Source organism: Colletotrichum higginsianum, chromosome 2, assembly GCF_001672515.1.
Source record: "Colletotrichum higginsianum IMI 349063 chromosome 2, whole genome shotgun sequence".
In the NCBI taxonomy this organism is placed as follows: Eukaryota; Fungi; Ascomycota; class Sordariomycetes; order Glomerellales; family Glomerellaceae; genus Colletotrichum; species Colletotrichum higginsianum.
In genome coordinates, this window is record NC_030955.1 from 2877562 (window position 1) to 2999457 (window position 121896).

A 121896-nucleotide genomic window follows, 5' to 3' on the forward strand; every position below is an offset into this window, starting at 1 on the left:
TAATATAGTAATTGCAGAAAAACTAAATATAATATATAAATATATTAAGTAGTATAGGAGACTTCTAAAGAAGAGAATAATAAGTAGTTTTAATTAATTTTATACAATACTACTTAATTAATTTATATAAATAATTAGAGAGTAAATAGAAGTAGGTAACTTACTATAATAAGTAACTTACTATATACATATATTAATAATAGACTTTAAGGAAGTATAGTATTAAATTTAAATTAAGAAGGAAACTAAATAGAAAATAGTCTTTTAAATAAAATATAATTACTTTAAGTATACTATAATACTAATTAAACTTACTAATATACTAATTATATTCTAAGTATATATTTACTAAGTATTAATTAAACTACTTAATTTAAATTATATTACTTATTTAAATAAATTATAATTTACTTATAATTGTATAAGTAGTATATAGAGAATTGTTATAAAGTCTTTATAAGACTATAGTAATTTAGACTATATATAAAACTTTTTAAATATAAATTTTATAAGGAAGAAATTAAATTCCTAGAGTATATAATTACTTAAGAGGAAGTAAAAATAAAGTAATTCTATATATAGGCTATTCTTAAGTAGTTAATACTTATATTTATTTAAGACTTCTAAGTCTTCCTTAAATTCTATAACTTTTATTAGAAATTTATTACTAAGTACTTAGTAATTATAGCTCTAATAATAGAGCTACTAAAGAGTACTAATAAGAAGTCTACTTCTACTTAGTCTAAAGTAGTAGGGAAAACTTTTAACTACTTAAAGTATACTTTTTACTCTATAATTATATCAATATACTAGAACTCCCTCTAATTAATAAAAACTAAAATAAATATACTAATTAGAGTAATTAATATTATACTATTCTAAGTAATAAAAGAGTAATATTAATTTATTATTTACTAATTATAGAAGCTATTAAAAATAGAATAATAATAGTATATAGAGTAATAGGAATTACTTACTATTATTAAAGGACTTAAGTATTAAGCTTACTACTTATAAGAATTATTAAATAAGTTCCTTATTCTTATAAATTACTAAGTACTAAAAGGAGTTATTAGTACTCTAATAAGAGATTTCTAAGGGAGACTTACTTAATAAGTATATAAGCTCTTAGTATTTTATTTTAATTTAAAGTACTAATTAGAAAAGATTAATTTAGTAAATAGTCTATTTAGGAGGCTAAATTAAACTATATAGGGGGGGATATACTCTATATAAATATTCTTATAATTTTAATTTAGAAATTAAATTTTATTAATAAATTTCTAGAGGAAATATATTAGTAAATTATATAAATAGAGAGTAATAATAGAGTTATATAAGTATATATTAATACTACATAAGTATTTCTCTAAATTCCTTATAGTAATAAGAAAATTAAATTAATAAATAGAAGTTCCTTACTCTTATATTAGTAGTATACTATAGAATATACTAATAAATATATAATTATTATAATTATTAAAATTTAAAGTTAGAGAGTAAGGGAAAGTATAATAAATACTTACTAATAGTAATTTAAGAATACTAGAGAATTAAATAGAATTAGAATTATTATTCTAGAATAATATATTCTATACTTAATTATAAAATAACTTATAATAAGTAATATAATGTACATGCATAGTGAGCGGATCAACATAGTGAGCGGATCACTTTCCCCTTCTTTCTTACCTTTCCTCCTTACAACAACTTTCCTCTACGCACGACTATGGAATCCTCCTCAAATGAAAGCCGCATTATTCTTGCACTTAAAGCTATCCAAAAAGACCCAAAACTATCCGTACGAAAAGCAGCCTCTATCTACAAGATCCCATTCTCAACCCTTAACTACCGACGCATCGGACGACTACCACGACAAGAAACGCGATCGAAATCAATGAAGATGACTGAGCTAGAAGAAACAGTGATTCTTGAACGAGTTATTGACCTAATCGATCGAGGATTTCCACCGCGACTTGACGACGTACGAGATATGGCTGATTGCCTCCTTGACGAACGCGACGCGACGCGTGTTGGACCCCGATGGGCAGAGAACTTCGTACGACGTCAACCACAACTAAAGACGCGTTTTCGACGTAGAATCGACTATCAGAGGGCATTAGCTGAGGATCCTGCAATTGTGCAGGCCTGGTTTGCCCTCGTACGAAACACAATCGCAAAGTACGGAATCCACGATGACGATATCTACAATTTTGATGAGACAGGCTTCTTGATGGGAATGCTGTCGCACGCAAAGGTTGTTACAACTTCCGACCGTAAGGGAAGGCCTCGTACGAAGCAGCCTGGCAATCGCGAATGGGTTTCTGTCATTCAGGGCGTATGTGCAGATGGCTGGGCGCTGCCTCCGTACGTCATCGTCAAGGGCAAATATCACCTCCTCTCGTGGTATACCAATGGCCAATTCCCACCCCAATGGCGCGTCCACCCTAGCGAAAATGGATGGACTACAAATGAGATTGGCCTAGATTGGCTACAGCATTTTGAAAAGTGCACAAAGTCTCGTACGAAGGGTGCTTTCCGGCTCCTAATCCTTGATGGCCACAACAGCCACAAGTCCACCAAGTTTGACGATTACTGCAAGGAACACAGCATTATTGCTCTTTGCATGCCTCCCCATTCATCGCACGAGCTCCAGCCTCTTGATGTTGGCTGTTTTAGTCCACTAAAGGCGTCGTACGGCAAGGAAATTGAGAAAATGATGCGGATGCAGATTACGCACATTACTAAGGACGATTTCTTTCCTGCCTTTAAGGCAGCCTTTTTTACTTCAATGGGTGAAGAAAACGTACGAGCTGGCTTTAGACAGGCTGGCCTTGTCCCTTTTAACCCAGAAGTAGTTATTTCCCGGCTGGATTTCAAGCCAAAGACGCCAACACCATCCAACTCACGCCCAAGCAGCCAGGGCTCCTGGGACCCAAAGACACCAACTACAGCACATGACGCCGTACGAAGCTCTGCATCACTTAAGAAAAGGATTACTAGTCATCAACATAGCTCACCAACCCATTTGTACGAAGTAGTTGACTTGCAGGCTAAAGGTATTAGCAAGTTAGCACACAAACTAGCTCTTGTTGAAGCTGAGTGCCGTGGGCTTCGTACGGCAAATGAGATACTAAGCAAGCGTCGGAGGGCTAAAAAAACCCAACTACGTCTTGGAGGGTCCCTTAATGCAGCTGAAGCAGAGGCAATCCGGGTAGAGAAGGGTATTGTTGATGCTGGAGGCGAAAATGTGCGTCAGGAGGGAGCTCGTACAGAGGGGGGTGAATTGCGCGGTCGGCGATGTGGCAATTGCGGAAAGACTGGACATAACGTACGAACATGTCAGGTAGTTTGGGAGACCTCTGAAGAAGAGGATGATAAGTAGTTTTAATTGATTTCGTACGATGCTGCTGAATTAACTTACAATAATAGTAGGAAGGTAGAGAAAGGTGATCCGCTCACTATGTTGATCCGCTCACTATGCATGTACGTTAGTATTTAGTAATTAACTAATTAGTACTCTAGAAAGTATTATTTATAGACTATAAGTTAAAAATAAACTCTACTAAATATAAGTAGGAAGAATTAAGAGTACAATTAGAAGTAGAAAGAATTATACTCTTAATAGAAAGAGTATACTCTTTTTTAAAGGAAGACTAATTATTCTAAAAGTACTAATTCTATAAATAGAGATTTATTAATAATACTATAATAGTTCTAAATTAAAATATATAAGTACTATAAGAATATTAAATTTAATAATAAAGAAATTCTATTAGGAAGATATTAAGAAATTAGTATAAGACTATATATAGAGTTACTAAGTATACTAGAGTATTAGGACTCTATAGTATAAATTATATAATTAGCTATAATTACTCCTAATACTAGTATATTTATTTTAGGAAATTTTTATAAATTTTATTATAATACTACTATTAAGCTTTTATAGAGATAGTATTAAATATAATTCTATTTTAATTTATTATATATAGAATAATAAAATTAATAATATTTATACTTATAGTAAAAATATTAAAAATAGTATTATTAGTATAATTAATTTATAAAAGAATAAAGTATTATTTTAGTACTCTAGAAAGTATTATTAGTAATAGGGATAAATTATTTATAAATAAATTCTAAGAGGGATTTACTTAAGACTACTAGAAATAAGTCTAATATAGAAAAGACTCTAGACTTACTAATAAACTATTACTAATAATTAAGTACTTCTATTCTTACTCTTATTCTTATTCTTAGAATTATATTAAACTATACTTTAAGTAATAGTCTCTACTTTAGCCTCTACTTTATAGTTATTATACTCTCTAAAATAGTAATACTTAGTATAAGAGATACTAGAGACCTAACTAGTAGAGTTAATACTATTACATTTAAGAACTATATATACTATAGTAATATTATTAATATATTAATATACTTATATAGTAAGTAGTGCATTATAGTAAGTAGAATATATTTACTTAATTCTACTCTCTTTATCTTTAGGATACTTTTTCTCTATATACAGATATGCAATCCTCTTTAATTAAAAGTTAGATTATTCTTACTCTCTAGACTATTAAAAAAGACTTAGAAATATCTATATAAAGAGCTACCTTTACCTTTAAGGTCCCTAAGTTAACCCTCTACTACTAATATACTAAATATATTAAATAAAGTAAAAAATAATTAAATTTAATAAAAATAACTATAATTAAAGAGGAAGTAATTGTTAAATAAATTATTAATTTAATTAGTTAAGAGTTCCCTCTATAATAAGAAAATTTATAAGAAATAGCTAATAAAGTCTTAAATATATATAATAGAATGCATACTAGACTTTAATAGGTAGAAAACTTTATATAATATATTCCTAAATTAAAAATGCAATTTTAATATTAAATTAACTATTAGTGGCCTTAGCTAAGAATCCTATAACTATATAAGCCTAGTTTGCACTTATATAAAATATTATTATAAAGTATAGAATACTTAATAATAATATTAATAATTTTAATAAAATTAAATTTCTAATAGGAATACTATTATAAATAAGATTATTATAATATTTAACTATAAGGGAAGACTTTATATAAAGTAGCCTAATAATTAGGAATATATTTCTATTATTTAGAGTATAAATATAAATAGCTAAATACTATTTCTATATATTACTATAAAGAGTAAATATTACTTCCTCTCCTATATTACTAATAGTTAATTCCTAATTATATAGTATATTTCTTTAAGTAAAAATAAATAAATAATAAATAATAATAGCTTAAATTAGCTAAATTACTTTAATTAGTATATAAAGTTCTATATAAAGAGTTCTTATTACTTTTTAATTCTTAATAACTATAATAATTATAAATTAATTAACTTTAATAAATACTATAAGAAATAGAATATTATTACTTTATATATACTTCTATATTTATAATATAAATTTTAACTTCTTAATATTGAGTACTTTAATTTATTAAAATACTTATATAGTAAGGGAATTAAGAAAATAATATAAATATACATTTTGCATATTACTAAGAATAACTTCTTTCCTACTTTTAAAATAGTATTCTTTACTTTAAAAAGTAAAAATAATATATAAATTAATTTTAAATAAGTAAGCTTTATACTTTTTAATTCTAAAGTAGTTCTTTCTTATTTAAATTTTAAGCTAAAAACTAATATTATTAAATTTATAATTAAGTAGCTAAATCTTCTAAAATATAAAAATACTAATTATAGTACTAGAGAGTATATAAAGTACTTCCTCTCTTAAAAAGAAAATTTAAATATATTAAAGTAGCTTACTAATACTTTTATATAAAGTAGTTAATTTATAAGTAAAAAGTATTAATAAATTAGCTTACTAATTAATTTTTATTAAAATTAAGAATTATAAGTTTTATATTATAAATAAAGTATTAAGTAAGTACTAGAGAGTAAAAAAGACTTAATTACATTTTAGAGAGTCCCTTAATATAACTAAAGTAAATACAATTTAAGTAGAGAAGAGTATTATTAATACTAGAGGCAAAAATGTATATTAGGAGGGAGCTTATATAGAGGGGAGTAAATTGTACAATAAGTAATAGAGTAATTATAGAAAGATTAAATATAATATATAAATTTATTAAGTAGTTTAGAAAACTTCTAAAGAAGAGGATAATAAGTAGTTCTAATTAATTTTATATAATACTACTAAATTAACTTATAATAATAGTAGGAAGGTAGAGAAGAGTAATCTACTTACTATATTAATATACTTACTATATATATATATTATACTTAATAGTATTAGTAATTAAAATTAAAGAGGCCTTAACTATAGAAGTTCTAAACTATAGAGGTTCTAAATCTTATAGTTATTAATAATGTAGATTTTAATAAATATATAGCTAAAAAAGACTATATATCTTACTAACTGTAAAGCTAGTATATATTCTCCCTATTATACTATTACTAACTACCTAATATATAGAATAGTAATTCCCCTTAGAAAAATAACTCTAATACTTAATATAATTAACTTATTCAGCCTTCTATAGAATACTACCTTTAACTCTATTAGAGTTATAATACACTTATAGTAGCTACTTAAGTAATAGTAATAACTTATAAAGAAATATAGTATTTAGTATACTAGCTAAGTAGTTAATATAAAGTATAGCTACTAATAAATACTTAATTAAGGTATATTTACTCTAATTATCCTATAGGCTAACTTAATTACCTTAAGAGATAAGTAGTAAATTAATTTTAAAATTAACTTACTTAAAGACTATAAGAATAGTCTAATTAATAGTATAACTCTTATAGATTTATAAGTAAAAGAAGCTATTAAAATAATTAATTAGTATTTAAGCTAGTACTAAGGTATTCTTTATACTATATAGTATATATATTACTACTAGTACCTATAGGAAGAAGAAGCTTAGGGGATAGACTTAGTTAATAATAGCTTTCTAATATTAGGTAATAGTTAGCTATAACTAGAGTATAATTTGTATAGAGGGCTTATAAAGGTAGTAGTATATAGAAGTAATTAAATAGAAGGGAGTAATAAATACTAATTCTATTAAATATAGTAATTTTTATATAATAGAATACTCTAAAGAGCATAAATTCTTTTATAATAGCTTCTTAATTATTTATTACTAATAGATAAATTTAAGCTAGAATTCTAATTAATAAGAATAATACTATAAAATATCTAAACTAACTTTAGCCTACTTATTTCTGTAATAATAGTAGAATAATTACTCTCTAATTAACTCTAAAGTTCCTTATTTATAATTATTACTTTATTTATAATTCTAGTAATTATAAGTGCAATTTAGAGGAGTTTAAGGAGTAATTTGCATTTTGCAAAATAGCTCCTAATTTCTAGAATAATTCTATTCCTATTTATACTATTACTATTACTAATTTAATACTTATAGTTTATAGTACTAGTATAATTACTCTATAGAAGTATACTAATAGTATATAATTTACTTTAAAGAAGGCTTCTACTTTATAGAAGTATTACTAATTCCTCTCTAAGTCTCCCTCTTTTAAAGCTTCTATTTAAAAGTATAAGTATAGTATAGTAATTACTAACTATTTACCTAACTCTTATAAAGAGGAGAATACTAAGTCTAAGGAGCCCTTTTAGAGTTATACTCTTACTAAGAAACCTACTCTAAGCTCTAAATTAGAGTTACCTCTATAACCCCCTACTAATAATACTCTTCCTCCTATTATTCTACTACTTTAGCCTTCCTCTAAGTATAGTTCTACTCTTCCTCTCTCTATTAAATTAATAAGTACTTACTCTAAGTCCCCTAATCTTCTTTAGGACCTTTACTCTCTTTTTTTACTTCTTTTAATATATATAGTAATAAGAATATAGTAGAAATTTATAAAATATACTAATACATTAATATTATTACTATAGTATATATAGTTCTTAAATACAATAGTATTAATTCTACTAGTTAAGTCCCTAGTATCCCTTATACTAAGTATTACTAATTTAGAGAGTATAATAATTGTAAAGTAGAAGCTAAAGTAGAGACTCTTACTCTAAATATAATATAGTATAACTCTAAGAATAAGAATAAGAGTAAGAATAGAAGTACTTAACTATTAGTAATAATTTACTAATAGACTTAGAGTTCTTTCTATATTAGACTTATTTCTAGTAATCCTAGCTAATTATATAATAATAAGTATTTAATAAAAGTTTATTAATAAAATTATAATTAATTCTATTTATAATATACTAGTAATTTACTAATTTTTATAATAATTAGAATTAGTATTATTCTATTTTCTATAAGCCTTTTATATATATTTATTGTAACTCTAGACTTTATTTTTAGTATTTTCTAAGTAGTAGAGTAGTTCCTAAGTATTATATTCTACTAATTATTCTACTTACTTAATTAAGTAACTCTTATTATTACTATATTCTTAATAAATTATAATTTCCTCTACTTTCTACTTATTAGAGTTCTTTTCTAATTCTAAAAAATTTACTAAACTTTTATTACTCCTTTAGTAAGCTATTTATAATTTAATAAAGCTTATTAAGAAGATATTATATATTCTCTAGTATTATTCTAGTAAATATATTTAGTAAGCTTAAGTACTAATTCTATTTATAATTATAATTTAAATAAATTTAAATACTAATTTCCTATTCTTAAATTAAAAGTCTCTTATTAATAGTACTATAATCTCTTCTTAGTAGTACTCCTTAAGTTAGTACTTTTAATTATAGTACTTAATTTAAAATTTTATTCTAATTTACTATTAATATACTATTCTATTCCTTACTACTTTAGTATATTTACTTCTTTCTTTTATTTTAGTAATAGTAATATAATTACTTATTAGAATATACTCTATATACTAGAGATAATACTTATAGAGTACTATTATTAGTAAAGTTCTAATAGTAGTATAATAATTATTATTATAAGTAAATTCTACTTTATTTAATTATACTACTTATCTCCCTAATAAGCTATTAGTATAAATATAGAAATACTTCTCTAAAGTCTAATAGACTTACTTAGTCTATTTATTTATTTATAAGTAGTATACTATTAATAATTAGTATTTACTTACTCTTTCTTAAGTAAATTCTTCCTAAAACTTACTTATAAATAGTTTATCCCTATTACTAATAATACTCTCTAGTATACTAAAATAATATTCTATTCTTTTATAAATAAACTATACTAATTATACTATATTTAGTATTTTTACTATAAATATAAATATTACAAATTTTATTATTCTATATATAATAATTAAAATATAATGTATATGTATAGTGAGTTGCCTATTATAGTAAGTTGCCTATTTCCTTATTGTATATAAAATCTCTAGTTTTTAACTATTTTTTAAAAATCTATTTTAAGCCTAAAAAATACTAGGTCTTAAGGATTAGTATTCAAAAAGAGTTATATTATAGGGAAAAATACAGTCAAAACTCTAGCTCTAACCCTATACCTAAGTCTCCTAAACCTCTTATCTAGAGAGTTGGATAAGCTAGCTTATATAAAGCTGCATACTAACCAGGGAAGGATTTTCTACTGTATTTTTCCCTATAATATAACTCTTATTTAATACTAGTCCTTAAGACTTAGTATTTTCTAGGCTTAAAATAGATTTTTAAAAAATAGTTAAAAACTAGAGATTTTATATACAATAAGGAAGTAGGCAACTTACTATAATAGGCAACTTACTATATATATATATTAATTATATTTAATATTTATGTATAGCAAATTAGCTATTATACTAAGTTAGCTACCTTCTTCTACTATTTAGCTATTTATATAAGTTAATTAAGTAGTATTATATAAAATTAATTAAAATTACTTATTATTCTCTTCTTTAGAGATCTTCTAAACTACTTAATATATTTTAATATTATATTTAGTCTTTCTATAATTACTATATTACTAATTGTATAATATATCCCCCTCTATATAAGCCCCCTCTTAATGTATATTTTTACCTCTAGTATTAATAAGCCCCTTTTCTACTTAAATTATATCTACTTTAGCTGTATTAAGGAACTCTCTAAAATACAATTAACTTTTTTTAGCCTTCTAATACTTACTTAGTATTTTATTTACTATATAAAACTTATAATACTTAACTTTAATAAGAGGTAATTTATATACTAATTTATTAATACTTTTAGTTTATAAATTAACTACTTTACATAAGTATATTAACCCTTTAGAGTACTATTATATAAAAATAACTATATATTTAATAATTATAGTAAGATAACTTTTTAATTACTGCAATTAAATTAACATTTGTATAGAATATTGCTAATTGCCTCTCTTACAGTTGAAATCCACCCTTTGTACCTATTGTAGTCTTCTATTAACTCCTTAAATACCCTTTTCTGTAGGCCTCCTCTACTCCTCCTATTAAAAAGCCTATTTTATTTCTTATTAACTTATTAATAATACCCCTTAGCTTATTGTCCCCTTTACTATATTATAAGTATAGTATTTCTGCACTAATAATTATAATAGTATACTACTGTAACTTTATCTATATTATAGTTTTCCTTAAATTAATATTTTTAGTACTATATTATTTAATTTTATTCTTCTATAGTTAAGGATTTAGTATTATTATCCTAATTCAATTGTATACTTTATTATAGTTAGTAATAATACTCTACAGATATAGAGCCTTTAATTTAGTATATTTAAGTATATTAATTTAGCTTATAGTATGCAGTTAGAATACTAGAATGCTACTAGTAGGGATTGTATTTAAGTAAGTAGACTGTAGAAAAGTATAATCTAGATAGATGGATGCCCTAAAATAGTGTAGTTTAGTTTTAAGCTTAACAATAGTATAATAAGACAATAGCTACTAGGCGACTTAAAGTGCAGCCCTGTATTTAATATTAATAATGAAGCTATCTCTATTAAGGTTGCAAAGCTAACTAACTACCTTTGCAACTTTTTCAAAGCTATCTCTACAACTCTTGCAAGCCCTTTGTAGTATACTAAAAGTGTACCTTACTTCTAGGAAAGGCTTATAGGTAGTTGTAGCTATTATTATTCAGACTATAGTTATTAGGAAGTTAAAAAGTTAATATTTGCTATAGCTGTATTAATAGTGTATTTTAAAAGAGAAATAATAGTTTATAAGATTAAGTGTAGAATATATAGTAATACTGTATATTTATACTGTATACTTTTCTAAGTATTATACTTTACTCTTACTACTTAGAAGGATAAGGAGCTTACTATATTTAAATAAGTATATTAATAAATTATATTAATAATTAGTAATTCTTTTTTTAAGTAATATAGAACTTTATATAGTATTCTATACTATAATTAGTATTTTGAAGTCTTAAGAGCCCTAGCTACTTAAGTATAAATTAAATAGTATTAGTATTTTTAACTTAAAATTTAAATAGGAAATAACTACTTCTAAATTAAAAAGAATAAAATTAGCCTATTTAAAGCTAATTTATATATTTTCTTTTCTTATTAAAGTAAAAAAGGATATTTTAGAAATTAGAAAAAGATATTCTTAGTAATATATATAATTTATATTGATATTATTTTCTTAATTTCCTTACTATATAATATCTTTAGTAGACTAAAATAGCTAATTTAAGAGGCTAGAATTTATATAATAAATAGAAAAGTATATAAAGAGTAGTAATACTATATTCCTTATTATAACTATTAAATTTAATAGACTTATAGCTATTATAGTTATTAAGAATTAAAAACTACTTAATACTCTTTATATAAGACTTTATATACTTTTTAAAATACTATAATTAATTTAAGCTAATTTTATTTATAGTCTATTTATTTTTACTAAAGTAAATATACTATTAGAGTAGGAATTAGCTATTAGTATACTATAAGAGGAGGTAATATTTACTCTTAATAATAATATATAGAGATAGTACTTAGCTATTTATATATATACTCTAAATAATAGAAATTTATTTGCAATTACTAAGCTACTTTATATAAGGCTTTCTATAGTAATTAGAAATTATAATAACTTTTGTATATAATAGTATTCCTATTAAAAAGCTTATTTTATTAGAATTATAAATATTATTATTATAAATTTTATATTTTGCAATTATATTTTATATAAAAGTAAATTAAGCTTATATAATTATAAAATTCCTAATTAATACTCTCTAATAGTTAATTCTCTATTAAAACTGCATTTTTAATTATAATTAATATTATATAAAACTCTCTACTTATTAGAGTCTAATATATATTATATTATATTTATTAAAGAAGTAATTAATTATATTTTATATATTATTAAATTATAGTAGAAATTCTTAATTAATTAAATTAATAATTTATTTTAAAATTACTATTTCTTCTAATTTAATTATATTTATTAATTTTTAATTATATTTCTTATTATAGTAGTTATTTAGTATAGTAGTAGTAGACTATTACTTTAGGGATACTATAAATAGAAGTAGCCTTTTATATGAATAGTTTTAAGTCTTTTTTAATAGTTTTAAGTATAAGGAGAATGCAGCTTTTATTTAAAGTAAAACTTATAGTTTTATATAGAGATAAGTAGTTATAAAAGGGAAGAGTAAAGAATTAGGAGAATATATATATAAGAGTCTAATTAGGTAATTAATTAGAGATACTTTAGCTAGAGTATAGTAGGGGATTAAAAGTATTTAAATGTACCTACTACTACTAACTACCTGCATTTTCACTATATAACTTAAACTAGCTAGAAAACTACTAATTTCCAACTTTCTATAGTAAAATTATAGTTAAATTAAAGCCTAAAGTTTACTCTTTAGTATTATATATAGTAACTGTATACTTAAATAATAGCCTTAAGGTACTACAGTAATAACTCTATTAATGTCTAAATTCTCTCCTAAGGAATAGTATTCTATACTGCCTACAATTAGTCCTTAAATATACTAATATCTAACTTATTTCTCCTAAAGTTAAATACTTTAGAGTATAGTCTTTTTAAGTTATCCTTTATTATACACTAGTAATACTTAATTAGGTTCAAATCTAGTAAGTAAGGAGGCTAATTAAGCTAGAAGATTCCCTAATTAAGCATCCATTCAATAGTCCTTAAAGTATTATAAATAAGTGCATTATTATATATAAAATGTACAGTATTATCTACATAAGGAGTATATTCTTCCTCTAGGTATAAAATATAGCTATTAGAGCTATACTCTTACCTTTAGGTAGTATTATCTCTTAAAAGAAAAATAAGCTTACTCTAACTCTCCTTCTATACTATTCCTTAGACTATAATAGAGACATTTACCTTAATGTAATTTATTAAATTAATAAATTATTTACCCTAGAATTTTTAAGGTAATCTAAATACTTAAGCTGAGGGAGATAAGATATTATTCTAATAGGAGCTCTTATTAGAGAACTAAGTCTATTTAGAGAAGCAAATTAGTAAGAGGATCTTAAGGAGGGGTTAAATGTATATAGAGGAGTACTATAATTAACTTATTAACCTTTAAAAGCTACTCTTAAGTAAAAGAAAGCCTTTTAGCTACTACATTCTTTAATATAAATAGTTGTATTATTATATACTATTTGCAAAAGTTAGTACCCCTTAGGACTCTCTTAATAGTACTTATACTAACTTAGCCTTCCTATAACTTAATAAGCTCTAAGTATATTTACTAGAAGCTTCTTTAAGTAGACCTAATAATTACCCTATTCTCCTACTTAGAAAGTTTTAAAGAGTACTCTTTTTAGAGTATAGACTTAAAAATTGCCTACTTATAGAAGTACTAAAGTATTAAGGCAATTATACTAATAGAGTAGCTATATACATCTACTATATAGTAGTATAAAAAACTACTGCAAATACAGGCAATAATAGCAATTTACTAGAGCTCTATAAATTTATCTTTTAGGCCTCAATTTACTAATAAAAGAGAAGAAAGTATTTACAAATTACTTATATTTTACTCTTATTATAGGGGTTTAAAGGAGGAGAAATGCATCAAGGGGATACTAATGTAATGCATTAAGTAGAGTGCATTTAGATACTTTTAACCCCCTACTATATATAGACTACAACTACCCTTCTATACCTCTAAGGAAAATTTACTATATAATTAGAATCTTTAAGTAAAAGTTATATAATAGAATTAAATTTACTTTTTTCTAAGGGACTCTACTTAATTAAGTACTTTTAATTATACTCTTATAATTCTTTTACTTCTACTTCTTTAGAGTAATTAGTATAAGTTTAAAATAGAAAGGAGTAATAACTTTACTATAAGAGTATTAGAATCTATAGTAATTAACTACTAAAGGGCTACTAGTATTAATAAGTTGTAATTCCTAATATTTATAGAATTAGAGTATTCCTATTATTAAGTAAAATATAAAGTATTACTAACTTTTAGTTAAATAAGGAGAAACTTAATTAAGTTATTAGAGGGACTTATAGAATAAATCCCCTCTAAGGGAATAATAATTCTAAGTATATAGTATAATAATATAAATTATATATTTCTTAGTAAAAGCTTATTAGTATTCTACTTTTAAATTAAAAGTATAAATAAAGTATTAGAATTTAAAAATAGAATAATTATATTTATAATATAATTAATATAGACTACTATATAATTTATTATAGAATAAAGTATTATAGAGTACAAATAGTAGTAGTTTAATTATAAAACTTAAGAGCTATTACTCTAAAAACTTATTAACTATTTAGTATAGAGACTATTCTAATAAAACTATAAGAAACTTCTATTTTATAATTATAAAATTATTAGAGAAGAGGCTACTAGTACTTAAGTATTAAATTAAATTATTACTATTAAAGTAGGAAATTACCTTTATATAAGTAGTATAGTAGAATAGTATATAGAATAAGCTCTTTCTAAATTATCTCTATTACTATAAATATAAGAGAGAAATTATAAATAAAGCCTTAAGGAACCTCTTATATAGAAATTATTCTTAATATTTATTTATTAATAGTACTTTATTTAGAATACTTAAGAAAGAAATTACTAGAGGGAACTATAGTATAAGTATTAATAGGAAGAGTAAATACTAAATTAGTTCTTCTCTAAATAGTTAGTAATTTACTAAAACTTAAGTATAGAGAATTTATATAAATTTAAATTAGAAATTTATAATTTCTTTTTTAAACTTCCTTCTTACTTTTAAAATAAAATAATCTATTAGAAAGTCCTAATTAAGAAAGTCTAACATATAGCTTAAGAAGTAGAATACTTATAGTTAGTCTATAATAGGAGGAGTACTAAAGTATTATAAAAGAATAATTAGAAGAGGGGAGTAATTATAATAGAATTATCTCTTAAGCTATTTTTATTCTAAAAATCCTAATTGTATAATAATTATAAGAATTTAAAGGAATTATTATAGTCTTACTAGAAATTTATACTTTATCCCTACTAAGTATTAATACTTATAGAATTTATAAAGTACTTTTATTATAGAAAAATAAATTATACTAAGGCTAAGTACTTTTAATTATAGAATTTAAAGAAATTAAATACTAATAGTATACTAATAAGTTTATATTATAGTTATTCTTAAGTTAAAATTTAAGTAATTTAAAATATAGTAGTTCTACTACTAGAACTCTTAAATATAATTAATATATTTAATAAAGGAGTAGTAAAGACTCTTAATAAGTTTAATAGTATAGAGTATACTATCAACTTATTACTAGGAATAAAGCTCTATTTTAGCTCCTTATACCTTCTAGAGGGCCCTTTTAAGCTATATATTATATAAATGTATTTTTATTATTCTAGAATTTAGTAAAGTATATTAAGTATAATAATTATATTAAGTTTTCTACTAATAATTTTCTTATAATATCTCTACTTCTATCTATTAATTGTACTGCACCTACTAGATAGTGCAAATTACAGCCTACAGCTAGCTTAAGTATTACTTAATTATTATAATCCTTAAAATATTCTCCTACTACTACGCTATTCTACTAATAAAGAAGTAGAGTCTCTACTGCAAGACCTACCTTATCCTAATAATTAGGCCTAAATTAGCTACTAAGCTATTAAGAAGAAGGAGTACTAATTTAATACTTATAATATTAATTATAGTATAATTATTTATTCTAGTATTAATAGTAATAATACTATATAATAATTTCCCTCTATATTATTTAATAATAGTACTTATTTAAGCTACTATTAACTACTATACAACCTCTAAGGGATTATAGTTAAGAGGGTAGAGTAAGTTAAAGGAGTTATCTATATTAAGTATAGTTATAACTAAAGTATAAATATAACTTAATTAGATTAGAAAGAAGAATTTAATTTAATTACTTTAAGGTAGATTTTATATAGCTAAGGGATAATTTATTTAAACTGTAAGTTTTATAAAATATAAGTTTAATTAATAGGAGAATCCTAGAAGATTCTATTCTTACTAACTATATATATTTAAAAAGCCTATATTTTAAAGTTTAATACCTCTATAATTAAGAGTTCTTAATTTAATAGTATAGACTTTAATAGTAGTAAAGCTATCTCTAGTAAGTTAATCTAGTATTAAAATAGATTATACTAATCCTATAGTACTATATATTCTTAAATAAGCTACCTTACTAAGTTAATAGTATAAGAATAGAGTATAGTACTTATATTAGGCTTTTTACTACTAGTTTTTTTTATATTGTATAATTAGTCTTAACTACTAAATCTAATTAATTCTATACTAGTTAAATTAGTATTCTTAAATAAATACAATAGTATTCTTATTAGAAAACTAATTTTATTAAAATTATAAATATTATAATTTAGTACTCTATACTTTACAATTATATTTTATATAAGTATAAATTAGCCTCATATAATTATAGAATCTTTAATTAAGGCCCTCTAATAGTTAATTTAATATTAAAATTATATTTTTAATTTAGAAATCTATTATATAAAGTTCTCTACTTATTAGAGTCCTATATACATTCTATTATATACATTTAGGAATTAATTAGCTATTTCTTATATATTTTCTTATTATAGAGAGAACTCTTAATTAATTAAATTAATAATTTATTTAAGAATTACTTCCTCTTTAGTTATAATTATTTTTATTAAATTTAGTTATTTTATTCTTTATATAATGTATTCTATATATCAATTGCAAAGAGTTAATTTAGGGACTTTAAAAGTAGAAGTAGCTCTTTATATAGGTACTTTTAAGTCTTTTTTAAGAGTCTAAATAGTAAAAATAATATAACTTTTAATTAAGGTAAATTATATATTTATTTATAGAGGGAAAAATATATAAAAGTTGCAGAGGTAGAAAGGAAGTAAGTATATATATCTTACTATAATTTGCAACTTACTATATAAGTATATTAGTTAAAATTCTAATTTAAGTATATTTATTGGTAATAAATAATTACTAAGCTATTATAGAACAATTTATATTAATTAGAGTTAAGAGGCTTAAATACTTATAATTAGAATTAGTATTAATAAATAATTACTAAAAATAAAGAGAAGAGACTTACTATAGAGTACTTCTTATAATTAATAATATAACTAATATAGTAAGCTATATAAGTACTCTAGTAGTAGAGAAACTTATTAATATTATAGTAGAATTAATTAAAATAATTAATATAGAGTAGACTATTACTATTAACTTTAGTAAAACTCTTCTTAGAATTATACTTAGTCTTAATTATATTTATAATATAAAGTATAATACTTATAATAAGTAAAAGTTTATTAATAGTAGAGTAATAATAGGGAATATATAATTAATAGAAAAAAAGAGTAGGAATTTAAGGAAAAGCTATTATTTAATAAATAGTTAATAATAGTATATAGGAAGAGTATAAAGAAAAAAGAATTTTTTTTAATATTAATAGAATAGGGGGACTATTAAAGTAAATATATAAAGGGAGTATATTTATTCTAATTACTTATATATAATAACTACTTAGAGAGCTATTATAAATAGAGGGGGAAGTAACTATTATAATAATAAAAGTACTTACTTATAGAGAGTATAAAGTAATATAAAAATAAAAATAATAAGAGTATTAATAAATATATTATAATTATAAGGGAACTAAATAATATAAGTACTCTAATAGAACTATTAGTAATATATAAGTAATAAAAATTACTTATAATAAATATATTACAATATTAGAATATTTTAATTATATTAGTATAGTAATATAGAGCTAGAGGAACTTTAATTTAGACTATATAGCTTTAGGAACTAAAGCTTAAGAGAGAGAGGCAATTATAAGAGTCTAATTAAGTAACTAATTAGAGATACTTTAGCTAGAGTATATAAACTATAACTACCCTTTTATACTTCTAAGGAAGATTTACTATATAGTTAGAATTTTTAAGTAAAAGTTATATAATAGAATTAGACTTACTTTTTCCTAAAGAACCCTACTTAGTTAAGTACCTTTAGTTATACTCTTATAATATATTACTTACTATATATATATATTATTTTTTACTTTATGTAATGTATTTAGTATATTAGTAGTAGAGAGTTAATCTAGGGACTTTAAAAGTAGAAGTAGCTCTTTATATAGATATATTTAAGTCTTTTTTAATAGCTTAGAGAGTAAGAATAATTTAACTTTTAATTAACGTACACGCATAGCGAGTCGGCCAACATAGCGAGCCGGCCACTCCTTATCGCTAGAAAAAGCCCCTTTTCTAACTATTTATTAAAAAGTAGATTCTTAACTAATAAAGACCTAGTTTTTAGTATTAGATAACGATAAGAGTTAGATTTTAAGAAATAATATTGTAGAAATTATTGTCTCTTCCTAACCCTAGGTTCTTAGTAATCCTCTTATCTAGAGGCCTAGATAAGAGGTAAGCTTAGTAATATAGGCTAGAAAGAGATAATAATTTTAATACTATTATTTCTTAAAATCTAACTCTTATCGTTATCTAATGCTAAAAACTAGGTCTTTATTAGTTAAGAATCTACTTTTTAATAAATAGTTAGAAAAGGGGCTTTTTCTAGCGATAAGGAGTGGCCGGCTCGCTATGTTGGCCGACTCGCTATGCGTGTACGTTAAGGAGAATTATAATTTTATATATAAAGAAAGATTATTCTTAAAATAAAGAAAGTATAATTAAGTAAATATATACTACTTACTATAATATACTACTTACTATAATATACTACTTACTATATAAGTATATTATAAGTATATTTTACCTAATATACTTTACTAAATTCTAAAATAAAAGAAAAATGTATTTATATAATATATAGTTTAAAAGAGTAAGTATAATAGTTATATTAAGCTTTTAACTACTAGTTTTTAAATATAATATAATTAATTTTAATTATTAAATTTACTTAGTTTTATTTAATAGTATTATTTTCTCTCTATACTAAGGACCTAGCCTTATAACGTACACGCATAGCGAGTCGGCCAACATAGCGAGCCGGCCACTCCTTATCGCTAGAAAAAGCCCCTTTTCTAACTATTTATTAAAAAGTAGATTCTTAACTAATAAAGACCTAGTTTTTAGCATTAGATAACGATAAGAGTTAGATTTTAAGAAATAATAGTATTAAAATTATTATCTCTTTCTAGCCTATATTACTAAGCTTACCTCTTATCTAGGCCTCTAGATAAGAGGATTACTAAGAACCTAGGGTTAGGAAGAGACAATAATTTCTACAATATTATTTCTTAAAATCTAACTCTTATCGTTATCTAATACTAAAAACTAGGTCTTTATTAGTTAAGAATCTACTTTTTAATAAATAGTTAGAAAAGGGGCTTTTTCTAGCGATAAGGAGTGGCCGGCTCGCTATGTTGGCCGACTCGCTATGCGTGTACGTTAGAGAAATAACCTATTGCAGTTAATACAATAAGACTTATATGTAATTAGTATTATACTCTAAGCTTGTACTAATAACCCTATAAAGCTATCTTAGCTATAAATATAATATTAAACTAAGCTTATACTTAATAGTATTAGTAATTAAAGTCTATAATAAAGAGGCCTTAACTATAGAGGTTCTAAGTTATAGAGGTTTTAAACCTTATAGCTATTAATATTATAAGGGAAGTTTTATTAATAGGAGACTATCTAATAAAGACTTCTTATACAGTACTAAGTTACCCTATACAAAATATTTTAACTTATATATATAAGAGGTAAACCCCCCTTTAAAGGGTTAAAGGAAAAACCCCCTTATATTCTTATACTTATTAAGGGATCTTAGTTTTGTCTGCCCTTTTCCTATTAACCCTGTACCTTTTAACTTAATGCGTGCACTATTATTAGAGCCCTATTGTGCATGTGGGGCCTAGGGCTCCATATGCAGTAGGTAACCTAGTAACTAATTAGACTACTGCAATAGGGGTTCCTGCAGTTAGAATTAAACTAACTATCTGCGCGCAATGCATACAGATGCTACTAGATACTTACTATTGCATTATGCAGGTTTATAGCTATTAATAATATAGATTTTAATAAATATATAGCTTAAAAAGACTATATATTTTACTAATTATAAAGTTAGTATGTATTCTCCCTATTATACTATTACTAACTACTTAATATATAGAATAGTAATTCCTTAAGTATATAGTAATTATATACTTTAGAAAAATAACTCTAATACTTAATATAATTAACTTATTTAGCCTTCTATAGAATACTACCTTTAACTCTATTAAGATTATTATATACTTATACTAGTTAATTAAGTAATAAAAATAACTTACAAAGAGATATAGTATTTAGTATACTAAGTAAGTAATTAATATAAAATACAACTACTAATAAATACTTAATAAAGCTATATTTACCCTAATTATTCTATAAGCTAACTTAACTACTCTAAGAGATAAGTAGTAAATTAACTTTAAAATTAACTAATTTAAAGACTATAAGAATAATTTAATTAATAGTATAGCTCTTATAAATTTATAAGTAAAAGAAGCTATTAAAATAATTAATTAGTATTTAAGCTAGTACTAAGGTATTCTTTACACTATACAGTATATATATTACAACTAGTACCTATAGGAAGAAGAAGCTTAGGGGATAGACTTAGTTAATAATAGAGAGGTAGTAGTACTATTCCTATAGAAGTAAGCTAGATAGAAGGGAGTAATAAATACTAATTTTAAATATAGTAATTTTTATATAATAGAATACTCTAAAGAGTTTACTTAGTTTTATACTAATTAAATTAATATACTTATATAACTCCCTTAGTTTTCTTATACTTTAGAATTATAAAAGCTAAATTTAATAGACTTTTTTTATAGGTAATAAGTAGGTTTTACTTAGAATAAATAAGTAAGAACTTAATAGGGATAGTATTTCTTACCCTTGCACCTACATGCACCTATTGTTCGTCCATTGCTCCCCACTGTTCTACTACCCACCAAACTATCCGTACACATCACCCACTGTATCATGAGCGAACGTTTCAATTCTATCTCGCCGGCGCTGCTGCCGAACCTGGCACGACAACACGATGTGGTCTCACTCTCGTGGCTATCCGTGTAACCGCCTTGGTTTCTTCGCAAAGATACTGGCCCTACTTTGTGCGCAAGCATCAAGCCAGTCAGCGTTCCCCGATGGCTCTGTTGTTGGCTTGCAATCGGGCAATTGCGAATTTAAAACGATCAACTATATTACCCATACGCTCCCGCAACAATGCCTGAGAACGAGCTGGCCGGGTGACAAGGTGACTGCCGATGGTGCAATTCCTACCAACGACAGCACGCGAACCTTGCCCCAAGACTCAACATATCAAGCGACGCCCATGCCGGAGTTCTCGGCGACCGGGCACTCTGAAACAGCCGTCACCTCGAACCCATCCTTCAAAGATACTGCGATTGATGACGAATCTACTCCAAGACCGTTCATGTCATTTGAAGATTGGAAGGAGATGATGCTGCGCAAGGCCGGACAAGACCCTTCAGAACTCAAGTCTCGGAAGACGGCCGACCGTGGTATGGAGACCGACAGGGCCACGAAGGACTTGGGTCTAGATAGCCTCGGAGACGATGGCGAGATTGATATCAACTTTGACGTCGTATCAGAAAAGATTAGCAACATCGCATCAGCACCCCAAGCGACAGCCACCGAAGTCGCAACGTCTGAACAACAGCAAGACCCAGTTTTGTACGACGATGGCCGGACTCAATATTACCGAAGCAAGGATGCAGGAAAAACTTGCAAAGAAAGGTTTTCCTATTCCTCTTTTGATGCAGGTGCAACAGTACTCAAGACCAATCAAGGGGCAAAGAATGCCAAAGCAATCCTTCTTGAGAATAAGGATTCATACATGCTGCTAGAATGCTCAGCTGAGAACAAGTTTGTCATTGTTGAGCTCAGTGATGACATTCTGGTTGACACAGTGGTACTGGCCAACTTTGAATTCTTCTCGAGCATGATACGGCACTTCCGAGTCAGCGTGAGCGACAGGTATCCTGTCAAAGTCGATAAATGGAAAGATCTTGGCACCTTTGAGGCAAAGAACTCTCGGGACATCCAGCCTTTTCTCGTCCAAAACCCTCTGATATGGGCAAAATATGTCAGGATTGAGTTTCTGACACACTACGGCAATGAATTTTATTGCCCTGTCTCCCTCCTTCGCGTTCATGGTACACGGATGCTTGAGTCTTGGAAGGATCAGGAAACGGCGGCCGAGGACGAGGAGGTGGTTGACGAACCCCTTGCCGAACTGACCGGACCCGCGAGTGGCAACGCGGTTGGTGAGAGCATTGACGGGCAAGAAAACGCAACGATGGCAGCTGTTGAAGAAACAGCTCAAGACATAAGCTCCGACGTCTCGGCGGATCCGCAGATGCCCAGTCACATATTTCGTCCCTCTGAGGGCGGAAACCCATCTTGCTTGAGACCAATCAGTTCTGTATATCCTTCGAGCACAAACCCAACGGGTACCGAATCACAGAGAATTCATCAGGATTCGGATCATGTCGCTGGCCAGGTCAGTTGTGACATGGAAAGGTCTACTGACCAGCATCCCCAGAACAAATCGACGTCTGTCTCAGCGCCGGATCCTCGCTACGCCGAGCGGCACCCAACGCCGTCCTCAGCACCGGCTCTGTCTGCTGGCGCACATGCAAGCAGTGCCAACACGGAGGCGAAGACGGGAGGACCAGGTGACAACACCTCTTCTACCAAGGCATCCCCACAAGCCACCCCACCGGTTCGGAACAAGAACAACTCAACTGCGGCGGCCGCATCTCCAACCGTCCAGGAAAGCTTCTTCAAAGCGGTCAGCAAGCGTCTCCAGTATCTCGAATCCAATGTTTCGTTGTCGCTCAAGTACATCGAGGACCAATCTCGGTCCTTGCAGGAGACTCAGCTACTGGCCGAGAGGAAACAGTTATCGCGAATAGACGTTTTCCTTGACAGCCTCAATCATACTGTACTTTCGGAGCTCCGGGCTGTCCGCCAACAGTACGACCAGATATGGCAGTCCACTGTCATTGCGCTAGAGAGTCAGCGGGAGCAATCCCAGAGGGAGACGGTGGCTCTCAGCTCCCGGCTTAACATCCTTGCTGACGAGGTTGTCTTTCAGAAGCGGATGGCGATAGTACAGGCGATACTACTCCTTTCATGCCTCATACTAGTCATATTCTCCCGAGCAATGACCCAGCCCATCCTGACAGGTTCCTTTGACCTTGGAAGGTCTCCGAGCCTCAACCACCCGCTACCTGGCCCTACCACAGAGCGCCGCCTTAGTGGTGCGTACATCCCCAGGTATGACACATTCGGACGGCCGCTCGACAACAGCATTCCTGGCGAAAGTGACCCTTCCGACAGGAATCCGGGTGTCCGCCGATCCCTACCAACAGTGCCAGCACGGCTCCTGACGCCGACATCGGATTCTGGGTACAGTCGCTGCGCAGACGCGAACGTGACACCTGAGCTGCTTCCAGTGGAAGAATTCATGGAGAGTGATCCCGACGGCAGCTACCGCGACTCTTCACCCGGCTCCGACGTCCGCTCCCCTGATGATGAAGCATTCATGGCAGAGAATGCCAAACTGGATGGGCATGGATTTTCAGATGAGGGTCCAGTCGAATCGACCCCAGCAGTCCTTGTGGACTCATTGCTAGAGACAGATTCTACCTCTGTGTATCCATCCAAACACCGCGGAAACCTTCCTTCTACGATTCGCAAACCGCTCCCGGCTTTGCCCGAGTACCCTCTTTAAGAAGCAGCATACCAACAATGTCCTTTTCAACACAATTCACCTCCAGATCAGATTGGTCCTTACTGGCTAGCCCCCTTGTCGTGACCGTCAGAGGTCGAGTGTCCGTGCTGTCGCGACTGTCAACCTTACACAAGCCTTGGCTTCGGATGCGCTTTAGAAACAAAACATCAGTTCCATGAGGCTACAGTCTCTCGATTTATAGCATAGGTCAAGAGAAGGCATGGGTGGTCTGTGACAATCGTCTCAGGAGCGGAGAATACAGCCATGATATCGCAGCAGAATCTAGCTAGCTACTAATAATTACACACATTGACGACGCTTCCAGAAAGCTCCTGTATCTATTGCAAGCAAAGTTAAAGCCCCGTGCATGTGGACAAAAACCTTGTGGTGTGCCAATCTCCCACGGTATTATGATGGTCCCGGCTGCTTCATCCTCCAACATCCCCCCCAGTTGGTGTTGATAATATGTCTTCTACTGTGAATGGTACATGTACGACTGCATCGAGGCTTCGAAGTCATGCTCCTCGAGCGCGGCCAGTCTCGTACCTCGGTCGTACTGCGAGCGCCGGCGACGCTGCTCGTCACGGAAATGCTGACCAGCGTTGGGTGTGAAAAGCCCTGACAATGGTCAGTGGGGTCTGTCTGTAGTACGTGTGGTTGGGAAAAGCCTTACCAACGTGCTCAGCATTTTCGCAGCTTCGCTTCATCTTGGACTGGTTGTCTGGCCGCGGAAACGGTTCCTCCTCTCCCGCCAGATCAGGAACTGGTCCGTTGGAGGTGTAGAATAACTACGCTTGTGTCAGGTCCGCGGTTGTCCATGCGAGGTGAGGTCGTACCTTTGGGCGATAGTGCGCGGCTTCCAACATCACGGAGCTGTTCCTAAATTTTTGAACGAGACAGTCTTTGCCCTGGATAGCTTCAGGAATATGTCAGCAAGCAACTCAACTTCGCATTCAGAAATGCGGTACTTACTAGCATAGGAAATCTCGGCGACCTTGTCGCTCTTGAAACAATTCCTGACCATCGTCAACCGACCTCATCGCGATCTGGGCAGAACCGGGAAACCTACCATCTTTGGTTACCTCTGGTGTTGACAAACTGGACTCATACTGTCAGCAACATCATGTATCTGGGTTCAGTGTGTACCCACGTCAATTATGTCCAGAGGCTGCCAGAGGGTATTAGTTTGCGCTTGACACAAGCTAGGAGAAAGAAGACCTACGTCAACAAAGTTTATGAACGCATATCCGACACTGCCAGGTGCACGCTGTGTCAGTCCTGATTGCTCTTCGTCATTGACGGTGGAGAACAACATACTTGCAGTCATTTGCAAAATCAATTCGCAGATACATGAAGTCATACTTGCCCCAGCTGGACTCGTCAACAATCCTCTTGAGCATCGCCTGGTCAACTTTGTTTGGAATGTTGCGAAGCATGATCTGAATGCGTAAGCCATGTTCCTCTTAACCCCTGGCTTCCAGCTTACCGTTGTGCGAACATCTGTTCCTTCCCGGATACGGTTCACATCGACATGATTGTGGTGACTCGCAACATTGTAGTAGGGCGACCTGTTGACACGAGCTGCGTTCTGTCTACGGGGCTCGCCTCTCACGCCGGGGTGGAAGGAACTCGTCGTGGACATGCTGCGGGAAGACTGAATGGACATGGGGTTATTAAGCTGGTACCTAGCGGAGTTGGGCATAGGAGGCGGCTGTGGTAGACGGTGGCCGTCGTTGAGCATGTAAGCACCGCTCGGTTGAAACTGCGGCTGACAGAGTATGGGCCACATCGCAAAAGGGGGGACCTGAATTCCGTGAGTCGAGTAGGGAGTGTTGGGTCCGGACATGGGCGTTGCATGGCCCATCAGATGCATCGGAGGAGCCGGTTTGGATAGAGCCAATGCCTGGAGAGCGTTTGTCAGATCAACAGGTATGTTGTGGCTGAGGCCGTCGGCTGTGATATCTCTGGTGTCTTGGGGCGTCTGAAATAGGTCACCGGCATCCACGAGCGAGATCGTTATATGTGCTCCCTAGAGATTAATCAACCTCCACTCGGGATTATGGGTGCATAAAAGAGATTGATGGCCAAAACTCACCTCGACGACTCTGTTGTCAAGAGCACCCACTGCCGATATGGTTTTGGACGGGTCCTCGAATTGAAAGAAAGCCCTGAACACCGATGGATCATGATCTTGATGCACATAGAACGCAGAGAGTTGACCCTGTGACTGCAGCATGCGCTTGACGGCTGCTTCAACGGCGTTCGCATCCAGCAGACCCAGGGATGTGGCTGAAGCAACAAGTGATAGCCAGGGCCCGAGTTTGTTGGGAACCCGGTACATGTGCTGCGCAAAGGTCAGGGAACAGATATCAGTGAAGGGGTCAAGAAGGCGTACCTCAGTGAAATTGCCATCTGACAGATACTCGGCTTCAAAATCCGCCTCGGCCCGATGGACGTTGTCATGAATGAGAACAGCATCACGGATATCACTGAACTGGATAGAGAGCCTGCCTCCCTTGCATTGAACCTGGATTGGCTCCTGAACCAAGAGGCCGAGTCGGTGCAGTTTCTGGGCCCTCGTCAGTATATGCTCGGATACCCACAATGCAAATTGCTTACTGAAAAACATGCGTTGAGGTCGGCCATGCCAAGGTTTCGATGAGGTGAACCAATGTTGAGACATCGTGACAACGCAGTCTCGTACTTCCGATCCGGCGAGAACGACTCTTGAATGTGATCAGGGGTGCCGAAGTCTGTGCTTCTGTCAAGGGGGGTCGAGAGAGGCTGAAAGGCAGAGGCAGTGGGCGACAGCTTTTGACGGCCAGAGGCAGAGCTTGCGGTGACGAATGGATCTCTCTCAGCAGTGGAGATAACGCTACCAAAGGCGCCTGTGGAAAACCTTGAAGGAGTAGCCCCGAGTGAGTCCTGTGACATAGGTTTCAGGAAACGTGACGATCTGGCGGAACCCTCCTCCGGAGAGAAAGCAGTCAATCTCGTGTCAGGCGTTCCTTTGAAGGACTCGGCACCTCCGATAGAGGAGTGTGGAGACGATGGATTGAACATTGCCGTTTCTCGGTTGTGGGCCATCTTTATCCCGTCTCGGATTGCCTATCGTCAACTGTCTGCTTGAGTTAATAACGAGACATGGTTCCATTTTGTGACACGGAGAAGCAGATACGATACATGGCGAAGATAGAAACGCAAAGAGTAGCATGAACTGACCGTTGAAAAGACACGGTCAATGATGCGGACAGTGACACGAGTTCGAGTTTCGGTGGTTGACGACAACCAACTCTGCCTTATGCAACCCAATTTTAACGACGACAAGAAGCATTCAACCCCGTACAGAGAGAAAGTACGGCACTCGGTGAGGTGTATGTAACGGCTGTCCGTAGACAACTACCTTACTTTGAGGTTGGGACGGCGCCAATGTGATGATGGTTGTAGACCTGCGGAACAAGTCGAAGTGGAATGGCTCTCAGAAGGTCAGAACAAGAAGCGAGAAGAAGGAGAGAGTTTAAGTCTAACAAGGAAACGAAGGGGGAGAAAGGACGTGGCTTGACGGGAGGGATAATAGTCGCGCAGCAGGAAGGAGCGCGTCGCCATATTGAGTGATAGTAGGAAAGAACCCTCGGACAAAGCTGGAAGGCAACAACGAGAAGTTCGCTTGGTCGGACTAGTACACGCCCGGCAGGCAGACACTTTCATTGACTCCTTCCTCATCCATTTCGCAAACCTAATTGTCGTCAAGCAACCCTCGATTGAGGTACAAATAGGACCGGTGACTGCGTTTTCCGACCTCTTTGCTGCCCTAGACGATGCCTTCCGTATTGTGAACAGGCACTTGGCTCCCACATTAGCAAGTGAAGAAAAAATATACCAAAAAGTCGGTAATCAAACTGATGTTGTTAGCTACAACTGCAGGCAGGCATCTCGGGGTGCTTTGCCTGTGCTTGAAATTACTCGGTGGATTCTCATCTGTATTATTGGGAAGAGATAGATTTTGTACGAGGAACCATACACCTCGAAGTTCTCGTTATCATAGCAGGGCGTTCGTTGTTGGGCCAGAGGGATAGCTCCCCGGACATCTGATACTCATTTTGAGATACCAGAAGACATTATCATTCTATGTTCAGATGGAAAAACACCGGCGTGTCGTCATGCAGGGCATGAAACAAGCCTTCCAAAGAGCGATTGAATACTTGATGTCCGAAGCAAACCTGCAGCCTAAAAGTACACCGATCGATGTTGCTGGCTCTAACCCTTTTCTAAATGAGAAGCTGCATTAGAATACACGAAGTAATGTAATTAGGGCAGTGGAAGATGTCAAAGGTACATTCCCAACTCTGAGTGTAAAACATTGCCCGCCTAACGTAGGTAGGTAGAAACAAATGTATAGGAGCCGGTGCTCAAGTCTAGCACTTTGTATAAACATATAAAGACAGGAAGACTGCATTGAATGTCGTTTGATTATGGCGATGTTCTTCTAGCATCAGTGTGGATAAGCGAAAAGACCCACCCTTAGGTCGACCCCATGGCCCTCACCCACCAGGGCGGCACACCACATGTCTACCTAGGTACGGTGCCTAAGCAAACTAAGGTAGGTAGGTAAAGGTACCTAGCACGGTGGCAGCGGGACAGTGCACACCCACCTGGGGTAAATCCCGTTAGCGTCACTGAGTGTCCCACCAAGAGCCTCATGCTGCTGTCGCTTCCCCGAGCAAGGACATCTAACGTCTCGAACATCACTCTTGTCCCCAGCAGAACCTCGTCAACCCCAATATTATCCTTGGAGGTTACAGTCATTACACCCCACACGTATGTCGCTGGCATATTGGTAACAACAGTTTGTTTGCACACACGAGCTCAGACCTAATTCTGACGACGAAAGCACTTCCACCAAGTTCAACGAGCCGCGCAGGACTGTCAAGGTCATGGCCCAGCATGCCTCGACGTCCGCAGACCTACAATGACTACGGCGCAGCTGTCCAGCAGGTTGTTTTCGGCTCTTAACCCTTCGTGCGAGAGTTGCGCGTACTGATTCGGAGTCATCCAGATCATCCTGACCTCGACCGACACAGACTTCCTCGATCGACTCATCCCTGTCCTCAAAGATGCCTCACACTCGAATCGAACCCCTTCGTTGATGCAGAATCTGGTCCGGTACTCCGAAGAGAGGGAAGCCGAAATCGAGAGAATAGGGTTGACAAAGCACGAAGAGTTTCTGGGTTCGGTGAACCAGCTACAGAGCGTACGCGAGGGCACTGTCGCGCTCACAGCAGAGATCCTGAGGCTAAACCAGTCCATTCAAGCAAGCACAGAGAAGCTTGCCGATCAAAAGCAAGCCCTAGTAAACACAAGGGCGGTACGGCAGAATATAGCCGATGCATCGGACGCACTGAAAGAATCCCTCAAGATCCTGCATGCCGTCAACCATGCCCACGACCTGATCCGCAAGAAGAAGTATTACGCGGCACTCAAATCTCTTGAGGACCTTCAGAATGAGCATCTGATCCCGACGATCCAGAACAAATATGCCACCCAACACAAGCTAGCGGATGTAATCCAAAAGTCAATACCAGCGTCACAGAAAACCATTTCCGAGGCTGTCATGACAGACCTCAACACCTGGCTATTTCGCATCCGCGAAACCTCACAGTTCCTCGGCGAGGTTGCGTTCTATCATACCGAGCTTAGGAGGGCGAGACAGAGAGAACGTGTGGAACGCGATAGCTTTTTGAATAACTTCAGACTCAACTCATCCACCGAGCTGGTTTTTGACGAGAGCGAGGAATTCGATGTACTTGACAACGAAGAGCTGCAGGTTGATTTTACGCCACTCTTCGAATGTCTACACATTCACGACGCCCTGGGACAGAGCGATAAGTTCCGTGCTGAGTATGCCACGACTCGCCGACAGCAGAAAGACTTGCTGCTACCAAGTACTATTGGACTCGTTGCAGATGACGAGTCTTCACTAAGTAGTTTACTTGAAGGCATCGCTGGTTTCGCCATCATTGAAAAGGCGACTATGCGACGTGTTCCTCACCTACGATCTGCTGTTGATGTGGGTTCATGCTTCAATCAGTTGTTCGTTTCGATGCAGCTGCTAACAGACCATCAGGTTGACGAGCTCTGGGACTCAATGTGCCACACAGCCATCACACTTACCTCACAGGCGCTAAACGATGTAAGCAATGCCGAGATTCTTCTGAAGATCAAGGGAGTCATAGCTCTATTCATACAAACCATGGAGGTGAGGTTTCCAGTTCTCTGGCCATCATGACATTACCTGAAACCGAATTTTGCTAGGGCTGGGGATACTCTGTATCCATGCTCGACAACTTCCTCCTTACCCTATTTGATAAATATGCCGAGCTTCTGAAGCGACGATTCAGCGAAGATTTTCAAGAGGTAGGCGCCTCCATTATGTTTCTGCGGTGCGTTACGTACCTGACGAAATTAGATTGTCTCGACGGATGACTACATGCCCATGGCCATCAACACCCGCGAGGAGTACGAGAAGGTGGTGAATGTCAGCTGGTTCTCTCAAGAAAAGTCTCTGGAAGAGCTCAGGTAGTATATTCAACCCCCGCCTGCAGATTGCCTGACTTCTAACCATCATTCAGTTTCCCCTGCGTGTTGCCATTCTCGCAAATGTATCCGCTCTGCTGTATCGACATTCGAAACTTCTTGAACCAGTTCTACTTCTTCTCCGATGATCACTTTCAGCATCCTAACATCATCGACGATACGCTCCGCAAGGTAACAGATCCTTTGAACCAAAGAGCAAGGCAATTTGCTGATCATACTATTCGTAGTCCCTGGATGAGCTTTTGACAGAGAAGGTCTGTAAGTCTCTTGTCGAGAGACTGAGCTCCCAGTACCTTGGGCAGATCGTGCAGATTCTTATCAATCTTGAGCACTTCGAAGCTGCTTGCCAAGAACTTGAGCAGCTCCTCATTAGAGCGAGATCGTCTACGTCAGCTGGCGGCCCTGTCACACTCGTTGCCACAGAGGAGTTCCGAAACAACAAAAAGACGGCCGAGAAGCGCATTTTCGAACTCGTCAACTCCAAGATCGATGACCTGGTGGATACCGCCGAATATGACTGGTATGTATCAGTCTAGTCAGACGACAAGATTGAGAACGAGTCGCAACACCACATGGATTGATCCAAACTAACACCATCTTATAGGATGGCAACCGCATCATCTCCCGATCCCAGCAGTTACATGCAGACGATGACCCGATACCTGTCCAATATTATGAATTCCACGCTTCTTGGCCTGCCGCGAGAGATCAAGGAACTCATCTACTTTGACGCTCTCAGCCACGCCGCCAACAAGATTCTTGTCAGGTTCCCTCATGTGCTGGTCTAACCGCGTTTCTCGCTAATACATGCTATGTAGGCGTTACCATTGTCTCCTGACGTCAAGCATATCAATACCAATGCTGTTGCTGCACTGGCAAACGACGTGCAATACCTCACCGAGTTCGTCGATAGTCTCGAGAATGGAGCCATGCTCCGAGAAAACCTGGACGAACTACAACAAACCATCAACCTAATGCAGTCCGACAACCATGACGAGTTCTTTGACATCTCCATCCGCAATAAAAAGTATGGCCGCGTTGACGCCTTAAACGGCCCCATTTTGTTGGAGAAGTATGTCTCGGCCCTCCTCCCCTTCATTGTTCGAAACCGCCTGACAAAATTACAGGCTTACTTCCAATGCCCAAGGTCCTACCCGCAGCGCTCCTCTCGCCAACTTTTCCTCCCGATTCGGTATGATGAAGTAAGGTACCTCCTTTGCATCACTGGAGCTATGGGGGATATGTCCACTTGCTGGATCATCAATCCCAAGCACCCAGTGTCGCGATACCACGCCCAGAAGCTCGCTGCGGCAACCAATCAGTTGTATTTTCTCTCTCGTACTGCTACCAGACTGGCAGAAGCCCATGCTGTATTGGCTCTTTCCTTCGCACTCGGACAACGTCACCTGGTCCACCCCATCGTGAGCGTTGGCAGACCCGATGCCTTTACTTCATGATGGCTCTCGTCGTCAATAATGCATTCAACGCCGCAACGCCAGATCCAAACAGAAACAATATTTGTGCCCCTCCCCGTCAACTGTGACATTCAAGGACAGAGGCAATCAGACTATGCACTCTTGATACCGAATAGTTCTACTCGAATTCCTCAGAGGACATAGGCGGCTAAAGATATGTTAGACACTCCCCGCCACACGAAACCGTCTGTCGAGAGGTTACTTACCTGCTGAGGCTGCATCCCTCCGTATCCGTACATTCCCTCAATCTCGCCATACATGGGTTGTTGAGCTTGGCCGTATGGAGCCGAAGGGCCTGGCTGTACTTGGCCAGGGTACATGTTGGGGTTCTGCCGGTAATCTTGATCAGGGCCGAGGGCATGACCAGCGAGGCCGTAGTCAGTTGCAGCCATGGGATGGGATGAGGAAGAGTGATTGGTGGCCTGTGGCAAGGAACCGTGCTGGCCTGGTATCTGGGAAGCGGCTTGGGCCGGGACGCCTTGGGAAGCAGGAGCAGCTTGACCAGCAGTTCTTTTGGCATGGGACGAAGCCTCTTCGCGGGGCACGATATCGATGAGGAAATCAAACATGTCGGATTTGGCTAGCGCAGATGCTATGTCAGAGCGCTGCAGAGTCCTGCGCTTATTCTCCTCGGCGTGAATCCAGGCGCGCATGGTAAGCTCGGTGATAAAGATATCGCAACCCTTGGCAAAGAGGATCGGCGCTTCGGCAGAGATCATCTTGACTTCGGGGTCGGCTTTCATGACCTTTTTGATGCGGGCCAAGGGCAGCTGATGCAGTTTGTAGTCGTGATTGTCGCTCTCCAAGTGATTAATCGTCTGCTGCCAGTAGGTTGTCAAGATGTCTTTGTACTGTCCGGTCAAACCCTGGTGAACCTGCGGTTGGAAGAGCGCGTCAGTCTGTCAGGCGCTCGCATTGCTGCTGTGATATGGGAGCACACGCACATTGGCCCAAGGACCGGTGTAGAGTTCGGCGGGAGCGAAACCCTGGGCGGAGAGCTATATTTGGACGTGGTCAGACGCGGTCGCTGGATGGAGGAGAGCTAGCCATCGCAGGCAGAAAGTCGTGTTCATGAACCAAGGGGGGTACGAACCGCAGCGCTCGCGCCTAGATGGAGGAGGAAAACGTCAGTATGATGGGAGCACACAGAGGTGACGCGCACGTAGTGCACGCGTTGCGCCTGCCATAGGTAAGGGAGGGCATTGCTGTTTCCCATTCTTTACTCACCGTAGTGACCGCCATGCGTTGTGTCGTAAACAGGCTGGGGCCGGCCCTGCTGGGCATGGGAGCCGGATTGATTCTGAGGATCCATTGCGATATGTTTGGCCGAGGCGTGAGCGTCGTGAAGACGAAAAGCGATGCTCGAGTAGCGTGAGATGCGCGCTGTAATTATGGACCAGGACTAAGGTGAGGTGAAGGGAGGTAGGTACCTCTGCCAGATGGCGCGAGTCGGGTGCGGTGTTGTGTCGCGAGAGAACCCGTTTCGTGGGGTAGGTAGGTTGGCACAGGACCGCTTGCTGTAGGCGCGCGACGTTCTCTGCAGAAAACCCCACTGTTCAACTTCGTGTCTAGCCTATAAGAAGATAAGTTGGTGGCCAGTTTCGGGCCATCGGGGGCGGCTGGAGTGCACCAGAGCGTTGAGAGAGATAGATACCTTACTTGTGGGGAAGATGTATCTGTGCTCGCCTCAAGTACCTTAATGTTAGGCACCCTGCGTGACGGCGAAGGGATCAGATGCAATACCGAAACCGATAAAGTCTGCCGCGGTATAGTTCGAATTTATTACGTGCAACACTCGAGTGTGAGTCTAAGGCATAACATAACGTAAAAGAAGGAAGTGACGCGACAGTGAGTTAGGAATAGCTGTACTCGACACAAGAGGATGCTGCCATCTTATCAGTCAGCGGCCGAACCAGATCGCACAGTTGCGATTGCGGCTGCCAGCAAAGTACTTGCAAGTACCTTACCTCGACATATAGCTGCGCAGGCCTTCAGGTAGCAGCCATGCGGCCCGACCAAGGGTGCCTACGAGCGAAGGACATGCATCAGCGAGCAAGGTTACTCGACAGATACCCTCAAGGTTGGGCACTCATCATGTCTGTCAGCAAGCCTCTTTGGACCTGACCACCTTACTTTGGTAAGTTATTGATGTGTCATGTCAGGGCTTGGTTGTCTACAAAACGGAGATCACATGGATGCCTTTCAGGCGATCTCGTCCAGCCACGACGGCGGCGTGCCAGTCGGTCATAAATGGCGTGGCTCATGGTCAAAGTCCATGACCCATACCTAGCGATTGAGCGGTTGAGAAGATAGTGGTGCCTGAGGCAAGATAAAGTCCGGCTCTGTCGAGCGCCTTACGTAATATTTTCTACGATGTCCACAGTACTCAGTCCATGCCTTACTCGTCTCCACCCCATTCATGCTCGCCCCACGTGGTTTAAGAAAGAAAAAAATTCCCAACTACCCGAAACTTCGTCGAATTTCCTTCTTTCGACCGTCTGAATTCCAAGCCGAGTTCCCCTTCGACTCTCACGGTTCAATCGCACTTCACCGCTATGCCAGAGCTGTGTGATGAGCGCCTCGATGAACTCCTGAAAGAAGCGGCAAGTCGCCTAGCGACTAAACAATTGTCGCGGCCGAAGGATTGCAGCTTGATCGCCATCGCGGCCGCGCCTGTCGATCCGACTCTGGAATCAAAGGCGCAGCCCAAAGCGCAAGAGTCGAAAAGCATTACGCTTCGCGATCCTAGGCCAGCAGAGGACAAGGTATGTTGCCGTGCGCTCTCTACGTTCTCCCCCTTCTCCTGATGATAAGCAATCCCTTGCTTAATCTTCTTGATGTGGTGCCGGTGCCCGTATTGGGTTACCGCACCACGCCCTAATGATCATTTATTTTCATAGTTACTCTGAATGAGAAGACTCTTCAATTTGAAACGTCGTTGGCAACATGTCGTGAATGCTTGCTAACGAAATCTGGTAGACACACGACAACGCTGGCCCAGGCTGGTTTGGAATTCCTAAGACGGATCCCAACGACCCCGACCTGAAACGGGATTTGCAGATCCTCCATATGAGAGGAACTGCCATTGATCCCAAGCGGCACTACAAGAAGGAATCACTAAAGGCCAGAATGCCGCGGTATGCCCATGTGGGACGCATCGTTGAAGGCCCTACCGAATTCCACAGCGCTCGCTTGACACGCAAGGAGAGGAAGCAGACGCTTGTGGATGAGCTGCTTAGCGCTGAAAAAGCCTCGGGCAAGTTCAGATCCAAGTACGAAAATATCCAGGTGAAGAAGGCAAGCGGCAGAAAGGCGCACTACAAGAAATTGATTGAGCGCCGCCGGCGCAACCGTCATTAAGCAGAACAGTCAATACACAATACCCAGTCCAGATTATCCATTGTCCCATTGCAGTAGATTTGATTACATCGTGGTGGCTTGCCTCTGTCAACCTAGTATCTTGGGATGTTGGGCAGCCAGGGAAATGGATGAAGTTACTATTTCGTCTTAGATACTTCTAATCTTGCTGAAAGGGGGCAAGACGAGCACCTTGCCAACAAATCGAAATCAATCGAAACTGGCGTATGTAGTGTAGGGAGGTGAATCGATGCAAATATGTATGCATGAAAGTTTACCCGCCTTATCGATATCCCACTTGAAGCGACTCCTATCCTTTATATGAATATTTTGCGGGTACCTCCAGATTTTATAGGCTTGGTACGAATCTTACTTCCTTCGAAACCATGAGTGCTGCTTGAATGGCAACGGCGGCTTGTCACGCATTCGGAGACCATGCGCGTAACATCACTACTACGCCCGACGGCCCGCTGCCTGGCACGGCCAACGACACAGGTCTGTTCATACCGCCTTTACGACGCAATCGCAGGCAACACGAAGGGGCTTGCAAGCTAATCGTTTCGTTCTATTCTTTCAGGCTATCGCTCAGCGACAGCCATGGCTTCGTAGCCTCGCCACAAGCACGCAACAGACCACATCCGACAAACCTGAAGCGTCGTAAGCGCCACTCATAACCTTCTGGATCGCCCCGCGTATAATCCCTATGTTATGCTAACTCCCCGTCGGTTTGTAGGGGAAATGTTCTTGCCAAGAACGAGCAGGACGAACCGCGATACCCTCGAAGCATACAAGCCCTTTACCTTCAACCTCTCCGACGCGAGGCCGAATATGGCATTCCATCATGCGACCTTCAGCTGCGCTCATACAGTTTGAGGAACCTTGAGTTCTTCGCCGATTTTGCCCTCCGTGCCGCCTACTACCTCAAGCTTCCGGCTTTTGGCCCCGTGCCTCTCCCCCGAATCACCGAACGATGGACAGTCCCGCGGAGTAGTTTTATCTTCAAGAAGTCGCAAGAGAATTTTGAGCGCGTCACGTTGCGTCGCCTCGTCCAGATCCGTGACGGGAATCCGGAGACCGTGCAACTTTGGCTAGCGTTTCTGCAGAAACACGCGTACTACGGCATCGGCATGAAGGCCAATGTCTGGGACTTCGACAAGCTGGGTATGTGACTTTATCGATCTGCGCGCAGTCTTTTGTCTGCTTCTGTATTTCAGCACTAACATTGCAATTTCCCCAGGCGTTGGCAAGACCATGGACACCATCGACCAAGCTGCTGGCGAGGTCATCGAGTCCAAGTGGAGCCACCTGGGTCAAAATCGGGACCTGGACACAGTCAAGAAGGTTGAAGAGTTCTTGGACAAGGTAAGGTTCGATATCGACAGTGACAAACGGGCAGAAGGCGAGCGCCGGTTTGTCCAGGGGCGGTACAAGCGGGAGGAGGCGCTTAAGAGAAAGGAGGCAGCGGCGGCAGCATCAAATGCCGACTCTTGAGAACTTGGAAAGACTCCATTGATAGTGATGGATGCGGCGATCAGTCGATTTGTACTACGTATCTAGATGGGCCTTATGCGCCTCTGTATATCATAGCGAGAACCCATCCCCCGTATGAAAGGGGGTTCCCACTAGTCACATGTTCTACCGAACTGACACTCGTTCGGAGGACCCTGTGGCGACGGAGCAATAAGGGAAATTTGCAACGCCCCGATATAACAATACACCGCAACGACTCACTCGTAATTTTAGCCGTCGGTGAATAGGCCCGTGCTTGACATTCTGGACAATCGCCGGCCGAGCCTGTCACCAATTCTCTGAACTGCTCCTGGTGCAGTTAGATTGCCTCCTGTCGCCAACAACTGAATTTGAGCATACAGGCAGAGATTTTCCAGTGGCATAGGCTCACCACATCATCAGTGCCAGAGCAAGCGATTCTCGCCATGTGGCGGCACATGAGACCGGTAGCCCGCCGATTCACAATCTCGGACGGACGACGTGCCGCATCGACTGAGAAGCCCAAGGTTATCTTCTCAGGTATTCAACCCACGGGAACGCCCCATTTGGGCAACTACGCTGGCGCCATTCGGCAATGGGTGCAGCTCCAGAGCGAGCCGGCCGACCTCTGCAAGCTTATCTATTCTGTCGTTGACCTACACGCTATCACTGTACCTCAACAAGCGAAGCAGCTGAAGCAATGGAAGAGGGAGACGCTGGCCGCCCTGTTAGCTGCAGGTATCGACCCCGAACGCTCGATACTGTTTTATCAATCTTCCGTATGAGGTGACCCTCTCTCTAAGTACCATTGCAGCGCACGCACACACACACACACACACACACACACACAGAGAGAGAGAGAGAGACTCTCTCTCTCTCCCCACCTTGCTCACTCGTCTATGTATTGAGACTGGAACTGTGTGCTAATTGCATCAGTTATAGGTCTCGGCTCACTCGGAACTCATGTGGATTCTCAGCTGTACAGCTTCTATGGGCTACTTGTCCCGTATGACGCAGTGGAAGGTCAGTTGAATCATTGCTGTGGGTTTGGCCGCTTGCTCAGTTGCTAAAGTCATAACGTCTCTGTAGAGCAAGTTGTCGCTCTCTTCTGACGCTACAATCCTCGATGAGGGTGCCAAGGCATCATTGAAGCTTGGCTTGTTCTCTTATCCAGTTCTGCAGGCTGCAGATATCCTCGTTCATCGGTTCGTGGGATTCCTCCAACTGACCACCTCACCTTAGCAAATATTTGAGTGCCGTGACGGATATTGGTTGAACCCCGCTAACCGTCCTTCCAGTGCCACACATGTCCCTGTAGGCGACGATCAGAGGCAGCACCTCGAGTTTGCTCGTGAATGCGTGACCAATTTCAACCACAACTTTGGCCCGCACCTCGTGCCCCCGGAGACCATCACATGTAAGCTCATCCATAACGCGTGTTGTCCGAACTTGGTTAACTAACTACGCACAGCTACGGCTCGGCGGGTCATGTCGCTTCAGCAACCTAAGCAGAAGATGTCAAAATCAGCTGCTGACCCCAGGTCACGCATCCTCATCACCGATACGCCGGACGAGATTCACAAAAAGATCATGTGCGCCCGGACCGACTCCTCAAATCACATTTCTTATGATCCGGACAATCGGCCCGGAGTGTCAAATTTGTTGGAAATCCTGTCCATTTTCGACGCCCAGGGAAGAAAACCGGCCCAGCTGGCCGAATCCCTTTCTAAAGAGTCCCTTAAAGATCTCAAGCAGGCCGTGTCTGCAGCTGTTGTCCAGGGGCTTGACGGAATTCGTGAGCGCTACTTTGACTTTTTGTCAGCCGACGAGGGAAAATATCTCGACGCTGTCGAGGCACAGGGGGCCAAGAAGGCCCGTCTCAGCGCCGAGGAAACCATGGCGGCCGTACGAGTAGCCACTGGGCTGTGAAGCCAATTTGGCAGCTGTTTGTCCAGCAATTTTCCCGATACAGCCATGTCCTTTGCCCCCTGGATTTCTGCCAGACCAGCATGTACCATATGTACCTATCATGTCTCCAAAGGCTCGTAGAGCGACGTACGGAACCTTATACCATCACTGAGTGTCCATCATGGAACCTCCTTCGCACACCGCGACATTCCAATTGTCGAGGCTCTCCTATAATGTTCATTGACCCTTCAGCAGGCATCTTGCACCGGCCTCAAGAGGCATAGGCAAATTTAGATCCCCGTCCAGAAAGCCAGAACTCTCGTACGACTTGGTTGGTTCCTCTTGCACCCCTGAGACTATAGGCGGAAGTCAGCATTGATAATCATCCCTCCCTTCCACTCAGGTGTTTCGACTCACCCGATGATCTTCTTGAGAAAAACAGCCTTCTCGTCGGTGGAAATTTGATGCCCAGGGAATGACGGATCATGTAGAGCTTGCTCGAGCCATGTGCGAGCTTTGACATGGTGATTAACCATTTTCTTTAGAGGTTCGCTCAGCTTGTCCAACTCGCTCCTTGAGGCATTTCCGCCCACGTTACGGATGATGGAGTGAGCGAGCAACGGGCCGAGCTGGGATATGGCGTGTTCTATCGTTTCTTGTGCCTCTTGATCCCCGGTTTTCAGTGTCATGAATGTTGCCTGGGTCCTATGTTAGCACGATATCAACCAAAAGGTGCACCTCGCAATGTAACGAACCCAGAAGTCAGCGGCTGCCGCTTTCGGCAGTGGTTCGCGCCCATCTAGTACCCGCAACGTGTACATGAAGAAAAACTCGGCATGCGGAAGACAGTCGGCATGAAATAAGGCGGCGGGTTCGCGCGTGATCAGACGATTCGTGAACTCGATGCCGTTCTGCGCCAGTTCCGTATCGGAATCTGGTTCTGTGAAGCCAAATCTGTCAGCAGTGCATCTGGGCGGACTAAAAAAACTCTTTACCTGGCAGTTGCTGAAGTAGGCCTATAATCCATCCCAGAAGCTTGGCTCTAATTTCTTCCACGTCGCTCCTTTTCATATTTCCCAGAGAGCTGAGGAACGAGCAGGCTGTGCTTACAAACAAGCCAATGCGAGGTGTTTGGGACGATTGTTGGGTGAGATAATCGCAAACAAGCCGAGGAGGAAAGACAAATGGACCAGCCTCAGTTTCTGAGAACCCCGTCCTGAAGATGTTACAGACACTCTCAGCCACTTCACCGCTTTGCGGGAACGAGGTTTGCAGCTGGGCAACCAGGGACAGAATCTCTGTTTGTATCTGGCCAAGTCTTGAACCTTGGGAGGTCGAGAATGAGTCTTTCTCTCTCTCTAAGTCGTAAGGGGCATCGCTCGGGGCCTGTAAACCTTTCCCAATGCTAATTAAACACCTCAACGCCCTCGAGGCCATGTGGAGAGGGAGTTCGGATGGTTCGGTCAACGTCGAACAACGATGAATGTCCAGAGCATTGCCCGCTGCATCACTCGGGAGCCTAGGCAAAGACAGCAGCTGCATGGACTTGCGAGCATCATGCTGAACGAAGGAAAGCAGAGCCTCAAGATGCCCTAGCCTTAAATTTTCGTCCGGCACAGCCTGTATGACAGCCGCAATGGCTCCCATGATTCGCTCGCCAGCTAGACAATCTAACTGGCTCTGCGTAGCGATGTTTTGATACTGGCTCAGGAATGCACTTGCCTCGGGTGCTAGAATAGACCGAGACGAGAAACACAGTCGTTGGATTGATTTCGCTGCAGGCCCAGCCAACAAAGGGTCGGCCAAGACAGAGAAGAGCAAATTTAACGCAGCCGGAAGGCTCTGCGTCTCGCGCTCGAAGTAGTCAGAATATCTCTCAATCAAAGATATGCAGGTCTGACGTGTACGACCTGGCATGTTATCCCTGGATGTCTGTAGCAGGTCGAACAGGGGCGAAGAAAAGACAGCCCTGAGTGTGTCGTCGCACCTGGCGTCGCCAGCCACACAATCGGCTAGAGACCCCAGACAGAAAGCAGAAGCCTCGAGATTTGACCATGACTCTGGCGACAGAGACTGAAGAGTGAGATTTCCGAATGTGGATATCAATGATGGACCTGTCACTGTGAATGACGATTGAAGAAGGTCAGCGACATCTTTCCTTGCATCGCTGAACCCTGCCCGGTCGGCCGAGTCCCAGCCAGCAAGAACACTACCAGCTGGATAGGCGATTCGCTGCCAGACGGCAGAGATGGCTTCCAGAACGTGGGATGTAGCCGTGGACACCCAAACCTTGGCCTCTTCGTCCTCTGAGTAGATGCTGTCTGTCAACGTCTCAACATAGGTAGACCAGAATTCGAGGGCAGGGACGAATATTTTGTCTTCGCTGACAGGGTATCCTTGAGCAGAGAGCAGTCCGCGCAGACGCGCTAGAAAGCGTGAAGATCGGGTATCAATGCTGTGGATTAGAGCCTCGACCTTGGAATCACCAAGAGCGAGCATAAGCTGCCCGAACTGGATAGAATCGAACTCGAAATCCCCCTCAACAAGCCGTTGATAGCGTTCGTGAGACCACTGGGTCTCGAAGAGGGAAAAGAGAGATTCGTAGTGGTCTTCCGTCAGAAAACCCGAGTAGTTGGAGAGTATATCAGAAAGTAGCTCGACAGCCGCCTCGTACAACTCCTCTTCGGCCAAGGCCGCAATCGTAGGCTGGATCAACTCACGTAGAGAGCGAATGAGCTCGTCGTGATGTGTCGATACCCTCTGGGAGAACCAAACCCAAGACTACGTGTTGTCGAGTGAGTAAACGCTCCAGACAAAACATTGTGCGATTGCGCCTTTGGGGAGGGGGGCTTACCTGCAAGCAAATGATAGAGTCTTTCTGAATGACGCGGTCTATGGTATCTGCAGACACCTGATGTGAGAGACCGTGAGACATCAGAGCCAGTGCGTCTGGAATGTTGCGGGTAATCGTCTCGTATAAGCCCATGCTGCTAAGTCGTCAGTAGGAGTGAAGGTCGTATGTCCCCAGGGCTCACTTACTGTTTTGCTGAGTTCATTTCCACCTTGGCTGCTTCGTCTACCAGAGCCCCCGAGAACCACAGCGCTGCCTGGAGTTTTCGAGAATGAAGTGTATGCAGAACGTGGGATGTGCTTATAGACCCGTCAGCCCCTTCCCTAGGCAAAGCGCTTCCCTCAGACAAAGAACAGCAAAGATGGCGGATACACAACTCCCACTGAGAAGGGAAGCAAAGGAAAAGGGTGACCAAGGCTGAAGACAGCTTTCTAATAACCATGGCCCCAGAACCATCGTCCAGTGACTTGACAAACCAGCCAATCAGGTTTTGACGGAGTTCTGAGGCATCGTCGCCCGACAAAGATGAGCTATCTGCCACGTCAGTAACTGTGGGAGAAAACGATGAAACAATGCTAGGAAAAGGGGTGGTACCTCTCGGTGTTCAACTTGACGATCAGAGTGAGGGCGCCGAAGAACTTGACCTTATCATCTGCATGGGCTAGAAGATCCCGAGCGATCCACCAGCCGGATGGCGATCGTTGCATGCGATGAAGGGTCTCTTGAATTCGTGCGATCGTATGGGGGGGTGCCGGCTGATAAAGAGCCAAAACGAGCTATGTACAGTCAGCCAAAGGTGTAGTCAGCTGTAGGTAAGTCGGGTAGCTAACGGCTTCCGCCTCTTGAATAGTCGACGGCGGCATCGGGCTCTCCATGGTTTTGAAGATATAGCTGTTCTTAGCCTGCCAATACTGCTGTCCTAGCAAGCCCGTGGGAAAACTCTCCGGGCAATGAGAGGGTTGGCGTTGTGAGATTGATGATCGGGCTCAAGAGCTTTAATCGTGACTCTGGCCCTTCAGGCCAAGCAAATGTAATGTGTGAGTATAAATGCAGAGCGGTGGAACAACGTTTGTCGAAAGACTTTGAATCCCCAATCGGAAGAGAAAAAACAGGCCAGGTTTGCCGAACAAGGTGAAAGTATGAGTAGATGTTCTTACTCTCTGACTGACGGTCTCTTGGCAGGTCGACTTGTTGCTTGTTGGAAAATACTCGATGATGGAAGGTTCCCAGATATGCAACTAAAGGAACGACACCAGAGACTTGCGATGCTCCAGAAAGGGAAGTAGCGCATTGTGCAAGACAAATATACCTAACCAACCTATGTTGGGTACCTTGGTCAGTGGTCGGTCACAGCGCAGGCACAACGGCGAGGAGCGGAAGCGAAGTGGAATGCTGCCAGCCTAGGTAGTGTGGGGCAGACATTGTCCAATGTAGAAGGAGCGTTTGTTTCGTTATGCCTAGAGTACCCGTAGGTTGATTCAAGCGGACACAAGCTTTTGATACAATTTCTGTTCGCTACTCTTGTGGAGAAAATCAGAGAAGAGGAAGACTCTTAGAGTATCAGAGTAACCAGATAAGGGTTTTGATGAGTTTTGAAATTGCATGCCCAGGTAAGTACCTACTAAGGTAGAGATGGTGGTAAATGATCAGTCTATTGTTATGGGAATCAGCTTGCGCGATAAGGTAAAGGTACCTACCTACCTACCTTCTGATGACAGCTAGGCGCCTTGTGCACTCAGAGCGGTTGGAGCTACCCCACCACGACTCTGTGCTCCTTCTACTGCTGCCCCCCTCGCTGTCCCGTCACTGCCCGTCCAGCCGTTTCCCCGCGTATGCACCTCAAGCCACCTTTGGTGTTGAGTGAAGGGATTGCCCTCATAGAAAGACTCAATACCTCCTCTTTCCCATCCTTTCTTCATGCTTAGGAGAAGTCTTCGTCCCGCCTTCAGTCTCGTCCGCCGACCCGGCCCAGCATATCCAGTGACAAGAACACCGTTCCTATCAATTCAACCAGCCGGTAGGCTTCGTATCTCGTCATCAATTGGCCTCGGCCGTCGAGCATTGCACCAAGTTCCAGCCATCGACATGGAGCGAATTGACACAACCAGTCGCCTCTCGAGGCTCCGGGAGCTGATGAAGGAGCGCAACGTCGATGTCTACGGTAAAAACGCGTAACCACGTTCCTGCTAGAGTGCGACATAGATACTGACTTGCCAACCTACACAGTCATCCCCTCCGAAGACTCTCACGCCTCCGAATACATTGCTGGCTGCGATGGCCGTCGAGAGTTCATCTCTGGCTTCAGCGGCTCTGCTGGGTGTGCTGTTGTCACGCTGGACAAGGCAGCCTTGGCCACTGACGGAAGATACTTCAACCAGGCCTCGAAGCAGCTCGACCAGAACTGGCTGCTCTTGAAGCAGGGCCTACAAGACGTCCCCACCTGGCAGGAATGGTCTGCTGAGCAATCCGCCGGTGGGAAAGTTGTTGCTGTCGACCCCGAGCTCATCACGGGCTCAATCGCGAAGAAGCTTGCTGAAAGGATCAAGAGATCAGGTGGCTCTGATCTGTTACCCTTGAACGAGAACTTGGTAGACCTTGTTTGGGCTGGAAACCGTCCGACTCGCCCCAAGAACCCCGTCAAGGTATTGCCCGTAAAGTTCAGCGGCAAAGATGTCGGGACCAAGTTGAAGGAGTTGAGGCAGGAGTTAAGCAAGAAGAACTCACGCGCCTTCGTTGTCTCCATGCTGGACGAAATTGCCTGGCTTTTTAACCTTCGTGGCGACGATATTCCCTACAACCCCGTTTTCTTCTCATACGCTATCATCACATCAGACTCAGCAACCTTGTACGTGGACGACTACAAACTGGGAGAGGAAACTCAGGCCTACCTTGCAGGCAATGGCGTTACTGTGAAGCCCTATGAGTCCATCTTCGACGCCATTAGTATCCTCCGATCTTCCGACAAACCCACTGAGGCGACACCGGGGGCCCCTTCCAAGAAGTTCATGATCTCGACTAAGGCTTCATGGGCCTTGAAACGTTCCCTCGGCGGAGATGGTCAGGTTGACGAGGTTCGCAGTCCAATCGGAGACTCCAAGGCTGTTAAGAACGATAACGAAATGGCTGGCATGAGGGCTTGCCACATTCGAGATGGGGCTGCCTTGATCGAGTACTTTGCCTGGCTGGAGGATCAGCTAGTCGCGAAGAAGGTCAAACTGGACGAAGTGCAGGCAGCTGACAAGTTGGAGCAGCTTCGGTCGAAGCAAAACGATTACGTTGGGCTGTCCTTCGACACCATTTCCTCGACTGGTGCAAAGTAAGTAGCTGTCCCACTTCCTTGACTCCTCCCACTCTCATGCTTTTCATCTACGAGCAACTGATGTTAACCTTCCTCAAGTGCTGCTGTAATCCACTACAAGCCTGAGCGTGGCGCTTGCTCCGTTATCGATCCCGCTGCCATCTACCTATGCGACTCTGGAGCTCAGTATCTTGATGGGACGACCGACACTACGAGAACACTCCACTTCGGACAACCGACCGAGGCCGAGAGGCTTGCGTATACGCTAGTGCTCAAGGGCAACATTGCATTGGACACTGCCATCTTTCCAAAGGGAACGACAGGCTTCGCTCTTGACTGCCTGGCTCGTCAACACCTGTGGGTAAGTGGCAATAACTAAGCTTGCATTTCTCAAATTGAGTGTCTAATGTGGCTTGTTTTGCAGAAAGAAGGTCTCGATTACCGTCATGGAACAGGACATGGCGTTGGCTCCTACCTCAATGTACACGAGGGCCCAATTGGCATCGGTACTCGCGTCCAGTTTGCCGAGGTCGCCCTGGCGCCAGGCAATGTCGTGTCAATCGAGCCTGGCTTCTATGAAGATGGATCATACGGTATAAGAATTGAGAACGTGGCCATGGTGACGGAAGTCAAGACAAAGCATTCTTTTGGCGACAAACCCTACCTAGGATTCGAGCACGTCACTATGGTCCCCTACTGCCAAAACCTCATCGAACCTAGCCTCCTGACGGTCGAAGAGAAGGCCTGGCTCAACGCGCACAACGCAGATGTATTCCAGAAGACCAAAGACTACTTCCAGGATGACCCGTTGACCCTAACATGGCTGACACGAGAGACGCAGCCTTTATAGGTGGGACAAGCCTAGAAGTGGACGAAAGCGGCAAGAGTAAAGGTAGCAGCAAACGATAGCCGAAATACAGCGTTATTGAATGGCTTTGCCAAAACAGCCTTGCCCAGTCGCTCCTTGAGGCCCAGAAGACGCGGCAAGTCCAAGCCATATCGGTGTGCAAGCTGCGAAGGCGAGGTTAGCGTGTGATGTGGTTTGCGACACCAGGGAGGCAGATGGTACATAAGAGGTAAACATGATCAAACCGGCGAACAGAACCAACGTGTGGGACAAAAAGCCCACCAGAAGTCCGGCACCGAACCCTGCAGCCGTGTTAGCAAAGCAGGCTTTCGTGGCTGGACTATCGTAGGCTGGCCAGTATACCAGATAAAGTGCCACTTGAGAGCTGCCTCATGGCATCGGGACTCAAGCCCCCAAAGGAGCGCCTCTGGGCGTGAGAAGCTTGTGATGCGGGTGGCGACAGATGAAAGTTGAGGTGGTTGGGCGTTTGTCGGCAATGCAGCGAGTAGGCGACGCAGATGCCAGTTCCGACGGGCCATGCCAGGCGCCGACCGCTGAATCTGGCAGAGAGAAGGCCATTCATGGTGTATCGGTGTTGAAGAGCGATGGTGTTGAGGAATTGAGTGCGTGAGATCTCGGCAGGATTCTCGGCTGCCAAAGCTTCTTGAGACGTCCAGACCAGCGGTTTTGTGTACAAGCTGATGATACGGACGTATGGCCGCGCAGAAAACGAGGTATGTTTTGTAGAAAGTGAAGTTAGGATCTATGAGGTAGGTGAGGGATCGATCTAGGGACGCTAGAGGAACTCGAGGTTGCCAAGTTAGGTGCGCATTGTTACCAGGGTAGGATAAGGTAGCTAAAGAAAGCGGATACAGCCTCGGACCTAAGTACCTACGTAGCTTGGGTACACAAGTACTTTGCGCCCCACTGACGTAAGGAGCCTGCCTCGTCACTGAGAGGTTGAAGCTAGCTACGACTTACATGGTAGGTGGGCATTAGGCTATGGATGCAGCAACCAAAAGAACAGATGCATACCCCGGTTCTAGTAAATACTCTGGACGTTTCACATTGGAAGAGAACCAAACTCACCGAGTACACTAGAATGCAATGCTATTAACGTGCCTGGTTATCACCACTCTTCCAGCAACGCAGTAGAATGTCCCTTCGACGTTTCCAACCATCAAGAATGCCTCGCTCCCCTTACGCAACAATTACTACAGTATATGACCGTGTCCTGGTCCCTACATTCAATTGAGTTGGAGCAGAAAAAATACAAAAATAAAATGCCACCAACACCTTAGACTCCGTGCCCAACCACCGCCACCAATGACCTGGGTATTTTGTACAGCAATGACAGGAATCAAGTGGCTCATGGTAGCCGCGCAAAAGTTTCTCTCGCCTTGTGGCTCTATGCGTAATGAAATCAACCCAATCCACCCCAGACGCCCCGAATGCGCCTGGCAAGCTGAATATCCTTTTGCATAATGGTCACTCTCTTGGCGTGGATAGCGCAGAGGTTTGTATCTTCAAATAGGTGAACCAAGAAAGCCTCGGCGGCTTCTTGAAGTGCCTGTATTGCTTGTGATTGCCACCGCATCGCCTCTCCCCGGGGTCTCACCGACTCGGCAATTTCGCGGACCTAGGGGAATGTCAGCAGAGGCTATTTATCGACGAGTAATGGTGGGCATTGTATGGCGCGTACAAGTCGAGAGAAGGGAAGCTGACGCAGCAAAAGCTGGGTGCCGCTCTGGTATTTTCGGATTTCCCTGAGAGCAACTGTGCCGGGTCTGTAGCGTCGCTTGCCTCGGTTGGGAATCGGGTCACCAGCTGTACAGTGGTCAGAGCCTTGCCTTGGTGGCCACGGTCATCGGGTGTCTTACGTTGTACATCACTCTGGCGCGATTTTCGACGTGAAGCGTCCGACTGTCTCTTCCTAGGAGGCATAGCACCAGCGAGACCTTGTCGGCCTCGTGGTGCGTATCTGCGGCCGTGGAGATCTTTGTGCGCAGGCTTCAATGGAACAATATCTCAGGCTCGAGATAGCGGAGATGGAACGATGCTTTTCTCAAAAAATGCAGCAAGCGCCGGCGGGCTGGATGTCAAGCAAGCGACGATCGAGTCGATGGAAGGAGGCCTCGGCGAATACTGGGGCGGCGACAGCGCAGAGGTTGCGTAGAGGATGTCGATTGGTCTTTGTAATCGGAAGAGTGGTGATAAGCCGCAAAGTCAGGTTGAAGAATCGGTTTGCAACGACAATGGTGGTTGGCAACAAAGTCAAGCACGGGTGTGACGGAGCGAACTTGGGAACTGCTAGTCTATCTCTTAGACTTACCAGCCCCTCGGGTTTTCGGGTTTGCGACCAGGGGCAGCTGACAAGCGCGATTTCTCGCGTAGCTTTCGCGTGCCCATTCAATTTAAATATACCGTGTTAATAGTTAGTCTGCATGGATGGTTCCGCACTGTGAGACGGCTGACCCTTGACCGTCTAGGATCATGGATAACAGGAGGGAAATTATGACACCCTACGGAGGACCTGCAAGGCTGCCCTGCGCACCAGTTCGATTAGGTGTCTGTCGAACGAGGTGCTGGACGTCAGCGTTTGAGGGCCCTAGGTTACCCCTCGTCCTGTAGCGTCATCAGTCGCCAGCTGGCCTTAACATAACGCACGGTATCTTATCGATTAGCAGTCCCGGCAAATGTGACAACACATACCCGACCGGTAATGCACTGGACTTGATACCAAAGGCCACCTCTCACCGTACGACCTGTTTACTGTTGCGCTGCCTCATTCAACCGCTAATCCTCCGCCTGGCTGCTTGTCTCGTTCTCGTGAGGGTTCCGATCAAGCATTCTGGCCAGCAACCTGTTTACCCATCCATCTTCATTGACACGGAATACAACTTCTATCCGATAGCAACGCAATCCACCTGGTGTCATATGAGCTACACCTTGTTCACAAACAGCATCAAAAGACGTCCTCCCTTGTATACCACCTTTCTTTCGCAACACTCGTCGTTGCTGGACGACAGCTCCTCTGCAGGCCGCAGAAATATACTATTCTTACGTGTCTCAATCGCTGGGAAATGAGCGCAGCTGCCTCACTTCCTGCTTTCTTCCTTTGAAGCACCACTTGGACAGTTCACTACACGGCATGGATCAGATGATGGGTGACGGGGGCAGGTTCCCGCTCGAGACGTGGTTCTGGGAAATGCCTATATGCACCCGATGGTGGACGACGGCTACCGTCCTTACCAGTGCACTCGTCCAGTGCCAAATGGTTACCCCTTTCCAGCTCTTTTACAGCTTTCGTGCTGTCTTTGCAAAATCACAGGTTCGTCCTTTCGTCTCTGCTTCCTACTTCCGACCCATCCGCTGCCCCTCCCCTCCTCTCATACGACGGTCAATCCGCGATGCCTGTTTTACAATAACGCGAGATGAGTATATTCTGACTTGCACTGCAGTACTGGCGTCTTTTGACCACCTTTCTCTACTTCGGTCCCTTTTCGCTCGATCTCCTGTTCCACGTCTACTTTCTTCAACGCTACGCCCGTCTCCTCGAAGAATCCTCCGGTCGTTCACCAGCCCACTTCTCGTGGTTGCTTATTTACTCTATGACGAGCCTTCTACTTCTCTCGCCACTGGTCTCGATGCCATTCCTCGGTCATCCTCTGTCATCCACCCTCGTCTACATCTGGTCGCGACGCAACCCCGATACGAGACTCAGCTTTCTCGGCTTGCTGGTCTTCACTGCCCCTTACCTTCCTTGGGTTCTTATGGCTTTCAGTCTCGTTCTGCACGGTTCTATTCCCAAGGATGAGATTATGGGTGTTGTCATTGGGCACATTTGGTATTTCTTCTCCGACGTGTACCCGCCCTTGCACAATGGCTCGCGTCCATTCGATCCCCCAAATTGGTGGCGAAGACTCTTCGAGCGGCGGCCCACGGAAGAAACATTGGATGGCATCAACAACGATATTGTCGTCGCTGGTGGACCAGAGCTCGCCCCCGACGTTCGATGAGAATATGTACTCGGGCCTTTCAAAAAGCACACGCACGCACGAGAAGACAGTGTGATTATCAACATTGGCATGGTTTCGGCGTTCAGCTCAGCATTGTCGCGATTCTGCGACCCCTTTATTTGCATCAGCATTTCGCCATGCACATAGCGCCCTGGCAAACATGCCTTATCGCGTAGGTAGAGCTGACTTGGAGTGTGCCTCAGTCCATGGCTCTAATAGGCACAGCTACCACCTAAGTTCAATCTACATACATCATGCGCGTCCATCTTTCCTGCAATGTGTTGAGGACTTTCCAGGCTGCTGCTAGCGTCTGTGAAGCAAACGAGGGCTTGTTTTTGCGAGTTGTTGTACTTTGATTATTGTACACCGAGTCTCCAGACCTTGAGGACTATGGTGCAGAGGCGAAAGCCCCGGCTTGGCTGAGATTGTTAATTGCTATGTAGACGCCGGCCTGATGTTGGCAGGCTGAAAATGACCCCACGTGCTGTCGAGAAAGCTGCTGAAGATTGGACGAGGGGTTAAGCAATGTGGTGCGCATTTGGATTGGGCACAATCCAAAGACCCCACCTACAGAGCCAATTGCGTCATTTCAAAAAGTTACCAGACCTCGACTACCTCGTCCGCATCTCGTCTACTCCTCCACTACCACACGTACGCATAGGAACAGGCTTGGTACATCGTCAGCTGATCTAAGCCCACCAGAGTACACCTCTTGTTAGTAGTCCGTTATTCTTCTGACAATGCTCAAGAACCTGATGTAATGCGCGCATCCAGACACGAAACCTTCAACATTTGCGGCAAGACACCGACTACCCATCATGAAAGCGTACTGGTACGACAACCTCGATGTGAGTCTTGAAGAGCAGCCAACGAACCGGCCGGTCTAATGGCTCGTCACAGTTTCGATGGCGAGGTTTTTGCTGACCATCTGTAACACAACAGGGTGACCAGCGCCTGGCGCACGACTCGGGCAAGGAAGTCACTATCGGCGAGCTGAAGAAGCTTGGTGTCTTCTATCACCGAATTCCCGACCTCGACGGCGTCAACCAACTCGCGTCCGAACGTGGTTATAGAAATAGAGACGAGATTGTCGTCTCGCCGGAGAAGATGGGTGACATCTACGAGGAGAAAGTCAAATCGTTCTTCCACGAGCATTTGCACGAAGATGAGGAAATTCGCTTTGTTCGCGATGGCCATGGCTATTTCGACGTGAGGGACGTTGATGACGCGTGGATTCGAATTCGCGTGGAAAAGGTGGATGATCGCATATCAAATACACGCAGCAGGCAGACTAACCATAGACAGGACGATTTGATCATCCTGCCCGCCGGCATTTACCACCGATTCACCACGGACGAGTCTAACGTGAGCGGCATCCATTTATTGAGAGAACCCTGGCTGACTGCAAGCAGTACATCAAAGCGATGAGGCTCTTCAAGGACGAGCCTAAGTGGACCCCTCTAAACAGGACCACCGATCTAGACGTGAACCCGCACAGAAAGGAATACGTTCAGCAGTACCTTCAGAGTGAGATTTCTGCATGATTACACCTGTGCCGATTAGGATGGTTCAACCGCTACAGATGGACATCGTGTATGAAATTAGTGAAAGTGCCTATTGTATGTGTGGTGTTTTTATTTTATTTTATTAGCATTTTAGCTCACTGCTGCTCATCCATTCCCACTAGCTTGAGACATGCACCGTGTCGAGGCTTTTGGGACAGGCCTACCTACCTGCGAAGCATGTGGCGTAGGAGGGGGGGCGGGTAGAGTTACAGACCGCTTAACTACCACCTATGCTGGGGAGAAATCTTAGTATCTTCAGGCGCCACAAAAGCTCCGCGGGCCCACCAAGGTGTTGTTAGGTTGAGTGTAGCTTCAAAGTGATGAGTCCTGTGTAGGTAGTAATGAAGATAGAAGCATGATCCCATCGACGGCCTTCGTTATTAAATTACTCGGTTTTTCTGCATGTGTTACGAGCCATGATCTAGAAATTCAGTCAATGCTTAGGTAACTTTGGAGCCCAACTTGGTAAGGTATGCACGGAACTCGCACCCCCTCCCCCACTTAAGGGACGCAACTAAGTACAGGCTGGCTTGAAAGAAGAGAGAGAGAAAGTACTTGCAGTTCATCGGCACAGATCGTCTCGTGGCATTTGAAACCCTGATAGTTATGATCGGGCATCGGCAGAACCAGTCAATGTCAACAATCCAAAATCGCAATCAGCCGCATCACGGTATCAATAGACCATCAGCTACCTCGCACCCACCCTTCGCACTGCACATTCCTCAGGTGACATGAAATACTCCGCGCTTTCATAACCTACGGCGGCTCAACTATTCTAAATCCTCGCTAGTCTCCGGAGACTTACGGTTCCAATTCGTTTTGGCATCCATCGCAGTTAGCATGATAAGTCACTCATACAGCCTACGCACAGTCAGGTTCCTGTACATCTCGTCAATCGATTTCACGGACTGCAACAGTAAAATAGTCTCCAAGTAGAGGAGACTGCGAAAGCTGATCCACGATACTACCTGAGTGAGATTTACTAGGCTTTATCTACTGCCGGACAAACACATTCGTTACCCAGCGACATGGACGTCTCTAGTGAAGACAGCGCGGCTCAATCTACAGTGGAAGTGGTCACGAAAACAAAGCTTCAGCTACCAGCTAGTTGCGACCCGCCCCAGCCCGACGGCGAGAGAAAGCAGTTGGTATGGGTGGTAAGACACGGAGATGGAAACCCTTCATCTTCTTTAGATTGCTGATGTTAACTTTATTGTTACAGGTGTTCGGTGGAACGGGCCATATGGGCAGATCTCTCGTGAAGTCCGCCTTGTCCAAAGGAGATCTTGTCTCGTCCGTGGGACGAGTCTTCGAGACGAGCCTCGAGGATATGTCAGCTCACCAAGACAAAGACAACTATCTGGGGCTACTATGTGATGTGCGCTCGAAAGACTCCGTGGCGCGCGTGATTGGCAGGACGTTAGGGCGATTCCAGCGCGTCGATGTGGTCGCCAACTGCTCCGGCTATGGCGTCATAGGCGCATGCGAGGACCAGGACGAGCACGAGATTCGGAATCAGTTTGAGACGAATTTCATGGGTACTCTCAACATCATCCAAGCCACATTGCCCTATTTCCGCCAGCAGAATGGCGGCCGCTATCTCATCTTCAGCTCGACATCTGGGGCACTGGGAGTTCCTGGCCTTGGCCCGTATTGTGCCACCAAATATGCCGTCGAAGGGCTGATAGAGGCTATGCTCTACGAGACGGATTCGTTCAACGTCAAGGCGACCCTCGTGGAGCCCGGATTCGTCCGCAGGGATGAGCCCGACGCCTTGGCAACCCCGCTGCCTACCTGGGGCCACTTCCTTATCAAACCAGCAAGCGAGGCCTACGCGCAAGCAACATCACCAGCACTGCATGCCAAGAGGATGGTTCAATGGCTCGGCGACCGCCAGCCGACGAGTGCCGTCAAGTGTGCTGAGCTTGTCTGGCAGCTGGCCCACTGCTCGTATCCTCCGCTACGGTTACTCCTGGGAAGCTATGCCATTGAGAGTATCCGCGATAGGTTGCGGTCCGTTACAGAAGAGTTGGAGGACTGGAAGCATCTGAACTTTCCTTCTATGGCAGAAGCGGGTGGTGAGGGCGGAGGAAAGGACAGCAAACCAGACCATGACGAGAGCATGGCCGATTCGGGGCAGGACGCGCCTAGCCAGGAGACGTAAGAGTTGAAGAGTGTAGAACAAGATGTGACCTATCGCGCTCTGTTGCACTCTATGCAGGCTCGACGACGATTATTCGTGACCGAGAACGATATGTAATTAACGGGTGCCTACTTTACGTGTGGTGGTGCTGACCTCTTTCAGCGAGGCAGATGTAATGGCCATCCGTCCTTGACACCTACTACCTATTGTACGGAGTGTGCAGGTCCCTTGCTTTCATCCCTTCCTTGGCTGGACCGTGGGACTGCGGCTTACGTACCCAAAATTTTCTCCACCTGGCCTGTAAAATACCTGACACTAAAAGCAATTAGCATAAAATTCCAAGACCCTTGATAGGTGCACGCGTGTTCCCCTGCGTTCTCGTTCCGCCCGCTCGCGAATACAGGTGCCCATCTCCTTCTCTCTGTCATGCGCCCCCTTTACCTCATTTTCTTTGCCTTCTCCCTTTGAGTCTCCCATCACCAACAGACTTCGCCTCCTCTGTTGCAATCAAGCGTAAGAAGGGAATACGCTTCTGGAGAACGTCAAGGGAATTGATACTTCATCGCTCCTTACCTACGAGTGACGGACGAGCCATTTCAATCGAGTCTGGCGCATTCGAATCGTATCCGACCAAGCCCGAGTCCCAGCCGTCGTCGTTGAAGCCAGATTGCTTCACTCGCCAAGGTCCGAGTCCATACGGCGATTTCACCTCAATCACCAAGATGTCGGACAAAAAGAACGAGGACTACGAGCTTCGCAGCTCAGAGTCGTTTGGCGAGAAGGATGGCTTCCTGTCTCGACCCCCCCCAAGGCCGAGGCCTGCGCTTGCTTCGCCAATCAGCAAAATCGACAACAGCCCAGGTATCGCCATTCTTGCCTACTGCCTCTCCTCTATCAGTATGACGGTCGTCAACAAGTACGTCGTGTCCGGCCAGTTCTGGAACTTGAACTTCTTGTATCTCGCCGTTCAGGTGCGTCCTCGGTGCACCACCCCCCAGTCCGTCACCATCTACTAACGCTAGGATGTCCACAGTCCGTCGTTTGTATCCTTACCATCACTGTGTGCAAAAACCTCGGGATGATAACAAACCTGGCTCCCTTCGACACCGACAAGGCAAAGAAATGTTGGTCATGAACTTAGCGTAACCTCACGCACCGCTCGACACTTACATTTCTCTGCAGGGTTCCCCGTTTCTCTACTTCTGGTCGGCATGATTTACACTGGTACCAAGGCCTTGCAATTCCTCTCCGTACCCGTCTATACCATTTTCAAGAACCTCACCATCATTGTTATTGCCTACGGCGAGGTATTGTGGTTCGGCGGCAATGTCAGCCCCCTTGCTCTGCTGTCTTTCGGCTTGATGGTTCTTAGTTCTGTCGTGGCCGCATGGGCAGATGTTGCACATGCATTGGGCGGTGGCTTCCAGACGGCCGAGGCTTCGGCCGCCGTTTCCACCCTGAACGCTGGGTATGCTTGGATGGGCATGAACGTGTGCTGCACAGCGGCGTATCTGCTGAGCATGCGCAAGGTCATCAAAAAGATGAACTTCAAGGACTGGGATAGTGAGTCACACTGGACTTCCTACAGTTGCAGCGCGGTTCGGAATGACTTGCTGACAGGATAATGACGCAGCCATGTTCTACAACAACTTGTTGACCATTCCCGTTCTCATCGTCTGCACCCTTGTGGCGGAGGATTGGTCATCGGCGAACATCCAAAAGAATTTCCCCGTCGAGACTCGCAACAGCCTTTTCATCGGCATGATCTATTCGGGTTTGTGCGCCGTTTTCATCTCGTACTGTTCGGCGTGGTGCATCCGCGTGACGTCGTCGACGACGTACTCGGTAGTCGGTGCTCTTAACAAGCTTCCTATCGCCCTCAGTGGTCTTGTTTTCTTCGATGCACCGGTCACTTTTGGCAGCGTATCAGCCATTGTCATCGGATTCGTCAGCGGAATCGTCTATGCATGGGCCAAAATTCGACAGACGGAGGCTTCCAAGATGTCCTTGCCGACGACACAGCCCATGAGCGCGAGTGCCCAAAGCAACAGAGACGCCAACAAGTAAGCAAGCGAGTGCCGGGCAACTCTGGCGGTACTAGAGAGACGAGACGAAGTTCAGTGTGCATTATCAGCTAGTTAGAAGGACGTTTGCGGGTTTCTGATAATGGCTGTTTTCTATAATTCATCTTGGACAGTGATTCAGATGCTGAATGCGCATTGCGAAACAACTTGTATGGCTGGTATCACGTGCCAGCTTCTTCTATTTGACTGAAGAAAATAAACCACCATGTTGTACAGTAGTATATTCCTGCGGTCGGGGCTTACATGGCGTGGGGGATGAGGAGGAAGAGGCACATGATGGCATGACATGGAAGTATTGAAATAGCTCACAATGAGGTTCTCATTTGTTTACGACGAGATACGGCGATGACGCCTTTATGGTAACATTCCCTCAATATCACAAATCAGGTTCCCTACTCCAGCGATCGTAATGTGACTTTGCCCAAGGGAGTAGCAGGGAATGAGTGTTGAGTTGAGTTACAGCTGAGCGTCAGGGATTGAACGACACGACATGATTCAACAAGAGACAGCGGTGGGTTTGGTTGAGATGCGCTACCTATTTTTGCGGGGTACCCAACGGACCAGCAGCCTCCACTAGAAGTGCAACTGATTAGACAGGAAAACCCATGACCTCGCCATCCAAATCTTGTAACTGTTCTGTTGCTATTTGTGGTACATCACAAGTTTACTTGGTTGGGGGTTGCTGCTTGGTTGACTTGCTTGACGAACAAGATCCAGTTGCCTGAATGCAGGTTTTTGTGGCCCAACAAAGGCAACGTCTCAAGGGCAAACAAAGGTGATCTGCACACAAGGCTTTGTGCAATGTTACCACCTGGTAATACTTACTCTATCTACAAGCATTTAGCAGACACACAGTGACTTGGCAACAGGTTATCCTGCAAGAGCCTGTGCGACCCTTTTGCAGGGGGAAAGCAGTAATCGCACATACTAACTTGCTTGTGCAGGCAGATAGATTGAGAGGGAGGCACACCGGCATCTCACATTTAGCACCAGTCACATTTGGTGGGGACCTACCCCCTTGGAGGCCCACCTAACAGTTGAAATCCCGTCCCGTCCCATCGCCAACCATCCCATCTCACGTGTCAATTTAAGACCCTCGTCTACTATTAACTTTTCTCTACCTTTACTTGTAGCAATCCGCAGTTCCCTTTGCTGTGCGCCCTATCTACCTTGTAGTAGCCTCTACTTTAACCTTTTCTCCTTCCATCACCTGGAGTCAAGCTATAATCCTGTCTTGAAATAAGACGAGAACAAGACGTCACCACCACCTCCACCATCATCCACTCCCCTCGGCGCAACCTCGACCCTCCGAGCCTCCACTCCTCGGACTTCCCTGTCGCTCTTCGCCGTCTTTCTAGAGCTATGGCTTGAGCGGAATCCAGCCATTTGTTCTTGTCGCAGACCAGCCTTGCACTTCACCCTCGTGCAATCAGCGCTATAGCAGTCGTGGTGGCAACGGCAATCAGCCAATATGTTGCCCTTCATCAGCAAGCGTATGTAATGCTACCTCTCTGGCAAAACCCTTGCACAACTCCCTATTCTCCTTTCTACTGCTTTTCGGATGCCTTGCTAACTCTGCTTGACCCCATAGCCTTCGATCTCCTCGCACTGCGCCTCGGCGCATCTTCCGACGAACGTTGGTCTTTCCTATCTAGTTCGACTGCAAAAAAAAGAGTCAAACTGATCTTCGCGGACGATGACCTAGACAGAGCCCCGTTGCTGACGACACTTCTCCTGTAGTCAAACTTGTCTTCTCGTTCCTCATATCATACCCTTTGGCTGGCCTCCTCAAACGAGTTCCTGATGCTAGACCCGATCAGAAGAACCTCTTCATAATATGGTATGTTGCTTCTTCGTCGACTTCGACTCCCTGTACCGCTGCTTGCTCCTCATGGCTGATACTTTGCGAGTCGCAAATAGTACCTCTACCTTCTACCTAGTCGGTCTCTTCGACCTGTGGGACGGTGTGCGCACCCTCGCCATCGCTTCCGTGGGCGTCTACTGCATTACCAAGTACATGCGCACTAGTCCCTTTATGCCATGGATTGGCTTCGGTTTCCTCATGGGCCACATGTCCATCAACCATATCGCTCGTCAAGTTGCCAACAACCCCTCCTCTGTCGATATCACGGGTGCCCAGATGGTCCTTCTCATGAAGTTAAGCGCATTTTGCTGGAATGTGGCCGATGGCCAGCTCCCAGAAGATCAGCTATCTGATTACCAGAAAGAGAGGAGGCTGGTTGATCTGCCTGGTCTCCTGGACTATGCAGGTTACGTTCTCTTCTTTCCCTCCCTCTTCGCTGGGCCTGCGTTCGACTATATCGATTATCGCAAATGGATCGACACAACAATGTTCAACCTCCCCGCCCAGGTTGACCCCTCCAAAGCGCCTCCCGTGAGGAAGAAGAGAAAGATTCCCCGCAGTGGCACGCCCGCTACCTTAAAGGCTGCCAGCGGCCTGGGTTGGATTGGTCTTTTTATGTTTCTTTCAAACTACTATCCAATCACCTATTTGACGAGCCCCTCCTACGTGGACCATGGTTTTCTTCACAGAATTTGGATTCTTCACATGGCTGGTTTCACCGCTCGTTTGAAGTACTACGGTGTTTGGTGCTTGACAGAGGGCGCCTGCATTCTGGCTGGCTTGGGCTACAATGGTGTGGATCCTGTCACCGGCAAGGTGTCGTGGAACAGGTTACAAAATATCAATCCTTGGGGCGTCGAGACGGCTCAAAACACCCGCGCCTATCTCGGTAACTGGAACATGAACACCAATAACTGGCTGAGGAATTACATCTACCTGAGGGTCACACCGAGGGGGAAGAAGCCTGGTTTCCGTGCAAGCCTTGCTACCTTCAGCACCAGCGCTCTGTGGCACGGCTTCTACCCCGGCTACTACATGAGCTTCATCCTTGCCAGCTTTATCCAAACAGTGGCCAAAAGTAAGTGCACCTTTGTGTGCCGCACCAGGCCGGCCCGGTTGGATTACACGATGGGCTGACCATGTGGCAGATTATCGCCGCTACTTGCGAGCCTTTTTCATCGATCCCAATAGTGGCGCGCCCACCTCTAGTAAGATCTACTACGACATACTCTCGTATTTCGTCACGCAGGTGGGCATGTCGTTTGTCGTCGCCCCTTTTCTCATTCTCGAGTTCTCTGGGTCGGTGCAGGTGTGGGCTCGTGTCTATTTCTACACCATCGTGGGCACCATGCTGTCCATGGCCTTCTTTGCCTCGCCTGCCAAGCAGATGCTGAAAAAGCAACTCGAGCAACGGCAAGGCAAAGCTGGCGCCAAGCTCACGCGCACCCTGAGTCAAGACAGTCTCTCAGGTCGAGAGCCTGTTTTGGGCGTGTCGGCGGATCCACAGCGAGAGATCGACGAGGCCATGGAGGAAATCAAGGCCGAGGTGGAGGCCAGGCAGAGGAAGAAGGCTGCCTGAGTGAGCATCGATGAGTTGCATTGTACTGGCGCTCCTGCGACCCAGGTAGTCAACGATGCCCTACTCGCGTGCCGGCATGTTGCTTCATGCGTGAAATGGGTACACATCATCAAGCAAGCGTTGTTACAGCCCACAGAGGTTCCAGACGAAGGATGATCGTGAGTGAGTGGTATTGGAAGTGGCCCTCGAGGGGCTCATTAGACATTGCGGGCTATATGGATGTACAACTAAACCATTATGAAATGTCCATGTCCCATAACAGCGACAAGTATCGGCCAGGTTTCATCATTACCAACTGCCCCTAGCTCTGATCCCGGCAAGCTGACTCCGTTGTAAGGCCAAGAGGGGGTATCGTCAATCAAGTCTCAGTCGCCCAGCGGAAATATGAACAAGGAAACAAAGACTGAATAACCTCCGCCAAGTCATCGTCATGTGTGTTTGCTTTGTCCTGTTGTACAAATACAGTAGTTTATGTTCGATGGCAATCGTTGGTGGTAAGAACCCTCATAGGAAGATATCAAGGAAAGGAACGAACAACGTCTAGTTTCCTGCCGGGCCATGATGCTGGATATGGTAAGAAAGATCGTGGTGCCGATGAACGGGAAAGAAAAAAGAGTCGTAAGTGCATGCGTCTATGTGTATGATGAAAACTGTCGTAGATTCGTTAGACCGTCGCCGGAAGGCCAGGTCCTAATTCATGATTTCGATGCGCTGAGATAATGGTGACGAAGACGTATTTGAAAACGCTCAGAGATGCCAGAGGCGCGATCGGGTTGCTATGCCATTTGGCCCCAACCCTGTTTGACGCCCACGACAACGAGGGCAGCGATGGCACCGACGACCAATAACCCGATAACAGACATGTACCGATTAAGTGCGCGCCACCACCGGGCGCTTTGGAACAGGGTTTCGTCGATTACTGAGATCCTTGTAGGAAGGTCGCGTTCTTGGTCTAAAAGGACCGATCGAGGGTCGCGCTCCGCCATCTCGGCTTGCGGATCAGGGGGGAGGGGGAGAAAGGCAGCGATCATCCATGCTGTTGATAGTTAGCCACCATCACTTCCGCACAGTTCCGAAAAATGAGACCGACTCACCGATCGGCAGGATGAACCCGATGACAAACATTGTGACTTGCATGTTCCGCTTGCCTAAAATGCTACTCTCTGCGGACCAAGTCATCGATGGTGGTTCCCAGATGCTGTAACGGCCAGCTCGCTGATCCCGCCGTAAGTGGGGTGACCAGATACTGGAAGTCTTTTTCCGCAGACCGGTGCGCACTTGGTTGTCTTGCAAGGGCGCCGGACTAATCTCCATGGACCCTGCGTCCGACAGCGGTCGGGGGTTGGCGGCATTGACTTCTCGCGCCCGTCGCCGTTGGTTGTAAATGTTCACCGAGAGCTGGTCGACACTAGGGGAATGGCTATGGAACGAGCTTGGTGGTCGGCTGTCGTTCGGATCTGACATTAATGAGTCCCCCGAGCTGGCGAGGAACCTGCGTTCTCCACTTCCATAATAAAACCTACAAACAGGCAAGTCAGCAAACCGTCATGGTATAAAGTGACGTCTTTCCTGCTGCAAAAATAAGATGGTCGCTTACTTGGCCCAGGTTGGAATCGACGTCGAGTTAAGACTGTTGGCGCGCGAACTACCCGAGGAGTGGAGATTCCGATCGGAAGATGAGCTTGAAAAGAAGCCAGAAAGACGGGTTCGCGAGGGACGTTGGTGGAGTTGGTGCAATTCTGTCAATCCATCGCCATGCTCGTCTTGATCGCTGACCATCCGGAGGGTGTTTCCTCGACTGTGCGTTGCTTGAGGGCGTTCGAGAGAGTCGGCGAATGATCGTGAGTGCGACAATGAGCGCTCTTCATTGGCAGCCAGAGACGACGAGATGCTGAGCATCTGCCGGCTGTGACTGCTCAGGGGTATGCTGCCCCGTCTCCCAGGCGCCGACCAGGGAGACACGGAGCGGGACGGAGGCTCGCTACCCCCCTCACTCTCCGAGACAACAGTGGACAATTGTGAGCTCCATTGATGCGGATGGGGGTTCATGTGTGATGCTGCAGACACAACAGGCGCAACAGGAGCGGCGGGGGTTACGGTCGGCGCAACTTTGGTCTCTGGCTGCCGTCCAGACTGGCTGGCCAGTACGCGTGATCGATAAAAAGCCGCAGGGGAAGCTAGGAAACTTTGTGCGGCTTCGAGAGTGAGGGCACTGGAGATTGATTTGACCGAGGCTGCGCGTCGCAGGGAATCTCTGGACCGTGACTTATAATAACCAAATCTTTCGTTAGATCTCTTCTTCTTCTTCTTGTGGGGCTTCAATGGTGCCACCAAGAGACTTTCTTGCGAGTACTCTGGGCGGACCCGAGAACGGCGGCTGGAGGCTAGAGACGATGGCACCGGAGACGAAGCGCCGTGCAATACGTAGTTTTGTTCGCTGTCGGCAGTCTTTGGCGGACTTCTCTCGGCAGACGATGGCTCGGGAGGGGAGGATCGGCCGAGGACTATGTAGTTCGAGTGGCTCGACGATGGCGGGTGCGTCGACTCCTCTCTCTCGGGCGAAGGAGGCGAACTGGAACCTTGCAAGTTGTAGTTGGTCGTCTCTGAGGTCGTCGACGGTGCATGAAGCACACTCTCGGTATCGGTCGCGGGGGGGGAATTAGAGGCGTAGACTTTGTAGTTCGTCTTCTCCGATGTCGTTGATGCGGTGACGGACGACTGAAAGGAGGTCTTGGTCTGCAGGTCGTGGGGGTCCGAGGATGTAGACAAATCAGCAGGTGCCTCGGGCAGCGGCGCGAGTCGAGAGCCAGATGGAGACGGCGGGTAAGTTGCGGTCTGTTCGAGTCCAGGGTGAAGGAGCGTCGACTTTTGCTTTTGCTTGAGATCGGGGGTGTTGGGAACCTTGCGAAGGCCGCCCACCATTCGATAATTCCAAGGGGACGAGGAGCCGGCTGTGCTGGTAATATGATCACCGGCTAATTGCGTGGTCGAGGATGCCGGGGTTAGAGTGGATGAAAAGCTTCGGTCCGGAAGTGAAGTCACTGTTGAGCTTGGACGGACTTCACTGAAGGCGTCCGAAAGGCGTTCATGCGAAGTCGTGGTAGACAGTGACAAGGTAGGGGCTCTGGAAGATGAGCCATGGTCTTCGTGGACTGCGGCCCGCTGCCCCTGGGGCAAAAGGGAGAATGTCTTGCCATCAGCGTTCAGGGCGATGAGATTGCGGCGGCGAGACAAGGGGCGCTTTGCTGAGGGTGTGACAGGCTCGTCGTCCTCGTTGCGCTGGGAGGACCGGGATCGCGCATTAACGCGGGAAATATCAGTCTGATGAGGTGGAGTGGTAGGGACAGGGGTGGTGGGAGACGACTCGTCGCCGGGCAAGGAGTCGGATCGGAGTTTCGACCCTGAAACACGATGGTCCTTGGCGGCAACCAATGGGAAGGTGGACGAGGCTGGCGACAATACAGACGTTAAAGTGCTGGAAGAATAAGAGCGTCGATGAGAATAGAGGTCGCTGGCGCGGCTCACGGAGCGGTCGTCGGCCCATGATGAACCGGCGTGGTCGTGACCCGATGGGTTGGGAGAGAGCAGTGCTGTCGTGGACGTCGGGGTGCGTGACGATGAAGCTGACGCGGTGGAATCGCGGTTTTTGCCGCTTGGGCGGGGTGGGCTGTAAGGGACGATGCGAATGGCAAGGGAGTTGGACTGCGACTTGGAACGCTCGTGTAGCGGCCTTCGTTGGGACCGGGAGGGGCTTCCCCGAGAGGGGCTCCCGGACCCGGACCCGGACATGCTCAGCCAGGCACGTGTGTGGCCTTAGTCGGAATGGAGCGGTTGAAGGATGTCGGAGAAGATGGGCGGGCGTGTGGGGGCGGACTGTCTTCTTCGGCGTAGGAGCTCCGGGCCATAGAGTACCGGTGATGCACGGGATTGACAAGCAAGGCCGGGAGAGGAAACAGGGGCCAAGCGCAAGGAGGATGTGCCCGGCGTGGCTGACTCGCCGGGACCAGCACGGCTACAGCGACAGAGGGATGGATGGCAGCTGGCCGATCTGTGCTTTCGGCTGTCTCAATTTCCCCTTCATGGGGGTTTGGAGCTTCCCAGGAGCTAAGAGTCGTACGCAGGTCGAGGTAAAAAGGAAGCAGTTAAGGTTGTCCCAGCGATACAATTCGGAGGCGGTTCGGACCTGGCTTGGTCGAGTCGGAAGCCTTGAACAGCCGTTGGAAAGTCGTCGGAGGCGGGATGCTCGGGGATGCTCAGTGTCGTTGTCCAAGGCGGTTCGGTTGACTGATGTGCATGTGTTGGAACAGCAAGGGTGTGGTTTTTTTCTTCATCAAGGCCAGGCAGGATAGCGAGTGAGGTGTGTATGTCAGTTGGGAATGCTGGTATATAATATGTGTAGAGTGGTAGCGGCCAACATGTGAGTCGGCAAAGTGAGTGACTGAAGTGAGACGAGGCGTGTTAGATACTACAAGTATGGAGATATTGGCAATGATCGAGAGTGAATGAAGCGAACGAAGAAAGGAAACGCAAGGCGTCGAGGTTGCCAGAAAAGAGTGTGGGAACGATTATTACAGGCGGAAGCGCCTCGGGATATGCGTAATAGCAGACAACAGAAAAAAAGAAAAGCGTCGTCGAGGACGCGCAAAATTTAGTCGGCGAGAGGCAGAAGCCGAACGAAGTAGAAGAGAGAAACGGGGGAAGGGGGAAGGAAGGGGGAGAGGAAGGAGAGGAGAAAAAGGGCCACAGGTTTGCTTGCTCCATACCCACCTACCTTGCCTACCTACATCAAGGTACCTCTCGAGCGGTGGGCAAGGTGATGTGAGCCAGTCCCGTAATGGAGAGCGCCGACGGGGAAAGCGGACCAGGGCAGAAAGTGAAAAGAGGCAGGGGAGGGGCTGTGGTGGAATGTACGGATAGTGTACGAATACAATGCAGACAGGTATGGCTACTATGTGAGTTACGTACCCTTTAGCCTTCCAGAGGCACCAGACTTCGCAGACCAATATTTTTGCGAATAACAACCGTATTTGCGTCGAGGCGTCGAATGCTTAATCTTTGAATCCCGTTGTCGTCTTCACGGCCAATCTCGGTGGGCGGCGGCGGCCTTCTTCCAATCGCCAAAACGAGACTCCTGGTCTCTCTCATGCAGGCCTGACTCCTTGCAGCGCGACGAGACCACCGGATTGGTAACAACAGTTGGGCCAGGAAAGTGGGAAAAGGCGGTCGAGAGCCTGCGTCGTATGGATAACGGGGTTGTTTGCACCAACCAGGCACAGCGAGATAGGTATGGCGTGTATCCTTACCTACGGAATTGGAGATACGTGATGGAGACCTCGCTGCACTAGTACCAGACGCAGTCACAAACGACCGGGCTCTGCACACTGAAATGCACCTAGAAGCGATAATCTTCGCCCGGGGTTTGGGGCCGGTCCAAGCAATGTGACTGGCTGGATGGCCTCGTCTCCCTATCACCCGCTTCCTCTCCTGTCCAGCACCTGCGCCAGCAGTTGGTTCGATGATGGTGGCGGCTCGACCGTTGGGGTTGCTTCCAGGCGACCCGGACCAGACAAGAATCCCGCACACCAATCGACGAACGCGCAGAATTGGACGTAACGCGAGGGGAAGGGGTTTGTCTGCTGCTGCCGGGGGTGGGGAGCCTGGAGGAAATGGAACCTTGACCGAACCGGCCAGGGCTAGGACCGGAAGGGCGATATGGCAGGCTGGACGTGATGAGATAGTCAAGACCCGTTGCGTGGTACTTATCAGGCTGCGGCTGTCGCTCCAGTGAGAAAGAAGTCAATGAGTTGCCTGTGTTTTTGCTTGTGGTGGAGGGCGGGTGACAAGAGGGAAAGGCAAGAGGACAACGATGCGGGATGACAATGACGATGGGGTCGAGGCCTTTTTGACAGAACGGGTGTTAATTAAACTGCAATATCTGCATCGGTCATCTTGGCCGTCGACGTGGTTCGTGAGACGGGTGGAAAACAACAAAAACATCGCGTCCAAGTGTTGCCGTCGCCGTAAGAGGTCCGACCCTAAGGGCCAGGCGACCAGGAAGCCCCCAGGCTGTGGACGACGACGAGGTCTGGATGACCCTGGGCCATGAACGCTCGGAGGCAGGCGCCACCAAGGAAGACGACTAGAAGCGACGCGGAGCTGGGCTAGGGTGCAACATTGCATATACTACCGCGCAACCGTACTACTAAGGTAACAAGTGGCAGGCAGGAAAGCACGTTGAAGCCGATCAGAATGGCGGCGTGTTTTGCAGTTGTAGTGTCCGGATTTGCAGCCCTGTGTGATGCAGTGCAGTCACCTGTCTGTAGTGGCATTTCCATCTCGTCCTCGTCGTTTGCTCATATCTGGGTATATTTCCACAGCCCATGTCCCTGCCCTTGTTGTTCGTCCGGTCTCCTGGCCTTTAATGACAGACCAGAGAGCAACAACAAGCAAGCAATTGGTTAAAACCCGCACTGGGTAATGAGATGGAGGCCCTGCGGATACCTCAGTGAAGCAGTGAAACAGGGTCACTCCCGATATAAAAACCTTCCAGATGACTTTGTTCTAGCCCATAACATCTAATAAATTACCCCCCCCAATAAAGCTATTGTACTACCTACTGGTAAGGTGAGTGAGTTGTTCAAGAGGCAAAGCACTATATCAGCACAGCGCTTTTTTTTTTCCATTCTTTTTTTTTTCTATCACTCTTTCCTTTTCATAACACCAATTGTCTCCATGTTTTGGTTTATGAATACCTACGTACGGATACCAGATGGACACTTGACTACATACACTATGGAGCACGTCCCGATAATCTGACATCCCCTTCCCAGCCGCAGTGAGGGCAGCCACAGTGGCATGAGCATACAGAGAAGCACGTATGCATACGGGGACGGCGTCAGTTCGTTCTTTGGAGGGCGACCACGCTTATGAGCCTTGAGATCGCGTCCCTCACGCACGGCGGCTCTCCTAAATGGTGCAGCACGATGCATCAACCGCCGTGCGTCATCCATCTGCGCAGGCGGCCAGACAGGTAAAAGAGAAGAGGGGGTTTGTCGGACAAACAAGTTCTTCTGTCTAGGTTGCACCCTGCATATGGATACAAACACCCATTCTTCACTGATCATTACCGAGGTGCCCCAATGAGGACGGCCACGATGCGGTGTCCGTTAACGCCGGCCAGACAGACGGTGGAGATCGAAATTCCCAGGACTGTGCTCTGTCAACCTTAATGAGTGCAGCATCGACGCAAAGCCTGGTGGGCCACTTCTATGCAACACCTACAGGTACCTATCAGGGGGCGCGTGCTGTGTCAACAGCTAAACGACTCACTCACATTTGACGGCGTATCTGAAGCAGCAGCAGCAGGTTCATTCGTCACCCGCACACCTCCAGGCTTGAGTTATCCTTGGACTAGAAACAAATCATCGAGAACGGACACCTCCATTTAGGTGGCATTTTGGTGGGCCGGCTCCCACCGTACCCGCAATACGTTTGTCAAGTATCCCTAAGTTTCTGTACCTACTACCTAGGCAGAATTAAGTACGTTTGTAGTCTTGTCGACGACAGCGTTGTATGCACTGCGAAGCTTTCTGAGGTATGCCTACCCCCTAATCCTGGTCGCTCACTGGCCAAAGCGGGATTTGTGTAGACAACCCAAAATAAAACTCTTTGCAGTGTGCCAGTCAGTTCGTGCCTGGCCCGAGATTACGGCTCCAAGATAAGTACGTGCACCCCATATTCAACGGCGCCGCATCTGTTCTCAGTGCTCGGTGGTCCGTTGCCGTGACGGTACGTCCAGATCCGAAACGTCGGTCATCTTCACGTCAGCACCGGGCAGCTCTGAGCCTTCGACAGGTGAGTCCGACCGCCAGAGGTTGTTTATCTTCTCGTTGCGAGAGGAAGCAGCAGGACGGGCGACGTCGTTGACCCGTCGGAGATGGGTTGTGGGCCTGCACAAGACGACCAGAATACCAATCCGTTGTTGTGCAATCCGCCCAGGGAAACAAAAACTGGTCCTTCTCGCATGGGCGGAAAATGGGAGAGGCAAGGGAAGCCTGTCTAGTGTACTGCGCACCCGCGCGACTAGCTGACAAGAGGGATTAATTTCAGCGGCACTCACCCAGCCTGCAAGACAGAAGCGGGTTTAAGGGGTGACCAGCGGCAGCGATTCGAGCCTTCAAGAAGAGCCGATGGCTATGATTTGCTTACGCTCATCAGTACGTAAATTGGCTCTCATGATTGGTCAATTGTGCTCAACACGCAATGTGGTTGTTCCGTCCTCTGTCCTTCTCTCGGTCGCAAGCCTCTAACAGCGTATTGGCTGAGTGGCCTGTTGCTGCAGCTTAAGGAAATTGGTTATGGACATTGTAGTCTGCAGGTTCGTGACAACGCAGCAGTCAATTTCCTGACCCTGACACAGCGTAGTTGGTAATGAAGCAGCGTGGCGCATGCAGCGGCGCCGGGGCAGGGACGGTCTGCCTATCCGACCACAACACCCCCCCCTCCCCCCACACACAAAATTCCATCATTCCAGAATGTGCAGGCGAGACAAATGCGGATGACCTCAGCAGCCGCCCATGTTGACATGCTGAGACGTGCCTGGCTCTATTTTTCAACACGGGTGTTTGCGGGGCGTTCCACTTCCCACAAGTGAGACCGGAACCTCATTGGGACGGTTGAGACAGCTGCCCGGGTACGCCAGGCCTGAAGTGGTGACGGCTGCAGAATCCTAAGGACAGGCTTGGGGAGGAATCAATGGATGAGCGCAAATCCTCACCTGGGCGGCTATGAGCACGTTAGGCAACCGATGGTTTTGGTTGACTGACTTACCAAGCTGTCAGGTAACCTGCAGAGTCACGCTGCTTGCAACTTGGGAACGTAAGAAGCGCAGCGGTTGTTCAGAACTGAAACGGGCGTCAAATTACTGCATGTGTTGTGTTGCGCGCGTTAAAGTATGTAGCCAGCTGCATGCAGGGGGGAAAACAAGGCTATATTATGTAAGCGGGCTTGCCTACCCAGGTTCCTGGGTAGGTAGAGCGGTACCTGTGAATGTGAGGTACCTAGGAGGTGCCTTTTTGTGCCTCACCAAGCGCGGCCATTGTTTACCAGACATTCAGGGCAACCGTGCCACGCTGGGAATAGCTGCAGCATATTCGTTCGTCTCGGCACTGAAGCCGCCATAGACTGACTGCGTGTATCAAGGAAGCCGCCGACTTCTTTCCCGGCCATTCATACTGCAATAACTTTCCACGGCACCAACCACTCCGGACCTGGACCGGCCGCTCCTATGGCTTCCGCCAGTAGATTCGGGTTCGGGCCCGGCACCGGCCTTTCCGACTCGCAACCGGCGTCATTGCAACCTCTCACGGCATGCGCAATGCTGGTATGTACCGAATCCCTCCACTCACTGCATCCTCTCCGGCCGCCTCGTTTCCGAGTCACCAACTCATAGATCCCAAGGTTGTCTACACTGCCATCTACGTACTACCTCTCTACATATCACCCGCCAGCCGGCCCTCACCGACGCTCTCTCGAGATGACCCCGTCGTCATCCGCACCCGCATCACCTCCGTTCTTTGCTCCACCGCATTATGCTCCGTCCTGACATATGTCATCCTGGCTCGCCTTCCTGACGGTGCCTTGCCGTTCAGCCCTCTCCATGCCATGGGATACTGGCCACTGGGCATCGTCGAGTCTGCCGCATGTCTGGCTCTCACCGCAATCCTATTCGCTGCCCCCCTCTACGAGACTCTCCTCATTGATGGCGGTTGGGAAGATTGGCGAGCCTTTGGTGCCCTGGTGCGCGTCTGGACGCAGTGGACAACCTGGCGAAACATTGTCATGGTATGTGGCATCTCACCTGTGGCACTGCTCGGTTTTGATAAGATACTTACATGGACTCAAGGGGCCTCTGACCGAAGAGATGCTATTCCGCTCCGCTTCTGTCCCATTGCTCCTCTGCGCTCACATGTCGTTGACCCAAATCATCTTTTGGTCCCCCGTCATCTTTGGGCTCGCCCACGTCCACCATTTCTACGAGTTCCGCATCACCCACCCCAAGGTGCCCCTCGTGGCCGCCGTAGCCCGTTCTGTCATTCAGTTTGCTTACACGTCTCTATTCGGCGCCTATGCCACGTTTCTCTTTTTGCGGTCGGGAAGCTTGTTAGCCATCGTGTTGGTTCACGCATTCTGCAACGCAATGGGCCTCCCTCGTTTCTGGGGCGTCGTCGAGCCCTATTGGCACGCTCATGGACGCAACACACAAGCCAATGGCCGGAAGTGGACAGTTATTTACTATGTGATTTTGTTCGCCGGTGCCTTCTCTTGGTGGAAAGGCTTGCTGCCCTTGACTGAGAGCTCATTGACGCTGGTGCAGGAGGGATTTTGAGAAGCTCCTTGTGTACAATAGTCATAGTAGAGGCGACCCGAAAGAGGACTTCATGTCCTTATGTCAACATCTAACCCGGACAACGAGCCCGGCATCGCAAAGTCATCCTCGGTCCGCATCCTCCTCCTCCGAAGCGAATCATGCTCCCGGCCGGTACGAGTCTCAGCCTCGACTTCTCTTCGAGCCTCCGCTCGGAGATCTTGATTGATATCTTTCCCCTTCGCCCTGCCCACTGACGCGTTGGTCTCAGCCAAGCCGTCTTCTGGTCCTCTGGTGTTCTTCTTGCGTGGCCACAGGCTCGGCAAGGCAATCTCCTGAAACCTAGGCTCCACGCACCGCTCGTCGAACCAACGGTGGAGGCGTGCCTCGATCAGCTGAGCGATCTTTGGGACATCCTGAAGCCTTGATCGGCTCCCAAGCAGACTCCGGATTGACAGGTCGAGACGATAATCGTCCATGAAACTGAAGGTCATCATGGTAGGAGTTGATTGAGAAGGGTTGCTGGGAATGAAGGAGATGGACAGCGTGCCACTAAATCTGACAACCGAGACGGAGAGGGCTACAGGTAGTACCGCGCTGAGCTTTTTGGGGTAGTTCAGGAGGAGCTTCGTCTCGAGGGCGAGAGTCAACATGTCACTGAGGTCAACGTCCATCCGTGCTTGTAGCTTCGCCCCCTCCCTCGTCGCCGCGTTGGCGTCGAGTGTCCTGCCGTTGCCCAAGCTCAATCCATCTTCGTCCACGGGGATGATGCGACAGTTGCTGAAAATGGGGAAGTCTTCTCCCAAGCTCAGCTCAGTCACGCGGATCTCGTCGACGAAGTCGGGCCTTGAACCGCCGTTGAGCGCCTTAGTCAGAGAGCTCAGGATGGCGTCGTCATGTTGTGCGTCGCTCCGAAACTGGGCGATGGTTTGCGCAACGAGAACATTGAACCAGTCTAAACTTTCCGGCTGGTGACTGTCGACATTGTAGTAGGTCTTGCTGAGGATGGAGCCGATAGTCAGGTTGGGAGGGTTGCGGAGAACACTTGACTTTTTGCGGTTGAGTGTCTGCTGGCCCTGCTTCGCATGTGCAGTCCGTAGACTGAGTAAAGAGCGCTTATGGGCCAATGTTCTGGACCGGCGCTCTGTTGCTCTCAGGGAGGCTGTCACCTCGGGTGAAGGAGGGTCGCCAAATATGAAGAATTTGATAAAGGCGGCAAGTACCAAGACCACCGACAGCTGGCCCAGTATGAGACCTTGCGTAAACGACAGGCTGATTTAGTGCAAATCAGCAGGTGAAGTGGCTCTTGGTACAGAAAAAATTGAAAACGGGAGCGTGCATCGAGATGGATAAAGAACTTACGTCGGCTCTGCCTTGACTGGGCAAACGTCCGTAGACAGTGTCGCCATGCTCTCCGTTCGTGGCTGAAGGCGAGCCGGTTGATGATGGGCAGAAGCGTCCCTACTACTATTCTGGCTGATAGTTTACAAGGTACACTAACCGGCTTTGATAGATTGGGCCTGATTGAGACTTGATGAAGACCCGGCATCAACTTGGAGATGTGATGAGAACTGCACATTGAACCGTAGAAAACTAAGGAAGGATGAGGTAAGGTGCCCGTTTGATCAATTTGCACTGTGAAAAAGCTGACCATTCCCTTCACCTAGTCGAATTTGTGTCTCGTCTCACTTGCGTGCCGCTTGCAGGCGGTCCAGCTCCCGCACGGCTGTTTACACTGTGTTCCGGATCTACCTAGGTATGGTACATTTTACTGGATACCTTGCCAGCCAGGCACGCCGCCCCGAGGGGATGAGCTCAGGCTGCCCCGGCTAGCTACGTATCCCATCTAGGTACCTATCGACAGATGAATGCACCAACGACTTATGATCATAACTGCTTCAACCACGTTCCACCCACCTCAGTTACCGATCCAGCTCGCTTCACACTCAACGTGTCGAAAACCATCTCGTCATTTGTGCGATCTCGCTGTTACTCCTCAAAATAGTCGACCGTAGTCAAAGACGGAACTAGACACGCCGCGGAGATACATCTCCTTCTCCCTCCCTCGAGCACACGGCACACCTCACCAAGCATCAGTTTTTTGCCCTTTGCCCTGTCAACCAGGATGGACGTGGCACAGGCAGTTTCCGGCTACGTCTCTCGCATAATATCCTCGGCCGACCCTTCATCGACAACCCAGTCGGCGAAAATGAAGGTTCTACTGCTGGACCGGGAGACAGTTCCTATCGTGTCCACAGCTATCACCCAGTCAGCGTTGCTGAACCATGAGGTCTATCTTATCGACCGGATCGACAACTCCAACAGAGAGAAAATGCGCCATCTCCGGTGTCTTTGCCTTCTTCGCCCGTCACCCGACTCGATCCAGCTCCTAATCGACGAGTTGCGAGAGCCTAAATATGGCGAGTACCACTTGTACTTCACCAACGTCGTCAAGAAGTCGTCTCTAGAGAGGCTCGCCGAGGCCGACGACCATGAAGTCGTCAAGCTTGTTCAGGAACATTTTGCCGACTTCATTGTCATCAATCCCGATCTGTTCTCTCTCGGTCTCGGCCTTCCCCACCAGCGTCTCTGGGGAAGCAACCCGGAAACTTGGAACCCCGACGCCCTTCAAAGAAGTGCTGACGGACTCGTCGCCGTCCTACTCGCCCTCAAAAAGAAGCCTTTGATTAGGTACGCCAGGAACAGCCCTCTTACAAAAAAGCTGGCAACAGAGATACGATATCGCATCACACAGGAGGAACAGCTTTTTGACTTCAGGAAGGTGGACACACCTCCTATTCTCCTCATTCTTGACCGGCGCGAAGACCCAGCAACGCCCCTGCTCACCCAATGGACCTATCAAGCCATGGTGCATCATCTACTCGGCATCACCAATGGCCGAGTTGATCTCAGTGACGTGCCGGATATTCGTCCGGAGCTCAAGGAGATCGTCTTGTCACAAGACCAGGACCCTTTCTTCAAGAAGAACATGTACCTCAACTTTGGCGACCTAGGCGGTAACATCAAGGATTACGTCGAACAGTATCAGTCCAAGACGCAGAACAGCGCTAACATCGAATCTATCTCGGACATGAAACGCTTCATCGAAGAGTACCCCGAATTTCGCAAACTCTCCGGAAACGTGAGCAAACACGTCACATTGGTCTCAGAGCTGAGCAGGCGGGTCGGCGCCGAGAACCTGCTCGAGGTCAGCGAACTTGAGCAAAGTCTTGCGTGTAACGACAACCACGCAGCTGATGTAAAGGTAGGTGCCGCAAAAGGTCACGCTATCTCAGACCTACGAAGGCTAATACGCGGCTCTCTTATAGAACATCCAAAAACTAATTCAGTCACCCAGGGTGACGAGCGACAGCAAGGTTGCTCTCGTTGCTCTTTATGCGCTGCGATATGAACGCAACCCTTCAAACGCACTTCCCATGCTTGTTGATCTCTTGGTAGCGGCTGGCGGTGTTTCGGTACGGCGAGCGGACCTTGTCGCCAAACTTGTGGCATATCAGTCCTCTCTACAGCAGTCTCAAGCTCAAACAGGCATCACAGACATCTTCGAGGGTGCCGGCATCTTCGGAGGTGCCAGCAACCGGTTCAAGGGGCTCAAGGGCGTCGAGAACGTTTACACCCAGCACAGTCCCCTGCTTGAAAGCACTCTCCAGAACCTGATTCGAGGAAGGCTCAAAGAGCAACAATATCCCTTCGTCGAAGGCGGGGGTACCACTCGAGATAAGCCTCAAGATATCATCATCTTCATGGTTGGGGGTGCGACGTATGAGGAGGCCAAGACAGTTGCAACAATCAACGCAAGCTCGCCTGGAGTGCGCTTGGTCCTTGGAGGTACAACGATCCACAACTCGGCAACATTTCTCGAGGAGGTCGAAGACGCCGTGTCATCGTGGCCCGAGAGTCAAAAACCGGGGGCGAGGCGATAGGGTGCCGGTTCGAGAGCCCCGATTTGCGAGACAGAGAAGTCGGCAAAAGTAGGAGCGAGCATCATGGGTTATGTACCAGCATGTTGCGGCACAGCAAATACTTAGTTTGCGTTTTCTTTAAAGGGAATCCAAACACGTAACAAACACTTTACGTGGGTTCAAAGGGGAGAAATCAACGGCGGGGAACACTGGGCGGAACGGACAATTATGATCGAAACCCATGAACGTACTACGAACATTGTGTCGTTCGTTGATGGACAGAATCGACAAAACTAGAACCAAAAATAACATACAACACCAGGTATTCGCTGGTCGTCACCGACCCAACTACTAATCCGGCCCTCACCGGCTTATCTATGGGAGAGCGGACGGGATCCCGAGCTTTCCGGTGGGTATGGTCGTATGTACTAGCAGATTCAACATTGCAGGTTTGTAAACGAAAGGTGCAGCGCAAAGTACAGACTTGAGGTAGCTGTGTTGCAAACCTAGATTTGTCGATGTTTGGTTCTCAAATGAGTTCTAGATCTGATTTCAAGAAAGCGTATACGTATCGTTAAAGGCAAGTGTGTTTATTGTTCAAATGCAGTAACCAACCACGAGGACGGTCTGTCGTCGGTGGTTGTAGTTGCCGTGCACCGACGATGCCACCACCACTGTGCTGCACTGTGACACTAAGGGGCGAAGAATTTCCGACAGACGGGCAAATAATTAGAAACCTGGAAAGTGCATCATTAGGTAGTGTGACCTCGCGATCGCCACCACGCCGAAGAGTAATCCGAGCCCCCCGAGACCGCGTTCTGCAGCCGTACTAAGAACTCGCCCAGATCCCATTTAGCGAACGATGCGATCCCTTTCCGCGGCGTTAAAGCTGCGACCGCGGAACGTTGTTCGAGGGCTGCGACATGTTAATGCATCGTGGTGTTCTGGCAGGCGAGGGTTCGCAGACGTCGCAGAAGGCACCAGGTTCGCAAACCAACATTCGAGCTGCTATAGCATACTCGCTAATGTGTAGTAAAGACCATTTGATGTCGTCGTTGTAGGAGGCGGCCACGCCGGCGCAGAAGCATGCGCCGCCGCCGCCCGAGCAGGCGCGCGAACAGCTCTCGTTACCCCCAAGATTGAGAATCTCGGCACTTGCTCCTGCAACCCTTCCTTTGGAGGCGTCGGCAAGGGAATCATCCTCCGAGAGATCGATGCTCTCGATGGGTTAGCTGGTAGGATCATCGACAAAGCCGGCGTGCAGTTTAGAGTCCTAAACCGGGCCAAGGGGTCCGCGGTGTGGGTACGAAGAAGCTCACTTTCCATGAGGCCGGCTAGAGGCGTATTGCTAATTCTCTTTACCACAGGGTCCCCGAGCACAAATCGACCGTAAACTCTACCAGAAGCACATGAGGGAAGAGCTAGAAACGTGCCCCAACCTCTCGATAGTCTTCGGCAGCGTGTCGGACATTGTTACGAGCGCAAATCCCGGCACCGCAGGCTCTGCTCAGAGTAAGATCACGGGAGTGCGCCTCGAATCCGGCGAAGTTCTTCCGACGAGCGCCGTCATCATAACAACCGGCACGTTCCTCAGCGCCGAGATTCATATTGGCTTGAAGGCCTATCCAGCAGGGCGCATTGGAGAAGATGCGTCGTTCGGCCTGAGCAAGTCGCTAAAAGACGCCGGCTTCCGTCTGGGGAGACTCAAAACGGGGACGCCGCCGCGTATCGCCAAGGACAGCATAAACTACACGAATCTCGAGAAGCAGCTTGGCGACGACCCACCGATGCCTTTCAGCTTTTTGAACGACCGCGTCGCCGTCGAGGAGCAGATGTCGTGCCATGTCACTTACACCAACGAGGCGACACACTCGATTGTGCGGGATAACCTGGACAAGACCATTCATATTCGAGAAACGATCAGGGGCCCGAGATACTGCCCATCATTAGAGGCCAAAATCGTTCGGTTCTCTGACAAGGATAGGCATATCGTTTGGTTGGAGCCCGAGGGGTTCGACAGTGACCTAGTATACCCCAACGGATTATCCATGACCGTACCGCCTGAGGCGCAGGAACAGATATTGCGCTCCATTCCAGGACTGGAAAACTGCGTCATGACACAGGCGGGCTACGGCGTTGAGTATGATTACATCGACCCTCGAAGCCTCAAGGCGACACTCGAGACGAAGAATATTGCTGGTCTATTTCTGGCGGGCCAAATTAATGGAACTACCGGTTATGAAGAGGCAGCTGGGCAAGGCATCGTTGCCGGCATCAACGCCGGTCGATCCGCCCTTGGTCTCACCCCGGCCCCGGTGTCCAGAGCCGACGGTTACATCGGCATCATGGTTGACGATCTCATCACAAAGGGTGTGACCGAGCCTTACAGAATGTTCACGACCAGAAGCGAGTACAGGCTGACGTCGCGCGCCGATAACGCGGACCTCAGGCTGACGGAACAGGGGCGAGAATGGGGCGTCGTGTCGGACAAGCGGTGGACGGCGTTTAATGATGAGAAGCAGCAGATAAACGATATCATGGCGCTGCTCTCGACGACGAGAAAGAGCGGTTCTGAATGGATGAGGCAAGGGTTTAAGGTCAAGGAGGACACAACCCGACGTGACGCGACAGACATGCTGCGGCTGCGCAACGTGACCATGGATCAGGTTGCTGTTGCGGTGCCCGGCATTGAGGCCTTCCCTGAGCGCATCAGGTCTCGCGTACATATCGAGGCGACATATGCGCCTTTCATTAAGCGCCAGCTCGCCGACCAAAGGATCTTTGCGAGGGACGAGAGCCTACGGCTGCCGGCCACGCTCGACTATGACAAGGTCCCGGGACTGGCCATGGCCGAGAAGGCCGTCTTGAAGACGACAATGCCCGAGACTCTGGCCCAGGCCAGACGTTTAGAAGGCATCACGCCGTCCGGTTGTATTCGTTTGCTTGGCTATATTCAACGGGAACAGCGGAGCAAGGCGATCGCGAGCACGTCCAAGTCATGGCAGACGAAAAAAGCGACCACTGAAAAGGATGACGTTGCTTCTCTTACATGATAGCCCGGTGAAGAGGCTGGAGGTGAAGAAAGAAAGAAGAAAACGAAGCCAAAGCCCCAGAAGCAGTCGGCAAGCGCTAGATAGAACGCTTAGGGCCGTATCAGCTGCACCGCGCTGGTGCATATATGTGTTACTCTCTGTAATCGTACTGTACAAATTTCATATTTACAACAACCACTACCCACAACGCCTTTTGTGATGTGTAAATGTTACAACCTGCTTGCTCCCGAGACGGTTGCGAATGGGGTTCGGAATGTGATGTCCTTCGGTGTTCCCTTGATGGGCAAGGTGCGGAGTTTTCCACAAGTGAGGTGGTACAGGCTTCGTGCGATCTTCAGTAATGTGAGGGTTCCATATTAAAGGGCAGTAGCAGCTCACGAGAGAGCGGCCAGACTGCTCAACCCTTGGTGGGCGGTGTCTTGGGCGAGGTCAAGATCTTGACCGCGTCTTTGGTGTAGATGTAGCTCGCGCCGCTCCAGACAGTTGTGGTAGCTACGATGTACCTATTGACGAGGTCAGCAAAGCCACAACCCCTAGCTTTTGGGTGCCGACCACCGTCACTGTTCAACAGCAGCAAGGGACAGGGGGAAGGACATACTGCATGATGGTCAACGGCGTCGAGATATCATAGCTGAAAACAGGGGCGGCAGTCGTCATGCCGATGAGGACGAGCTGGAGGAACGTGTTGTACTTGCTTATCGTTGTAGGACGGACCTCGGCTGAGGGCAGTGAAAAGTCCCAGTATCGTGCAAAGGTTTTGGGAGGCGGCAGGGAAATCCAGCGGTAGTAAATGGCGGACATGGCGAGGCCGACGTCGCGGCCGAGGATGATGGTCGCGAGCCACACTAACAAAGGTCAGTCAAACGTATTCTTTCCACTCATCACTCACATGGGGGGGTTTCTTCTCTCCTATCGTGCCCCGACCCAACCAATCCAGCCTCTTCATGTGTGAAACATTGGCAGCAAAGAGAGAGAGACCACACAACTCACCCGGAAGCGACCCCTGCGCAGCCAGACACACCGTCAAGATGGTCATGAGCATCTTGTCGGCCATGGGATCGATAACGGTACCGACGACCGTTTGCTGCTTCCACCGCCGCGCGATCCAGCCGTCCAGCAGGTCCGTCACTCCTGCATATGCGAACAGGCCTAGCGCCCAGGCGTGTTGGTCGTGGAGGATAAAGTAGCCGACGAAGGGCGCGGCGACGAGACGAGAGAGCGTCAGCAGGTTCGGCAGGGTTCGGATGTCTTCATGAATGTTCTTCGGGAGCGTCGGGAGCTTCGCTGCGATCTTGCTTGCCGTGCTGTGTGCGACAGGAGTTAGTCCGTTGGGCTTCAAAAAGCAGCGTCGGTGAGCCGATTGAGCATACCTGGGCGGTTTGCCATCACTCTCAGATGCGTAGAGGGCCACATGTCCAGGGCATGGGCGCAGGAGGCCGTTGGCGATGTTCGAGGTGGTGGTGGGAATGGCAACTCGCCTGAGTGAAGGCCGGCGGTACGTCGATGACAACGGGAATGTATGAAGAAGACGATTGTTGCCGATGCTGCTGCCGGGCAGACGACTGCATTGCACCAATGTCCTTCGACCACCGAACCTCAGGAGCAACATCTTGTTGTCGTTCCTGGAGCCCGACTTGGACGCGTGCACCAGCTTCGCTTCGTTTCGTCACGCCCGGTTTGATACAGACCTTTGCCTCGCAAGCAGCTTATGGGGGTTGATGTGGGAAAATGTCCCTTGGAATTTAGTAAGCTGGCTTGCCATTGGCCCGTGAACTGCACCCCTCAGTCAGTGTTGTCACTAATCCCTGTACAAATTCATCTGTTACTTGCATATAGTTGCTCAATTCGCATGACTAGCAAAACTAATGTACTTTAGAATCATGTACCTCGCTATGTAATAAGTAGGTCTAAGACAATGACAATATGCAACCGTCGACTACCCGATGAGACTTGAAAGATATCACCGAGCAGGGGAAAAATACCCGCAAGCACTCGCGCGCGAGATGATGCATGATCGTCGCGTGGCACATTTGGAACATACATAAGGGTTGCAGACTGTGATGAGAGGTAAACTTTTTCATAGCAATTTTTTTATAGCATTCATCTCGCAACCTGGACTTTTCTCCATCTCCAAGATACTTCCTGGGTGCGCCGTGGGGGCGCATCCGCCTAACCTCGGGGACCTCTTCGCTGCTTTTCTTCTTCCGGACGGTACAACCTCGTCGCAAACTGTAACCTCGACGCCGCGCTGTTCTGGTACTGCACGCCTTGACTGGCGCCTGATCTTCTTGTTCTTGCTCTGTAACTGAAGGATTTTTAACCCCGCAACATTTCCACACTGTCGTTCAGGGGCGATCCTCTGTTGGACCTAACATCATAGTTGGGTCCTCTTCTCACATCCAACGCCCATCAGCGTTGAGCAACTGCGGTGGCTGGAACTTGCATGCACCTATTCTCGCACCTATTCAGGTTCTGCCCAGTGAGTTACTGCTGCTACCTGGCCAAGCCGCATTTCCCTGGGAGATATACTGTCCCTGTTCATCCTCTAATGGTTCGAATGAATTCCAGGTCTCGCGACTGCTCAGTCCGTCAAAGGATTGTATCGATCGGTCGCCGCCTATGCCCGATTCCGAGTGGACATTTCGGGGGGAGGGGGAGGGAAAGGCTTCGTGCGGCGACAGGTCATGAACGCGTTGCTGCGAGTACAGCATCGAACTCATATAGCCTCCTCCCATCCCCCGTGAAGCGTCTGTCGGAACGGCCGGCAAGCTGCTGGCAAGACTCATATCTGGTCCCGATGTAGGTTCGTAAGCTGTTGAGTGCCGCCTAGGATGATGCTGCGACTCAAGGGCCATGGTTCGCGACATGTCGGGAGCCAACCCGGCACTAGAAGGATACCGACTGGTCCGGCTAATGTTGTCGTAACCGTAGCTTGGGTGCTGGCTTTGCGCATAGCCCACGTTGCTTACAGATCCCGGGACACTGCTCAAATACGATGACATGTAGGGCGGTTGCCCGAATTGGGGACCGCCCATGCCGCCGCCCATGTGATGCAATGAGGGCACTGACATGGCCCTCGACAGGCTCTGGTGATGGTGGCCATTGACTGGGTACGCATGAGTGAAAAGGCCGTGAGGGCCACGCGAGTCGTCCATTTCGACCTCGTCGATGGGAGCCCGGAAGTTCTGGGACATGATCAACTCCCCGCGGGGAATGATTGTTGAGAGCTGGTGGTCTTTCGAAGGCGTCATGAGCTTTCCTTCTGTAACATCCTCGACGTTGTAGTAGGACACCAGATGATGCGGCACGCCTTGGTACGTAACACTGATTGTCTTCTTCACCAAGCCGTTCTCCTTGAAAGGGTATGAGTCGACCAGGGATCCTATGAGGGCGCGTTCCGCTTCCTTGTTGCCCTGCGAACCATCTCCCATACCCATATTGGCGCCCGCCCCGTTGACACTTCCCTGACGTGTGATCTCGGGCTTGGTCACACCAGTGGGCTTCTTGTTGCGCTTCATGGCGCGCTTCTTCTCGCCAGGAGGGAAAGGTCTGTCGAGTTCGCGGTAGATGAGGAAGTTGCCCAGGATTCTGCTGGGGCTCCATGCAACACCGTCAGTCCAGCGCTTGATGCCGGACGAGTGTTCCTCGTAGATGAAGACGTTTCCGCTCTTGATAAGATCCTGACGTTCCCGGTCGTGAGGTCGTCGAGGGACGTGATGCAGGGCACTGCTTAAGCATGCTTCGAACAGAACCAGAGCATCCAAAGTGGAGGCAACATGGCCAAAGAAGGTTGGGTTTAGAGGCACGTTGGAGTTTGCCATTGTGGCCCCCGGTTGCGTCGAGTCTAATTGTGTAAGTTACTTTTTTCCAACGTTTGCGGAATCCATTGCAGGTTGGCGCCACTTACCGACTAGGAGTACGGCAGCGGAGAGATGGTCAACAGAGTATGAAGCTCCGAAAGGATTAGAAAGGTGTGCAGCGTGGTCGATTTGGCTGCGAGTGGCTTTTTTCGACAAGGCCGCTGCCAGTGATGCTGGTGTTTTTGTGTGCGTCGATGAGAATGAAATGAAGACGAAGATTATGTCGTTGCGTTATTGTTGTTGTTGCTGTTGTTGCGCGTTGTGTAGGTGGTGAGCTTCGACAAGGCGCGATGTGTTGACGAGTGAGAACGGAGAAAGAAGAGTTTGAAAGAAGCGCGGATGGCTGGCCTTTCAACAGCGTAAAGGCAAACCAAGATGTGTCAAAGCTAAGGTTCAAGAGTGTGTCTTCGAAGGGGGAAGAGGGGGAAGAAAATGGGAAGGGACTTGATGGGTAGGGTAAGTACAGTGCGTGGGTGGAGCTCTGGATTCGGACCTTGGTTCGGTCTGCGCTTGTTGGCGTATCCAGGTTGCGGCACCACCTCCCCCCGAGAACCTCTTTCTCGTTTCGGTTCTTGTTGGACAAGAGATCAACACCTGGTTCGTCGAAAGGCGACGGTTGCCTGAGCCTGAGAGAGGGGCTTGGGCTTGGGACAGCGCGGTGAGAATACGTCTCGATTTGGAGAGAAGATAACTTTTTTGCCTGGACCAGGGAAAGGGCGAAGCTTGGGGGTGGGATATGTGCGGACAGCAGAAGCAGCAGCACGGTGCGGCAGACAAGACGACAGCGGTCCGCAGGTGCGTATGGAGAGAGGTTTGTGGCTTGCGTGGACCAGGAACCGGAAGGTTGATGGCAAGATCCAGTGTTTTAAGGTTTGTCAAGCGCAGCACGGGCGGCAGGATGGGCGGTTTTGTTAGCAGCGTGCTCTGGTTTCCCTCTCTGGTCCTGGTGGTCGAACGAGACGCGGTGTGGCTGCTGATGGTCGAACGGGGTTGTACGTGTACGTATACGAACCACGATGGTCGAATCCGTTGCGAGGCAGGGCGTACGACGAGAGAAAGGTGTGCGACGGGCTGAGCGGAGGAGTGAGAGAGTTGTGGGAGAGGGTATGAGTGAAAGAAAGAACGTGTACGAGGAAGGTTGGTAGTTGAAAGGTTGATGTATGCGGAGCGGGACCCTTAGAATTTAGAGGTCAGGGAGGGGGGGAAGTAAACAGAAGGATGGCCTCGGAGGTTTTTGACTCTTGAACCGAGCGGTTGGGCCTCGAACTGTGTAATTCCTACAAGCTTCGGGAGCTGGGGGGACACAAGAGGTTGATGTATGAAGACTGGAAATCGCGGAGGACTTATAAGATGTCGGTGCCCGACGGCAAAACTGGTAATTGCGCGCGCGAAGATCGGAACACTGGATGAAATATGCACTTTGCTGTGCAGCGCAGGTGCGATGCGGTGCAACAAGGGGAGCTCGCCCAGGGCAGCCGAGCAAGACGAGGTCGAGCGAGAAGGGCAGATGAGGATAGAACAGGCCTTGTCAGGAGACAAGGGCAGATCGGGCCCAAGGCTTGAGGCGGGGCCAGGCAAGGTGCCGTGGTCGAGGACAGCAGGAAGCTGTTTGAATCCGAGCAAGGGTAGCAGATGAAGCTCTACCATGTACGTCAGAGAGCCAAGCAGGACAGGGCGGACGGGGCAGAGCACAGAGCGGCGGCGGCGGCGACGACGGCGGCGGCGGCAGCAGGAGGAGACGAGGATGAGGAGAAGGAGGGTGCTGCAGCGACAAGCATCACACGTTGAACAGTTGCAACGAGTGAGAGGCGCGGTAATGGAGATGGGTGCCTGTGCTTGGAGAAAGCAGAGCCGGTTGGATGTGGAGGCAGGACAAGGCGGAGGAGACTGCGGCGCACGGCGATGGAACTGGGGACGCAAAGAAACACAACCCAGAGCAGACCGTCTTGTCGCCGGCAAGTAGGAAACCGGGGAGGGGGGTGGGGTGAATGCTGAATATGGAGATGAAGAGACAGAGTGGGATGTCGGGGTGGAAGAGGGTGAGGGGGGGGGGGGGGGGGGGGGGGGTGAGGAAAGAGAAGCGAGAGAGTGTGAGGGAGGGAGTGGGCTGCAAGGAAGGAGGGAAAGAAGATTAAATGATGGGAGAGAAAGAGAGGGTGTGTGTGGGTAGAAGGGGGGATCCAAGATGCTGGGGGAACACTCGGCGATCAGAAAGCGGGCGATCGAGAGATGACTCTGCACACTCGCTGCAAGTCACTGCAAGCAGTGTAGGCAGGAACTAGAGTGAACGAGACAGAGAGAGTAAATCAGGGGAAGGAGAGCAAGAAGAACAAGAAGAAGAAGGAGAAGAAGAGGAGGAGCACGACGAGGACGAGGACAAGGAGGAGGGAGGGAGGGAGAGGGAGAGGGGAAAGCACCGAGACACACAAACAGAGCCAAACACAGAGCAAGAAAGAGGTGCAAGTGCCCAATGGCTACCGATCCCAGTAGTTACAAGCCCAAGTGCAGGTGCAAGGACTCTCGACTTGACTCAACTCAACTCGACTCGAACGGGACTGGGCTGGATGAGATTGACACACAACCACGCATGCACAACACAGAGTGCAAAGACCACACGGCTAGAATAATCCGAGGAATCTGGACTTGGCTCGAAGCGACTAAACAAATTGATATGCCTGCCAGCTGGCAGTGCACCATTTGCACCCTGAATGTACCTATGTCTTGTGTGTTCGGTTTGGCCTTGCTTTGCAACGAATGGCCTGCACAGTTAGCTATGTCCTGCCTCTGTACAGCCTTGGCTTGGTATTGGTACCGGTCTGTGTGGACATGGTGGACTTACATGTCAATGGCGCAGGTTCTTGGCGGAGGCAGTTGCTTCTCTTTGTAAGTCAGCAGTCCCCTATGTAAGGGAAGAGTAAGGCCCAAGTACCGAATGTCAAGACGCCACGACTGATGCAGAAGCATATGGTATCAGGCGGTACAGCTCAGCGCGGCACCATCGCTAGGACAGGGTCTTGCGTTGTAGTCCAGTGTTGCTGGTAGTCATTGATGTTGTTGCTGGTGGATGGCAAGGATTAGATGGAGGGGGAAGAACGTCCAGCAAGATTAAGCTCAGGCGCCTCAGGATACTATACAGGAAGAACGAAGACTAGACTAGTCAGAGTAAGGCGAAGGCAAAGTGGCAACGAATCGACATGGTAACTGATGGCTTGGTACTTGATCTCTGGGTTGCCTTCTCCATTTTCCCTTGTCGACCGTCAAGCAGGCGGTTGAAAGTGAATCTTGGGGTTGTCATTGGGCTCCTGCTTGCCCTGTCTTGTTCCTGCCTTGTATATTTCCGAATGGTGTCGGTAAAAGGGGGGGTTTAACGATCAAATTGGAGGTGGTGTCCCGAAGCGGAAGCAGATAGATGCTCCCACTGCCGCTGCTGCTGCTCCAAAGTATTGCAAGGCACAAGCAAGGTGTAGAGAAGTTAGGAAACCCCAAAGCTCCAGCGACTTTGGTGAGTGCTGCCTCGTCCAAGGGTGGAGCCACTATGCAATGAGGGGCTGGGTCCTAAGACGACGATTCCCCAGTCTTTCTTCACCAGAATCCCAAAGCCAAAGTTCACGAGACGGGGATGATCGATGGAGGGTAACGGGACCGCATCCACCGCACAATGCCCAAGGCAGGCCGATATCGTACGGTGTGGTGTTTGCACACATACGCGTGCGCGCGCGCGAACGTAGAGGCCAAGGGGGAAACGACGCAGATAGCTACCAACAGGCCTGGAATGAGCCGGGTAGACTTCTTGTCTCCTGGTCGACGTCCGCAAAGGCCAAGTCCAGTGAGATATCAAGGCCACAAGACAGATGAAAGGTACGACCCCAGTCAGCCCTTTGCCCCAAGTTCAGGAGGACATCCACTGCAGCGGAAGGGTTTAGCGTCGCAGCAAAGGCGCCGCCATGCTACCTTCCTGCGGGTACCTACCTACCTTTGGGTTTGGTTCCGTCCCTGCCCATCTTTTGCGGCAGCGGGGAGCTGGCCGATGACAAGGTGGACAGAGAGGACGCGTGCTCTGTGTTTCTCCCGTCTTTAGTGGGATCCGTTCCCTTGACCCGACGCCCTTGCGAAGCAAAGCCGTGCTTAGCAGCATGAGGTGAGGTGAACCGAGGCGGAGTGAAGTCAGAGAGGCACCTTCCCTCCCGAGAGGTTATAGCGCCAAGGCGGTGATGCTCAAGTTGGATATCCAAGGTCGGGGAGGTACCTGTAGGTGCGAGATGGTGATCAAAAAAGAGACGGGCAAGGGACGGGTAGGGGTGAGAAAAGCGAAGGCACACCATGAGACGTGTGGCTGAGAGACGTATGTGGATGGACAGACAGGATAAGGCGGAAGGTAGAAGGAGGGAAATGGGATGGGATGGGATAGGCGTTAAACGGCCTAGTGGGGCGGGAAGAACGGGGGGCATACTCAAAGCACAATGAAGGAGAGATGGCCATGAAGCGTAGGATGAGCACGGCCGAAAGGCAGGAAGTAGAATGAGGAGAGGCATGTGTATCTGTCCTGAGACGAGGACGAATGCGGCAGTGGAAGGCAGACGACGAGGACGACCACCACCACCACCACCACCGCCACCGCCACCACCACCACCACCACCACGACGTCGTAGATGGATGCGTACAGTGCAACTGAAAGAGAGAACGTAGTCGGTTCTCTCGGCTTCCCATTGTTGACATTGTGGGTAGACGCGCTCTATGAACGGGAACACATCGACCACAGGCCGAGTGAGATGGGGAGAGAATCAGCGAGAAGGACAACCAAGTGCCGCCTGCCTTGGTGTGACTGTCCTCAGTGGATATGCTTGCTAAGCCCTTGCCTCTCGCCCTCCTTGGAATTAGCGTCTAGTGCCTTCTGATGGAAGTGGGAGATTTACTTAAGGCAAGAGAGAAGAAAGCAGAGGGAAGGGAAGGGGCGGATTTGATGCGCAAGAAAGTAGTTCACCGAGGTGGGCACCCCCTCCTCGATGTTAACAAGGAATGGAATGTAAAGGTAGGTTCTCCGTATTGAGCCAGGAACGCTGGGTACCTACCTCGTCCCACGACTCCCCACAACATGTGACTTTGACTCTTGCTCCTCCCCCCCTCTCTTATACCACGTCTTTATTTCTTCCCTCTTCCTCTTCGTCAAATGTCTCACTGGGACGACAAACCGCCAATACTGCTACCAAAAAATGCATACCCAACGTGTCTCTGCCACATGCCATGGCTGCCTGACCTCATGCCACCCCGAACTGGACGGGACCCAAAGGCTCAAGGGTAAGGCGGCCTAGGGAAAGACAAACCACAGTTGAACAGGGCGTTGGGGAGAAGGGCACGGAAGGGGGGGCAAAGGCAGGGAGCCCCAGCCACAACTCGATAGACCGCATGGTTATTTTTAAAGTGAGAAAAGGTTGCGGGAAAGAAAAAGATAGTCAGTCGATGTGGGGTAGATACTGACAATAATAGACAGGAAAACCAACCCCAAAAGATTAACCCAGCTGCCCTCAGAGGTACCACAAGTCAAGCCAAGGGGAAGTAGCATGTCGACGCCTTGAGCTAGCTCCAGAGAGCCCCGTTCGGGAGCGCCTGAGACAGAAAATCGTGTCTGCACACGGCACGGAGCGCTTGAGCCATGCAAATGCTACGTATATGTGCTGCCGTCGGCACACAGGCACCTGGTGCGCAGAGACCAACAGCCATCCATGGTCGAGGCCGATATTATTGCGTGCCCGTCGGTCAGAGAACAGCAACCAGCGACCACAGCGCCCGTAACGTCAACGTTGAAAAGCTAAATCTTCGCCTGACCACACGGGTACATTCGCACATCCGTCTCTGGACTCGAGGTGGCCCATGATGTCCCATGCCTGCATTGTAGAGCCAAGGTGTCGCGAGACATGGAGAGAGGCATGGCAACATATGGCAAAATCCCTTAGGCAGCAACTGCCGCGTCAACCAACATCGGCAGAAAATACAGTGGATGTATCGTGGAAAAGAAAGGAAATCGAAGTCATGTACCGACAACGAAGGAGAGGGGGGCGTCAGAAAGCCCCGACTGACATGGACACCTGTCCCGAGGACAGAAATATTGGTGGTCAGGGAGTGTGTTGTGAGAGAGAGCGGGTGTAGCGCAACCAACAGTGGGGGGATGTTGAGCGCGCCCATGGAAAGGGGGAAAAGGGTGCTTTGCTCCGAATCCGCGCTGTGACCCGGCCGAGAAACAGACCAACGTCAATTCTTACCTCGGGCGTCTCCCTCGATTGTTTGTCCCGACTGAACTGGCCTGATACTGGACGGAACGGGGTTGAGCCCAACAAGATCCAATGGACTGGTTCCGGATAGTCTGCGCTGAGCCTCCTTTCTTTGCCTTGCCAGCACACGTGATTCATCAAGTCCACGAGGATGGTGTTTACGTCGTACGCATCTAATGCTGTGGCACCAACATACTGTCGCCATAAGGTTGGCAAACAATGTTCACAATTCGTGGATTCGGATGCCATCCCATTGCTCCCTTTGTCGGTCTGATCAACTGTTCCAGGTTATCAAGGTCATCTTACTTTGTGAGCCCCCCCTTTGAGCCTCGCCCAACCAACCTATCAACCCCCTCCTTTGGTGCTATGTCCGCACTTTGCGTGACATCATGGTCTGTTGCAATAAGTTCTGATCAGAAAAGTCCCATCGCGGCTGGTGCTTGGGCGCAGCGTTGGGACTGCGGTTCGCTCATGTCCGCTGGGGAGGCTGCTGTAGACCGGGCTTTCTAACAGCCCAATCATCTATTTTTCTGAAATTCCCGAGTTGATATCGGCCACAATGTCTGTGTCGGCGTCGGTATCGAAGTGCGTCGGCAGAGTGCCGGAACCACAGGGGATGTCCAAGTAGAAGATAGCACATCATCGAAAGAAACAGTACGTACATTGCAGCGCACCTCTCGGCGGTACCTACTTGGGCGTTCATCATCCCAGACAGGCGAGATTACCTAAGAACACGTGCGTCGTTTTCGCAGTGCCAGACACTTTTAGCTTCGTGCTGTGTCAGGAAAGCAGGGAATGGGCGGATGACAACCGGAGAGGTCCTCTGCACGAGAAGGTCAAGAGAGAGAACGGAGGAAGACAGGGGAGTGGCTGTGCTTGTTGTCGAAAGCAGCTGTGGCTTATCGCCTTTGCTAATTTGGAACTCCGCGCGGGTATTGATTCGTACCGTACCTGACCAGGGCCCAGGATCTCAATTAAACCTAGCCAGATTTTCGGGGAGGAGGGTTGTGAAAGATTGGGATAATGACGAGGCTCGATCCAGTGTCTGGAACGAAAATCTAGGAAAGGATACGATGCCAACGTTTGCCTAGACTCGATGTCACGAGCTCAAGCTCAACTAGTCGTCACCTCTCTCTTATTTTCTTCCCCTCAACGTCCGAGAAGGGGCGGCATCGAAAGACCTGGAGTGTGGTTGGCGCCGAAGTCCTCAAGGGCGACAAAGGTAAATCGAATTGATGGTAGTTGGATAGAGACCCCCCGGGGCGGGGGGGGGGGGCCTCTCGCCTGAACGCTAGAACAGTAGGTATAGTCGGAGTATCCGTATACAGTAAGCCATGAATGGCACCTCTTACTTGCAAGTATCTTGGGAGCAATCGGAGGGTGTGCAAACTGCTTGCTATGTAATCAATGATTCGAGTCCGTCGCCGGGTCGATTGAAAGAAAATCAGGTTGTCGAATTGACGGGTAGGCACATCTGATGATTGCTTAGAGCAATGTCGCAAGGTAGGCTCGGTGCCTCCCTGTCGAACTTGTCCGAGTCTGACAACCACTCCTCCGACTCGGTAGGGAGTTGATGAAGAAGGGGGGGGGGGGCAGGGGAAGGATACAATCGACCAGCAGGGAAAGAGTAAAACAGCGGGAGGGCGGAAGGGGAAAGGTCCGTAGGCAAGGGAGAGAAGGGGGTCAAGAGAAAGAACTCATGCCACAAGCTTGTCTGTTCGCTCATAGTACAAGGCAGACCAGAGCGGCTTTGTCAAGGGCAGAAGTCAGAAGCCGGAGAGGACAGGGGACGTAGGGACCCTTAGGATGGGCTGCCAGCGGGGTGGAGGGCTCGGGCCCCCGAGAGATTGAAGAATGATCAACACATGGGTGGCAATTGGGTGGGCGGGCGATGGTGGTTGGCTGTTTGGTTGAAAGAATGGATGAAGATGGGGAGTCGAAAGGTGGTAGGAAAGAGACGTGCGAAAGGAAGGGGGCACCTGGAAAGAGGAAGAAGACAATGCATGTGCGGGGCGCCTGGATGACACATCAGGGGTGGGCGAAGTAATAGACGAACCAGTGAGTGGCCGTCGGTTGCTCTCGGCGCTCGCACCCATACTTTCACCCTTTTCCCATCGCCGTCTGAGGACGAATTTTCCACACCCGACTGCGACTAACACAATTTCAACTACATCACACTTACACTGAGTGTGGGTAGCCCCAATGAGCAAAGAGCAGAGAACAGTACGAAGAAGGTTGATTGTTGAACGAGCTATGCGAGGATAACACATGATCGGTTTCGCTTTCGACTACAGGTATTTGCTGTTTACGCATTGTACCTTTGCCTTTACGGGTCTGTATCTGCGCTCAATTACTCCCGCACGCCCCATTGGCATCGCGATGCTACCCCGGCTCAACATGGGTCCACAGCTCACACACCTACGTTCTGTGCTGGAAGGCTGGGTTAGAAAGAGCAACGAACGGTAGATGACTAGGAGTGTCACCCTTCCTAATTGATACCACAAGGCGAGCGGCGCATGTACCTTTCGACAGGTCGGCTATCCAGGCTGAGCAGAGGAACACATGGTAGTGGGTCGGATATGGCGGTTATCACAATACATGGAAATGCTATGTATATGTATGAGGCACTCGCGCCAAGCAATAGTGAGGCTCGTCTCTGGCGTACCGCACTTCAGTAGATGTCTCGACACAACATCTAACCAGACCACGAGGACGCCGCCACAGTTAAGGCGTGGCGGTACTCTTGGAGAACCTGGGTCGGCTACTAGATCAAGGCAAACGCAGGCTAGCGACAGGCCTAGTGCATCTAGTAAGTCATCAGATTCACGTACTCCGCACATAGTGCGTACTGGAGACGATCTCTACGATGTACACAGCTCTCATCAGCTTCGTCGCACACCGATCCACGCAAAAGTCAATTGTGGGTTGGGGGATGATTGCAAGCACACCCTGGATCGGGCCAATGCGTCCAAAGACGGGCGTTGGTTTACGGCAGGACACTGACCGCGAGTATGGCCGAAAAATTGAATGCATGTCAAAGTACCTAGACTCGTCTAAATGCTTCGACCAAAGCTACGGCTTGGGTGGCAGAACACGTAAGAGCCGATGGCACACCAACCACGCTGACCTCCCGATGCGCCCTTACACAGGTTCCTCGATGCTCACCAAGACATATGTGGTTAACGACCCAAAATAGCCCACGTCGTTATCGCGTTCAACCAGGTAATAGTACTAGTGTTCCGGAGGGGGCAAAAAGGGAATCGGAGAACGGCAATATCCGACACTTGCGGCTGCAATCTGCTCTCCGGCATCCCACTTTTAGCGCTTCAGGCAGTGCCACAAAAGTGCCTGTGCGTTTCGTCACACTAGCGGGCACCTGGACTCCAGTATTGGCATTTAGGAAGGTCGAAGCCAGGGTGCCAAGACGGCAAAAAGCGTGTGTGCTTCTGGTGGTTGTGGGAGTGCGCGTACATGTATGTTCCCATGCCGCAAGTTGGTCAAGCAACACGGTAAACATCGTAAAACATGGATGGAGCGAGGCGGAAACGAACTCCATCCAAGCTGGCGCAGCGAGTAGCTACAACCGGTATCCCATGGCGGTTGCGCATGTTTGCGGCACACCAAAACGGTGCGTCCCAAAGCTAGGTATGCATCTTGGTGCCGGAACCTTACGTGCCCAGACATCAGTTAGTTGCCCATTGTCGGAGCTGCCTCCGATAATAATGGTGATGTGACCGTGGTCATCTCGCATGCGCACAGATGGGTGGGGCGAGCGAGGGATGCCTGGTGTTGAAGGCAAAAGCGAGCGGTGGTAGCGTGTACGGATATTTGTAGGGAAGTTCCTACCAAGGTGCTTTTCCCCCCGTACAGGGGTGGAATCGGCGTTTGTCGGCAAAAGACAAGCACTGGATTACGTTTATGCCTGGTCACCTTGGCCAGGCCGCCCAGTCCCGGTGTGCCTGTTTGCCTGAGAACATGGGAGCCTGTATGCCTGAGGCAGTAAAGGCTCAGGCCCCCATAACTCGGGGCACCAACGTCTGCATGTCGGCACTGCATCGCATCGCATCCCGTGTGGTTTTGCATCTACTGCTGCTGCTGCTGCTGCTGCTGCTTCTTCTTCTTCTGCGGCCCACGCCCGTGCATCGTATTGACAGGTTTGGCGCCGATTGTGTGCCTGGATCTGAAAATTGTTACCAACAATTCATTTCTGTCCCCTTTTCCCATACGTCAGGCCTTATTTCACAGGGTTAGACCTTCTCTCGTCTATCTACGGACTCGCCAGAACTCGGCTCTGCGCCTGACTTTGGGGGCCCGGAGCAGAAGAGAGAAAGAAAAAAGGAAGAGAAAAAAAAAAGGAGGGGGGGACAGAAAGGAGGTGGCAGGGGCTCACCGAGTTTGCAACTGGAAGGGTGTCCTTGTCTTTCCAGTCCAGTACACCAGCACCATCCATCCGTCTCGCAACATCTCATCTCTTCGCACATGATAATCGGCGACGCGGCGAATAATTTAAGCTCGTGCTATCCCAAAGCTCTCAAAGTCGTCCCGGGTGAGGCACGATGAACGCATCCGCACCGTTTAATCGAAATCGACTTGCTCTTCACGTCGCATCCTTGACTGCTTGATAAATGGATGGAAGGAACGATCGGCGTATCAGTCCCCAGACACTGTCACCAGGCAAATGCCGACGATCCTGGTATCTGCTCTTCTCTTCTCATCCCCTACGGCAACCATCTGCTGAATCAGAGGTTCCGGTATCCCCAACATAGCCAAGTGAAAGTGGCGCCATCAGAACCCTGAGCACCAGAGCCAGAGGGGGAGATGGAGCAAGAGTCATTCACCTTGCTCATTAGTCCAACCCCTTGCCTCCGTCGCTACAACAGGGATCGGTCCTCTTCTCTCACCCCTTCACTACAGAGAGCAACCCGACCTTTGAACGGGAGAGCGTTGCCGCAAGGAACCTCACCGACGACGTTCAAGATGTCCTACACGGGCCATTCCAACGCTCAGAGTCCGAGTCCCGCCATACATCGCTGCTTCTCGGCCGACCGGACTCTTGTTTGACGCGCAAAGACCCGAGTGTCAACAGAACAGGCCGTCGGCGAGATGTCAACGGCCGCCTTGATCAGCCAATCATGCTCACTCGCGAAACAGAATGCAGCTAATCCCCCCCGTTCCCGACATACCGGAAGCGTGCCTGAAATGCCGATGCGGTATGCACGTTGTTTCTTTCTCGATGGTGGCACAGGCCCTTGGGGCAGCAGCTCCATCTTCGTCTTACTTACTCCCAGGAGGGGGGCTTCTCCATCTCCAGACTCCAAGCCAATCCCCGTGACCTCCATGTCCGGCCGACCCCCCCCCCTTCATTGAAGACAAATTTGGCAAGGGGGAGAGGGATCCCAAGAAGTGACTCCAACTGCAACTACCCCCATTCCGAGTCAGTTCAGACTCTTACTGAAATTCGGCATTTTTGGGCCTTAAGACCACAAGCAGAAGATGTGACCCAACCAAACAAGGCTGGAGAGCTGGTCGTGAAAGCCGCCTCTTGGCGATGGGCAGAATGGGCTGCGGCAAGGTTGGAAGAAAAGGCACGCGAGAGTATCATCAGGAGGACTACTGTGTCCGCGGGGAATTTTTTATCGCTCGTCAGTCTTTTTCTAGGATCCATGGAGAAGCCATTTCGTCTTGACGCCAATGTCTCGGCCAACGTTCTTGGACTACTACGTTGGTATGCATGAGCGGGCGTCGCTCATACCACCGAAGCTGGCAAGTGTGTGAGGCAAGGTGTGGTGGTCTACCACCCTACATTGGAGTGGTCTGATTTCATGTCGTTGTTTTTGTGTGTATTGCGCCAAGTGGTGTTATAGCCCGGCGAGGCCCCAAAAGAGCCTGAGCACATCTCTTGTATGGCCTGTCTCTGGCTTGTTGACTTGCTAGCCTTGTCGTCCGTCTTCGATTCGCCTCGCGTGGTGAGCCCCTTCAACAAATAGACGCTTGAACGTCAAAGCAAAGCTCGTAGCCAAACAGGCATGGTGGGGTCGAACAAGAAGAAGATGATGATGGATGGACAGCAATCCGCGGGTCTCCGCGACTAGATCGCAACGGCAGGGGGTTCGAACTGCCTCTCTGCGTCCGAGCGACTTGGTAATTCTGCGCATGACCCATTCATCTAACCATGTGTTGTTCACCATTCATCAGTTCAATTGCCTCGTCCAATTCTCACATCAACAACGGCACTATTGGAGCGAGAATCAGCGGTGGAGGGGGCCGCGCAGGGAAGGGGGTCGAGAGCCAAAGACCGGGGTTTGGGACAGGCCAGTGTGACACAACGGGGCCGAAAGACTATCGCGAGAGTCGAGACGACAGGGCTGGGAGGACGAATGGGTGGCCATGGCTTCTTGCGATGGACGTCGATCAGTGCCGCGCTCCCCTTCTTCGCATCTCACGACAAAACGAATACGGCTTCACGGCCGAGTACGGATACAGAGTACTGACAACACCCACAAATGATCAACACGACGGACAAAAGACGGACAGTAAAAGAGGGCACGAGAGCGAAAAACACATGCGCCCCCCCCCGCCCCTTTCTCATCTTCACCGCGTCGTCCCATCCTGCTTGCCCCATCCATGCCTCCTTTTACCGGCCTCACGTTGCCCCTCTAAACTTGCGCCCGCTCGCTGGCTGGGCTCCCCGCTCCCCGTTGGCCTGCTCCCCGTAGCCCACCGCAAGGCGTCCCCGACCCCCGGCCCGCGCGACGACCTGCCTCTGTGCGTCGCACTCGTTCCCCGAGAGAGAACTCTTGGCCAGGGCCTGTCAGGATGATGGGGCTTGTCGACGTTTCCGATGATTCCTGCAGCGCAACCCACCCGACCAATGTACGTACGACTCGCGGGAGCACGGCCACACGGTACACCACCCATGAACTCCAGGAACAGGCCACGATTCCCGTCTCAAACCTCGTTAGCTGCCCCACCCCCTCGTGCACGAAAGAACACAGGCTGGCGGAGTGGGTTTCCACCCAGATTCGAGGTTGGCGGACCAAGCTCCTGTGACTCCTCTCTAAACAACCCCCCCTCCCCCGGTGTGATGGATGGGACCAAAGGCTCAGACCCAGACGGCGTGTCATGATAACAAACTCGAGATGGTTCTCGCCTTGGCCTGGATGCAAAGACAAACGATTGCAGCCAAGGCCAAAACAAAACCAAACAAAACGAGACAGAGAGCCGACCCGGCCGAGATGCCAGTGCGGCTGCATGCCCCTCGCCTTGCATGGCATAGTTGACGTGTAGTTGCCATGCTATGATACTGTATCGTGCTAGACGTACAGTACGGCGTGGCACCTGGCTTCCCCTCCCCCCTCTCCGGATCCAATGCCATGTTGTCGTGTTAAGCCTTACCAGTGTCACATCTGGGTGACGGGAGTTTTGGAACGTCGTGCCACGTTGGCTGCAGCATGCGTGCGGCGCAGCTTGCATGCACAGTACATGATGGGTGTGTGCTCGTACCAATCATGCCGGGCCCTGGGAAGAAACAACGATGACGGCGACTGGAACCGTGCCACAGACCGACGGACAGAGACAGAGCTGGCCTTTCTGACCAGATTCGGTGCACAGCCGCGTTCCCATTGGGTTCCTGGGTTGATCGGTATCATCTGCCTTGTCTTCTGCCCTCGCTTGCTAGCCTTGTCTTTTCCCGGCTTGGAGAGCCCGAAGAACGGGGATGCGAGAGTGTCTTTCTCTCCTCTTTCTCATATCCTCTCTCTCGCTCTCTCTCTCTCTCTCCCCTCTCGAGACTTCTCTGTCCCTGGTTCCCTCCCCCCCTGTACTTTGTGCTACTCACCGATGACCACTGCCCACCGACAAGATTCCGCAAGAGCCGGCGGCGGCCCCGCAAAACTTTCCATACCACGGGGTGACTGCCTCCGTGTACCTACACTGCCCGTACTATGCCTCATTGACAGAGAGAGTCATCCAACATGCCGTTGTGTTGTCCCAAGGGCCTGTCACGGCCCCCACTGTCAGCCGCCCGGACCCGGATACTATGGGAACCTCACTTCCCGGAGGTCCCGTGCGACGTGATGCGGCTGTTCCCAAACGTCCAAATATCGACTTCTCTCAACCTCACAAGCGTTACACCTTGTGCCCAAGCACATGGCAGCCTCATTGGCTTGCATGCCTTGGCTACCTGCCCTCAGGGTGCATTCGGTCTCGTTGTCCCCCTCCCCCGTTCTCCTTTCCTCGCTGCCGAGTCGCATTCCCCATCTTCTCGGTTTCTCTTCTCTCTGCCCATGCTCCAAAGCGTAGCTCCGGCTGCATCGTGACCTCCTCGTCTTTCTTCCCCTTGTGGCAGTCCCGCCAACGCATCTTCAGCTTAGCCCATGGGTCAAGACAAGGCCATGTCAGATCAACCGGGGAGGGGGGAGGGGGCAGACTGGAAGAGGGACCCAGTACAGGGCGGTGCCCATGGCACTCAATCAAACAAAAAGACATGTCCGTCCCAGGGATGAGGATACCCCAGTCTCGTCATGTCATCAATCGACCCAGAAACAGAAAGCCTTCTTTCATCGCCCCCTCTGCCCCCGTCCTAAGGCCAACCGCCGGACTGATCACCTGCGCCGCCCGTTGAGGCCTTGATCCCAGCTCGTTCCCGCCCCGCAACGTAGGCGGCCAACCGGCAGCTAGACGAGATGCAACAGCCGCGGCTGCCGTGTCCGCTACAGCTGCTTGGTTCGGCCGCAGTGCCGCGTAAAGCCCGGCGCGCTCCAACGTTGCCTGTTGCCTGTTGCCTATACCCAGCCTTCACCGCAAGGCGTTTGCAACGGGCCATCTTAGACTTGCCGCCATGCCGCGATGATCTTGGCGTGGGACATGGGAGGGGGGGGGGGGGGGGGGGGGGGGGGGGAGGTTCACGTCTGTTGTCACCTCATGGGACTGGGGAGTCTGGGCGGTTTGTAACGTGTCCATTTTGAAGAGAGCCTAGATCAAAGGAGCAACAAGCTGCCAGATCCTCGTCGCGCATCTTCTCTAGCTTATGGTTGGTTCCTTTGTCACCCTTCAGTACCAGCTTGGGATGGACAACAGAATTGCAACTCCGTCCGTCACGACGTAACTCCCCGCCCCGCGCCCCTTCATCGCCCTCAAACCCCACTCCGGGCCCCGCCGCCTGTTCTGCGGTGTCAGATCAGGTCGAGATGCTCTCCTGCCCCCCGTGGTGTTTCCTACCTGTCCGGTCGTCTCCCCCCCCCCCCTTGTCTACCTTCCCGGACGGACAGTTATGTCTGCCCGCCGGATGCCGGATGCCGATACAGCCGCCGGCGCCGATTGACCACGACCACCGTCTCGACTTCCTCTCAACCCCAAATCCCATCGACCCGTGCCCATAACCTTGACCCATCCCCCCCCCCTTGCCTGCAACTACCTCCGCTGTTGCTTCGAGCCATTCCTATCGTTCCGGCTTGTAGGTTTGTGGCTTGGCTCGGCTTGGCTCGGCTTGCTCATCAAGGCGGACTGACGCCGCGTGATGCGAAAAGTCTGCGGCGGAGCGAAGCAGGACGGCGGAGTAGCACGCAAGTTCAATAGAGGCGGCGCATGACGACGACGGGTGGTTTTTTGCCAAGAGCCAAGCCTTGATGCTTTCACCACCCCCAAAACACCTCCCAAGAGCTTCATCCCTCTCTCTACTACATCGTTTCTGTGCGCAGTTATTTTGCCAAGACATGGGTCTTGGCCCGCCAGCCTCTGGGAGCCGACACGTCTGCCAAACAATGATACGGGCTGTGCCTTGGCGGCTACTGACACTGCTGACCATGCGTGTAGAGGCGTCGGTTCACTTGGCTCGTCGTCATCGGTGTGCGTCTGGCCGGTTGACCGGGACTGGGTTCAATTGACTTTTGCTCCCCCCTCCTCCCAGTCTCGGCTTCTAGCCATGATGCATCGTGCCCAGTCCACACACGGCAGTCTAGCAAGGACTCCGGGACCCTTACCCGCCAGCCCGACATTGAGGTGCACAAGGTATCCGTACGTGGTATGCACCACTTAGATACGTAGCCAAGGGGGCACCTCTTCAGGTCGCACCGGTATACACAAACTTGGCACATATATTACTTCGTACTTGATATGGCTAGCAGCCTTGTGGCGAGCCATTCTAGACTGCTGAAGATACGCGGTACGGCTGTACATGCACTGTAGTTCGATGCTAGCCTTCATTCCCGAGTACCTCGTCCCCATCCTCGCCCTCTACATTCGATTCGAGTCTCGGCTCGTCTTTCCTCATTGCCTCTAGCATGACGCGGGCTGGACCAGAACGAGAGCGTCAAGGGTAAGGCAGTATGAGGTCAGTTCGAACAGACGTATCTTCAAACAGGGCAGCAATATTCGACGAGCTAGCTCACTCAGGATTGGAGTTACAGAGAGTCGGGCTTTCCATTGCCTCACATTCCCCCCAACTGCCGCTCAGAGGCATCTGCGCTTCGTGACCCATATTGCCTTTGGTATGACGACTGGCTTGTCAAAATTGATGCCCCGAACGAAGAGCTACAACAACCCCCGTGATGAAACCCCCCCCCTGGAATGCCCCTGGTGAACCACTCCCCTGGGCCCGAAGCCGCCGCCGCCACCTCTCACAACCACCACCATCACCACCTGGCAAGCCGGTCAAATCAATGTTAATCCTGGTGCAGCTCGTCTGGCAGTTGGTCGAAAAAGTGGCGCAACCCCCATCACTGCTGTGGAGTGGGAAGACTGGAAGCAAAGTAAGAACTTCAGGCTCACCCCTCCCCCCCCCCACATCCATGTGCGCCCGTTAGGCATGTTTTCCTCCCATGGTCTCTGCCGGGGACATTGTAGCACTGAAATTGCCGTGTAGCAGTTGGCGGGGTACATGTAATTGGATCCCGACAAAAGTGCTCCGTCTCCGCCCTTTTTGTCTGACCAAGTTGAGGGATCCGCAGATCGGATCAGGAAAATCCCCATGCTTCTACGGGAAATAGACTAGAACCTCACCCTTCCTCTATTCCAAATCATCTGCCATTGTCCAGTCCCAACTCTTTACTGTGTCGCTGCCCCAGAACAAGGTTAAGATTGGTTTCGGTCCCCGGAGTCCCTAGACCTAGTCGGTGAACGGAAGGTTCTCATGGCCTTTTCTAGCATCAGTCATCACCAGCAGCGTCTGCTCTTTGGCGCACCAAACATATTTCTCGCCGTTCCCCATGCACACTTCGTTACCCGTCAACCCAATTTATTTGGCTCCGACATAATTTCTTGACTGGAGTAGCGTGTACGCAACCCGTCCTGGCAGACAAGCAAATATCCCCCCGCGCGCCTTGCCCAGTCAAGCACCACGCGATACCCCATCTGGCTTGTGTGGATTGGATACCGGCGCTATGTCACGTTATCCACCTAACCGAATTAGCCATGGCACTGGCCCTGCTTGGCTAAGTATAGGCTACCTTACCTTGTCAGTGGTCGCGTACCGACCTAGCCTGAGGACTGCCCTTGGGCAGCCCCCCTGGCATACCTACAAATCCGTTACCGCAGACGTTGGACAGCATGGCTAGCCAAGAGGCTAAAGGTAGACACCTCAGACCAGACGAGAACCATCCAAAATAGAATATAGGAAAACCCGAGGGAAATATAGCCTACGATGGAGGGGGGTAGGAGGTGGACAAAGTGGAAGTGACCGGCGCCTGCGGTCCTGACATGTCCGCAGTCCGGCACTGTTTCCTCCCTCGGCCGGCCGTTTCCCTGAAGTTGCATAATTTCCCCCTCCTTCAACTCGGCGCAACTCGACCCAATTCAACCCACCATCTTGCTCACAATATCTCCCCAACTGAGTTGACCCTTTGTCGGACCAATCAACTGCGGATGGTAATTCCAGCAAAAGGCTGATCGATACTCCACCATTTCCCCGAGCAGAAATATCCGCCAAAACGTCAGGGCGGACTCACTGACATAGCCCTGAACTAAGAGAAGGGAGCGATTCCAAAGGTGGCAAGGATCTGTTGCTTCTGCGCCGTGCCACACATCCACGTAACTTGTAACTTGGCAACCTAAAGACAGATTGAACCTGTGAAGAATTTGAAGAGAGATTTTGGGGGGCAGGGGGCAGGAGGCAGGGGGATGGAACTACTACATTGGGGGGAAACGAAAGGGAACCCCCCCCCCTTGAAAGAAAAAAATGTTCACAGCAGTAGTTTAGTCTGGCCTCTCACTGCCGATCAGGATCCCCATGCATACATGCATGCATGCATGCATCGGCATCCTTCCCTCTTCCCTGAAAGTTCCCTCTCCTTCTCTCCCATAATGGCAGCAAAAAAAAAGAAGCTACTACTTACTAGGATATGCACAAACCTCCTTACATACGATGTAGGGCACATAGTTGCATGTACAGGAAGAATCGAAAGTGGTCCTAGACCCAACAGGCCAGGCAGATGTCGAGAAGGTGGTGGGGTCGGCGTCCAGGTTCAACCACTTGGAAGAGATACATCGTAGGGTGGGAGCGGTCGGCGAAGAAGAGAGGGAAAAGAAAGATTTACCCACGCAAATACCCACGTCAAATCCACCACGCCCCAACCACCACTCACGCCACAAACCGAGCAACAAGAAAGCGAGCCAAAAAGGAAGACCAGTTATCAAGCCTGCGATCTCAGAATCTGGAGTTCGCACTAGCGGCCCAACTTTACCAGGACCCCGATTTTGCCAAGCTTCCCAATGCGGGTTTAGGTACGTCGTCCTTCGTAGTGTATCTGCACTACACCGCATCAAACGCGCGCGCACTCACTCACCATCTTCCATGGTCATTTGGCCATAGTCAGCTTCACATACAAATGAGGCTCGGGATCATGTGTGGCTCTAGGATTCACTCACTGCCAAACATAGAAAGGGAAGTTTTGTTTTGTTTTTTTATGTTTTGTTCTATTCCCCGCCAGACTCAAGGTAGAGCCCATGGCGTCGTCGTTTTCATCTCGCATTCCAGGGAAATTGGACATGGTACGCGATACTGGCATGGCAACTCCAAGGGGGGCGATTCCCCATTTCTTGCACCTGGAACTCGTTGAGCAACACATACCGCTATCGGTCGCACCGTCCACTATCGAGTGCTGCACACACAGCACAGGCGGTTTGATCCATCACATTCTGCCGCCCACTTCACGCATCACGACCACAACATCACTGTCCCCGCTGCTGCCAAGGAGTCGTTCTCTCGTTCTCGCCTTGTTCATATCGCTTTCCCTGTTCATTTGTCATCGCCACAGCGCCGCCAGCGGCGCTGCATGATACTGCCTCACGCAGTATCACCCATGCACCCATACATACCACCAGCGTCCATTTGTCGTATCACATCCACCCCTGATCAACCGGCCACTTTCCCATCGATCCCGCCCCCTACGTACGGATGCATCGACATCTTGTTGCTTCCACATTTGTTACATGACACCTGTCTGACAGCACCCCCCCCCCCCCCCTCCCCTTTTTCTCCCCACTGTTAATTGGTATTTGAGTATATTGCACGCCTGTACCGTCATTATGGGTCCCGGTCGGTCGATACCCAATCCGCCGGATTCGTCCGGCATGTGGGCCGCCCGCCCTGTCCTTCGGGATTGTGGAAGACTCGAATGTGCGTCTAATTGTCCGCAACCGCGTGCTGTGGAACATTCTCAATCCATATTGTCTTCGGATACACGGTCTAGTGTCTCGTCCCCTCCCCAAAGCACTTTCGACCCGCCAACGGCTGCCAGTGCATCCCGCGATCCACCATTCATCAGCATTGGTTCCCACGCCCATCTGGCCCCATGGCATGACAGGGTAACATGCACATCCCGTATGTCAATTGTAAGTATGACTTTGGTCCTACTGATACCTAGCATGTACGATGTACCAGCTCCATACGCTACCCGAGAGCAGACTAGCCAGCCCACCAGAAACACTGCCAGGGAGGAGGGCGTGCTAAACGAAGCACAGGACGGTACCTATGCTTGGACATGGCAACATTAGCACGACAATCGGAGGGCTAATTAGCCCGGCCGACCCGGGGCTTGCTCCAGGTTGAGACGACGCCATGCCCATCCGTGAAGATCCATGTCCGTGCTCTCTGGTTTACACACGCACCTCAATTCGCCAGGGACTCTGCTCGCACGCACACGCTCTCTCTCTCTCTCTCTCTCTCTCTCTCTCTCTCTCTCTCTCTTTCTCTCTCTTTCTCTCTCTCTCTCTCTCTCTCTCTCTCTCTCTCTCTCTCTCTCTCGCGCGCTCGCTCGCTCCCCTTGCGCCCCCCTGCTACGGCCACTGGTCAATCCTTCCCATGGGAAGGGGTCTCAGTTGAGTCGCACCCCCATCCTTGTCTCTCAGTCGGCCTTCATGAAGAACCATGGCCGGCTGGCTGCCGATTCATCTGACATGTAGCGCCCCGCCGGCACCTTCATCGGGATGGGCACCGTCGTTCCAAACACTTCATCGAGGCCCGCTGATTCGTCCCGATCGAGCTGTTGCTGCCGCCGGTTCTCCTCACTGTCTGCCGCCGTCGCAGCGGCGACCCCCCTGCTTGTCGACGTCTCCTCATCCCTGGCGTACCCCTCCAGCGTTTGCGCCTGCACCCGCGCCCATGGATGGCGGCGCGAGTGTGCATCTTGGTCGACTCCTGGCCGTGTTCCAGAGTCCGCGGTGCCCGTTGGATTGCCTTCCACCGCAACTAACACGCCGCACTCCCAATTACGACAGGTGAGTTTGGCCGCTCCCGACTCCCGATCCTTCACCAGCCGGCCCCTAAAAGTCCGATTTATGTCAGCCTTATGGTAGATCCATGTCGTTTCGTTGCCTTGCCCTTAGGCCATCTCATTGCTGTTGTCCATCTTGAGACCACCCCTCACGCGCAGCGGGCGGGCCTCCACCAATCGCGAAGATTCCCGTTTGACTTACCAGGCGCTCTCCGACAGGTTTGCACTACCCACATATGCCCAGGCTGCGTCGCCGCCCGCGCGCCCCCGGACGAAGATGGATTTGCTATGCAGCAGTAAGCCGCTTCGGACACTCTGGCAATCTCGTAGTAATTCTCGGGGGAAGGTGGACGATTTCCACCATTTCTCTTGGAAGCAAATGGTGCCGGCAGACTGGATGATCACGCGAGATGAGCCTACGGGGGTAAGACATGGGGGATTTGGGCAGCAGGATCGGCCGGTACCGCGGCGATCCCGGCCGGCACACAACTTACAGATCGACCGCCCCGGCTACTAGAAACGGTCTTTTCGGTAGGAAAGTAGATGCGGAAATGATGCTGCCATTGAAGCGTCCCCTCGCCGAGCGGTCTAGAACCGGCCAAGCCAGCTTTTGCGGCCTTGTTTCTGGTCGGTTTGGACTGTCTGGCTTCGTATTCTTTCATGCCAGAATCGCCTGCGAGGGGTTAACATGCTGCTGATCTGTCACCCTGTCAAATAACGGCAGGCTTGCTCGCAACGGCACATACCTTGGCAGGCATGGTAAATCGCCGTTAAGTAATCATGGGTCAACGAGCCCAGTGAAGATGCCTTGGATGACAAATTGATTAGCAACGTCCCCTGTAACGCTGACCGCCAAGACCTGGGCAGTCTGCTCAGCCAACACACCACGTACGTACCACGTAGTCGATGTTAACGGGTTCCTCGGTGGCCAGGCCTAAGCTTCGAACAGTGCTTCCCAACCCACAGTAGCCTAATTGGATCAGTCAGTTTTGGACTCGTCGCGAACGTGAAGCCCTCGCGTCCCGGGAGGGCGCGGGTAGACTGGCCTGTGTGCTGCCAGGAGTCATTTGCATGGCTGCCCGCGCTGGAAATCGTTGTCAGCCGTCAATTATGGTGGTCTCAACTAGGATCACAGTCTAACTCACATGGAGTGAACGAAGCCGTATCGGCTTGTCTTGGAGAAGTCGTAATTGTCCAGGCTCTTGACCAGTTTCTCGTCGAGGCCGAGAGCTCGCAGGAAGCGCCGGAGCTCCGTTCCAAACGCCGTCCCCGCCGGGGGTGCAGTCTGATGCGTACCCCCGATCCTGGGAAGGTCGATCAAGAAAACCATCTGCGAGAGATCAGCTACATGGTAGAAGGTGCCGGTGGTTTGATGAGCGAACGTTTTCCAGAACACCGGTCTCTCCCCAGTCGTAGGGAACCAGATTGCCGGAGGGAATTACGATGCGGAGATAACTGCAAATCAGTCAATGGTTGCCGGTAGTTTAAACAATGGGGACGAGCCTACCCTTCATACTTCAGGATCTGCAGCTTGGAGTGCATGTACCCTCCGTGCATTGGCGGAAAGCAGAACCTGACGAGGCCGGTCGGGGCATTCGCGCGTATGGTAGCTTTCTGGTAGAGTGAATAGTATTGTCAGCCATCATTACAATAATCAAGCCACAATAAGCTCAGTCGCGACTCTGTTGTGTCTGGGTACGCACCTCGGCCTCGTTGTTTGCATAGGCAATGAGCAGCATCTTGGTCTGTCTGGCGTCGACCTTTCCGAGTAGCCATTCCTCATCCCACTGAAAGGATGAGAGCACGGCCAGCTGCAACTTGTCCTTTTGGAGGACTTCCTCGATTTTGATATCCTCGCCATTTCTAGGGTATCCGAGTGCCCAGGTCCGCTTGAACACGCCATTTGGGAACGGCAGACTAGGTGAATCTCCTGCTGTGGGAGCTTTTCTGGGTAGGCCGGGAGATGCGTCGGAAGTGCTGCGTTTTGAAGGCGCTTCAGGCCGCTGTATCTTCGGTCTCCGAGACTGATCATCATCCAGCTCAGCTTGGGTTGCCGAACGTTTCTTTAGCCTGGCAAGCCGCTCTTCCTCCATCTTCTTCCTGTCAAGAATCAGAGCACCGAAATTGGTAACAGGAGCTGGCTTCGTGGTCTTTTCCACATGTCTTTCCGGAACGGTTGCAGTTTTCACACACTCAATCCCGATGTCCTCTTGTTCCTGTAAGGAAAGTGCAATTGCCAGTGCAAGATCGGGATCCTCCTCGGCGCCGGGTGATGAAGATTGCGCCCGGCTGTTCGAGGACATGCTCGCGGTTCAACTACTGTCAGGGAGTCGTGGGTGGCGGTAGCAAGTCCGTTGAAACGGTGGCGGCTTCGACAGTTTCTCCCCGGAGAGCAAATCAGGAAATTTTGCGATGCCGAAATAATCCTGCCAGTCTTCTTTGTTATGAAAAGACTGATGCAACGGTGGACGTTGGGTATTATGCGACGTCCGTACGTGGTCGACGTGGGACGGGTGAGCTGTCGATCGCGAAGTCACGTGCTTTCGCGATAAAGGCTGACTTATACATACTCGCATACCCCTACTGATTGCTAACACCGCATAATTACATAATAGGATATGTTTGGATACAATACACGCATCTCGGCTTGCCTGGACTGGCGATGGCAATTGAGAGGCTGTCTTCTATAAAAGGGACGTTGCCTCGATGAAACTTGCACTGGGTGCAAAGGACCGTTTGTGCTCGGTGCACCTCCCAACCCAAAAGCGTCGGCTCAAGAAAGCTTCAGTTAGAACCACCGAATGAGGTATGCGTAGTTGCTAGCGACTATGATATCGCCGCCCGGCCTCCAGATTAGTAAACATAGCAGTCTTAGGGACACCCAACTGCCTCCATGACTGCTTGAAAGTTGTTAGGTAATATCTTGGGCTGTGACACGGTATCAAGGACGTTTTAACAAGCCTTATAGCCACAACATCGGTGCGCCACTGACCTGCCTAAGTGCTTCATGTGTCCGCATTTTACCTGTATTGGTCGTTGGATGCAAGTTTCGTACTGTTTATAAGATACCAATGTGTCGAGAACTATAATCTTCACGAGGCATTGCATGTCGAGCCAGTTGAGGAGTAAGATTTGGCTTATGCAAGGGTTATAAGACGGCACCGACCGGGAGACGTCGTCGTAACGGTAGGAGTGAAGTAACAGAATGTGGCCAATGTTGTCTTCATAGATTACTTTCATGTAGATCTACAGGCTGACCTGTACCCAGTCTTGAGCTACCATTGCTGTAATACGAAATCTCAACAGGTAGGTGATAGCAATGTTATAGAATAGCGGGTTTGGAGAGTTGTAAGCATGATACCCCTTGGCCTGATAAAAAATTTAGACCTCAATGATGCACAAAGGCGTATAGACTGGGATGAGCATGTTTCCATACCCAAAGGCCTTGCTATTATCTCGAACATACCGGCTAACTGACTACTCTAGCAGATCGTCAAGTACACGCTGAGCTTGCTCGAAATACTAACACCAAGTCAAAAATGTCAAGTCGGAGGACGTGTACGGTTATCGAGCAACTACTCCCGTGGTTCCTCATTGAAAGTCCAGGCTCTTTCATGAATATGCAGAGTCGAACATGCCGGTGCTCTGTCATTTCTTATCACCCTTGTGTGATTATTCTTCTTCCAAAAGCACTGGTACAACCAAATTAGCCATAGCCCCGTGGAGTTGCTCCCGGGACCGAGGAACAAGGCCACTAGTGTACAATGGATAACCACAAGACAGTTGACTCAAATCCCCGACCCGGGGCTCTATGATCACAACCATAGTATCCCTTTGCCAAATCCATCAACTAGTGCAACCTTTGACAGCCTCTAACCCGGTTGCAAGTACTAGTCCATATCTCCAAAAGCAATATGCATAGGAATCAGACTCGTGATTAAGGCTATCGGCATCATCTCGTAACCAGGAAAGACTGTTTCTGCTGATGCCACCCACAGGGAGTCATGGATTTCAGCATAGATCTAAATGACCTTTCGCCAACTGACATAAACGCCAACGGTTGTTGGGCAAGCATGTGGCTTATTTGGACAACCGAAACTTTCAAACCCGGTTTCCTCGAAGCAAGAGCTCTATCAGAACCCAATCACAAAACACAATTAAGCCAATGGTATTCCAAAAGGGAAAAACATACCCTTTCGGCGACTCCAGGCCCATATACTTTACCGACATGTAGCAATCAGCAGCACCAGCCCCCCAAATCCACAGCCAACGGTATGCAGACGAACACGAAGGGTTGACCCAGACCGTCTGGCTCGACAGGCGATAAAGGCTTCAGGAGTGAACTGACACCACCTAGGCCATCGGAGGAGGCACTACCTCCATGTCCCGCAGTATATAATGTGGCATCGCGGAAAACATCCCGCGCAGTTTGTAGGATTGGGATCAAGCAGCCGGCTGAAAGACCGAGACTGGTAACAACAGCAAAATAACACCATATGGAAAAGGAAGTTGAAATTGTCCTAACTGAAGAAACCATCAATGTCGCTTTCGGGTATCAAGTTGAATCTCAGGTCGGCAACTAAGACAATCGGCCGCCCGCTGCTGAACACAACCTTTTAGACACCCAGCAAGACAGTACAAAACAATCATCAGATAGCAAACTTATAGACTCCTATTCCATGCCATCGACTTCAACCAAGCCTGCGTCTTGCTGAGAAGATCAACAGTACGACTGGGTTATGGTTTATCGCAATACACGCACACCGGCCGATCAGGAGTACAGAGGGCGATCTCCTGAGCTAGCGGTTGCCATTGGAGATTCGAGTTTGAGAATACGGCGCAAATTGTCCTCCATCGCGCGCAAGTCGGCAGAGTGACCACCTTGGGGTTCAGGGTTGTTTCCCATGAAGCCGTTGTGGACATACTGGGCCGGGGGACCTGGAGCTGACGGTTGAGGGGACGGCGCTGGACCTTTAGCTCCAAATAGATATTTCTTCAAAGCCTCAGAACGGTCTTCTACGGGTAGGGTTTGTAGATCTCTCGACCCGTTCGGCGACTGGCTGTGAGTGCCGCGAGCAGCGCGGATGCGATCTTGGTATGGTGTCGAGAAGGCAGGGCCAAGAGACTTTCCGGAATATCCGTCGAGCTCCGCTGTCGAGATACCACTAGACGACCGCTGAATGGGCATGCGGTGCCCAGGGTGTGTGTTGAAAGGCTTGGGGACGAAAGGGCTATTGTGACTGTCCCTTGACGAAGGAACGCCAGGGGATTCGGAACCGTCTGGCTGAGCGGACGACTGGAGAGAACTGGACCGCCGGGCCTTTTCCCTCTCAGCTCTGTCGGCCCTGAAAATAGCGTCAAGAGGAGACTCGCGGGCCCTAGGTGCGGTCGCCGGATGCTGCGGTGTAGCGCGCTCCCGGCCGGTGGGGGGAGGGGACGTCTGTTGCTGGGCGTCTTGCCTCGGACCCGGGGATTCAGGAATCGATTTTGAGTAGAAGCTGGGCATTGGTAGAGCCGATGGAGCAGGCGACGCATGAAATGTTGCGCCGGCAAAGGCAGCGGCTGCTGTTGGCTTAGCATTGACGGGGATGTTCTGAGGAGTCGAGTGGCGGTTCTGGCGAGTGACTTCGGGTGAGGCTACCGTGTTGGGATTGGCATTCCTGGTTCGGGGTTTGTTACGCGAGCGTTGCTTGGAGCCAGTCTGGTTACCAGTACCGGACTGCGGCTCGGGAGAGCCAGAGTACGACTTTTGAGGGGTATGAGGATGGCTGTTTTGCTCGTGGGCGAGGTTGGAGACGCTCGCCACGTCATTTTCGGATGCGTACATCTTCTGACCGGTAGCCTTGCCACCAGCGCCCCGACCCTGACGACGGCGCGTGGGCGTCGGCTTGGCTAGATTCGTTGTCTCTTGCATCCTGAATCGAAAACGTGTGGCGATTCGAAGTGTGGCGGTAGATCCGGGTAGGAACCAACAGTACTCAGAGTCGATGGTGCAATCCCAGACTGTGGTTTAATTCTGCCGGAGTGACACACGGCGGTGGAGATATGAGCAAGACACAAAACAAGCCTGCGCTTGTCTGTCTGTCGGTCGGTCGCAAGGCTGTGTACGTCTGTGTATCTGTCTAATGGCTTTCTTGATAGCACTAGCTGAAGAAAGGTATGCGGTTTTCTTGCTTTATTTGTTGTGGTTTGGTTGGTTTCAAGCGCCTGGGGGGTGATCCGTTTGGGGAGGGGAATTCGGAGAAAGGGAAAGAAGCGAAATATAAAAGCCAGTGTCTGATACAGGAGAGGTGCGTGAGTATTCTCTGCTCATGTTGCCGTACAAACAGTGATGGGCTGGAGTCGGGTAAGGTAATACTTCGAAAACGACGGGGGAGAGGAGATACCGTGCGGCGAAAGAGGGGAGAGGGGCTTAAGTAACCCTGGCGTTGGTGCTGGTTGGGCCTTTCGGTATTAGCGGGCAGAGCCAGAGCTTGAGGCGGCAGTCGGGGTGGTCGGTGGATGGCAGACTGACATGACAAGACGCTGCCATCCCGTCATTGTCATTAGCTAGTTGCCCTGGTCCACTCCTCACTCACGTCTCAAGTTCACTTCATGCCGGGTTGACTGCCCGTGCTGAGTTACTAGGTACGTACCTACTATATGGCGGATACCTACCTAGAAACCTTAGGTCGCTTAGAGCCTGAGCCACTCCACAAGCCACACGCAAACTCGCCCCTCACCCACTCTCACTGGCATCAGTGTACGAGTCACAGCCCTGGACTTTGGGTCTGAGTGTGCGTCACTCCTACGAGGGAAGAGGCTGCCGGGAGACTTGATTAAACCCAGGAAACCTGGGGAATATCGGCTTGGATGACGTGCGTCTTCTCGGCCGTGTCAAGAGCTACGAGTTCTCTAAATGCAGCAGGACACAGTGAAGTTAATGAGACTTCTTACCACCTAGACAAGGATTGCCGTAGAAAGGTGGTGAAAAGTTCTTGAAATTGTAACCGCCACATGCGACATTGAAGTAGGTTCCGCACAATTGTTGTGAGACCGCACGTCGCTGTTGGGATCCATCTACATTCATGTTATTACGTGAGGAGGGCCTGCCTGATACCACTTCACAAGTTACGAGAGGCATGGAGTGAACCAAAGTCCTTTTGCTCGATGCAATCGTTACCTTCAGGCTCTGTGATCCTGTACAGCTTCTCTTGGTAACCTTCTCATAGTGTATCGACATAGCTAACACATCTAGGTCCTCAGATAAGGCTGGGGGAGTCGCTGAAGCCCCGCTATGGGCCCCTTGAGCATTTTGTTTGGCTCTACGGCAGTTCCCTCCCGAGGGCCTGGTTTCCACCATAGTGCCGCTACAGGGACCTTTCGCCTGCACTGTCAGCTCACAGCACATCAGGCAGCAGGGTGTTCCCCTCAGACCCCCCAAGAACAGCACTATCCCACCGTCTTAGCTGGATATTGCCTTACGAAATCCAACTCTATCGGCAGCAGTAGTAGCCTTGCCCGATTGTCCGCCATTCGTAGACATCACCAACAACACACGAGAGGCCAAAGGACCAACAGCGACGAGACGCAAAAGTATTTGCGGTGAAACTCCCTTTCCGGTTCTGTCTCATTCTTTTGCAAGAGCCCATTCCATCATCTCCGTAAGTGTCCCTACCGGCTATTATGAAGGCTAGACAACGTCGCCCGCTACCCTTTTGACCTTGCAGATCGGTGCTGACTGTCCACCCTGTAACGAAACAGACGGTACGCACCCCACGAATCCTCAAAACCTCGCCCTGTCCCCGCAACGAAACCGTTGAATATCGCCGAACCGATCACATCCTCACAAGCCTGCTGTTTTATCCCGAGACTGAATAAACATTCCTCACGCTTACCTGCCGCAACTTAGTCCGAACGCCGCCGCAAATCTGGCCGCCACGATGGCCGATGTCGACATGACTGATGCGCCTGGCACCGCGATTGCCAAGAAGGCCGCTGATGGCGAGACCAAGGTCGCTGACGGCAAGAAGCGCTTCGAGGTCAAGAAGGTGAGCAGGGTGGCGTATGCCATGCCAAACACGAGCTTACCGGTGCCTCCAGTGGAACGCAGTTGCCCTTTGGGCGTGGGATATCGTAGTTGACAACTGCGCCATCTGCAGAAACCACATCATGGATCTCTGTGAGTTGAGAACCCACACGACAACCCATCTCTCCGTTTCAACATATTGATTGTTTGAATAGGCATTGAGTGCCAGGCGAACCAGGCCTCAGCTACCAGTGAAGAGTGCACAGTTGCTTGGGGAATCTGCAACGTGAGTCCCTAATGGGGCTAACCCTGGAGACTATGGATTCGCTGACCAAGCACATAGCATGCGTTTCATTTCCATTGCATCTCGCGTTGGCTCAAGGCCCGGCAAGTCTGTCCGCTGGACAACCGTGACTGGGAATTCCAGAAGTACGGTCGCTGAGGCGGTGGACGACCCGGATGAGAATCAAATGGCAACGCGGCAGCATATCTCGACAGCTGCGTGGGATCAACACACAAACAGTGGTTCTTCCGTGAAGGGACAGGTCTGCATGCCACTGGGCCAAACGGCTGGCTAGAGATTGGGCCACAAGGTCGGGCACAAAAACAGATACAGAACCAAGCCTATGCACTGCTACTGAAATGATGACACTTTCACTTATGAGCATCTACTATCCCGACTTCTCTATTGTAGCCACATTCCGCGATCCAGACCCAGATTCAGATCCCGGCTCCAACCACTTGATCGGGTGTTGTTTGTAAAAAGGCCAAGGAGGCACGACGAGGAGGAATGTGAGGACGGTTCCGCCCAAGCCGACGTAGACCGCGAGCTTGATATCTTGAAACAGATAACCGATTATGAAGGAGAGGACCTGAAGGAGACGGACAACGAGTCAGTATATAAAGCGGATGGGGCGAGGAATTGTGCGGGCTACGGAAACTCACTCCGGATGCCGAGAGGACGAGGGTTGCGAGAAGATCTGCCAGCTTCTGGCCCTCAAAGTCCTGCATCAAACCCACGGTTAGCCGGTCAAAGACGCACTGTTAGCGCTACTTAGCATCAATGACGTACAATCTGACCTTCCGCCAGATCGCGAACCTGGTCGAGGATTTGATCGGCCATTGCGATTGAGGCTACGGGTACGGTAGGTAAACGTCGCCGGTCTAAATGGCAGGAAGATCGTCCTCGTGGGTCGTCTACAAAGTGGCGTCTGAAGAGGCCGCCGGTTAATGTGTCAATGAAGTGCGCAGCCTGCTTGCCAAGTTGCAGTTGCAGCGTGTCGGGCCGTAGATGTATGTCCGAAATATGTATTCGTCTGTCGGCTTGGGGAGATCGAGTGTCACTTGTGTGGTTTAGGCGGGAGCTGTGTTGCAAACAAGTATGCCATTTCCGGGGCACTTGGAGCACGGACGGTATCCGCGTGGCTAACTCGCCAGCTGTGCTTGCGTCCAATCTACCTGCCATTGGCCAGCTCAAGCGACAAGGTGGCCGACCAGTGGAGACGAGCAACGTGCTGTACATGGAAGAACTGTGTGATCCCACACTCGGCAGCGGCCCACCGATAGGTAGTCCGACAATGGAACCTGCGAAAAAAAAGTCTCGCTGACTGGCTGGCCCTTGCCGGCCATCTCCCGTCGAGGTCGGAATTTTTGCTAGGAACCGGGAAATCCTCTCTTCCATTTTATCGCCTCTTTTCCTCCCCCCATCACTTTCCTTTCACCACACAAGAAAAAAGAAAAACCCATCAAGCTCAGGGAAAACCGTCCTGACCTCCTTCTACAAAGCCGACTTCTGCTCATTGCTTTGCACCCGAAAGGACGACGCCATCTTCATCAGATCAATCCGATCTTGCTGCAGCTGTTGGTCCCAAGAAACGACTGCTGGTTCCGGACAACAACTAGTCCTACACGCCCTACCCTGCCTAGGGTCCACGTCCTCGACGACTATCTGCAAAGATCATCAGCCAGCAACCTCATCTAACACCGCTCCTCTCGACGAGCGATCTCGCCCTTCGCCCCCTTACTAGTAACATCTCGACGATTCGTCATTACGCATCCAGAATCGATATCAGCACCGCCTTGTTCGCATCCGCCTCTCGAGTCCAACAGGTCGAGAGACCCAGCTGACATTCCCCTCGACTCTTAACACCACCAAGTTGGCTTCACTCGCAGCTAACGCTACCTCCCCCACCTGTTCACTCCGAGGTCCTGGTTTCTGGGTCTACAGCGGAGTGCACAAGAAACCTCCGTAATTGGGGTTCTCGCTGCCGGATAAAGAACCACTGGAAGCATCAAACCGAGCCCATCGCATCGTAGCGCATCACCTGCTGGCTTCTCAGCATCCACGCGCCTTCTAGGGACCGGCAAAGATCACAGCCACCCTGGAAGCTCTTTCCCGTTCAACGCACACCGCGCCGCGGCCGCGCGGAGTGCGATTCGACTACGGTCTATATTGAAAGCGTGTTAGTTATGGGTATCGCAGTTTGAGTCAAGAGTTGCGGAGGCTTTTCAAAGAGCAAAGAGTCTGAACTCCTCCACATCGGTTCTTTAAACGGCTTTGTCGAAACGATCAGATTGGTATCATTGTGGATTGTGGAACCAAGGAGCATCATCGGCGTTCCACAAGCTACTGTCAACATGTCGGACCATGAGGAGAACACCTCGGAGGGCGTCTTCAAGACGCCAATCCCCGAGCTCGACGACCACCGTCATCAGGTTGCGGCTAGTCTCCATCCTGAGCGGCCCCGAAGAGGCACTTTCGACACGCTCTACGGAGCGCGTTTGTTGGGACCGGAGTCGGTGTCCGGAGAGCAGTCGCCGAGCATTCTCGTCCGCGACTTTGAGGAGGCGATTGTGGATGACGAGGGAGGCGATGTTTCGCCAAGTGCGCGACGTGTCCGCCGACCAACCGTCGAGACTACTACTGACCAGCGATCGGTATCCCCACCCAACTCGGTGAAAGCCTTCGCCGAAGCACGCCGTCGCGAGCGTGGCATGTCCTTCTCCGAATCCAAGGCGGAGAGGAACGCCAGCGAAGAGGACCTGCACCGGACTGTATCCATCAGCAGTCGGCGTAGCCACCGCAGCCGCCCTTATACGGCGGACGATGGCGCCAGCCTGGCCACCAACCAGTCCGCGGCGGAGGACGTCTGCTTTCCTCTCCAGGACCCTCGTCGCAAGGACCAACTGTACATCGACTTCGACTACCTCGAGAACTTCATCCATTCCGACCGAGCTTCGCGTACCGCCAGCCGTCGTAACTCTGCACGTTCCTTCCCGGATCTTAGACAACAACAGACCTCGGATGGTGGGCCGCCACAGCTGCAACTCAGCACTGTTGACGGGGATATTCTCAACATGCCCTCTGACTCCTCGGTCGGACAGGATGCATCGGAACAGGAGAAAGAGCCTCCTATCGAACACGTCAAGGCCAAGCCTACGACTACTCAGCAGCCCCTGGACCCCAATCGCTTCAGTTTCTTTTCTTCAGCTTGGGAGTCTACAATCCACGCGGCGGAGCTCGGCGACCTGGTTCTTCCGGGCGAGGATCTTCGAGGGCTTTTTGCATTGCCTGCCGACGAATCCGATGGAGTCTGGTGGCTGAACGTCAACAGCCCCACGAAGGAGGAGGTCACTGCCATCTGCAAGGCCTTCGGCATTCATCCCCTAACCATTGAGGATATCACGACTCAGGAAGCACGAGAGAAGATTGAGCTGTTTCCATCCTACTACTTTGCAAGCTTTCGGTCTTTTCACGCAGTTCAAGAAGATGATGGCCTGGAGTATGAGCCGTACAACCTCTACGTGGTTGTCTTCCGTGAGGGCACTTTAAGCTTCAGCTTCGAGCCCAACGCCCACGCGTCACACGTAAGGAAGCGTATTGCGCTGCTCAAGGACTATGTTGCGCTCAGTAGCGACTGGATCTGCTATGCTCTCATGTAAGTTTTCAAGCCAAACAATGTATAACCCCTGAGCTAATATGTCATGTAGTGACGATATCGTGGATTGCTTTGCCCCAGTTATCCGGGACATCGAATTGGAGGCGGACGCTATCGAAGACGGTGTATTTGTGGCGCGCGAGGACGATTCCAACCAGTTCCTGCGATCTATCGGCCGCGTGCGCAAGAACACCATGGCTCTGATGCGTCTCCTGGGGGGCAAGGCTGATGTTCTCCGAGGTTTCACGAAACGTTGCAACGAGAACTACAAGGTTACGCCTCGAATGGATATTGGTCTCTACCTTGGTGATATTCAGGACCACGTTGTCACCATGGTCACCAACCTGGGCCACTTCGAGAAAATCCTTTCTCGCTCCCACAGCAACTATCTCGCCCAGCTTTCCATCAACAGCATCTCGCAGGGTACTCACACGAACCTAGTGCTCAGCAAGATCACGTTCCTGGCATCCATTCTTGTGCCGCTCAACCTTGTCTGCGGCTTGTTTGGTATGAATGTTTGGGTTCCGTTCCAGGACACGAAGTCTCTTGCTCCTTTCTTCACCATTCTCGGAAGCTTGATCATTTTCAGCATTGTGAGCCTAACTCTGGCTCGCAAGTACAAGTACATCTAGTAGCCACATCTTGGAGGGATGTACAGGGGAATCTCCGTTTCACTGCTCGCGTTATATATGTGGCGAGTATGTCTCGGATCACTGCGACGCGTTCGAACAGACAACAAGCGCAGGTAGACTAGTTAGATAGTAATGCTACTGTTTTTGCCTCTTTTGCCTCCTTAGAAATCAGTTTCACTCATCCGCATGAAGATGTGAACCTGAAATTGACTTACCGTTTTCCATTTTGAGAACCGCGGTTTTAGATCCTACTAGTTTAGTCTTTGTCGTCAACATCTGTACTCTCTTTTGGTCAAACAAAATGTGTGACGAAAGAGGTTGAGGGTGACGTGATGTTGGTTGGAAGACAAGTGCCAGGTGCACGGGGCCGGACCAATTGGAGGTATTCAGTCAAGAGTGGGGACCTAGAAAAAGCTGGATAGGTAGAACACAGACCAAAGCCTCCCGATAGTATCACACACATCGTCGCAAATAACAACACCCATCCCGACGTCCAGTCATTGTGCCACTGCTCCGAATCTTCCACTGCTCCGAACAATATCCCATCACCCTTGCAAACCATTGTGTTTCAGCAGCGGTACAGTCTTCCGCGACCACAGCCATGGACACCTCGAGATCAGCCCTTGAAAACTCGGACCTTGACAAGCTCAACGACAAGGACAAGCTCGAGCTCCGCCAATTCCTCGCCAACGAGCAGCAGAGATCCCAGATCCAATCACGTTAGTATGCCCCTTTTAGATGGTGTCCCGCAGAGGCAGAAGGGCTGGGAAACAGATGCGGCTCGGCTGGGTGCCAATGCAAAGAGCTCGAAAATACTAGGACTAACAGAAATTCCAAAATGACAGAAACCCATGCGCTCACTGAAATCTGCTGGAAGAAGTGCGTCACTGGCTCGATCCGCAACTCCAAATTGGATAAGGGCGAAGAGGGATGTCTGGCCAACTGTGTCGACAGATTCCTTGACGTCAACTTTTTGACGATGAAGCACCTCAACAACATGCGCTCTGGTTAAGAGTTTTCCTGTTGGTCAAACACAGCATGCATGGAACGGAAAATAGGGGGGAATCGGTACGCACAATTGCGAGCCGTCAGAGAAGAGAGCTTCACTTACGAACGTTTCTCATGTACAAGCAGATGTAGTTTTATGTTGCAAATAGAGTGGCACTCTCACGACACGGCACCGCGACAACGGTAGTGACGATGACAGATCTAGAAAGGGCAGGCGTACTAGCCCACACACGACTATAAAGACTTCACAAAAGCACACTTTATGATCACGAGAAGAATTTGATTTCCGCATATCATGCGTATCGAGACTGCACATGGTCATGGTACCCGGCCTGAATGGCGGGATTCGATTGGTGCCCAGTGGAGATGCCACTCCGGGGGAATCTAATCAACAACCGTAAGACGCCCATGCCAATGCCTTTGCAGTCAAAGAACCCGAATTGCTTTTCTCTCCCCTCTCAGTCACCTTCCCAGTTTCCCGACATTCCTCGTAGCGAAGCCGCTTTAAACGAGGGCAAGCTTAGTAGCGGCGATGTCAAGAGCATCGACATCAGGGGTGAGACGGGCGTAGGCCTTCTTGGAGCCGTCGGGGCGGATCAGGGTGTTGATCTTAACGGTGTCGATGTCGTAGAGCTTCTTGAGGGCCTGCTTGATCTGGGCCTTGTTGGACTTGACGTCGACGATGAACACGAGGGTGTTGTTCTCCTCAATCTTCTTCATGGCGGACTCGGTGTTGAGGGGGTGGACGATGACCTTGTGCTCGTCGAGGCGGGGCTCGTGGGGGACCGACTTGCGGGGGTACTTGGGCGCGCGCGAGACGACGAGGGTCTTGGGGCGGTGGAACGAGGTGGTGTAGCGGACCTTGTTCTTGTAGTGACCGTGGGCCTGTATCATGAGGATATCTTAGCGTCCATCACCCAAGTTGTTTCCTCATCGCGCCTCCTTCCCTGGCACAAAGCGGGAGCAACATTTGCTTGTCCCTCGACGGATCAAAAAACTTTCAGGGGTATCATGGTTACTTACACCCTTGAGGGTAGCCTTGGCAGCGTTGTTGGCCTGCTTGGTGCCCTTGGGCGCCTTGGAGGCACCGCCTAGAGTAGACATGTCGCATCAGCAATCGCTCTTTGTGTGTCAAAGAACTCGCAAAATCTGCTGCAGCATGATGCTTCGGGAGAGACCTGGTTGGTGGCAGGTACCCCGCTGCCGTCGACGAAACAGGAGATTTTGTCGAGTTGACTTCATCGTGTGTTTTCGTTTGGTGGTTGCGCGGGAATCTGGTGATATCCTGGCAGGAGATGGTGGGTTTCAAGTACCTTTCTTGGAGTCCTTGGGGGCCATTGTGAATGCTGGGACGGTGGTGATGGCTGGCTGGGCGGGTTAGCTGGCTGTCGCGGTTGTCGAAATCAGAAGGGAAAAAAAGAAGAGATTCACGATTCTGTTTTCTCACTGCCGCGTTTGTTCTGTGGGCTCAGTTAGGGCAGCAATTTTTCGTCTCTATGGTCCGTGCTCCTTATCGATTGGATATTTGACAATGGATCATTGTTTCGCCGTGAACGGCACTCTCTAGCTATCAAAAGATGACATTGCTTATATAAGGCATCATATCTCCACCAATCACATCCCAAGACTTACATTCATCGGATATCAAAAATCCCTTTTCGACCAAGGCACCTTACACCATAGTGAAAACCAATTCCAAAAGTAACTACTGGGATATTAAGTGGGAAACCTGGACAACCGGCCGTTCCGTTCACGAATTACAGTCTGCTACTCACTATCTGCCTCATCTACGGCCAAGATTCATCGGAGATGGGCAGGAACAAACCAGCCGGCAGGCTTCTATCAAGCGGCCGGCCCCCTACCCTAAAAAAAGCAAAGTCGATCTCGCGCAAGGAAACCAGGACTCTCATAAACACTCACCACACCTTACAGAAGAAACGCCAACAGGCACTGGCTCGAAACGATCAAAGGGAAGCGGCAACGATAGCCGAAGAAATTTCTGCCCTCGGCGGACTCGAGGGGTACCAGCGAGCCAGTCTCCAGGGGCAGAGGGTCGACCGCGGAGGGGACAGCTCCCGAGTCCTGCTGGACTGGTTTCGATCAGCCAATATTCAGCCCTCAGACTTTACCGGTAATCTAACGGGCAAGAGCGACACCCATCGCCGATTGCGAATGCTCGAGGTGGGGGCCCTCAGCACAGGCAACGCCTGCTCCAAGAGCGGCTTCTTCGACATGGAGCTCATTGACCTCAACAGCCAGCAGGCGGGCATCCTACAACAGGATTTCATGGAACGACCCCTCCCCAAGGATGATTCCGAAAAATTTGACATCATCTCACTCAGCTTGGTACTCAACTATGTCCCGGACCACTCCCTGCGCGGACAGATGCTTCTCCGCACGTTGTCGTTTCTCCGACAGTCGGAGGACGATCTCTCAGAGAGCGCCCGCGCCCTGTTCCCCTCCTTATTTATCGTTCTTCCCCGAAGTTGCGTCTCCAACTCGCGCTACTTCTCGCAGGATCGGCTTGTCGAGCTCATGACGCTGTTGGGCTACGTTCAGCTCGAGGGTAAGGTCACTAACAAACTGGCCTATTCCTTCTGGAAGAGACTGAACGCTCCATGCTCGCCATTGCCGGCAGTTGCCAAGAAGGAGCTTAACCCGGGTCCTAATCGAAACAACTTTACCATCACCCTCAGGGGATCTTAATGCTCCTCTCGTGCGCACCGATCCAAGGCGTCTCGGTGTTTGGAAGCCAGCGAAACGGTTATCACGACATCCGCGTGTCTTCCAATCAATTGTGGGCGGCGATGGACTGTATTCAATGCAGTACTATTCTACTGCCACTCTAGGCAAATGCAAGCTCTCATCATCAAATCCGGCTGCCTTTTCCGGGCATTTTCCTACAATCACACGCTGGGCATACAACGTGACGAGAGTTCCAAGGGTTCGCCCTCGCAGCGATCGGCAGGCGATCACTTGTGTTATCGTCTCCAGATGGGCGCCTCAAAGAGGTCACGTTTACAATCAGCCAACGGCGATCCATCCTGCGAGACTTTGTTGTCAAAAGGCCAAGATAGGCATATTCTGCCTATCAGGAAGCGCCTCTCACTGATGGACCGTTGCCTCTACCGGCTTCATATTGCCGGATGGGAAGTAGACGTTGTTATCGTGCGACGGACATGGGCCAGTCGGCGAGTTGCGTTGTCGGGCTTCTGTAGAAGAAGTGCCATCGACAAGGTCTCAAGATGCAGTGTCTGAGGATGACCTGGCTTGCGCTCGTGCAGGCAGGATAACGGAACCAGCCAACAGCTGAATGCCTCCCCCTCCATTTCAAAAAAGCTCCCAGTGTCGACCGACACAGCTTTAGCATGCCTTGCTTTGAGCACATGATCGTCGTGTCTCGCTCATCTACAATTCGACCGGTGCGCCTACATCCATGGGCCATTTTCCACAGCTGGAGCTAAGGGATGTACGAGGGGAATCTAGAACAGGCTCCTGACATGTCGGGGGAGGTAGAATAGATGGGACAAAAGATGCGGGGATGTAGGATCGACGGAGACGGGAAAGCTGAATTTGGTGTTCGCCGGATGCAGGCTGTATTCGAGGCATTCCATGCCGCTCTCCCGATAGTGCTACAGTTTCTAGCAGAAACGTTGGCCGTCGGAAACCCCACAATCACCAGCCGCTTTTCAATGCTTTGATCCAAGGTCCTCCAGCTCGTTGAAGTCTCTGATGGGCTGCAGTGTAGGGTTCAGGTCCGTTGGAAGGGGCGCGTTGCCAGGACGAACCACGGGTATGCTCTGCATTCCAGCCGCGATGGCGGCCAAGACTTCGTGGGGGTTGTCACTGAGAAACAGCCATTCCTCGGGCTTAGTGTCCTCAAAATTGGAGAGGATGGAGGCGTAGCTGCTGGGTTCAGTCTTGAGGCCGGCGTTGACGGTATCGAACCAGTCAGAGACCAGGGGCGTCAGGTCCGACGGCTGAGCATCAGTGTAGCCAAAGAAGAGCTTCTGGGCGGGGACGGAGCCGGAGGAGTAGATGACAAGGCGCAAGCCGGCGTCCCTCCATGACAAGAGACGCTCAGAAACGTCCGGAAAGAGAGGTGCCTTAATTTCGCCCGACCTGTAGCCCTCCTTCCAGAGATATCCCTGGAGCGCCTTGAGGTACGAGGCCTTGACGTCGCGGCGCACGAGGTCGCGAAAGTGTGCCTCAAATGCGGATCGATCAGACACGCAATCTTCCGGGAACGCATTCCGGTAAACAGCAAAGTCGGGGTTATCCCACTGCTTGTCTAGGGTAGCCGGAAGAGCATCGACGGCGTAGGGGTACTATGGGGGGAGGATTCAGTACGGGACGACAGCGAACTGTGCCGGCTAATGGTCACGCACGGAGGCAAGCCCGGCTCGGAATGAACAAGCCGCCTCCGTGCCATCTGGGAAAGTAGCATAGCATCGGAGGGGGCCGTCTGGTACCCGATGTTCCGGGGAGAGGGAAGGGGGCGGGGACGTGGGCGCAACAACTTACAAGTACATCTTTGACAAAGGAAATGGGACACACGGTACCCTCTGCATGTATCGAAATCTCAAGTCAGCATGTGTTGCCTTGCCGATGCTGAATCCACATTGTCCCCAAGGATTACGGGATGCGGTGAGGGGCAAGGGAGGAAAGAAAAAGAAGCTCACCGATGTCAAGCAGTACGACCTTGACAGCGCTGAGAGTTGTATTCATTGTGTAAGTTGTTTACAACACAAAACTTGGCTTGGTGCGTTGTCGACAGCGGCGGTGGCGACAAAGGTGAGATAGGCAAAGGGTTGCAAAGAAGGGGGGAAATTGACACCGAGACGGTGAGGCTCGAGACGCGACGCGCGATCGGGTGGGTTTGATTTTTAATTTCTAGGTTTCGAGTACCGAAAATAGTGACAATAGAATCCTTCAGCGACGGCCTGCTTAGCTTTGTCGTTCAAGCTGATTGGGACAGGTCTGCTGACGCCAGTTCGTGCATGAAAAGCTTGGAAGTGCGGGAGATTTGGACAAGGCGGTCAAGACTGAGCAAGCAGGCCGGAAACCGAATAGGCCCGGAACAGGAAATGGGCGGTTGCAGTTTGTATGTGTGTGCGTTGGTAAGAGGCAGATATGGGTGCAGCTGTGTGAGTGGAGAAGGCGAATGAGATCCCAGAGAGCTACACCAAAACCTCAACTTCTTGGTAGCAGTCATTGCCCGGGATCCAATAGGAGCACCTCCTCACGGCTATCAGTTTATGAGAAGTTTGAAAGACCAAAACAGAAGCAGCGGTGAGGAAAGGCAAGCTGGAACGACATGTCACAGCACCGCGCCGTCGCCGCGGGACTACTCCATGGCCGCCGGGAAGACAAGCGAAGGAAGGGAAGGGGACTTGGGAGGAGGGGCTTAGATCAGGCAGGTTTACTACCGGGCGGATTCGGCAGGCCGGGAGTCGGAGAGGGGCTGTCGAGAGTCCGTCGGGGTTAGACATTGCGACTCTCGTGAGGTTTAGCGGATGACTCGAAAGAAGAGCAAAGAAGCTCTTCGTCCGGTCCTCGTTCGGCGTCGACGGACGGTGACGGGGGCGCCCGGATGCTTGAACTGGGGCATCACCGACTTGTTCTCCCAAGGGAGTAACTACGAGGGCCCAATCCATCCCCTTTAATGCATCCTGCGGGGGAAAGGAGAAGGAAATCAAATAGAAAACGTTCTTGTTGGCTTGAACACGTGGTACATGGTAGAAGCGGCATCGTGGCAGTGGGAAAGCCACATCAGCACGCCAGAAGCATCCCGAACGTGCTGGAGGGCGACAGGCCGGGGAGTCCAAAACGGGCTCACGAACAAGCCTGACAGAGCACCTGCCAGGCTAAGGTGGCTGTTTTTAGTGGGTACCGCTGCCGAATGTCTGCCGCTAGCTGCGACCCTGTGAGCCAATTGACAGGAACAGGTGCCGGATCGAGGGATCCACTTTCTCCGGGTCTGCACATTGGGCTCGCAGGTTAGGTTATCGGCTGGGAAAAGTGGGATTTACTCAGTGTGTCACCGTGGATTCCTGTTCCTTACCCAGCCTCTGTCTCTCCCCTGTTGTAGTCACCATCTACCCGTATTACCCATTAAGTAAGTTGTCTGGGCTTCCACCGGCTTTCAGGCACCACAGCTGCAAGCATCGCTTGGGGAGATGGACACATTGCATTGCAGTAAACCATCCGAGAAGGTCCGCCTTGGCATGGAATAAACAATCGACGGGGTGAGGCCCGCAGGGTTCGTTGTATCGGCGTTGAGCGACGGCCACGAGTCTCCGAGTCCCTTTGTTTCCTTGCATCACCACGCGCTTCGCCCATGGAGCTCTTTCCTCTCTCTGATAGCCCGGTTTATTTGAGAATGAGAGCCATTCAGAGCTAGCGATGATACTAGGTACACGCGCCATGCCGTGTCCGTCATCCGTTTCGTCTTGTGTTGCTCGACTTGCTCGACTTTCTCGATCAGGAGAGCTTCAAGCCAGGAGATACTCCACTTCTCCCAGCGACGTGTCTCACCAAGATGCGGTGATGGCGGCCAAAAAGATGGAGACGCACGCTGCAGCTACCGCAGCACCTTGTACAATGGCAGATGGGCACGGTGAGAAGATTAGGGGCCTTTGCTGGGGATCAAGGACGAGGACGAGCCGGCGGGAAAGCCGCTCTGTGGCGAACGGACCTGAGGTGTCGTCGACCGGGACTGTCCAGAGTACCAAGCACGTCCCCAGGTGTGCAAAGGGCTGCGAGAAGATTGAACGAA

General features: G+C 48.3%; 32 protein-coding genes across 32 annotated transcripts; 16 read left to right on the forward strand and 16 right to left on the reverse strand.

The window, feature by feature from the left end:
- Positions 1–21566: 21566 nt before the first annotated feature.
- On the forward strand, positions 21567–24284 carry CH63R_02595 (Sad1 unc domain protein; the record flags this gene model as incomplete). The annotated part of the gene is made up of 1 exon (XM_018297570.1): positions 21567–24284. One exon carries the CDS (start codon positions 21567–21569, stop codon positions 24282–24284), a length of 2718 nt encoding a protein of 905 aa, XP_018162386.1.
- Positions 24285–24756: 472 nt separating this feature from the next.
- Positions 24757–25308, reverse strand: CH63R_02596 (Meiosis protein mei2; the record flags this gene model as incomplete). The annotated part of the gene is made up of 4 exons (XM_018297571.1): positions 24757–24902; positions 24958–25072; positions 25121–25200; positions 25257–25308. 4 exons carry the CDS (start codon positions 25306–25308, stop codon positions 24757–24759), a joined length of 393 nt encoding a protein of 130 aa, XP_018162387.1.
- Positions 25309–25310: 2 nt separating this feature from the next.
- On the reverse strand, positions 25311–26930 carry CH63R_02597 (RNA recognition domain-containing protein 2; the record flags this gene model as incomplete). Its single annotated transcript, XM_018297572.1, has 7 exons — positions 25311–25349; positions 25435–25600; positions 25635–25723; positions 25771–26313; positions 26380–26628; positions 26680–26853; positions 26904–26930. The coding sequence occupies 7 exons, from the start codon at positions 26928–26930 to the stop codon at positions 25311–25313; spliced, it is 1287 nt and encodes a 428-aa protein (XP_018162388.1).
- A 1475-nt stretch (positions 26931–28405) lies between these two features.
- Positions 28406–28740, reverse strand: CH63R_02598 (uncharacterized protein; the record flags this gene model as incomplete). The annotated part of the gene is made up of 2 exons (XM_018297573.1): positions 28406–28552; positions 28621–28740. 2 exons carry the CDS (start codon positions 28738–28740, stop codon positions 28406–28408), a joined length of 267 nt encoding a protein of 88 aa, XP_018162389.1.
- Positions 28741–29228: 488 nt separating this feature from the next.
- CH63R_02599 (Exocyst complex component) lies at positions 29229–32084 on the forward strand (the record flags this gene model as incomplete). Its single annotated transcript, XM_018297574.1, has 10 exons — positions 29229–29279; positions 29341–30351; positions 30409–30540; positions 30597–30698; positions 30751–30860; positions 30914–31049; positions 31106–31398; positions 31483–31639; positions 31697–31950; positions 32006–32084. 10 exons carry the CDS (start codon positions 29229–29231, stop codon positions 32082–32084), a joined length of 2325 nt encoding a protein of 774 aa, XP_018162390.1.
- A 387-nt stretch (positions 32085–32471) lies between these two features.
- On the reverse strand, positions 32472–33665 carry CH63R_02600 (Histone-like transcription factor and archaeal histone; the record flags this gene model as incomplete). Its single annotated transcript, XM_018297575.1, has 5 exons — positions 32472–32501; positions 32560–33228; positions 33298–33351; positions 33447–33460; positions 33581–33665. The coding sequence occupies 5 exons, from the start codon at positions 33663–33665 to the stop codon at positions 32472–32474; spliced, it is 852 nt and encodes a 283-aa protein (XP_018162391.1).
- Positions 33666–34908: 1243 nt separating this feature from the next.
- CH63R_02601 (Tryptophanyl-tRNA synthetase) lies at positions 34909–39127 on the forward strand (the record flags this gene model as incomplete). Its single annotated transcript, XM_018297576.1, has 11 exons — positions 34909–35118; positions 35333–35705; positions 35865–35935; positions 36240–36367; positions 36444–36871; positions 36948–37072; positions 37582–37977; positions 38141–38221; positions 38288–38403; positions 38497–38615; positions 38670–39127. The coding sequence occupies 11 exons, from the start codon at positions 34909–34911 to the stop codon at positions 39125–39127; spliced, it is 2505 nt and encodes an 834-aa protein (XP_018162392.1).
- A 250-nt stretch (positions 39128–39377) lies between these two features.
- Positions 39378–42832, reverse strand: CH63R_02602 (Importin 13; the record flags this gene model as incomplete). Its single annotated transcript, XM_018297577.1, has 8 exons — positions 39378–39462; positions 39524–39804; positions 39862–40040; positions 40102–41887; positions 41961–42096; positions 42146–42487; positions 42552–42733; positions 42788–42832. 8 exons carry the CDS (start codon positions 42830–42832, stop codon positions 39378–39380), a joined length of 3036 nt encoding a protein of 1011 aa, XP_018162393.1.
- Positions 42833–43874: 1042 nt separating this feature from the next.
- On the forward strand, positions 43875–46105 carry CH63R_02603 (metallopeptidase family M24; the record flags this gene model as incomplete). Its single annotated transcript, XM_018297578.1, has 4 exons — positions 43875–44118; positions 44184–45273; positions 45355–45616; positions 45680–46105. The coding sequence occupies 4 exons, from the start codon at positions 43875–43877 to the stop codon at positions 46103–46105; spliced, it is 2022 nt and encodes a 673-aa protein (XP_018162394.1).
- An 11-nt stretch (positions 46106–46116) lies between these two features.
- Positions 46117–46685, reverse strand: CH63R_02604 (FUN14 family protein; the record flags this gene model as incomplete). Its single annotated transcript, XM_018297579.1, has 3 exons — positions 46117–46266; positions 46325–46404; positions 46466–46685. 3 exons carry the CDS (start codon positions 46683–46685, stop codon positions 46117–46119), a joined length of 450 nt encoding a protein of 149 aa, XP_018162395.1.
- Positions 46686–47525: 840 nt separating this feature from the next.
- Positions 47526–48046, reverse strand: CH63R_02605 (histone H3-like centromeric protein cse-4; the record flags this gene model as incomplete). Its single annotated transcript, XM_018297580.1, has 3 exons — positions 47526–47741; positions 47805–47929; positions 47983–48046. 3 exons carry the CDS (start codon positions 48044–48046, stop codon positions 47526–47528), a joined length of 405 nt encoding a protein of 134 aa, XP_018162396.1.
- A 1207-nt stretch (positions 48047–49253) lies between these two features.
- Positions 49254–50121, forward strand: CH63R_02606 (Der1-like family protein; the record flags this gene model as incomplete). Its single annotated transcript, XM_018297581.1, has 2 exons — positions 49254–49433; positions 49564–50121. 2 exons carry the CDS (start codon positions 49254–49256, stop codon positions 50119–50121), a joined length of 738 nt encoding a protein of 245 aa, XP_018162397.1.
- An 818-nt stretch (positions 50122–50939) lies between these two features.
- CH63R_02607 (ARD/ARD' family protein) lies at positions 50940–51665 on the forward strand (the record flags this gene model as incomplete). Its single annotated transcript, XM_018297582.1, has 3 exons — positions 50940–50969; positions 51064–51486; positions 51534–51665. The coding sequence occupies 3 exons, from the start codon at positions 50940–50942 to the stop codon at positions 51663–51665; spliced, it is 585 nt and encodes a 194-aa protein (XP_018162398.1).
- Positions 51666–52714: 1049 nt separating this feature from the next.
- CH63R_02608 (Short-chain dehydrogenase) lies at positions 52715–53850 on the forward strand (the record flags this gene model as incomplete). The annotated part of the gene is made up of 2 exons (XM_018297583.1): positions 52715–52843; positions 52909–53850. 2 exons carry the CDS (start codon positions 52715–52717, stop codon positions 53848–53850), a joined length of 1071 nt encoding a protein of 356 aa, XP_018162399.1.
- Positions 53851–54551: 701 nt separating this feature from the next.
- On the forward strand, positions 54552–55896 carry CH63R_02609 (UDP-galactose transporter; the record flags this gene model as incomplete). The annotated part of the gene is made up of 4 exons (XM_018297584.1): positions 54552–54800; positions 54863–54953; positions 55012–55392; positions 55463–55896. 4 exons carry the CDS (start codon positions 54552–54554, stop codon positions 55894–55896), a joined length of 1155 nt encoding a protein of 384 aa, XP_018162400.1.
- Positions 55897–57384: 1488 nt separating this feature from the next.
- Positions 57385–59356, forward strand: CH63R_02610 (MBOAT family protein; the record flags this gene model as incomplete). The annotated part of the gene is made up of 5 exons (XM_018297585.1): positions 57385–57406; positions 57505–57549; positions 57654–57753; positions 57834–58855; positions 58926–59356. The coding sequence occupies 5 exons, from the start codon at positions 57385–57387 to the stop codon at positions 59354–59356; spliced, it is 1620 nt and encodes a 539-aa protein (XP_018162401.1).
- Positions 59357–60132: 776 nt separating this feature from the next.
- On the reverse strand, positions 60133–63145 carry CH63R_02611 (Serine-rich protein; the record flags this gene model as incomplete). Its single annotated transcript, XM_018297586.1, has 3 exons — positions 60133–60392; positions 60451–60875; positions 60954–63145. 3 exons carry the CDS (start codon positions 63143–63145, stop codon positions 60133–60135), a joined length of 2877 nt encoding a protein of 958 aa, XP_018162402.1.
- Positions 63146–68725: 5580 nt separating this feature from the next.
- CH63R_02612 (CAAX amino terminal protease) lies at positions 68726–69743 on the forward strand (the record flags this gene model as incomplete). Its single annotated transcript, XM_018297587.1, has 3 exons — positions 68726–68738; positions 68808–69199; positions 69261–69743. 3 exons carry the CDS (start codon positions 68726–68728, stop codon positions 69741–69743), a joined length of 888 nt encoding a protein of 295 aa, XP_018162403.1.
- A 50-nt stretch (positions 69744–69793) lies between these two features.
- On the reverse strand, positions 69794–71131 carry CH63R_02613 (Maintenance of mitochondrial morphology protein 1; the record flags this gene model as incomplete). Its single annotated transcript, XM_018297588.1, has 2 exons — positions 69794–70994; positions 71085–71131. The coding sequence occupies 2 exons, from the start codon at positions 71129–71131 to the stop codon at positions 69794–69796; spliced, it is 1248 nt and encodes a 415-aa protein (XP_018162404.1).
- Positions 71132–71847: 716 nt separating this feature from the next.
- On the forward strand, positions 71848–73666 carry CH63R_02614 (Sec1 family protein; the record flags this gene model as incomplete). Its single annotated transcript, XM_018297589.1, has 2 exons — positions 71848–72987; positions 73052–73666. 2 exons carry the CDS (start codon positions 71848–71850, stop codon positions 73664–73666), a joined length of 1755 nt encoding a protein of 584 aa, XP_018162405.1.
- Positions 73667–74507: 841 nt separating this feature from the next.
- On the forward strand, positions 74508–76698 carry CH63R_02615 (tRNA uridine 5-carboxymethylaminomethyl modification enzyme GidA; the record flags this gene model as incomplete). The annotated part of the gene is made up of 3 exons (XM_018297590.1): positions 74508–74629; positions 74684–74948; positions 75013–76698. 3 exons carry the CDS (start codon positions 74508–74510, stop codon positions 76696–76698), a joined length of 2073 nt encoding a protein of 690 aa, XP_018162406.1.
- A 397-nt stretch (positions 76699–77095) lies between these two features.
- Positions 77096–78307, reverse strand: CH63R_02616 (CDP-alcohol phosphatidyltransferase; the record flags this gene model as incomplete). Its single annotated transcript, XM_018297591.1, has 4 exons — positions 77096–77201; positions 77297–77543; positions 77689–78002; positions 78069–78307. The coding sequence occupies 4 exons, from the start codon at positions 78305–78307 to the stop codon at positions 77096–77098; spliced, it is 906 nt and encodes a 301-aa protein (XP_018162407.1).
- An 856-nt stretch (positions 78308–79163) lies between these two features.
- On the reverse strand, positions 79164–80519 carry CH63R_02617 (Gti1/Pac2 family protein; the record flags this gene model as incomplete). The annotated part of the gene is made up of 1 exon (XM_018297592.1): positions 79164–80519. The coding sequence occupies one exon, from the start codon at positions 80517–80519 to the stop codon at positions 79164–79166; it is 1356 nt and encodes a 451-aa protein (XP_018162408.1).
- A 20644-nt stretch (positions 80520–101163) lies between these two features.
- On the reverse strand, positions 101164–103835 carry CH63R_02618 (Ubiquitin interaction domain-containing protein; the record flags this gene model as incomplete). The annotated part of the gene is made up of 9 exons (XM_018297593.1): positions 101164–101581; positions 101735–101925; positions 102027–102205; positions 102279–102369; positions 102429–102471; positions 102678–102862; positions 102915–102987; positions 103040–103146; positions 103236–103835. The coding sequence occupies 9 exons, from the start codon at positions 103833–103835 to the stop codon at positions 101164–101166; spliced, it is 1887 nt and encodes a 628-aa protein (XP_018162409.1).
- A 2468-nt stretch (positions 103836–106303) lies between these two features.
- On the reverse strand, positions 106304–107446 carry CH63R_02619 (Proteophosphoglycan 5; the record flags this gene model as incomplete). Its single annotated transcript, XM_018297594.1, has 1 exon — positions 106304–107446. The coding sequence occupies one exon, from the start codon at positions 107444–107446 to the stop codon at positions 106304–106306; it is 1143 nt and encodes a 380-aa protein (XP_018162410.1).
- A 2008-nt stretch (positions 107447–109454) lies between these two features.
- Positions 109455–109982, forward strand: CH63R_02620 (E3 ubiquitin-protein ligase RBX1; the record flags this gene model as incomplete). Its single annotated transcript, XM_018297595.1, has 4 exons — positions 109455–109562; positions 109615–109693; positions 109756–109826; positions 109884–109982. The coding sequence occupies 4 exons, from the start codon at positions 109455–109457 to the stop codon at positions 109980–109982; spliced, it is 357 nt and encodes a 118-aa protein (XP_018162411.1).
- A 229-nt stretch (positions 109983–110211) lies between these two features.
- CH63R_02621 (Microsomal signal peptidase 12 kDa subunit) lies at positions 110212–111005 on the reverse strand (the record flags this gene model as incomplete). The annotated part of the gene is made up of 3 exons (XM_018297596.1): positions 110212–110412; positions 110486–110545; positions 110613–111005. 3 exons carry the CDS (start codon positions 111003–111005, stop codon positions 110212–110214), a joined length of 654 nt encoding a protein of 217 aa, XP_018162412.1.
- Positions 111006–112177: 1172 nt separating this feature from the next.
- Positions 112178–114110, forward strand: CH63R_02622 (CorA-like Mg2+ transporter; the record flags this gene model as incomplete). Its single annotated transcript, XM_018297597.1, has 2 exons — positions 112178–113478; positions 113531–114110. 2 exons carry the CDS (start codon positions 112178–112180, stop codon positions 114108–114110), a joined length of 1881 nt encoding a protein of 626 aa, XP_018162413.1.
- Positions 114111–114711: 601 nt separating this feature from the next.
- CH63R_02623 (Tim10/DDP family zinc finger) lies at positions 114712–115122 on the forward strand (the record flags this gene model as incomplete). The annotated part of the gene is made up of 2 exons (XM_018297598.1): positions 114712–114829; positions 114956–115122. The coding sequence occupies 2 exons, from the start codon at positions 114712–114714 to the stop codon at positions 115120–115122; spliced, it is 285 nt and encodes a 94-aa protein (XP_018162414.1).
- A 500-nt stretch (positions 115123–115622) lies between these two features.
- Positions 115623–116456, reverse strand: CH63R_02624 (Ribosomal protein L23; the record flags this gene model as incomplete). The annotated part of the gene is made up of 3 exons (XM_018297599.1): positions 115623–116003; positions 116142–116209; positions 116432–116456. 3 exons carry the CDS (start codon positions 116454–116456, stop codon positions 115623–115625), a joined length of 474 nt encoding a protein of 157 aa, XP_018162415.1.
- Positions 116457–116927: 471 nt separating this feature from the next.
- Positions 116928–117824, forward strand: CH63R_02625 (25S rRNA adenine-N(1) methyltransferase; the record flags this gene model as incomplete). Its single annotated transcript, XM_018297600.1, has 1 exon — positions 116928–117824. The coding sequence occupies one exon, from the start codon at positions 116928–116930 to the stop codon at positions 117822–117824; it is 897 nt and encodes a 298-aa protein (XP_018162416.1).
- A 983-nt stretch (positions 117825–118807) lies between these two features.
- CH63R_02626 (Enolase-phosphatase E1) lies at positions 118808–119846 on the reverse strand (the record flags this gene model as incomplete). The annotated part of the gene is made up of 3 exons (XM_018297601.1): positions 118808–119446; positions 119643–119683; positions 119801–119846. The coding sequence occupies 3 exons, from the start codon at positions 119844–119846 to the stop codon at positions 118808–118810; spliced, it is 726 nt and encodes a 241-aa protein (XP_018162417.1).
- Between the last annotated feature and the right edge of the window lie 2050 nt (positions 119847–121896).